Raw genomic sequence first — 138,897 nt, 5'->3', positions numbered from 1 at the left:
GCTCAGCCTCGGCTTTGGAGCCCTACCCCATACAGCCCGCTTTTGTATGGCTTTGGAATTATTTCGAAAGCGGAAATTGATTTTCCTTTCTTATTGTGCACGGTTTTTCGTGTTGCTTTTGCCTTGGCTGATTTCCCCCGACTCGGCGACACAACTCGCTTTACATATAAATAATTTGGCCAAGAGGATTCGCGCTTGTGGGGTACAGCTCCTGGCATTTGTTTAGCCATAAATGGAAACTCACTTTCCCTTTTTTCCCCCTTGCAGCGCCTCATTTGGCGCCCATTGCGATGATAATGCGGCAATGATTAGAAGCCCCAAAAAGCTAAGCGCAGAAAGTGCTTCGGTAAAAGTGGATTTTAGCCCTTTTCCTTTTCAAAATACAATCTGGTTTTTGCAGGCATTATCATGGGTTATACTTTTTAAAGATAAAGTAGATTTAGAAAATGTCATTTATAATAAGTATTATTATTTGTTTTAAATAAAAACAAATAATAATATTTATCTTTTCTTTCCTTAAAACCTTTACTTCATTTATTTCTTATCATGGGATATACTTGAAAAAAAAGCAGATTGGAAAATATCCTGCAATATAAAACTGGCCATTTATACTAAATATTAAGAACTGTACTTAAAAAAAATATTTATAATATTTTTCATTGTTCTACAATACCTTTAACATTTTACTACGTTTTAAGATATTTTGAAAAATATTAAAAACTTTTATATAACATTGAAAATTATCAAATTTTTACGGAGATAAAAAGTTTCAATAAATTCGAAGTTTGCAAAATAAAACAAGGAAGAACGCTATAGTCGAGTACCTCGACTATCAGATACCCGTTACTCAGCTAAAGGGACCAAAGGAAAATGGAGATATGCAAGCAGCAAATGCGCCACCTACCGGCGGTAGACAGATTTAAGCATTGTGGGCATTAGAGTGGGCGTGGCAAAGTTTTTTTTAAATCAATCGATAGGTATTGACGAGACCAATACATTTAAGTTACAATTTTTTATCTAGCACGAAAATTGTGGGCGCCACAGGCTTGGGCGGTTTGTGGGCGTTAGAGTGGGCGTGGCAAACTTTTTTTTAAATCAATCGATAGGTATTGACGAGACCAATACATTTCAGTTTAAATTTGTAATCTACCATGAAAATTGTGGGCGCCACAGACTTGGGCGGTTTGTGGGCGTTGGAGTGGGCGTGGCATATTCGCGTAATAAACTTGCGCTGCGCTCAAGCCTACGGAATCTAAATCTGAAATCTCGTTTCTCTATCTTTGATATTTTCCGAGATATTCGCGTTCATATTTACGATTTTTTGAAGTTTGTGGGCGGTTTGTGGGCGTTAAAGTGGGCGTGGCAAACTTTTTTTTAGGTCAGTCGGTAGGTATTGATGAGAACAATACATTTCAGTTAAAATTTTTGTTCTAGCATCAAAACTGTAGGAGCCACAGTTTTGGGCGGTTTGTGGGCGTTAGAGTGGGCGTGGCACTCTTTTGAAACAAACTTGCGCTGCGCAGGAATCTCAGGAATCTGCATGCCTAATCCCAGTATTGTAGCTCTTATAGTTTCCAAGATCTCAGCGTTCATACGGACAGACGGACAGACGGACAGACGGACAGACGGACAGACGGACAGACGGACAGACGGACATGGCTAGATTGACTCGGCTAGTGATCCTGATCAAGAATATATATACTTTATGGGGTCGGAAACGCTTCCTTCTGCCTGTTACATACTTTCCGACGAATCTAGTATACCCTTTTACTCTACGAGTAACGGGTATAAACACACCAATATTTTTAATTGAATAATAATACCTTTAACCTTTAATATCATTTAAATTTGTTTCCCTAAATTTATAACAACATTTTTACCGAAATATAAAGTCTTAATAAATTCGAAGTGCATTTCTTGCAAAATAAAAGGTTACCCATACGCAGTGTGGACACCAAATGAATAGTTGCTCATACGCACCGTTGGCCCGCAAGGGGTTAACCAAATTTGGCCCGAACAGCGCAGCGTTTCTGGGCCAAGCTATCAGCGGTCCTGCCCTGACCTGGGCCATTCATTCTCGCGCTGGTGTCGAGCCTAGTCCGAGGTCCTGGAACGAGGAACGAGGAACCTGGAACCCAGCCCCGTATCCTTTAGCGCGTCTTTGACATTATGAATGATCAGCATAAATTTCCCAGAGCTCTCGCGCTCCAAGGCCCAGCTGCAGAAAAAAAACACGAAAAAAATAAAAAGAGTAGCGGAAAAACGCAGCCAGATAACTAGCGAACAAAGTGAAGGACGGCTCAGAAATTCATTTCATTTCATTTCCTCTGTACGTGAGCAACATTTTTTATGCAATTCCCTGTAATAATTCTCTTGGTTGTCGCCTCTTCACGCATGAATATTCAAGCGAGCGTCCTGAATCGCCCGGCTAATGAGACATTCTATGGAATTTGAACGTTTCTTAAACCCAAATCGTGTCCGGATTAGTTCATTCACAGGCAAATGGAAGACTCGAAAATATTTGGCCAACAAACTTGCACAAAGGGCCACCAAATAAGAGAGAGAGCAAATAATGTCAAAAAGGAAAAAAGGACAGGGCAAGTCGGAAAACTAAATTCAGTTTACATAATATAGCTCATAAAATATTTTTCGCACATTCATTGCCTCTTGGCCCCGAAACTAGGCCACACTCCAGTGCTCCTCAAACACAATTCGGGCATAAACAATAAAGTAAAACGACAATGGAGACGACGACTACGACGAAGAACTTGAAGGCAAAATAACTTGAAACTTGAATATTTACATATGAAACGAAACCCACCCACGCGACAAACACACACAGTGGGAAAAGTGTGGTAAATTCTGGAGGAGGTTACGGGGGTTACGGATCGGGATATGGGGTCGGGTCTCGAGTTCGAGTTCGAGACTAAACAGCACTAAATTAATTCTGCACAATTTGCATTAAAATATGCAAATAAAAAAGTAAAGGAGGCGAAAAGGGGGGGGACCGTTTAAGGTCTCACCAACCCCCAAGCACTATAAAAGGGATCCATCCGCCGGGTAATACATATACCATATACAGTCCCAAAAAGTAAGCGTTAAGCATATGTGTGCTTGAGTCTCTTCCTCTTCTCGCAGACAATGGCGGTCGGGGGAGTTTGCCTTTTAAATTTCGTATGCCCTCGTTTAGGGCTTTAATGGGCTCGAAGGCCCCTGGGAGAATGCCGGAACCTGCATCGGTTTTTGGCTTTCTTTCGATTATGAAAGTGCCACCCCGACAGCACCACATTATTGCATGTGGTGCAGCCAGGATGCGAAGGAGGAGCACGGCCACATGTCTGACTGACTGGCTGGCCGGAATATTACACCCGGAGAAGCTCGTTGCAAATTTGATTGTTCTTGGAGAGCGCGTGCCTCGATGTTGCCGCCAAGAAAACGGGCTCCAAGGAGATCGGGTAGTGGGGAAAAAGGTCCCCGGCGTCGGCATCCAATGAAGCATGAAACTTTAGCACACTTGCAACAGTTTCCCATTTTTTCATACTCCTTTTCCAACAGCTTTTCCTATACTATCCCTTTTCTTTTTTCTTTTTTTTTGGGAAAAATATGTTAGCTGCGACTTTGGTAATCTGCTGTGGCTGGTGCATATCCGTATATAAGTATATGTACATATGTATACACCCAGAAAGAAAAATATATATAATAGTGGGGGAAATGCGTGCCGAGTGGAATGTTCAAGCAACAACGGAGAATATATCTCAAGTCGGTCGATAATTCTGTGAAAAGTACTCGAAAATAGCCTTAAAGTAATGGTTTCTGTTGAATTCAAATTGTGATAATAAATCAAGCAATTTTGCACTTGTGCCAACAGCATATGCTTTAATCAAAATAAAATTATTTCTAAGAATGTCAAGGTTATAAGGCATTTAATAGATAATCGCCTTGCTAAATAATTTTCAATAATTATTTAATAAGAGCTGAGCTCAAAATTGACCATCTCCTGTTATTAATACCAATAGTCCTGCTGCAATCCTACCACTTTAATTACAGTTTCCTCACCATATATATCCACAAATTCCTCCATTCATAGAGACTCCTTGATTAATTTGAGCACAAACATTTATATTGATACACACATGCGGACTGGGCATTGGTATATCCTATTTGCTACTCTCACGAACTCGAATTGCAATAGTTCATCGCTGGGCAAAGGATCCCATTTTATATATATATATGTATATCCATATATGGGCAAGTTGCAAAGCCACAAGCCAAACTGGTATTATTGCTAACCCGCTGCACAACGATGGACGCTTCAAGTGCATGTATTTTTTTCTATTTCGATGTTTCGCATCTGCCAGCGTGTGCCAATCGATTTTTAATAAAAACTGCAAACGAAATCTGTAAGCATATTGTTTGGCTATAAAATTAAAAACCAACAAGCGTTCCTGTTTGTGTAGAGAATGGCGAGTTTCGCGAAAGTTGCTTAAAAAGAATCCACTGAGAAAGTTAACAATCACGAATAAAATTAGTTTCCCTAAGGGATATTTATAGCATTTTGCTTTAGCGGATCAAAAATTAACTGTAAATTGTTATAGACTATATATAATATTAGAAATACGAAACACTTCAACCGATAATGCAATAATAAAACATCTACATTTAAGTTAGGATTTCGCGAAAGCTGCTTAAAAACAAAAAAGAAAGTTGATAATCAATTAAAAAATCAGTTTCCCTAATGGCCCTTAAAAATGCTCAGTATATTGATATAAATTATATATAAAATTAGAAATTATAAAATATTCAAGTTGATAATGCATAAATAAATCATCTACATTTAAGTTTAGGATTGCATAGCTCCTGAAATCTCTTTCAAAAAATTGTTTTATTTTTACCCTTAAAATAAATATCAATTTAAATTATTTTACCAAAGTTTTCTCCCAGTGCCATCGATGGTTTTCCCCAGTTGTATTAGCACCCGTTTACGGTTACATTTCCCAGCAGTGGATTTTTAGATTTCCATTGGCGATTTCCCTGCCGTTACCCGTTTCGTTGTTATTCTTCCGGAGCTAAACAATTTTCGCAAATGAACGGATTTTTTCATTGTTCTCACTTTCCGGCACTCGTTGTCTGGCAAATAAAAGCACGATTTTAGTTAATTACCGCTGAACAGACAGAGATGATGATAGAGAGACATCGTCTGGGTTTTTTCGCCTTTAGAAAAAGCTTAGTGGTGACTACGAAAAAAATCCAGAGCTCCCTGCAAACAAAAAAAATAGAAACTGAAAGACAACAACAATGCAGTCAATTGGCTCAAAATGAGTTTTTATGGGATTTGCATACGCTGAATGGTAGAATAAATGTAAACAAGACGAAAATTGCCTGCAGTATGCCGCATTTTCCTGCCAACTCCCGAAATTCCCCCATCTTCTTAGAGGGTTTTTTTTTAATTTTTATGATACGCGCCTGTTTTTCTTAATTGTTTCTCGTTAAGAGAGTGAAGCAACCGCCGCCGCAGTTAATAAAAACAGAACATATTTAATGCGCGCAATTACTTTGCATACGTTACGGCGCAGGAGCCAGGACTTCCGAGGGCCCAGGACTCGTGAGCTCCCGCCTAAAACACTCCACTCGGATTCAGATTTGTGGAGTTCAAGTGTGCGTCGGTACTTTTTACGGCCATGGAGCTGCTTGTCCGGCTCTTTACATAATAAAAGCGTAAACACGTTTTCACCATCGCCGGACTTCGGACTTCGGGAGACGGGACTTCTGGACTACGGGACTACGGACCCATTACAATGGCGCCATGTAAAAGAAAAGAGAAAGGAGAAAGCCGCCACTTACGCGTGCCTGGGACGAATAAAATTGGCTTTTTGTTTGGGCAGTTTTATGAATTGCTTCAATGCTCATTTACCGGTCGGCCTAATGGGTGCATTGCCGTACTGCCCACCCACCCACAAGGTCGTAATGCTAGTTCTCTGCGGTAAGAGATCCATAAAGTGCACAAGTTTTGGTACTTTTATTGCCGAGTGTTGGGCCTAAGTGTGGATTAAAATAGATTTTTCTACGCCCCTTAGAAATAGAAGCAGTGACTAAGCCGAACTAAAATATAGGACCTTAGCTATACTCATGCGTTTTATAAAATGTTCTTTCTTTCTGCCACCAATTTTACATAAATATATTATCAAGTGTGTTAAGTGTAGTTACTGCAGTTCAATATTAACACAATAAAGTGAAAGTGAAAAACGTAACCGCATAGGAATACAAATTACATGCTGCACATGTTCAATCTATATTTAACATATATAGTTTTTTGGATTTTAACTTCACTGTTTAGGTGTTTATTAGAATGCATCAAAAAAGGAGGACCAAATTTTGGGTTAAAATGTATAGTTTCATACTTCTAGACACCTTTAGAGGTGATTTTAAATCCCTAGTGATTTCTGTAGCCTTCCCATTACTGCTCCTAAATGTTTGATCGAAATTCTCCGCGTTTCTATAAAAAGAAACACATTTCCTTTTTTAATCAAGGAACCCAGTAACATTTCAAAAACTTTGGCAAGCGTCACTCATTAACGCCCCAGTCACTCCACTTGCAAATCAATTATCTGATGTGCCATAAAAAGTTGAGGAAGTATCAAAAACTCGTTGATTTACTTGTTCAGCAACATTGGCTTGGGTTCTGCTCCTGGCAAAAGTCATATGGCCACAAAAAGTACTCGACTGCACAGACATATCAAGAGGAGCCCAACAATAAACTGGGTTAGGAATGCCAGACTCGACCGACACGATTTCAATTTGCTTAGTTGATAAATGCCAAAAATTAATTCAGCCAGCACACAAAATGCCTCAGTTTTTGGTTTGTGAAAAGCATGTGAGTGGCTAGAAAATATTTTCACTTTTTGCTGTGATTCCCTGTAGCGAGCTACCCAGTACGTTCAAAGAAAGAAAGTTGCCTTTTTCTGGCCGTGCCTGGCACAAAGTTGCACCGACTTTGCACACCCACTTTCCACCTGCCTCGTTCGTAGATGTACTAAATAGTTTCTCACGTGACTTTCAACCATAAAAAATGGCTTTATTGCTGCACACGTATTCATTAATGGCAGCAATGAACTCACATGTGAACTCCGCGTTGGTTTGGGGTTCCTTGAGGAATGGTATACCTTTCATACCTTCCATACCCATCCACCCACTACTTGTTGTTGCCGTTTTTGGGGCTGCATTCAGAAATGGTTGCAAGTCGTCTGCACAGGAAGTGCATATTAATTGTGAAAATTTGTGCGGATATTTCCTCGAAAAATAGCTGCCCTGCTTTCTTGTTGCATTTGAGCCGGAGAAATCCATGGCCCGGCCTCTGTCATGCTCTGAAAAATATGGCATTAGTTGCAATTCTTGAGAACTGGCATAATAAGTGAGCTTGGGGCATAAACAACAAGCTAACTTGCAAAGTTTCGATAAGTGCTACACACATAATATTAGTATGTTACTGCCTAAGCGCATTAGGATAGTTCATAAAATCATTTACATTTTAGAATTAGCAATAAACCACCTTTTTGCAGTACCTAGAAAATATTAAACTGATTACAGATTTTTGTAAATTTAGAAATGTTACAAAAATATACATTTATGTAACCTCCTTAACTTTAGAACGTGTTTCTTTCCGGTACGGGCTTTAAAAATATGCAATATGGGATTGGAAATACAAAATATAAAAGTTATATATATAGAAATATTAATAATATGTAAAGCTCCTTAACTTAAGAAAAGGTCTCTTTCCGGTATTGCTTTAAAAAATATTCAATCACTTAAATTGACAAATAATCCGCAGAATCAGCATTAATCCAGTGCAAACTTCACCATTCCTCTTTTCTTTTCAATAGTTTTCTTTGCAAGGACAGAGAAAACGATTTTATTCAAAACGAGGGGTGTAATAAATAAATTTCCATAATGAATGAAAAATGTCGGGATGGTAATGTAAATCACTGAATTTTTCATTGATTTCAGTTGATTCTCCGCCTTGCCCTTAATGCTCATATCTTCCCGTGCTTTTTCCAATTATTCGCGTATTTCGTATAATTCAATGCAACGAATGCCTTCGCCCCTGTCATCCGCTTGTAATTACGTAATAAGGCAGAGAATGTTTTAAAGCCGCTTACCGTTAACAATCGAACCGGAAAACCGGGAAGCCGAGAGTCCAGGAAACCGGGAATAACTGAAGAAGAGGCGGCAAAAGTCCTGTCTTCCGGGGCGAAATAACATGTTATTGCACTTTTCTTTTAAATGAATGCAGTAAGCTCAACATGGGTAACACACGACAATGGCAAGGCGCTGATAAAAGTCGGGGTGTTTGCGGTTGGCTCCCTTATCCTGCAGAGTGTCCTTTGCCTTGACAGGCGCCCACAGGATGGCAGGATGCATTTTCAAACCACAAAAATAATTAAAAACTTTACGCCCTGTCCCCGGGCAGCTCTCGCATTTAATCCTGTCAGACAGTCCTGGACAGCAGGACAGCAGGACACGCCCGTGTCGAGGTCAACCGATAAAAATCAAAGGAGGCGAAGTCTTGTCTTGGCCTTTAAACGGCGCACAGGGGTTAATGAAATTGTCTCGCCGCCTCTGACGGACCATCCGGATCGATAGAAGGCGGAGGTCCTTATGGTCGATGCAAAGTCGCTTTTTGTCTCCGCATCATTGTTTGGTCTTGCCCGGGTTTTCGCATTTCTTTCACCTGTTTGCCAAAGTGCAAAAGCCAAAAGGTTTACGCGCCATCGCGCCCGACTTGTCAAAGGTAGAAAAAAATGCGAGAAAGTTTCTGTTTGCCTTGCTGGCGATCTTGAGTCCTGGCCTTCATTTTGCTCCTGTTTTTCCTTCTGGCTCTGTTAACCCATTTGTAATTTGGGAAATAGATGGCTCAGAGATCAAAGGGAAAAGGTGCCTTTAAAGAAAAAAGAGATAGAGATGTAATGATGTTAATATATTGAGATTTCAAAAGGTTACAATTGCCATTACATAGTTCTTAATTTTGGAAATCAAAGCCATATTTACTATTATTTAGTTAAATATTATTATAATAACGCAGTTTTTTATTTACTCAATATAAATGTATTAAAATATTTATGTGAAAAAGAGATGATATCTTATAACTAATATAATAATATAATATATCAAAAAAATATTTTTTTAAATAAATACAACACTGAGAAATCTGATATATGACCAATGGTCATTGACCATATCATATTCAGCTAATCATAATAATATCAACTTAAATTAAACTATTCTGAATATATTTGTTTACACAATTACATTACATTACACAAAGAAATTAGTAAAAATCACACGTATATTAAATAAAATACTATGTATTCTAAAATAAATACAAAAGCGAGAAAATGATATGGCCATTTCACTTCATTAGTGTCAAGAATTCTCTGTAAATATAAAATAATCTAACCATATTATTATGTGCTATTTGGGAAGCATTATGCTAGATAGATTAACCCATAAATGGGATTTTTCCTTTTACCCACAGTAATTAATAGAAAATTGGCGCAGAGATGAACTTTTCAGTTGGCCAGGGCCGCAAAAAAGAATCTGGCACCGCGTCGAAATGGGTTAAGGCCCAAGGCCAGAGCGCAGCCATCTTTAACGAAGGAGCCGCCCAGTTTCTGGGGCTTCTGGACATGGACTGGCGAAAGTTGCTCCTCTTAGGCCCGTAAAAAACATTTGCGCAATGTCAACAAATTTGCGCGCTTATTAGATTTTCGTGGTTGCACACAATTTCGCCAACTAAGACCGCCGCAGTGAGATAAAGTGCAGCCTGTGAAAATATGAATAAAATAACGAGAACTTTTCGCCATCCCCCCGCCAAAAACGGAAGTGCACGCTGCGTTTTTCTGTGGATGCCACTCTCTCTCTATTTCTATCCCTTGGTTCGGACGACTCTGGACTTTTCCACCGATTTCCCGGGCTGCGGTTGACCGGGGGGCGTGGCCCCTGGGGGCGGAGTGGCACGCCCATTTGCGCGACGGTCACGGTCGCCGGTTCTGCTAATGAGTTTTGTTGTCAGTTCCTGCTGGCCAAGCACAAATCGGGTGGTTGGGGATCATTTGGCTGCTTCATGTCCTTGCCTTTGCGTTCCTTTACTTGGATTTATGCGGCAGGACCATGTATGTATGTATGTGTGTGTAGTAAGTTAATATTTGCTGCATAAATTCCAGTGCGTCGGAATTTACTGCGCTTCGTTTCGCTTCTTTCGTCCTTTCGGCTGTCCCACCCCAACGTTTTGTTCGCTGTTGTCCTGGAATTATGAAAATGCAGTCCAGCTCCACTCACCACACAGAGTCCTGCGGGATCCTTGGTGCTCGGTCCTCAGTCCTTCCTGCCATGGACACACGAACACAAGAATATTAATTACTTTTTGCATTTTTAGCTCTGCGCCTGGAATTCAAATGAGCAGATTTTAGTTAATTTGTTTTTCAGCACAAATATTTTTTTTAATTTTTTTAATTTCAAGCTCTTAATCCGCTGCCAAGTTTTCTGTTTTTGGTCCGTTCATTAAGCGCACTAAGCTCACAAATCCACCAAAAACTGTATGCTTACTTATGGGGGATTAAGTTTTGCGGATGAGCCGCGTCGACAAATTGGGACTTATGTATATTTAAATTAAGTATACGAAACCTAAGCTTAAGCTGACCACTTCTCTTATTTTTAATTTTTTGGTACTATGAATATTAAGGTAGTTTTTTAAGCGGTCAATCATAATACAGCGAAAGGGGTTTAACCTAAAAATTTTTAGCCAAAAACCGAAATTCGGAAATATATACAGGATCAAGTTAGAAAAATTACAATAATGTGTTCAATTAAAATTGGTAGCCCTTGGTTTTCGCTTGAAGCTTGTGTTACACCCCCATATATGACACATTAGCGATAACCGAACAGTCTCCATCAATCAGAAAATGCTAAATGCGATTTCGCTAATGTGTACCCCCAAGGACCGCAGACAGAAGGGCAGCATCATTGTCCAATATTCAAATGCAAACAGAGGAGTTACTCGGCTGTGTGCACGTCCTGCGGCCGGGATGACAAACGAAAAGCGCTCCAAATTATCCGCACGTTACAGGATAAAAGGCTGGACACCATCCTCACCAGAACCTAACCCACCGATGAGCTGCGTTTACAAAACAAACAGAAAAAGCCAGCACACAAATATGACACTGAATTGTTTTTCATGTCGGCCAGCACAAATCGAAGCCACCTGGTTGGGGAGTTTGTATGGCGATCGGGACCAAGAATGATGGAGCCACCGGTTTCGAATTCCATTTGACACATTTTCGCTACCGATTCGATTTCGTTTGGTTTTGTCATGCTCGCTGTCATTTTTATTATGCTAGTGGGTGTCCCGACACCACCAGTAGCACCACCACCGCAATAACCATTCGAAACCATATCCCCCAGTTGGTTGGGCACTGCAAACATTCGATTTCCAGGTGGAGTGCCATTGGAAATCTACATTGTAAATTTCCGTGTGATTTCGACCGACTCCTCTTGTTGGGATTGGATTCCCAGTTGAAGACAATGACTTAAGCATAGCAGGCTTAATTTTAAGACAAAGTTTTCAAGCAGGCATTAAAGCGCTCCCAGCAGTTTTCCCAACATTTATGGGCTCTAATACTTGTAAAGGGGAAAAGTTTATGGTCATGAAAAATTAAAGTTTATATTTCTTTCATTCATAACTGACCTTAAAGGTATATACTACGATTTGGGTGATTTAACAATCAGTTGAGATGTCATATTTGTTCTGGAAAAACTTCTCCCAAATCACTTTGTAGTCGATATCGCCCATGCTGAAGTAAAGTTCACTATGTTCCTGCTTCTCATCCTTTAAACCATAGAGGATGGGCAGAATATGGGCTATGGCCACCTTCGTAAACCCTCGAGTGGTAGCGAACAATACGAATACATAGCCCGTGGGGAATATGGCCATTTTTACCATTGTTCCCGACATCCTGTAGGTGAGAAATGGCTGCTTTACGGGATCGTATTTGGTAGCCCTTGGATTTTCCAAGTGAAACTTTCTGAGATTCAGATGGAAGGGCAAACTGAAGGTGGCGTTGACCACATTGAACTTGAGACGGCGCCAGCGAGGATTATAGCCCATATCTCCCAACTCTCGCATCATCTTCAATAGACCAGTTCTGGTGCTCTCACGACTATAACCATGGCAGTACACGCTGCCATTGGGATAGATCTTCAGACTGCAAATCGGCGAGTAGCGATTGATAAACACAGCCATTTGTTTATCGCGTTCGAATCTGACATTCATAAGGAGCTCCAGTTCCTCGAGATTAAATTTGCTCGAAGTCATAGCGAAGCAATAGAAGGGTCTACAAGGGTATGACATCATTTAATGATGAAAATTTCATTAAGTTTCCAACTTACTTGTACACTATCTTCAGATAACGCTCAATGTCCCCCAATATGGACACATCTTCATATATCTTTAGCACCTCTTCCTCAGTTGGCGTCCTTGGAGAAGGCATTGCCCAGGCAGTTCCCATTTCCAACTCTGTCGATTCCATCCTTGGGCCCTCAACATTATGATCATATAGACTTCGATTTCGTATCGGATATATTATATCGCCAAACAGAGTTTTCCCCAACTGTGGTGGTTCCATCGGTCTTGGCATCTTGGAGATCTGCACGGGCAGCGGTTTGACGCGCTTTAATTGGGGTCTGGTGATCAATAGGAATTAGTATTACACTATAGACACTTTTGTCACTGTCACTTACTTCACCCGAACCGTTTTCATCGCTTTTTCTTGACAAAATCACAAATTATGAAAAAATATGCTGCAACTTTAGAGAGACCAGATCTATTTAAAAGTAAGTCCAACATGTCGATAAAGATGTAAATGCAGCCCTGAACTCATTTTGAGCTTGGTAAAGGCGCGAATTTGAGTTTTAAATTTTCAACATGAAAGGATTCCATTTTTTAAATTTTTTTTGAAAGAAATTTCCTGCTCAACATTTGTTATTGAATTTGAGTGCAATTATCCGAAATTAAAAGCAAAGCTTGAATAAAATTTGCTATCTGATTGCTGTTGAAAATTATTCTCTTTCATATTGAATTAAATTCAAATTTATTTTTTCACCTTTCAAAAATATAAAAGCCAATAAGAAGTTGGCATATTATATTAAAATGCAATGATGCTAACATATCAAAGGTTGTGAAATACGTGGCCATTTTAATTTTCAAAGTGAATTATTTGGCAATTAATTGCCGCACGACTGAGTCCGCATAGTAAGGCCATTAGCTCACTGATTAAATTAAAACAATGCATTTCGTTGCATCAAAATTTCAGAATCCTCTAACAAACGCAAGCAAACAATCGAAATATCATTCAAATTCAAATCGCAGAAACTGCATAATTGAAACCCCATTGAAGTCCATTAATAACTTTATGCAGCAGTGCAGTTCAAACACACAGACACGAGGAAATCAAACACCCACCCACCAAAACGAACCGAACTCATATTTCTCAGCCGGAAAAAGGGGGGGGGGGGAGGGGGTCTGAAGGACTTGACGTTAGCTCATCAAACCCGAAAAACCACTTTGCACAACTCTTTTCAAAGTGCATACATCATCAGCGCTAAGCCAAAACAAAAAAGCAATGCAAAGGGAGCGAAATGAACGATGACGATGGTGGGGCGGTGGGCGTTTTTGTGGGGATGAGTGGGTGGTGCTGGAGATTGGCGGTACGAAGGGCGTTGAAAACTTTTGTGCAATGTTGATTTTTCCGCAAGAGTCGTTTTTTGCCAGCACCAGACGGACGGAGGCGGTCTACAGGGTCCACGGAGTAGTCCACGGTCTAAACCGAACGGAAGCCATGCCGCAGGCACTTTATAAAACCCGCAGCTCAGCAAAAGTCTTTCAATAATAATAATATTGGGGCGCAAGAGGGACAACAATGGCAAATGGGTGAAAGTGCTCGGCTTAAGACTCCCCCACAAGCACATATCCCCAGGTCATAGGTGAGAGGATAAGGATGAAGGCCCAAAGAAATTATAAATAGAAATTACATATTTGTGGAGTTACGCTCGATTGGAAAAACACAATTCCTAACAAATAGTATCAAATAGGTGGCTTATTTTAGGAAAATTACGAGAAAATAATTATTATTTTTAATATTGGTAATGGGTAATATAAACATCATATCCCTTTCTTTAAAGATCTTATCATTCTTAATACTTCTGAGATACATTTTTTAATTTTGTTATCATTTTTTATTAATTATTGTAATTTATTCCTATCAATATATAAAAAAGAGTTACATTTGAGTTACATTTAAGCCATTAAAAACTGAATTCACTTCCCTCGGACTTAGTGACAGGATCTATGACACCGAGTCCATTAAAAATCAAATGGCAAATCGTGTAAATCACAGCCTTGACTTCGCCCCATACCCTTGTCCTCTAGTGACCCGTGACCTCTTGGCGGGAATGGGAAATTGAAAATGGCCAGGAGTTTGGGGCTGTATACCGGGAATTGGGGTTTGGATTGGTTCGGTTTGGGAGTGATGTTGCTGTTGGCGCTGCTGCTTTTGCTGCTCAGTTGATGATGATGATGACAAACAAAACAATGGAATCAAAGCGGTTAATGGCTTTTGTGTGTAAAATGAATGAATGCGGCAACGTTTCCTGCTTTCATTTGCAGCGTCATTTGCTCTGGTAGCTACATACCTCCCCCTACTGACCCCGCCCCCTCTGCCTTAACCCTCAAGTGCGGGGGTGAGAGGTCATCGGCTATAGCAGTTTTAGTAACATGTTTGTTTGTCTACACTTTAAACGCACTCAAAGAAACTGGTTTTCGATAAGGAATTTTTAAAAGGAAATCACATAAATCACTTGTGAAGGTGGCTAGAAGTATGCAACAATTTATTTGAAATCTGGAAATTCCATCGATTTATTGCAACAGGCAGACAATTCAGTATTATCTATTCAATTCAATATATATTTGTTCTGAAAAATACAGGTATAACCTAAACAGTTCGCTCAAGTCAGATTTTCTTGAAAATACTTTTTTTTTCTGAGTGCACACACATTCCCATAGGTAAAAGCTGTTACAAGCGCTAATCGATAAAAGGGAGTAAATTCCTTGCCGATGGGGCGGGGGATCGGCAGATGGGCAGAGGAAGCTGCATGGGACTGACATCCCCGGCAGTGCAACTCCACTTTCATTATTGGTTTTTTGTTACATCCCAGGCACATGCCACATGCCACAAGGATATGCCCTCGAAGCCTGGCAAGATTTCTTCCGCCCAGCTCTTTGTACAACCGATAATTAAATCGAACAAAGGCTCAGATTTGACAGTCCCTTGCAGTTCCGCTCGTTTATCAACTGGCGAATCCCGAGTGCCTCGTCCACACTGAATGTGTTTCCATTCGAATCCTTGCCACTCTGAGTCGAGAGCTTCTCCTCTAACAATTAGCAGACATAAACAAATGGCTTAGCTGATTCTCAAGAGATCTTATGAGTTTATTTATATATTTTTATAAAAAAATATTAAGGGGCCATTGGAGCTTATGGGTTGAATAGGGAATTACCTACAGACTGACAGCTAAAAAGATTTAGGATCACTTTGGGTCGAACTAAATAACTTGCCACTTACTCTTAAGATAATTTAATAAAGGTAAGAGTAATATAAAATATATAAAATTCCTGAAACAAGTTTAGCTAACTGTAGCTGCGAATTTTTAAATTCTATGACTTTGACTCGAAGTGTCAGGACCCCAAAATATATGTGATCTAAAGCCCTAGCTATTTTTATGCCATAAAGGGGAGGAGGGTTCCATAAAACCCCCTTAAGATAGATCATAATGACCTTGCTCTAAAAATGGTTTTACCCATTTAGAACACTTTCCCTAGTCATGGTAAGATAATATTTGCATTATTTGCCATCTAGTTTCTCCAGATACAGCGGCTCTTTAAAGTGGGAGTAGGGGAAGTCTGGGCCAATCCATTCCGCGGACAGGCAGCTAATTAGGCGATCAAGGACTGCCGGGGGCTTGTCAGAGAACGCCCCCATGAGCGTCATTAAAGGGGGTGGAAAATCAATAGCTCTATTATTTGGCGGAATGTCGGCGGCCAAATGGAGGCGACTTCGCTTAACTTGACTCCATTCGATGTGTTGATTGACAGCCTAATTGAGGTTTCTTGACTTCTTCAATTGGGGGTAGGCCAACGACCGTTTTCTGTTTGTGCTAATAATAATATTGTTGTTTTAATATCGGGACAGCAGCAGCAGCAGCAGCAGGGGAAGAACAACAGCTTGTTTAGTTAGTCATTAGACGGGGAGTTAAAGCAAAGGCCTCACACTTCGACCGCACCAAACACATTAAATATTTGCCGAAACTCGCACTTGATTGCCATTGTTGTGGGACTTCCGTTTTAATTTTTTATTGATTCAACTGTTTAATGTCAATTGCTGTGCAAATACCAATCAAACGCTTGGTTTACGCAATTAAGAAGCAAATACCTCCCCAGCTGCAGACATTTCCCCGCTCCTAATTAGCATTTACATTGCGTGCAACATGCTGCAAGACATAAAATTAACGCCAAACAGAAATGTGCCGCCCCCTTTGGATTGATTCCCAGCCTTCAATTTGAATTTCGGACAAGGCACTCGATGAAAGTTTTGCTGGAATGGTCATTAAAAAGTCTGAGTGGCCAACAGAGTCGGGCTATTCACAACTTTTTGTTATGCCCAACTTTCAAAGGGTTGATTGAACTCTTTATTCGTGGAAAAAATAAAGCACCAGAAATAATACAAAACCTGGTGAGAAAAGTTTACAAACATTTATTCGTTGTTTGGTTCAATGTCCCATTGATGGGAGGACTGCAAAACGACGCTGAACTTCCGTTTGTGAACTCAATTATGTGGCATATCAATTGGAAAAAGTTGTTGCTAGTACTAGGAATTTATAGGGATTATTTAATACCCTGACAAAAAAACTAGTGACAAATTTAAACAAATTTAAATAATATTAATTTATTTTTATGCGATTTTGTCTAAGAGTTAGTGACACAGGATCACTCAGAAACATGCCTAAAGGTATGCAATGAAAAGCTAGATCGCAATAACACAGCAGGACTTCTAGACTTAAAAGAAATATATTATAGCATACTTTTAGACACCTTGATTGTTTATTTAGAACTCCTTTCCTTAGTTTTGGTCACCCTTAAAATTATGCAGTGGATTTTTTCATGTTCCCTAATAAAGTGTAGACCGGCAGACAGTTGGCCAAAGAAAACTATCAAGCCGAAATAATCTCCAACGGAAGGCAGCTTTCTAGTGTTTTAAAATGATTTCGAGTGGCACTCATGTGCTGGAAAAAAAATTTCAAACACAGCGCGATTTCCGTTTGTGCTCATTCAAATCACATGCAAAAACTATCTAGCATACTTTTTGGCACTCACACAAGTGCAAACGCCAAGGAGTCAAGGCTTGGAACCGTTCCAGATCTGCTGAAAGCCAGGTCCTTTGGCTTCGCGGGGGTAGGACGAGGGGCAGAAAGGAAATCCAAGCCGAAACGGAAGCGCATAGCGCTGAAATAAAGTGTTGCATACTGTTCGGGGCAACAATAATAAAATATTGCATATTTTGCGGCTACACCAAATCCAAGGCAAGCAATCCGTTTTATGGCACTTGGCACGAGCATATTTACTTTGGCCTTAAGCTTGCCACAATATTATTTATTACACAGCTCTGCCACAGATTTTAATCGTTTTTTAGCGGTTCTATTTATGTATCTAAAAATTCTTTGACTCATTTTTTTTAGTAGGTTTAGGTACTGTTACGATTTTATGAAACGTCTATAAAATTAATGGAATATATTATTATTATTAGTTAAAATATAAATGACTATTGTATGTTAAGTCCCCAAGTCAATAAAAAGAAAACCTACAAACTAAGCAATATTTTGTGTAGCATACTTTTTGGCACCCTTGGAAGTGATTTCAAACTACTAGGGATTTTAATGTTATATTTTACCCTTATATAAATTTGTAGTAAAGGGTTTATTACTTATTATTATTACACAGGTTCTCTGGCTACTTTTGTTAGGGTATTCCAATTCAGGGGTACCTTTGAAGTCCAGTTCCCAGCCTTTCTTTAGTTGTTTATGCTCAGCTGGCTGCCACCTCGCTTTTTCCACCCACTTCCCAAGGCCCTCTGCTTCCAATTTCAAAGTGAAACTTTAATGGCAACAAATGCTCCCCCGGCCAGGACCAACGCCATTTTATATTTGATATTTTATTACATTACATTTCCCTGGCTTATTACATTTTGGCTTTTAAGCTGTTGACACAACTTGATTTCCGTGCGACCCGGGTTTTTCGGGGCAGAAAAAGAGGGAGAGTGGCCTGGTCAGTTTCCGTACATCCGCCCACCCATCCAACTCGTTTTGTTTCAGCTTCTCCCCTTCAGACAGTTTCGACTTTTTCCCTGCCTGGGTTTTCACTTTTTGGAAGTTGCAAGTCTGCCGGCTGACCCAGAAACAAAGTGTGTCTAATGGGTTTCTGTTATGTTTTTTGACATTTTGGGAATAATGTTTCCGTTTCCGGTTTAAGGTGTGCTGCGCTCTTCTACTCGCACTCTCGTATTTTGCTGCAATTTCCGTCTGTCCCCAGTTGGGGCCAGAAATAAGGTCAACTTTTAAGCTGAAAAAAAAATCATGGGGCAAAAAGTGAAAAGTCATGGAAATTTCCGCCTTTGCAAATTCTTTTGGCCCTGCGCGAGAGATCAACATCAAAGATGTGCCATTCCGATACTGCCAGCTAATTTCAGCGCCGTAAACATGACAACCTAATTATTTTTTCCATTCCAAATTCCACCCACTCCCGACGCCACCGACTGTGCAGCTGTGATTAATGGAGGAAGCTCGACTGCGACATTTGCATACGAAATTGAAAATAAATATTTGCACTGATAAATAAAAAGAAGCCAGCGACAGAAGGGAGCATCCTGCTAATTGCACTTTGACTTTTCGAGCGTGTCCTTACCCGTATACAGTTCTACAAAAAAGTCACGACTAAGAGATATCCTGTGCTTACTTGGTGTTTCTGTGAGCAATCCATAGATTTACCAGTAAAAACTACTTTAATTACAAGTATTTTGCAAAGCTGTCGAAAAGTATGCAAGCATATATTTTGAGTTCAGAAGTCTAGATACATTTTTAAAAGTAATATTAATTGCATACTTTTAGGCACTTTTATAAATGATTTCAAAACCCACACCGAAAATATTTAAAATATACATGTTAGACAGGGTAGCTCCATGTTTTAAAGATTCCAAAATAAATGTGTCAAATATTCCACAAGTACCGAGCAGAAATACATCGTCACGATATGTACACCATTGTAGATACAAGGACAGATGGCTCGCGTCTGGCGCAGGAAAATTAGCAAAGTAATTCGCGACGCCAGCTGAGGAGCCTTTCGTCAGGACCTTGAGGCCTCTTCATGTCAGCAGACAGGACACGTCTGGAGGGTGCTCGATGTCCTCGTTTTGCTCGCTTTCCTCGCTTTTCCTTGCTTTTCCCATACCTTCCGGCTGTCCTCGTCTTTGGCGCCATTTGATTAATATATACTTGCCGCTCGTCGTCCTGTGATTGTCTCGCTTTATTTTCGACAATCGAAATTAATTGGACTGCTTGAGGAGGTCCTGTCTGCGCTTTGTTCTCAACTTTCAGCCCAACACCTGGCGGCGTCTGTCAGGGTTAACTTTGCCGCGGAACTTCGAAGGACCCATACCGCCCGGAGCTCTGTCTGCAGGCACAACAAACGCAAAGCTTAAAATGCAAAAATCAATAAATTTAATTAAAGCGGTTATTTAAAGTATCGGCAGGGAATTACGGGTTTTAAGGGATGTCATTAGAGTGCCGGTGGAAAGGTAATCCGCAGCCTGTGTAGCGGATATTTGTTTAATTTGAATTGAATTATGTCTAAACTGATTCAATTAAATTGTTCTTTTGTGATTATGGTATGAACTTGGGTTTGGAATTTTTAGTTGACTAATTTTAAAGAAACAATAAAAGCGAAGAAGAGAAATGGAGATATAAAAATATTTCTGATAATATTATTCAAAGATTATTAATTACTCAAAATTATAGTTATTAATTATCAACCAAATTATAAATTATTAGATACAAGTCTCACTGTTAAAAAAAAATGTAAAACCTGTGCTTTAAAACATCCATGCCAATAACATTTATTTTGTTTAGATTATTCGGATTCCCATCTTAGTCAGCCTAATTTGACCTTAGGGTCATTTCCATTTAAAGTACAATATATAGGATCCAAAAATGTTAACACCGATGAGTTTGCATAGCCATTCAGCTATTTTCATCGAAAATCACTTTGGTATTTTTGTGGAAATCATTATATTTAAGAGGCATATTCCGGCAAACTATCGCTTTCATCCTCGACAATGCCAATCAGTTGCATCCCCTGGGCCAGAGAGCCCATTATCATCCCCGGCAAATGACGGCTATTCATCCGACCCCTCCAAAGATGTATATATAAACGAATCCCATATTAGAGCATGTGTATTCATATTTACTATTTGCGTGGGCGTCATTATCGTTATTAGAGCTCATTAGCAACGTCATTGGGATTCTTTATATGGGTACTGTTTGCTCCTGAAAAGGATGTGGGTGGGCTTAGCCCTAAGTGTGTGGGACGAGGGAAAAGCTAAAATCCATCAGCTTTAACATATAGCAAAAAGAAGAGATAGACCCTAAGGGTTTATAGAATGTAAGCTAATTTGGTTCCTAGAACTTTCGGTCTTGAATGAATGTTTATATGTCATCATGCCTTGATGGGCTATTATATTGAATATTATAATTAAAGCCATTATGGCCTTTGTTCAGATTTAAAAATATGGTATTAATTAACGTAATTCTTAAGAAATACAACCGCAGATTGGGTAGTGCAGGTGCTGCAGCTGGAGAAAATCCGAAGCTACGGACAGAAAAAGCAAACAAAATTACCTCGATGCACTGTCAGGGAATTATTCACTGCACACTGGGCCAGCCGATCCGATTTTTGGCCAAAAATACGTTTTTTTTTTTTTAATACATTAAACTAATTTATGCCAAAGTTTCAAAGAATTCGGGCAAGTAGTTTTTTTTTACCGTATTTTTAAAGTTAAAAATTCATCAAATATTGATGGAAATGAAAAAAAATCTAGAAGTCAAAGATGCTGATGTAGCTGTTCGACTTCTTCACAGAACTTTTAGAAGTCATTATTTTCAACAAGTAAAAAATATTAAATAGCTCTTCTGACTTACTTGTTTCCTAAAAGAAACTTTTTCTTTGATTTTTACTGCTTTTTTTAGCAAATGAGTACTTTGCTTTTCGAGTGCTTTTGAGTGCCATCCCCGAATGAAGTCATTACATCAAAAATAAATTCTTTGATTAGTTTACTAAAATCGCTCATCGCCGACTCGATGCGGTTTTGCCTTATTTTTCAGTAATTTTAGTTTTAGTTGATGGCTTAATTTGAAGTCAAACCATTTTGATGAGCTTTACTAAGAATGCCTAAAAGTATGCCGTATTTTTTTTCCGTCAGGTTTTAATGTACGTTTTGCGCGCCAAAATTTGATTTTAGTCTGCCTTAGATCTAAAATCTACTTTTTTCATTCATTCCCGCTTCTTTTATTTCTGAAACCCAACAATCGAATGTTATATCGATATATCGAAAAGAGAAATATCAACTTTGTTGGCTCTTCTCTAAAAAATGTTCACAATTTCAGTCATTCGGTGCTCGAAACTCGAAGCGAACACACCATGCCTAACTTAAAAAAAGGGGAAATTGTGGACTTACTTTCTGAATACAACAATGATATATCTTTAGTAGCTGGTTTTATTGCATCTAAAGCTGGAATTTCTGATGACAATTGCATTAAAGCTATAAAACTTAAAGTAAAAAAAGTAAAACTTACAATCTCTAAAATCCATCTATTCGTCCGTTCAACTCTTGGTTTCTTTACCAATCACTTGAAATCCCACATAAACGGTCAACGTGGCGCCTACAACATTTGACAGAAGGATCATGATCACTAGAATAGGCAGACTGTCAGTTTCTATTTCAATACCGCTTGCGAGCTGAGCCTAAAGGCAAGCGAATCTAATCCGTTTCGTTTTCTTTGTTGACAAATGTTGTGAGCGCCACGTTGATCGTTTATGTGGAATTTCATGTGATTGGTACAGAAAGTTACGCTAACCGTTCATGTCACTTTCGAAATCTGTATAGTTTCCATGCGGAAACTATTAAACAGGAAATTACAGCTCAGAGATGAAATGCCTGGCAGAGCGCTTAAGGGAGGACTTATGTATGCCCAAAGGTATGCTGCATTTCTTGTACTTTCTTCGGAGAAGAACTAAAATATATTATAAAAATATAAATGTAGCTTACATAAATACGTAGTCGAAGGCCTCGTAGCTAGCACTACCCCCTATGTTAGTATTAGTTTTTTAAACTTTACTATGATCTCAAATTAATAAATAATTAAATAAATAGCATACTTTTGTGATGACTTCAGAAAATGTCAAATTAAAATTACACAAATTAAAAAACAATATTTTTCAAACAATTTTTTTCTAATAATTTGATTATAAGAATCTAAACAGATAACAAGAAGAAAAAAATAGAAAATTTTGTTAGGTCGATTATTAAATAAACGTTTAAGTGGGAGCCTCCGAAAGTAGCAATTTTTAACGGTTCATAAATCTCAAACGACATCATATTTTATAGTGGTGTTAATTTTTTTTAATTTGTTTTCTCTCATACTTAATCGTGTATGAAAATGGATTGAGTGCGTCTTCTAGTTATTTTTTTAAAAATAAAAAACCGAAAAGTATGTAAAATTTTCCGATTTTGGTTTGGATTATCTATACCATATAAAATTCCAATAAATTTTACTTTTAGTTCGTTGAAAAGTTCAATCTTTTAAGAGATAAATGCAAAAAACTGCATCCTTCTAACTATCCCAGGAAAGAAATTACAGATTTTTCGCCAAAAAATGAACTTTCTGGCCCACTGTGCACTGTAGGACAATCCTTTGTCTTCTTAAGAAAAAAAACAAATTTTTAACAAACAAAATTATATTAAGAAGAAAATTTAATTTAAGAGTAAAAAAAAATATTATACAAATATATTTGTTAAAACATCAATAAGTTTTTAGAAAATATGTTAAGGACATTTTTCCCACGGTCATTGTAAGTAGAGAAATCCCTCAATGGTTTTCTATATTTTCCCTTGATTAATGTTGACCTATTTTAATGGTGGTTGTAAATCAAACCGCATAAAAATCTTTTTTTTACCTCAGTGCATTGAGGGCCGCCTTGGTCAAGCCCATTGTCATTGGCAAACGGTGCGAACTTAATTTCGTTATCCCGCCGCCTCCCGCTGCCATCTGAATGTGAATCTGAATCTCAATCCGTATCCGAATCTGGATCAGAGTCGCATTAGCAGTCGCAGTGTATATCGTGGGGAAAATGCCTGCCGGAAATCGTCTGCAATGTGCGAGATAACAATTTTCGTGCCCTGACCAAGGCAGTTGGTCCGAATATCCATCCACCCACCAACCCACCGACCACACTCATTATTCGTAATGGCGCTGATGGTGATGATGACAACAGCCCCGCCATGGCCAACACCACCAAGAGCAGATGAGATGAGGATGCGGGGGAGGATCGGGGTTGGGGTCGGGGTCGGGTTCGGGGATTCCCCCCGAACAATGGGAATGCCATTGCCGTATTCTGCATTTCAGAGCTTGTATTCCCGTATTGCATGTTGTGTGTTTCGCTTGGCAGGACGATCCAGAATGTCGTCGTAACATTTAATTTCCGTCAACGGGCGTTGGTGATTCGAAAGGGGTTTTTCGGACCAGGGAGGTCCTCTATAGATGGTTTCCACGTAGACACAACATGTCTGCGGCTAATATAAAACGAAGAATGCCATGACAAACGAGTTCAGCCAGAACAGACATGCTGACCGCAGTGAATGGAACTACAACAGCGATGATGATGATGATGGTGATGAGGATGATGAGGGCGATATTTGTCCAGTCAGAGCTTATCCATTCCACTGCGGCAATAATCATTAGGCATGTGCATTAGGGTTTGTTTGCATTCAACAGTTTTGATTGCTGATTGTACGGGGCTCGATGCCCAAAATTATGTGGGTTATTGGGATAAGTATCTCATCTATAAGGGTAATTACTTCTTTATGAACTGGTATCATTGGGAATTAACAAGTCGCTTTTTAATATTAGTGAAATGGGTTATTTAGGCTTGGAACGAAGAGAGATCGCTCGGGTTTTCAAATCAATTATAAAGGTGACCAAAAGTATGCAACACTATTTTTCAAGGCTGACCGAATAATGCATTTTTTCGCAGCAACCTTGTTATTTTGGTTGATTTATTAGTTCTCTTTAAAATTAAATTACTCCTAAAAATATTTCCATTGTGAACCTCTGTAATTTTGAACATAAAACAAACATTTTTTGAGTTCCTTACCAAATCAGTAAAACTCACAAAATTCCTTTAAAGTCTATTTAAAGAATTTTAAAAATTCATTGCCGCCCAACAGAGCTCACCTTGAATTTGCTAACAAAAAAAATTAAGTAATTAAATCGTGCTTAAGGCCATCAGCAACGGCAGTAATAACAACAACAAAAACATTGGCAGGATAAAAAAGGAAAATATGTAAATGTTGTCATAACGAAAATGCCGCAGAGAATGGAAAATGGCCCATCTGGACGAGTCGGAGGACCTGCCTCCGTGAGGATTAAGTGCTTTGTTCTTGCCGTTGCTGCAGGAGCATGGGCATGGGGATGAGGTCTTCGAGAATGAATTTCAGCATATATTTTATGACACTCGACTTTTATATATTTATATTCTGTCTGTCTGACTCACTTTCCCACTGTCTGTCTCCCTCTTGCAGCATGTCGCTGGCTCTTACCCACAAGGACTACGCAGGACTCGCCGGCTGCACGGCACTCGCCTTTGTCCTGTACCTAAACACACTTAACGCTGGATTTGTCTACGATGACAGGTGAGAAAAATTTAACCGAATTAAAAATTCCATATGTCAGCAGGTTGACGAAGGTAAATGGTTTGGTCTGGTCTGGTTTGGCTTGGTTTGAGTGTTTGGGCCTTGGTCCCTTGGCTTTTCCGCTGATGGCCAAAGGCAACGTTTTGTCGCCAAACAATAAAAAAAAAGCGAAGGCAACCGAAAAATACAAAAGTTTATTATTAATTGTGCGCCAAGTGCTGCCATTTATTTGATAAAATCACCATCATAAATTCTGGAACCCGCCTAATTGTAAAACTTGAAGCAGACCAGTTGCTGGCTTATCGCCTGGGTATTGTTGATATATACTATATATTCGCGGGGGATCCAGATCCAGTGCCATTGTCAGAGTCAGAATCAGACGGCTACGGCTACGGCGACGGCGATGGAGCAAATTAAAAAACAAAATGTTGATTTATGCCCCTGAGCTGGGACTTGGTCTCCTTCTTTCTCGCACTCACCTTGCCGCATTGAAATGCTGCAAACGCAAACGAAATTACCCATAAATATCAAAAGTCATGTACAATGGACAGGAATTTCCCCAAGGACTCGCCCAGGCCCTGCCCCCACCACCACCTCAACAATGGTCTAGCTCTCCAGCCAGGATCCAGGAGTCAAACCCGGGTGAGCTTTCTGACCATTCCGGCAAACAAGTGACTCCTGTTCTGCCCCTGGTTTCAACTACAATACCGGCGAACAATTGTCCTGAAGGAGTTGTGTGTGGGGGGGGGGGGGGGTCATAAAGGAGTGTATAGGAATGAGAATGGGCTGGCCAAGTTATGCACAAAGTGCTCAGCTCCGATGTAGCTCGTTATTTTGTGCTGTCCAGAAAACAAGCGCAAAACTTACCGCCACACACACAAACATTCGGACAAATAATAAACGCAACTTATGTAACTCAGCTTCCCCTTTTTGCCACACGGAAAGTTGTATGCCAGTTTATGTTTTTTGCTCGGGCGGAAGGTCCTGCGGTCACTTTCACGCAGTTGCCAACACCAGTTGGAACAACGGTCGGAAAAATGCACAGAAAAAAATAAGAACTAAAAAGAATTATATTTTCATTAAAATTTTTAGTACTAATAAAATATTTTATTTGCTTTTAAAAATATTGTATAAGTGCCAACTACATTTTATTACTAGTTAATACAAATATAAATAAAATTAGTTTTTGGAACTTATTTTAGAACAGAACTTCCAGTTCCAAAAACTGTAACAAAGAAAAGCTCGTGAAAAAAATTATCGTTTTACAAGGTTTCCTTCTATAAAATGTAAAATTACTCATATTTTGAGTAAACTTACAAAGTGTTTTTATTACGATATTAACTGTTACTAGTTTTTATTTAATTTTTTCTTTTTTAACCAAAGAGCCTTAAAAACGCGAAACATCCCAAAGATAGCGTTAATTTTTGTTGCATACCTTTAGACATATTTATAATTGATTTGAAAACCCCAACTTAAAATGGTTTTCATAAGATTTCTCTCAGTGCCGGAGCCTACCTATCGGTCGGTTCTTTCGTATGCTCTGCGGTCATCCCACAACATGGCCACTGTGACCACACGAGCACAAGTTATTATTGTCAAGCCGGGCCAGACAAAACATGATTTATTAAACGGCAGAATTCCCTTCAATTTGTTTCCTATCAACTGGAAAAAGACCAATGGCTTGGCCTGGTGATGGGGAAGAAATTATTTTGGCACAAGGGAAGCTCGAAGCCCTGTTGTTGGCAATTGTTAAAGAGAGAGATATGTGATTTTAATAAGTTATGCTTGGAAACTTTTTGATACATTGTGGTGATCAAGAAGTTAGCCAATAAATGAACTAATGGGATATAATTATGTGTGATTGGTGGCTGTACTCTATTACTTATAAGCTTTTATAAATATATTTACATATATACATTTCCCAATTTAAAATATTTTAAAAGTATCTTTGCACCTTTAATGGCCCTGCTTTTATTGGTCACCCGATTCACACCATCAACTTGATATATTCCCATTTTCCCCAAAAAAAGAAAACCTTGCCAAACATCCCCCAATCTGCAGTCTTACAATAATTTATGTGCCGTATTAAAAGGACAGCGACAACAACAACAACAACAGTAGCAACACCGGCTGTAAAAAATCAACAACAGGAGTAACAACGTTACGTATACGTAATTTTGATGGCACACAACCACCGGACGCTAGGCACTCTTCACAAACGATGGATGGGTGGTTGAGTGGGTGTTTGTTTGCCACCAGAGTAACAGAATTTTGTGCTCTTTTTTCTTTTGTACCTACACCTACCTATATAAAATCGAAAATTTTCACTTTACATAAGCACAACGGCAGCAACAAATACAAATGTTGCGGGTAGCCAGGAAAATGGTTGGGGGAAAACGGAGGGCAGGCACAGAACGGAAGGCAAGAGTGGTGTCCACATTCGGTGCTGATGCTATGATATATTGTCTTCAACAAAAGCCAACCACAGTCCTGTTTGGCTGTCCGTACTTTTGTGTGCGGCCGATGTGAGCCCCACAGTGGAGTAGAGGGTTAAAATAAGCTTGAAAATATCAAATATTTAGGTAATCATAAAAAATATTGTAAAATAGTTAGCTTTGTTTATTTAAATATCAAAAGATTATGTATTTTTTACGGATATTTGGCGATGGATATAATAAAGTTGGCGGTGTAACCTTAGGAACACAAAAAATACTGGGGTGCAGAAGAATATTTAGCGATGGATATAATAATGTTGGCGGTGTAATCTTAAGAAAACAAAAAAACTGGGATGCAAAAGAATTCGCTTTAATTCGTACTTAATTTATATTAACGAACGTATAAATATGACCCCAAAGTCAATATAGGTAAAGTTGGTTACGTCATAAAGTTAAGTTATAACATAAAGGAACAGTTAACAATTTGTATAAACAATATATGTTCTAAAAATGGAGATCGCTGACCTGAGATATTTAGCATATCCTCTTTTTTCTTTCTTTTTTATAATTTATAAAAACATGGTATTTTTATAAAAACATTGTGTTTTAATAAGGTGAAGGTTTTTGTTTAATACACCTCAGTTAACCCTTGGACACCACTGTGCACCGTGTGTGTTGCGGATGGCTGTTCCTCCTCGATTGCCTGAGACTTGGCTCCTGCTCCTCCGTCTCCTCGTCAGGATCCTGATCCTGTCTCTGGCCTCCTGCTTGAGTTGAGAGTGAAAAGCGAACGATAACGGCAGCAACATGCCGCACTTGTAAGCTGCTTGAAGCCTTCCTTTGTTGTTGCTGTTGCTGCCCCTGACCGCCCCTAAAAGACCCCCTCATCACCCACACCCCACACCCCATCCCCATCACCACCCCTGCCCCTTGTTGTTGTTGCTACTTCCGCTGTCGGTGGGTGTTGATGTTTTGGTTGTTGGCCTTGCTATTGCTATTCATTCACTAGTTACGATGATAAAGCACAAAAAAGGGAACTGCGGAAATTCTGCTGATGACGATAATGTTGACGCTGACTTCTAGGAGGTGACTTGTAGACCCTGCTGGGTCGGGAGTTAAGCCCATCCCCCCCGTATTCGTAATACCCGCAAATAGAAAGCTTTGTGTGCATCCGCCTCGAGGTATGCAATGAAATTTCTTTTCAATATTTGAACGTTACCTTGGCACCGCCTTGCAAATGAGGCGTAGAACAATTTTCGGTTCGTTTATGTTGATAGGGAAGGGCTGGGGAAACGCTTACAGCCCTCAAAATAGTACAAGCATCACCCAGAATTTACCCTCGAGCTCATCTCCAAAACAGCAGACGTCACACGACTAGAATCATCTCGGTATTATATTAAGAAGTATAATATATATAGTATAATATTAAGAAGCTTTATCAATATTTAAAATGAAATGAATCAAAGGAATCATCTATTTCTAATATCTAATCCATTAAGCTATGCTTTTCACCACTATGAATATTAATTGTGAGATGAAAACTATTATAAATATCTTCTCATAAAGGGTGCACTGAAATCATAAGAATTTTGAAATAAATTGCAAAGGTGCTTAAAAGTATGCAACATTTTACTTTGTGTTGCCTACTTTTACACATCGGGTAGTTAATGGGTAAATATACTAATAGTTACTATCAAAAACGAAAATTTAAAATAGGTTCTAAATATAATAAAAAACTTTAGGGTATTTTAAAAATAGAATCTTTCTTTACAATATATACCATGCTATTTTACCCACAATTGTGCATAGCATGCGAGTACTTTCCAACTTAGCAGCTCCTTCATCTGCGTTCTGTGCTTTTGCTTTGTGCTCTGCTGATAAGAATTTGTTTGCTCTCAACGACATTTTTGTGGCTGCTTTGGCGCAAACTAAAAGGGATCTGTTGGGGCCGGGGGGACTGGATACTTCGGAATGCCAATTGAAATTGAAGTGTAGATGAGTGGGTGGCCACACCCGAATAACGCTCACTGAAAAGGCACCACCGACGCAGGTCCTTGGCAATAAGTCTGCTTTATAGTTGGGCACGTCTCTGCGGCGAATTTGTAAACCCAATTTGTGGCACCACCTTCCAGCACCACCACATCCTTCCATTTTTTATTACCATATTCTGGCATTGAAAGAGCTGCCCGCACACACACAGACACACACGTGCAATAAACCTTGCCACAATTCATATTTCCGGTCACCCATTCCACGGCACTCAAATTCGAATGATAAATAAAATATTAAATTGAAAACCGAATTTTTATTCAAAATGCTCTCTAACTTATGTGTTTGCATATGACTTTTCTTTGGACTTTTTCTTCTGCTCTTTCTGCCAATCGCCTCCAGGCCTTGGCGTATATGTATTTGTTTGCGCAACCTTTGAACTTTTGTATAACCCAAAAGACCCTAAAACTACAGCCAGAGGCAGAAAAAAGCTTAAATAAATATCTCCGAACATAAATTCATTATTTAACCAGCGGAAATTTAATTTACAATTTAGATATGAAACGATACCTTTGGCTTCTCATAAAAATGTGAATTTAAGTGAGAGTAATCAAACGAATGTTAATAAAATATTTGAACAAATAAATATTGTATGGATATGCCAAGCATTTATGGGCAAATATTTAATGTAAATATACTAAACGCCTTTGTCTATTTTGTTAAATTTTTAATTTATTGCCCAGCAGCAATGAACTGCCCAACTTTCGTACACACATTATATTAGTTAAACATTTAAGCTGAACACAAGTAATTGATTAGAAAGTGCATAATGCCATTTATTTCCCCTTGAAGTTATTCAAGTCATCAAATCAGTTGACATTGATAGATATATTGATGCAAAATTGCCGTGAAAATTCAGCTCAGACCCGTCGGTAAAGTTGGAAAGTTAATTAATGACATTTACTGGCTACATCTAAAAACTAATTATGCATAAAATGGCCAGGGTATTATTGCGAGCCCTCTATAAATTTCCACAAACAGGAGCAACAACGCCGATAACAAACTAACCCTGATTATATGGCTACCTGACCCGGAGCCACTGTGCCGGCCAAATCGATTAGGCCAACAAGGAGCGCTACAACGGCGAGGCAATTACCAAGGACCCGTCGTCCACTATACAATGACACAGGTCCTGTTTGTACACAGATATAGGTGTACAGCGGTATACACACCAGTGTATCGGTGTGTGATGTTTTACAACAAAGGCACAAAATACGCCAACAAATCGGCAATTAATCAAGCCGCAAGTGCACAGCAAGGACGAGGGGCGGCGGCCAGGAAAAAGGGGCGGGGCCGGCGAGTCAACTGTCGCTTGGCACTTTAACAATATTTATGCCGAGTGCAAAAACAAAAGGACAATAAAAATGGGCAGACATGAAATTGCTAGCGGTAGATATAATAGACTTTTAAATGCCCTTCTTTAAAATGGTTTTGCCTATTTGATCACTTTTAAAATGTGAAAAGAAATACAAGTTCTATAATAAATTTGACACCTAAAACTTAAATCAAGGACTTAGTACTTTATTTCTAACCCTTTATAAACATTTTCCCTATAGTGTATAGCCCATTATATAACCAACATGGCCTAGTCCAGAGCTCCAACCAATTCAAGTAAAAGCTGAATAAATAGGACGAGGGGCGCAGACACAAGTGGTCCCATAGAATTCAGGACTCTCCGATTTCGTGTAGCAGGATAGTCGAGACGAAAGGAGTCAAGTTGAGGAGATCCGGCCACTTTGGGGAGCTGCAGATAGGAGGTGTGAGAGATGAAGAGATAGACCAGGTCCTGGCTGTACAATTAATCATTTTAATTAATTGGACAGGTGTGCCACAGGTTGCTGTTGCCCATCCTCGGCCACAGTAATGTGAGCCGTGGACACTCAAGAAATAACGACCCACATAAAATCAGCATTAAATATAGCTTGTTGTTATAAAATCCGAACCCGCCGTTTTAACAACCAAACTAAGGGGAAGATAATTTTAAAAAACAATTATTATCGATTTTAAAAACAGTGTATTTTGGAAAACAATAATTATATTTACGATTTAAGTAAAATATATAACTTTTCTATAGTATAGAAAATATAATACTGTTAGGTTAAGTAAAGAATGAATGTATTTCTTTAAATTTTTGTTCCTAAAACATTTGTATTTGTGTACCAGGTACACTATAATGCATAATACTTTTGGATTATATATTATTATATGATATTTTATATATATAATATCTTTGCAGACGCGCTATCTTGGCCAATGGAGACGTGACGGGAGTTTGTCCACTTTCGAATCTTCTGCGGAACGACTTTTGGGGCACTCCGTTGATGGACAGCGGATCCCATGGCTCCTGGCGACCGCTGTGCGTGCTCAGCTTCCGTCTGAATTTCCTGGCCGGCGGATTGACGCCCATGGGCTATCACCTGGTCAACGTAGCGCTCCACTGCGTGGCCACGTGGCTGGTGATCCTGGTGGGACGAACTCTGCTGCCATCCCAGATTGGAGTCCTGGCCGCAGGCGCTCTTTTCGCCGCCCATCCCGCCCACACGGAGGCGGTGACCGGATTGGTGGGCAGGGCGGATTTGGCCGCTTGTGTTTGTTACCTGCTCAGCTACCTATCCTACCGCCGCCACATGCTGAACCGGGAGTGGGGATCCCTAGTCCTCACCATTATCCTGGCGCTGGCAGCACTACTCTGCAAGGAGACGGCCATCACGGCTCTGCTCCTGTGCGGACTGTGCGACATTCTGTCCGCCGTTGAGCGGGAAAAAAGTGATAAGGTGAGTGACTGACCCTTTTTCTAAGGTTTTCTTTATTTTTTCCATGTTTCATTATAAAATGAGAAATAAACACCTTTAATTTATTGTGTTTTACAGTATGTTGGTATATTCTATTCTAAATTTACAGGCGCATATTGGATTCCGAATCTTAGAATAATGAAGTCATGATACCAGACTTATAAATTTTGGGCTACGCCCTTATGATAGAGTATTTTTTTACGTTTCTTCTTATTTGTTTCAACTGATTTGAGTGAACAATGGTATAAATAAATCGGTTTAAATACACTGAAAGGTGCCTTAAAGCTACACCGCACTATTAAATCTTCATTTCTAGAACTAGGTTTATAAAAAAGAAACAAACGGAATTATTATTGCTAAAAATTATTACCTTCTTTTTTAAATCTGCCAACAAATTTTCTTGACTAATTAATAAAGTGATCTAATTTTTTTTATAAATTTTATGTCCAGCGCCGCATTCGATCGCTTACCATTTTGGGTTTTACCCTGTTGTGCGCAGTGTACTGCCGCCTCAGCCTGCTGCCACGCCCCTCAACCGCCTTTTCAGTCGCCGATAATCCGACGGCCCATGAATCGTGTTTTTGGACGAGGCTCCTCACCTTTTTGTACCTGCCGGTGGCCAACCTTCGACTGCTCCTCTGGCCACAGGATCTGAGCTTTGATTGGGGAATGGAGGCAGTGCCGCGGATCAGGACGCTCTGGGATGGCCGGAATATCCTGAGCGTTGGATTCTACGGATCCTTGCTGGCCGTGTTGTGGAAGAGCTCGGGACTCCGCCGATCAGCCTCATCGATGGACTTTAGGGAGGTGGCGAACATATCCCTGCCGCTGCTGAGGCGATTGGGCAGCAATAGCTGCCACAACTGGCTGGGGCTCACCTGCGATTGCCACCACCAACTATCCGCCCCCAGCCATCGTTCCACGCCATCCAGCTCCTCCTCCTCCAAAAGCACCTCTTGGACGGCTTCCTTCATGGGCATTTCCTTCCTGGTGCTACCATTTCTGCCCGCCAGCAATCTGCTCTTCTACGTGGGATTTGTAATGGCCGAAAGGGTGCTCTATCTGCCAAGTGTGGGCTTTTGTCTGCTCTTCGGCCTCGGTTTCGGTAGTCTCTGGCAGCGGGCGAATGACTCCAGGCGATCCCGGATGATGCTCCTCTGCGGCCTGGGCCTGCTCCTTGGAGTCCACGGTCTTCGCACCATGAGGCGCAACTGGGATTGGCGGGACGAGGAGCAGCTATTTCGCAGCGCCATTAGCGTGAATCCACCAAAGGGTGAGTGTTTTAATATATTAAAATTTGTATGTTGATTTTTGCATTATGTATAGATATAAAAGAAACATAAGATGTGATAAAAAGAAACCCTGATGAAAAAAATGCAATGGTTAAAATAAATATGACTTATTAAATATTTAAATTTATTGCAAAACATATTATTTAATTTAACTTATATTAAATTAGTACAAAAAGGTAAGATACAATGTTAGCTATATTAGATGAATGCATACGTTCGGGCCAGATTTTAATACTTACTTTTTGCCTTTTTTCATTAAATAAAAAAAATTTCATTTAAAATCAAAGATTAAAGCATTCAATAAATTTCATGCTTTAGTTGTTTCAATTTATAACATAATATTTAAAACAAAAAAAATATTCAGCAATGGATTAAAATCGAAACAACAAATTTTGAAGTTAAATATAAATGTAATGCTTATAGAGAACTTAAGTTTCCTTTCATCAGTGAATCAAAATAAAAGTACAAGCTTTTAGTTAGTTGAAAAATGTTTGCAAATGTAAATATTAATCCAGAATTTAAATAAATTCAAAGTTTAATTTTCTCAAAAAGATTTATTATATATAAGATGCAATTTAAATTGATTTACTTATTGGTTAACGTATCTAAAGATATTAAAATGTATCTAAATGGTTTTTATTCCTTTTTTCAGCTCTTGGCAACCTGGGCAGTGTGCTCAGCGCCCAGGGAAGATACAAGGAGGCGGAACTGGCTCTGCGAATGGCCCTAGGACATCGGCCCACCATGGCCGATGCTCACTTTAATCTGTGAGTAAACGCTACCGACCATGTGGTGGTGGTCCCCGAAAACCCTTTGCAATTTGAAGCGAAACTCGCGCCTTAGCCGTGCAACATGAAACGTGAATCCACAAAATGATGTCAGTTTTTTGCAAGCAGCCCTTTTTGAAAATTCAAAAGCTCAAAGTGAATGGCTGTCGCGACCTTGGGCATTGGGTGGTGCAATGGTGGTTTGGTTTTAGGGAGCTGCTCTTAATGCCGAATGGCAGATGCTTCTGTAGTCGCTCCACTGTTCCCTCTTCCGTTTGCCGGCAAAAAACGTTCGGACAACATCTGAGAAAAAAGCGACAAAAAAAGGAGGAGGAAGTGGGTGGATGGGTTGGTAGATCGGGTGGTTGGGTTGTTGGGTGGTGAAGACTGCCCAGATGCATCGCGCATACAAATCAACTCGGTCAGAAACTTTAGCTCCAGCGCAGAGGGCACATGTTTTGCATCTTTTGGATGGCAATTTGCATGCACTCGGCAGCCATCAACAGCAAATAGCTGCTGGTTTCAGTTTTTTACCCCCGCCCACTGCCCACAGCCACGCCCCCTGGCCTAGCCATACCCTTCTTCGTCCTTTTTTGTTGCCTGTTGTACCAACTCCTTTTGTACCTTTGTAAGGGGCTACGGCACCAACGGAACCTTTGAAACAATACGACTGAAATGAATGCAAGGACCATTGCGCACCCTAATCCCCTGCAGATATGCTGTTAATTAGGCCAAAACTGAATGGGTTCTCGAGGCAAACTCAGATTCTTCGAGATACTCGGAATTGCTGGCCGGCAGTTAAGTACACATGGAGTTGTAATTTGCATTTGGAGGCACATGTTCCATTTAAACGGAAGCCAAGGAGGTTCGGATTGAGCTTATCGCAATATTTGCGGAGTTGTTGGTTAAGATTACTTGGTATTATTTGGATTGCATTTATATTGCATTTATAATCAGTCTCTCAAAATTAAAAAAAAATAATTAAAGGAGCTACAAAAATTTAAAAGTTATAAAGCTGTCTGAAGGTATGCAACAAATTGTGTATTATAGGGACTTATTCTTTTAACATTGCATACTTTTGGACACCTTTATGAAGGATTTCAAAAGCTTAGTGTGTTCTGTGTTCTTTAACAATTGATTTGTTCCACTTTGTCGTCCTTACTTCTACCAAAATTGTTATAATCTATTTCGTCTGCAATCCTGTATCCCCAAAGACAATCACGTACATCAAGCGTACATCAATGCAATAAAGCAGCAGCTGCGAGAATTGCATTCTTCGGCATTGCGAAACCATTTCGCTTGTCTAACAAAATACATAAACAAAAGCCACGACATATATAATGTCCCAGACAAGTATTACAACCATAACATATCTGCGATTTCAATGGGATTTTGAATGGGAATCAGAATGAGAATGGAAAAATAGTAACAACAAAGGAGAAATTGGCATTTCTGCTTACAAGCTGCACTTGATGCAACAATATGAGAAAATAAAACTGCTGACGCATGACGTTGGCATCCTGCTTATCCCCCGCATTTCCCAGCCTTTTTCCCCATCCCCTTTTCCGCATTTTCCGAGGCCAATGACACTTCTACTTTGGACATATAGCAGGCACACTCGCAGCCAGCTTTGGATAGTCATAGTGCAATTTACTCGTTGCATCGACGCTAACGGCGACCGCCAACTGAGAACGCTGGGCCCGGACTTCCTTGTCCCCATTTCCCCTGGGATTTCGACTGGAGTTTGCTGAAGGGGGGTTCCCCCCTGGGAAACCCAGGGCAGTACTATGCATTACGAGAGAAGCGCAAACATGCCAACGCTTAACGAATAGCACTCGACGCCCCATCGAAGGGCACCCTGGGCAGAAAAGCGGAAATGCTTGTCAAAAATATGTGCTGTAATGGGGAATTCAATTAACATGGCAATCAATGATATCGACCCATCTTAAGTGACAAAAATGATCCATAAATGTTTTTGGAAAAGCTGTCAATTAAAATGTAATCTATATTCCTAATTACCACTAAAAACTTTAGGATTTAAAAAAGGTTTAAAGATGTTTACTACAAAAATCGCTGGCAGTTCACAACATTTTCTAGAAGTCACTAAGGGCTTTGAAAACACTTTTAAATATCAGTTCAGGTGTCTAAAAGTATGCAACAATACATTTTTAGCTTAAAAATCGAATGAATTCACTCAGAAAGATGGCTAATCTTTTTTCACTGCATACTTTTAGATACTTTAAGTTAGATTTATAATTATAATTTTATAATACATTAAAATTATTTAATAAAAATATTTTGTAGTAATACAATATTTATTAGTTAAGAGCTTTACTTTAAAATGAAATCCCTACCGGTCCTTTTTGAATTTTTCCTCTGCCAACCACTGTTGAACTGGCGAGCTGACTGCTCCACTCCTTTTGAATATGCAGGACGTCATTTCCACTGCCGGCCGCTCCTCGAGCTCCCCGCTTTCCTCGCACTCGCCCCGAAATCGCCGCATGTCCTTGCAGGGACTCGCAAGCAGCCGTTGCTCATACGCCCTGTTGTCACCATTGTTGCTGCTGTCGCTGTTGCTGCTGTTGTTGCTGCTGCTGCTGCTGTCGCCTTGCCGCTTGTTGTTGATTATTGTGTTTGACATAATAGGCTTTACGCTCCAAAAAAGGAGAGCAAAAGACGCACGGAATAAATCCTTTCGCTTTGCTTCTTTGGCAAATTGTAGGTAAATCCCTTTTCGCTCGCTTGCCAAGTCATTTTTCCAGCTTTCCCAGCATTTCCCGCATTCCCCGCTTGGGGAAAATAGCTGCCGAGAAGCAGCCCAAGCCCAATACAAATAATTGCTGAGAACTCCCGAGAGCCACGGACAATGGCAGCATCTGGGGAACCGAGATCTTCTACCTCATTCATGAATGCCATAATCGGTCTCCGCCGAATTGCCTTCGTTCCGGAAAAGTGAATGCTAAAACTATGGTAAACTGGCGAGGGGAAAATATTTCAATGCACTGAGGCATTTAACCTCGTGAGTGTATTAAGCGCTTTGTTTCCATGGAAGCCCAACATCCAGTAATTCCGTTTTTCCTCATTTAAATAAATATTTAACCAGAACGTTGATGGCTCCCAAAAAAAAGGAGCCTTTAAACTGCTTATTTGTGTGGATTTGTTTATATATGAGCGGATTATCGGCTTATGGCAGACTGTTACATTAATGCTCATATTGACGATTATTTTTAACAAGAAGTTTATTTTTTATATGGCTGACTGTACGTTCTAACAATAAGTGAGTGTTGTTTTTCAAGTGTATTTCATTTATTGCTCAATCGAACATAAGCTAAATAGGTTTACAAAAAAAAAAACTTGGAAATTTTAGATATAAATCCAGCGATTTTTTATAAAAGAAACACCAAACTAAAATACAGAAAGGAGAAAATTTTACAAATACAGCTTTTAATATAAAATGACTTAAACTTTTTAAATCCTTTTAATCGCACTTATTACTAGCTAAAATCCATTTACTTATCCTTTCTAATTGGTAACAAGTTCTCGGGCTACAATCTCCAGCCGCATCACAATATCCTTTATAATCCTCCGCAAAGTCTTTGGTAACAAATATTAAAAAGCCAAGAAGAGAGAAGAAAGAAAATATAACTGTTGACGGCTTAGATAAAATTTCAAATAATGTCAATGACACAAAAGCAAAGCGCGAACTTCATAACTGCTAAGGCTTCGCTAGCCTGCAGGTTATTAACTTGGCTCAAAACGATACACGAGACACAGTCGTTGGCCAACTCAGTGGGTGAATCCCTAGCCGCTGGCACATTGGCCTCTGACCAAGTCCAAAGTGGTGGGAAGCCCGGGCAGAGATTTCATTTTTAGTGCCGTGGAAAGTATTAAAACGCTTTTCCCGCCCACTTTCCCAACCCAAAAGCCTGCGTTGCCTTTGCAGCTTATCGAAAAGTTGTCTGATTGAATTTTTGCCCTGTCCACTTGCAGAATGCAGCTGAAGCAGCCTCTTTTCCATGGCCTCCCTCTTAGTTACACTATGCAAAATGCGAAAGATAAGGGAAATGCTCTTAGAAGAATAGATAAGAAATTACCTGTAGAGGTCTGCATTTTCGATTATTAAAACTTTGCTTAAATGTGTTTCATTTCGACTACAAAAAAATATGATTAAAAATATTTTTAATTCAACATAATTTCCATTTAACACCTAATATATATTTCACCAATAAATCAAAACTCCTAAAAGTATGCAGTGTTTTATGCTTCGCAATAAAACGATCAGATTTCGCGCCCAAAATAAATTGTTGCATACTTTCAGACACCTTTTAAGTTATTTCAAAACTCTTTTGACTTAGAGTTACGGCTTTTAGAGCAGTAATTTTTCCCAGAGTGTGCTGCTTGCTAATCTAAAAGTCAGAAGAGGAGATTGAAACATTTACATTATGAAAGCTTTAAGAGCTTGCCAAGCTGTGAAATTGTTATGGCTTGTGGGTGGTGTGTCAGAACTTCCGTTTTCTAATCGAAAATCAATGCTAGGTGCCCCCCGTCCTGCCCTCCTGCCCCTCGACCCCGAGGACCACCCATTTAGCTAGAACAAACCATCCAAGTCTTGAGCTCCGGGGTGCCAGTGCGTCGCGGATAAGCAGCTGTTTGTACATTATTTACTCGTAAGCCATCAATAGCCGGGATATCTCTAGCCGGCACCTTGCGCCCTGTGGCTACGGATTTTCAGATCCGGCCACGTGCCACCTTCACACACACCCCCATACCCACCCCATATCCACCATTCCAACTGCCGGAACATAAAGCATCCATCCGACGATGGATCCTGTTGCTCCTTGCTGCCGCGCCAGTCAACTGTCGGGGATTTGTTGTGCTCTTGTGCCGAGCGAGGCTGCTCTGATTTTTAGCTGCAAAATGCCACAGAAAAGGATAAGTTCAGAGGGGGTGGATAGTAATGGTGGCAGTGATGCCACCAACGGAGGTGGGAAGTCAAAAGTAACAGGCAACCAAACACCAAAACCAAAAAATCACTGAGCTGTATAATTCGATTTCTCGTTTTCACTCTTTCTGCTCGTTTTATTTTCGTTCAGTTGCTGTTTGCTTACCTGCACAAAGAAAAAAAATAAAAAATAAAAGAAAGGAAAAAAACATCAAAATAAATAGAACAACATGGCTTGTTTTTCTTTTGGCCCGAAATGGAATAGTATAAAATAGAATACTCAATATTCAGTTGAGCAAATCCATGCGTTGTTCGGTTGCAATTCGCATGCATTCACTTGGCTCCCTTTTTTGGTTGTTTTATTTTCACCCCCATCACTTCACCTTTTTTTTTAAGAGGGGGTGGAATGAAATTGTGGGCAACGAGGGATTTTCAACATGGAATGTCGAATAGCTGCTCATTCGAAAATAAAATTTAAACAAATTCAGCTTTGGATGCGGCGGGCATATGCGAGTGTTTATTGAAAAGTTTGCACACACCCACTCTAGAGTCTAGTATCTGGTGGAAAAGCTAATCGGTAAATGCCAGGGGTTCGATATGCAAATTTTTAAAATAAAACTGGTGTAGCTTGTGTAAAAAAGTTTCTTTATTAAAAGTCATCTAGGTCTGACAATGCAGATTTCCTTTTTTAAAGGGTTCAATATTTGCTTCGACGGATAAAGTCAACAAAAATGTAGAGGAAAATGTTATATTTTTTAAAATCACATCTGAAAAAAAAATAAAGAGTTTATTTTATTAATTGACTAAGGATGTATTTCATATTTTTTGGCTTAGATTACAAAACATACATAACATCAAATATTATATTCCTGACTAAGAATTTAAGATTCTGTTTACTAAAAGGTAAGTTTTAATTTTATTGATGCGGGGATTTTGTATTTTTGATTTTTTTGTAGAACTATAATATTTTTAATTTGTTGTACAAATCCCCAATTTTTTCAAGCGACCCTCTTGTTGATTTTATAGCCTTGTCGCTACTCAACACAAAATTTCAGAGCTCGCTGTTTTGTTTGAATTATTTTGTTGCTGCTGCAGATGTGGCTGGTTTGCAGGAGCAATCTGGTCTCGGGTTTATTTTGCACTGTTTTGCAACGTTACATTCTTTTGGAATGCTGCAAACAAAACGCTGCCTTTATTTAGAATCACTTATCCATGCATACGATCCGGCGAAACTTTGTGTTGTTTATATTTCGGGGGCCCTCAGACATCCGGGTTTGTAGGGATAACCGCCGCCAGACGACAACTGATATACGTATGCATATGTGCGGGATATTTGTTTGTGGACTGGGCAAATATGGACCTAGATGGTGCAATTCAGTTGAATGTTTCAAAGGGCTGGCCGTTGATTAAATGAAGGCAGCCAAAATCAACTTGAAGGTCAGCATTTCGCAATTAGTCGGTGGAAACCGCAGCCAAGCAAACACCAAGTTAATTTACTCCCAACACTTTTGGAGGCTGCATCCCTCAAGTTAAGTAACTTAGCATTTCTTGGGTTTCTCTTTACCATTTCTCGCATTTTTTAAACAATTTTTTGTATGATTTCTTCGGAGTAAAGAGCAAAAAACTAGGAAGAGTGCATTTCCTTAGGAAGTCAAGTGCCAAAAAAATAGAGAATGACTTGAGTTAAAGTTTGTTATGTATTTTGGTATAATTTAATATATATTCCTACACAGAAATAGAAAACACATAAAGATAAATTTGATATTCACATGGTAAATGTATTAGGTATAACTCTTAAAATTAAACAGTGTAAATATTATATAAAGGAATGGAAATCCTCTTTATAAACATTATCTAAACAGCGAGCTAACGCCTTAATTACTCCGATTTAGATTGCAATATTTAAAACTCTCCGAAACAGAAAAAGAAAGCAAAAATCAAGGTGGTGGACTAAAGTTATATTTTGGTGATAAGGCCTGTAACTAGATAGAAGTTATACTGAAAATGTATCAAAATGATCATCATATCTTATTAAATTTTTATCTCTGTGTATTTATACCCGTTACTCGTAGAGTAAAAGGGTATACTAGATTCGTCGGAAAGTATGTAACAGGCAGAAGGAAGCGTTTCCGACCCCATAAAGTATATATATTCTTGATCAGGATCACTAGCCGAGTCGATCTAGCCATGTCCGTCTGTCCGTCTGTCCGGATGAACGCTGAGATCTTGGAAACTATGAGAGCTAGGCTATTGAGATTTGGCGAGCCGATTCCTGAGCTTCTTACGCAGCGCAAGTTTGTTTCAGTAGAGTGCCACGCCCACTCTAACGCCCACAAACCGCCCAAAACTGTGGCTTCTACAGTTTTGATGCTAGAGTAAAAATTTAAACTGAAATGTATTGTTCTCATCAATACCTATCGATTGGCCTAAAAAAAAGTTTGCCACGCCCACTTTAACGCCCACAAACTTCAAAAAATCGTAAATATGAACGCGGATATCTCGGAAACTATCAAAGATAGAGTATTGGGATTTCAGATTTAGATTCCGTAGCCTTGTACGCAGCGCAAGTTTGTTATGCGAATATGCCACGCCCACTCTAACGCCCACAAGCCGCCCAAGCCTGTGGCGCCCACAATTTTTATGCTAGATTAAAAATTTTAACTGAAATGTATTGGTCTCGTCAATGCCTATCGATTGATCCAAAAAAAAATTTGCCACGCCTACCCTAACGCCCACAATGCTTAAATCTGTCTTCCGCCGGTAGGTGGCGCATTTAAATCTCGCTTTGCTGCTTGCATATCTCCATTTCCCTTTGGTCCCTTTAGCTGAGTAACGGGTATCTGATAGTCGAGGTACTCGACTATAGCGTTCTTCCTTGTTTTAAAATGCAAAATCTATCTTTTTTTGCAATTTTTAGGGGCGTGGTGCACCAGAAGCAGCTTAACTTCAGTTCAGCAGTTCCATGCTTTCGCAGGGCCATCGGATTGCGTCCCCAACTGGCGGTGGCCTATTTGAATCTGGGCACATCCCTGATCGCCCTGGGCGACCATCGGCGAGAAGCCATCTCGGTGCTGCGAACTGGAGCTCGTCTGGAGGGGATTGGGGTTCGGGATCGAGGGGCTCACGAGGAGGCCCGCTACACCTGCTACCTGCAACTGAGTGTCCTTTACCGCTCCGAGGGAAGGCTTCAGGAAGCTGTATCGATACTTAGGGAATCCCTAAAAGCTCTGGCTTTGATGGCCCAAACGCAGAGGTCAATGCTGCATCTGCGTCTCGGTGAAATCCTTTCTGAGCTGCAGGATTGGGATGAGGCTGAGCACCAGCAGAGATTGGCCCTGCAATTGCAACCGGAGCAGGGAGCAGCATATGTGACCTTTGGCCAGACATTGGCCAGGAATGTAAGTGCACGATATGCAATCTTGATAATCATGTAATAATATTTTATTGATATTATATTATATATTACAGGGCAGTCGACTTGCAGAGGCTGAGTCCTGGTTCAAAAGAGCCCTGCAGCTGGCACCTCTGGAGGCCAGTTCTCATCACCATTATGGTATGATAAAAATTTATAACTTATCTTAAATTTATCGATATAAAGAAATGACACTTAACAATAGGTTCTACCATTTTTTATTAAATTAGTTTTTATTTGTACATAGTTTTTAATTCCTCAGGAAATATCTTTATTTATTTTATACATGTTACTATCTATTAATATTTTATAAGTACCAAAGTAGTTTTGGAACCTTGAAATATTTTTGCAATAAACAGAACAGAATAGAATATTTCAAATATATCAAAGTCCAAATGAAACATTTTATTACGATTTCCTAATACTATACTAACAACGTAAGCTATATTGATGACTACATTCTCTTTCAAAATATTACGATTATAATACAATTTATTCATATAATGAATAATCTTAAACTATACCTTCCAGCTGACTTCTTGGAGCAACAAGAGCGCCATCATGAAGCCCTTAGTCTTCGCTTGCGAGCCGCTGCCTTGGCGCCTAACGATTATACCCTGCAATCCTGCGTGGCGGATGCACTGCGTCTGCTCAACCGCCTGGCCGAAGCGGAGCTGTGGTACCGAAAGGCCGTCACCCTGCAACCCCTGGCGGCCCACGCCCATGCCAATCTGGGGGCAATCCTGCAGATGCGAGGCCAGCGCAGGGATGCAGTGGAGTGCTATCAGAGGGCATTGGAACTGCAGCCAGGACATGCCATCAGCAGGGCAAATCTGGCCAAGATGAATCTGCACAAGGACACAAATGAATGAGAAGCGAATGAATACACATACTTGTTGAGAATGTAGGCTTAAATGAATTGTAGATAGGTGAGAGAGATTATCAAATGATTGACGGCATTGTCAATATATTTTTTAAAAATAAATAAGGAAATGATGGAAAGAAGCCTAATGAGTTTTATCTCTGGAGTGCCTTAAAAATACAAAATTTATAGATTTATTTTAAATCTTTTTAAATCACTTTTGTTTTTATTTATATTTTGACTAAAGATTTTGTTACATGGCCCAAATATTTCGTTCGGAATGCAACATTTTAGGCCGCATTCCCTTTAACCACAATTAGTCATGCCAGCATTATGTGAAAATGCCAATCTGTTGCCGACGCAAATTCCAGAAAGCCAAGCCCACGTGGCGAATTATTTCCATATCAAGGCCTTTTCGTTTTCATCTTGGAAAATGGAGCCTGGCGACGGCGCCCAAACGCAGACAAAAGCCCGACGAAACCAAAGAACTTAAAGGCAATCGAAAGGAGCGGCACAGACAAAGCCAAAGGTCCTGAAAACCGAGTGGGTAAGACAGACAGTCAGACGAATGGCGATGTGATAATATCAAGTGGCTTGGGCAAAAAGGGAAGACCGCAGCAACCAGGAAAAGGGGGAAAAAGGTGGTGTGGTGTTTCATGCGAGAAATAGTGCTTACTAAGCATTAAATTATAATTAAATTTTAAACAATGAAACTGAGTTAAGGAAGAGGACGCGCGGACGAGGGCCCCCAAAAAGGCTCTTAATCACAAACATGCGCAGCCACTTCAAAGGTGAGTCCTCAAAGTCCTCGTCCTCGTCATATCAATGTGGAAAACTGAAAATGGAATTGCCCAGGACCAGGACCAGAACCAGGAGCAAACTGGCTGGCTGGCTAAGCATATGCGCATATAAATTAACATAGACACCCGAGTATTTAATTAAAATTCCATCAGCACCACACACACACACGCACAGGGCTAGCAGAATATGACAGGTGTATGGATGTGGCCCAGGTAGACACACATTTTAGCGCTAAGCCGAGCAGATGCCCCTCGAGTAAATCCACCAAAAACCACACACACACATGCCCGACGAAATCTGCGAAACGCCTTTGGGCCCTCGTCAGTCGGGAGTGCAAACAAAGGGGAGCTACATCCGGGGCCCCAGTATCCCCAGTAGCCCCAAAAGCACACACAAACTCCCGGTTACGCCCGCAATCCCAGAAACATAACCGACCGGTACCCATCACTGGGCAAACCATCAATAAACTACACTCAGAGAAAGCGTTTAAAGATTTAAATATCAAAAGACAAAAATGAAGATCAAATTTGAAATAATAATCAATAATCTGCACTTAAAGAAAGTGTCGACCCTAAGATTAAGATTCCATCTTTAGTATCTTTAATTTAGTTTGAGAAATATGGAGAACTCAGAACAACAAAAAGCGTAATTATATTTTATTTTCATATTTTTTTACCCTATCTTATTATAATGTTGTTATTAAAGTTATAATGTTGTATTAAAGTCACATTCTTATAAATATCAACAAATAATACAAAACATTTTCAAGAACAAAACTTTTAAATAAATAAAAAATATTTACCCCAGCAGTTTTATTATAATTAGAGGTAGGAATATATTTATACCCGTTACTCGTAGAGTAAAAGGGTATACTAGATTCGTCGGAAAGTATGTAACAGGCAGAAGGAAGCGTTTCCGACCCCATAAAGTATATATATTCTTGATCAGGATCACTAGCCGAGTCGATCTAGCCATGTCCGTCTGTCCGTCTGTCCGTCTGTCCGTCTGTCCGTCTGTCCGTCTGTCCGTCTGTCCGTCTGTCTGTCCGGATGAACGCTGAGATCTTGGAAACTATGAGAGCTAGGCTATTGAGATTTGGCGAGCAGATTCCTGAGCTTCTTACGCAGCGCAAGTTTGTTTCAGTAGAGTGCCACGCCCACTCTAACGCCCACAAACCGCCCAAAACTGTGGCTTCTACAGTTTTGATGCTAGAGTAAAAATTTAAACTGAAATGAATTGTTCTTAGCAATACCTATCGATTGGCTCAAAAAAAAGTTTGCCACGCCCACTTGGACGCCCACAAACCGCCCACAAACTTCAAAAAATCGTAAATATGAACGCGGATATCTCGGAAACTATCAAAGATAGAGTATTGGGATTTCAGATTTAGATTCCGTAGCTTTGTACGCAGCGCAGGTTTGTTATGCGAATATGCCACGCCCACTCTACCGCCCACAAACCGCCCAAGCCTGTGGCGCTCAAAATTTTTATGCTCGATAAAAAATTTTAACTGAAATGTATTGGTCTCGTCAATACCTATCGATTGATCCAAAAAAAAATTTGCCACGCCTACCCTAACGCCCACAATGCTTAAATCTGTCTTCCGCCGGTAGGTGGCGCATTTAAATCTCGCTTTGCTGCTTGCATATCTCCATTTACCTTTGGTCCCTTTAGCTGAGTAACGGGTATCTGATAGTCGAGGTACTCGACTATAGCGTTCTTCCTTGTTTTTTTTTAGTTCGAAAAATATAAATATATAACCATATTTCAAATTATGTTATTATCATAATCCCAGTTTCCTTTAATGTGAACTACCCCCATTTTCTAAGTGTAGCGATGGGCGGGGAGTTGGAAAACAGTTGGCGCCGACAACTGCCGGTGGCTGTGGGGCTTTGGCAGCCTCGATACTGACTGATGAAGTGGCACTTCTGACACCGTCTGCCCCAAACACAGAGCTCCGATGATTATGATGACTATGACTATGATCGGGATGAGCACGGAATCCTAATTAAGCCTGGGCAGTCAGGTAAGGGGTTAACTGCCCTGAGAAGTGGGCGAAGGTCTGCAATTCCATAATTAAATATGGATTTCAGAGATTCAAGTTTACCCGCCTAAGCCTTTTGACATTCAACAGATTTGTGCGTATTATTTGGGTCAATGGAGTGAGCAAGAAATGCTAGAGCTATAACAAAAATAAAGATTCAATAAAGTTAAATAACTTATAAATAAGCAAATAAAGACATATTTTCTAGTAATTTATTAGCGGCAAATGTCTCCTGAAGAACTTTGTTTTAACTTTTAATCAAAAATATTTCTTATTTACCCAAAAACCTCAACGAATTCTCTTGAATGGCAATTCTGTTGTAATTAAGTTGTATAGTCAAATATCACAAAACTTGCAGACGTGACTATTTCATACATAAAACCATAACCAGTTCCATATGGTATGTCACCAAAATCCTTTTTGTCGTTAGTGGGTTTTTGGGTATAACAACACCCACAACCCTTCAAAAAACCCAACCAAAAAGCCACCCTGGTGCCAAAATCCTAGTCGGCAACTTGCCCAATGAGTATTTAATGCGTCAAACTGTTTAAATTTCTATTGGATTTTTTGTTTGGACTTTCCTTTTGACTTTTGTTTTGGCCACAGATGTTGTTGTTGTTACGGATTGTGCAAAAAGTGACGCTTGGCTTTCAACTTTTTGACCATACACGGTAGAAGAGACGCTTATACGAACATACGACACAGACAGCAAAGGACAAATTACTGGGAGTCATCTCACTTTAGATATATTTAATAAAAAAATATATAAATATAATAAAAATGGTAGATTAAGAGTACTGTTTAATTTTTAAGTTGGGATATGGTAGACTTAAGACTTGTATTTTTGCTATAAAAAATTATATTTAAGTGCCTTTTTTCAAATCTACATCTATGTAAAGAATTGTTTTAGGTTTTCTAATTTTATAAAATTAGATTATATATTTAAGATATGTTATTTTAACCCCAGCTGTACCTGCTCATATACGCCCGACCACGCAAATGGTCATCCTGTGGAACCATTTATTTTCCACTTTGGCCAAGAGACCAAAAACAACAAAATCATACACACACGGAGATACCCGCACATATAGTACTATACCATAGATATATCTATGCGGGGGTGCGATAGGAAGAGAATCCGAATAAAAACTAAAGTAAAACGAAAAGTTTTTAGTTAGCTTTTGATGAGGGTCAACTCGAACTCAACGGTTCTGTGGCGCAATTTTCAAGTGCCCCTCCTACTAGGACCAATGGCAAAAAAAAGGATGACACACAATAGTTGGGACATTGTTTTTGACATGACTTTCTATCAAAAACAAATTTGCCCTTCTTTGTTCTTCTATTATTTTGTATTTTCCATTTCCCATTTTTTCGTCACAAATCCAGTCGAATGTGTGGGGTCAAAGAAGAGAGGTAGAGCAAAAAACAATGAAACTGGGACATGGACAACTTAATTTGTTGAATTTGTTTACAGGTAAAGTAATAAATTCCAAATGAAAAAATGTTTTTGTTGCAATTTTTTTTAAATATTGGAATTTGTCAACTTTTTTAGTGAAGCTTCAACTGAATAATAAAGAATTTGTATTAAGAGTATTATACTATTCTCGGATTCAAGTATTAAATGCTCTTATCTCATGGATTTATTTTGTTATTTTATATATTTTTTATTGAGGGTGATACAGAAATCTGTAGGATTTTCAATAACACGAGTATAGATAACTAAAAGTATGCAACAATATATTTTCAAGAAAGAAATGAACGGTTTCAATTAGATTCTTTCAACTTTTATATTGTTAACATGTTGCTTTAAGACAGTTAAATGTAATAGGTTAATTTCAATAATTTAAAGATTTTAAAATACATATAATGAACCTTCCTGTATGATGCATTTGCTGCCTGCAGTGGCCACAGCGAAAACCGCAACCAGACAGGCAACAAAATGATTGCATCTGACGCATTGTAAGCCGCAATCAGAAGAAGCAACCAAAAGTTGTGATGATGAAATGTGCAAGCCCATAAAATCAATGCAACGCCCACACACACACATGTACACTCCGGGAGGTCCTCGAGTGGGTGGTGAAAAGGGGGTGATGGGTGGATGGGCGGATGGCCTGGATGGGTGTTGCATGAAAAGCCGCACGCAGCCGCTGTCAACTGCAGCGATTCTGTCTGGGCATTCGGAGCAACGCCAGCTGCAGGAAAAGCCAAGCCGGGAAAACCAACTAGCTGGCAGTTGATTCGCGGCTTCTACATGCCACCCACTCACGCACTTCGGCTTGGGAAATGGGAAACTGGGAAATGAGAAACGGAAAAGCCCCCCACAAGACCGCCTCCTTCCCAAACAATTAGGTGAAAATTAAATTTTCTCAATCGCATGCAACATGCAACTTAAGTTTAACCCCCCGACTAATTGCTGGAGAAAGTGAAGTCGGGTAAGCCACGATGTCAGCATCAGTTTGCCAATAAAACCAAGCCAATTCGAGAACTAAAACGGTGGACTGGGCTCCCCGACAGACTCCCCCATCAATGATGTATTTTTGATTGCAGCTGCTGGTCCAAAACACAACAATCAGCTGAAATTGCGGGGGCGATGCGGAAACAAAACGCAGACAAAATGGCAAAGCACAGAGGACAGAACCCAGAGCAGCAGCAATCATCATAACCTGTAGCTTCAGGGCAAGCGTAACCATCATCCCCAGTAAAACATCCCATGTATATTCGAATTTGAGATATCCTGGAAGTTCAGGATAGTATTAGTTGCCTGCATTTAGGGGTTGTTGGAATTTTGGAAAATTTTTAAGAATTGCATAGATATGTTTCATGAGGTATTTAAATGACTTTGAATATCACTTATGAAGGTGCCAAAAAGTATGCAGTGAAAAAAGAACATGATAACTTTCCTGCTCAAAGTATAATGTTGCATACTTTTTGGCAGTTTTTTAGGGGAATTAAAATCTGTTGTAATTTTTCTGAAATATACACCCTGATCATCAACACAGTATACCCCCCTACACAGCGTTTTATTATTTAAAATAAAAAATCATTACTCTTTTATAAAGAATGTTTAATTTCTTGGGGCTAGTAAACCACTTATAAGGGTGCCCAAAAGTATGCAGTGAAAAATAAAATGATGACTTGCCCGCTCAAAATATATTGTTGCATACTTTTAGCCACCTTTTTAGAGGACTTCAAATCTATATTAAATTTTTGTGTGATAAATTACCTGATTATCAACACAACATACCCCTTTGAATCCTCAACTACTGGGCATTAAAATGGCGAAAAACAACTCCAAGTTGCTGTGAACCCAAGAGCGAAAGTTCACACCGAAATTGAAACCGGAGGACGGAATCTGTGGCATAATCTGAGGCGCAAAATGGAGATGACAATAAATTCGATTCGATTTTCGGTTTTGATTTAGTTTAGTTTCGGGGAGTTGTGGGAGGTATCATCATCCTTGGATTACCACGCACCCAAGGACCCAAAATGGTGATGTCGAGATGCCAATGATGATGATGATGATGATGGCAGCGATTGTCGCCTTATGGCGAAGGGAAAGTAAACACAAATAGATAACAGACAACAAATAAAAACCAGCAAGGCGAAATGAAAATAAGACAAAGCACACACAAACAGCCAAATAGACGGACGGATGGTGCGCGATATTCTTGGTTACCCAATTCGGGGACCGGGACCCCGAAAAGCGCCCAAGGACCTCCGCCGAGCACAGAACACAGAGCCATTGGCAAACACATTCGCCAAATCCCGCTCAGCTTAAGTTGGCTTTGAAATTTTGATTGAAAAAATCAGAGAGAGCCAAGAAGGGCAAACGAACTAAGCCAGACACATCCCTCAGAAATGGGCGACAAATAGCGAATTGTTGCCATGGATTCCGATAATGAGGGAATGGCAAATGGCGAATGGCGAATACCGAATAGCCGGACAATCTTTGCTCAATAATTCATTTTCATTTCCCCACTGTTGCTGGTATTTTGATTTGGCTGAATTCCAATTATGGGACCCACTTCGGCTTAGCCGCTTTGTCCAACTTGGCTGCGACTGTTGATTCGCAGAGATAATTCCGGAGGAGCAAACATAATTGGAAATGTAATGCAATGAACTCGGAGAACGAAAATAATCTCCAAACCGCCAATATCATAACACTATGGTGGTGGGTTTTTTTCTTTCACACCAGAAAATAATCAGAAAAATTAAGTCAATAAAACTGTATTTATCTTTTTATTGGAAAAGATATATGGCACCCCATATACCTCTCGAAATAGTGAAATGGTGATAAACAATTTCACCACGAAAATATATAAAAGCGACCGATCTTAGGAACATTTTTTAGTTCATCCAAAATCGTAGGCAAAACACAATCGAAATGACATTTTTAAATTTCTTCTGTCTTCTCGTGAGTTAATGAAAATCATAACCATATCTATATTTTAAAATATATTCTTACTAGTGCCTAGTTTTGGCTTCGTTTACATCGGTGATGTCCGCACCGCAGGGTGAATACTATGATTACTATGGTGATGATGGTAGTGAAGTTACCGGCGAATATTTGGTGTATACATCTGTAGATGGACGCGATCATACGGATGATTAGTACATTTTGGTGGATAGAACTTCCTGTTCTGCTTAATTAGTTACATTACAAATACATTCTATGTACTAATTTGGTAAGGTTAAATAAAAATTGTATCTTTCGGATTCAAATTTGAACCGGCAACAAACCAAACAGTTTTAACCATGAGAAATCCCTTGGAATTGTTTATTGTTTTTATAGTTTTAACTTTTTTCCTACTTAAGCTTATTTAGTTCGCGATCAATTATGGTTTAAATATATATGTACTATCCAATATATTGCATCGATTTAGAAATTTATAAAAAGATTTGATTTTTGATCTACATTTTTTTTTAAATCACATTTTCAAATAAATTACTTGTCAGAACTAGAATTAGAAATTTTTCATTTTCATAAGCTTGAAAACCCGATACCGATAGAAAATAATAAAACCAGTGTGCAAAACTAATTTGAAATTTGCGAATTATTGGGCTGCAATTAGTTCTCTGATATTTTTCTAATATGGATTTCAAATACCACAACAAAGATGTTGTGCTCGAGATAATGGGATCGGGCGCCCTCTTTCAAAACACCTCCATTTTGGACATCTTGAAGTCTCTCAAGGAATTGTCCGAGCCAGCCGGAGATGCAAATTCTAGCCATGTCCCTAAGAGACGGAGGGAAGAGGAAGAGGTAGGGCCACATATGTATACCCTTGCAGAGGGTATTATGATTTCAGTCAGAATTTTGCACCCCATAAAGTATATATATTCTTGATCAGCATAATATAACCTCCTACGCATGGAAATACAATTTTTAATTAGGTCTGGATTTCGATTTAAATTGTATCAAAATCGGACGACTACATCATATAGCTGTCAAAGAAACGGTCTGAGAATTAATGAAATAATTATTTTCAAAAAATTGTGCTTTGATTTTGATCGTATTTTCTTTTACTCTGGAATACAGAATATTATAACTTTTCAGCATTACGAATTTCATTTTACACAAATATCACTGAAGCTAGTCCTTAAAAATGTAACATGGTGTTACTAACATTGATTATTTCTTATAACTGCAAGGGTATACAAACTTTGAAGTTGACTTCTTTTCTTGTTATAGAGTCTTTTCTTATATATATTATATTATGTATTCGATTGCATTCCAGCCTGACACCCGAAAAAAGGACACCCGAGGCGGAAACTAAGTTTCGACGACGTGGGCTCCAAGCAATCAGCAGCTCATCCTGACCACTCATTGGAGGAGCTGGAGGCCAGTGGCTCCAACCAGTCACCACCTTATCCGCACCACCTCTTTGAGGACCTGGAGGTCGGTGGCTCCAGCCAGTCACCAAATTATCCGCACCATTCGTTAGAGGATCTGGAGACCGGCTCACCCGATACAGAGGAGACCCTCGCCCACTCATCGCCCTTGCAGCCTCTGGGCCTGAGTAAGCTCATTCCTATTACTCCATGAGTATGTAGCTACAAAGCCCTATCTGATCACGAGAAGTCGGACGACCACGTCCAAGAAAAGAAGAAAGTTGAAAATTTGTTTAATTCGAAAGTAAAAGCGATGTGTCCAATCTGTGGAATTGGAGCTGGAAACAAAACCAAGCTGAGGAACCACGTGCTAAGCCACTTTCTGTGGGACTTTGCTTGCCAAAAGTGTCCGAAATTTTTTTGCTCAATTAGGGGGTACAGGAACCATCGTCATCTACTAATGCCTTCACAGAACAAAAAATATGCCTGCGAGTGTGGTTGTTGGTTTGTTGAGAAGCGGACTTTGAGACTGCACAAGGCTAAGGAGTTTCATAGAAAGAGAATGGTACGTGGATATATATATTGTATATTATTTAGTTATAATTTTCCATTTCCTTATACAGGCCTTTATAAACCCCCAAGAGGCAGAGCCGATCGCGGAGCCGGAGACCGTTGCCGACATAATGGGCCTTATAATGGACGAGTCCTTCCCCTACACTTTTATCAAGCTCAAAAATGCAATATTTTTGAATCAAGGCGCCATGTGTTCTTCTTCTTTCGTCCATATTTTTACACAAAATTAAAACATTTTACATGAATTCGCCGTACACTCCAGAATTCGCCTCAATGTATATATGCAAGGTTCAAGTCCATGCTTAGAAATAAGCTAGTTCTTGCGTAGACGGTGAATTCGAAAAAGCCAGGGCGAATACGTTATTTTACACTGTGCAAAAATCATGTACTATAAGTTTATAAGGTTTAAGCAAGATATGATTGAAAATGTATGCCAAGTTTTTAACAAAAACTGCGAGGAACAATTATTTAAAAGCTCAAACATTGTACTTTAAGGTTAGGGCGCTGCGAAGTAGTCTCAAAAAGTTTCTTAAGAATTACTCATGTTGCCAATTACAAGAATAAGTGAAATCAAAATAGATCCTGCTTTTACGACATAGACAAATTCATGAAATTTAAAAGCTGAGGTTGCAAATTTCTTTTAATAAATATGATATTTAGGAAGTGTCCATGGCCATTAATAAGCTAAGGAAAACTAAAAATGCAGACCATATTATATACTTGAGTACAAATATTTCGAACTGCGATATAAGAAGGTTACAGAGATTCCATTGTTTTTTTGTTGTTGTTTTTTTAAACACTTTACTGCACCTTACTATCGATCATTTATAAAATGATTTCCTCTAATGCGTAGAGTACACTAATTGGTGGTAAACAAATAAAGATAAACAGTAACATAAACCCGACTTGGATTTATACTCGCTAATTAATTCAAATGGGTTTCTCACGTGGAAACGCCTTCCAAACGAAAGTCTATTGGGTTAGATCAAGTTCAGATTAGACAGAGTAATGCGATCACGTTTCCAGTACTACAGCTTCCAGGGCCTAAATAGGCGTTAAATTTTATGGCACTTCCCTTCGTCTGAAATCGGATTAAAACCGGTTAAAAGGGTAAGCACCCGTTAAACTTTAATAGAATTAGCAATCATTCAATTTGTTAACATGGAAATTACACAGCCAGCAGAGGGGAAAAGTATGAATACATTAAATAGGTGTTCTAAAGTTGAAATGGGTTCAAATTGCATGCAATATAGATGATATTCATGATTGATTTGCTGCATGAATAGAACTAGTTTCTACTACACTTTGATCTAATAAACACAGCCTGTCAGTGTGCTTAAGATAGCATGTCATATTAAGATCAACCTATATTAAATGGATATCCGGAATCGATCACTTAATTGGTTTTAGTATCCCAGCGATATAACCTGGTTTCTTTAAGTATATGAATCGATGATAGATAGACAGAGATTAAATTTAATGAATCTTTAAAAATAAAGTACCTCGTACCTTAACATTTATTTAAATGTCAAAGTAAGTTATAAATGCATCTATCTTATTTAATGGAGTTCCGCTGAAAACGATATTTTTATAGCCAATTAAATCATTTTGATTGAACTTGAGCGGACTGGAATTTGCCTGAAATGTTTGCCAGATTCAAGAGCAGCCTGTTATTAAATACTGTTGTTCCGCCATCATTCACTTTGATAACAACTTTTTCGAAAACACGGTTCTGTCACATTACTTTCGCGTTGCACGTCAAACCGAACAGAAGCTATTTTGATCTTTTGCAATGGAAAATAAATTATTAATAACATACATTTATTAAACTTCCACAATATTTATCAATTTATTTTTACCCGTTTCTATATAATATACAATATAAATAGTTACATTTTAATAACAAAATTTCCCCACTTATGTTCTTCTTGGGGAATTTTGTTATCATAGCTTCAATGGCAAGTCACGACTACACTTTAAACCTGAAATCAATACCCGCGGGCAAAAAGTGTGCATCTATCAATTTGCTATCATATCCGGGTAGGTAAAGTGCGACACTGTCTATAATTTGCATCGTTTCGATAGGGCTTGTTCGATCTTCCCACTAAACTTTCTGGCCATGACAAAGTGGCAACACGTGAATCGAATTAAGTCGGGGGCGTTGGGGGTCTCTTTAATATCTGAAATTAAGTCAGTTGGGGTCTCTTTAATATCTGAAATTAAGTCAGTTGGTTCCACCCAGTGGCAATTAAAACCTTAACTGGTTAATGTATGAAATAACTTTTTTACACGCATACGAAGGTCTTCAATTACTAGGTTAAGACGAAAAACATTAATTTAACACACCTGAATTATATTTCTTAAATTTAAATTAACTCAGGAACTCGTTTTGGAAAGAATTCTTCAGGTCCCTGCTTCTAGCCCTTTCAATTTTATCTTCGAGGACCTGTTCTATCGCAAAAAGAAGGTTAGTGCACTCGCCATACGATTCATTCAGAAATTGTGGCTAATTGTTTAAAAATGCCTATTTGCATATCGTCGTGACTGCCATGCAAATTATATTGAATTTATACTTACTTATTGAAAGTCAGTCAAATTACAATGGCTGCGAGTGCCTAGAACAGTTGTCAGATGTTGGTACCTGACTTGCAGTGCGATTTAGTCAATAAAATTGCAATTAGATACACGTAATGCATTCATCAAATTCTGATCTTATTCCAATCACAATTGATTTAGATAAGTGGCTATAGACTTTCCCAGACTTAATTGCTTAATGCTAATGTGCCTAATTGCTTACGTTTGTAAATTACCATTTAAAAATCAAATAAAAGGTGCCAACTTTGAATCTAATTGAAGAAATAAATTCCTCGGATAAGATTAGGTAAAACACACTCAGAAAAATTAAACCGTGCTTAAATCAATTACAAACAGTCTTGATTTAAGAACGATTTCATGCCTAACATTTTAAGTACGTTCGTACTGGGAAGGTCTTAAATTAAACACAATTTGTATTTAAATAATGATCAACTGTAAAAATTCCCAACTTATTATTCTGAAAGTACTCAGTATATACATAAGGTTCCTAAAATAAACGGCGCTAATGCCGATGATCGGCAAATCGTAAGTAAATTTATAAGGGTGTTGTAATTTATATATATCTTGTTTATCCACTTTCAGTTTCCAATTCATATTTATTTACTTGCACATAATTAAAACTCAAATGTACAATATATGCTCAATGAGCATTGCTCTTACCTTGATTCAAGAATTATTCGATCTTGAATCTCCGACTTCATTAAAAAATCTTACATATTTTAAGTACAAATTTCACTAGATTTAAGAATAATTCTAAATTCACTCTAAACTGAGTATTTTCTGTCTTGAAAATTCGTACTTGAACGCTGTATTTTGTTCTCGAGATCGGGATTTGGCGAAGTTTTTACACTGAAAATACTTGATTCAAGCATGAAATACTTAATTTTTTTGAGTGTAGCCATAACTATTGAACATTAAAACGAAATAAGCTATAAAAGAAAGTGCTTGACTAAGTTAGAACTGGGCACATAAGATCTTTATAGCATATCTATCATATGTTATGAAAAGCGCAAACAGGTTTTCAACAAAGTCGCTGTCCATGTCAATTCTCTACGTCATATCTATAAAACATGTCGAGTTATTGACTCTTGAAAATTTTAGCTTCAATTATAATTATTAAACGTTAGGTTTCCTGATAGACGTTTCACAGGCATCGATAATTCAATTTATTATGGGCACTTGATTGTGATGATAAAAAAACACAGATTTAATTAATAAAGTTACGTTATAACACCGTTTTTAACGCTTTAAGCAAGCCACTCTAAGTGGTTAGAACGTGTTCTAACTAATTGTTATTTAAGTTGTTTATGTTATCGGCTTATTGTTTTAAAATCCATTTGTGTTAAATAGCGTGGAGTTTCACTTATTTTTTATCACATTTTAAGTGGAATACTTATGTCTGAGGCTTTTTAATTTGTTTATTTAAGTTTAAATTCTGGAATATTCCAGCTATTATCTTTTCTGTCTCGCACCGGGAATTTAAGTTTCAATAATTGGATAGATATACTTGAAACTTAAGAATAACTTTCGATTCATTAAACGCTACCGTAAAACCGTTTGATTTTATAGGATGCAGTTCATTGAAATTTATCTAAGGTGTGCGAGTCGAGCGCTGGGTTCAGTCAACCGTGACGAAGCACACGTCTCTCGCACCCCTCCCCATCCATAAAGCCTCAAACAATACCCCAAAGGCCTCCCAAAAGCATCGACTATACCCATAATAGGCATTTCGGAATTATAGAGGGGTACGAGTGGGGCGGGGGATCTTGGCGGGGTCAGCGGCATTCCCATCGAGCTTTTTTTGGCGGCTAGCTTTTTATGCTTAACTATTGCTGTTGGACTTTGTTGCTACTATATTTGCTTTATTTCGATTTTTGTGGGCCAAGAAGGCCAGCCGGTTGTTGTCGTTTCCAAAATTTGTATATTTTTTTTCAATGGGGAGAAGTCTTTATGCTAAGTCGCTGATTGTGGGTAGTAGCTTGTGATGTTGCTGGTGATATTTCATATGTTGCTGATGTGGTTGCTTCTCATATTGCTGCCAGTGTTGCTGTTGTGGCCTCTGATGTTGCTGGTGTGTTTGCTTTGCTAGATTATTTAAATGTTGCTGCTGTCTCAATTGATATTGCTGTTGCTGCTGCAAATGTTGCTGCTGTTCATGTTGCTGTTGCTGCCGTAGATGTTGCTGCTGCGATTGGGTTTGCTGCCTTATTTACTTTTCCATGTTTCTCTTACGGCTGTTTCTGGTATTGCTGTTGTACTTCGCAATGTTGCTGCTGTACTTTTAGATGTTGCTGCTGGTTTTTGTGTTGCTGCTGGTTTTTTGTTATTCGTAGCGTGTTTGTATGCGCTATTCGCAGCGTACGATGTTCGATTTCAATGTCAATGTCAAACGCGATCACGATCGCATGTCCGATCAAAGCACGCAGGGAAATTGCTGCTGACGACTTCGCCGATTTGTGGTTGCCTCTATAAGTTGATAAGGTTCACTATAAACACATCTAAATCAATATATTCCCCATATATACATGCATAAAAACAAAGAGACTATATGCACTTTGTCTAGACTGCAGACAGACTATCGTTTTTTACTGCCTTCGATCGGCAACAGGTTTGCCTATATTTTTTATCCCCAAAAAACAATGTTAATTCATTAATATATTCAGCTTAGAACTTTCACGAATCAAAAACCCGCTTGAGATTGCAATTATCTAATAGATCTTGGGCCATCAATCAAAATGGTAATCAGAACAGCGCGCTCTTCAGTGTGTAATAATAATATTTATGGGTTAACAATTAATTAAAAAGGCTATCTGTGCGAAACGTGTGTGATCCCCAGTTCATTAGCGAGTGCAAATAGTACGTTTTAGTGTTTAATTCGATTAAAAATAAATGTCTATCCATTAACTATTAAAATACAGTTAATGGCTACGTACTTTTTAAAATTATAGACTGTCAATAGAATATAATAGATATACTTATAAGTACAAAGATTAGTATTATTAGTATAGCTTAATTAGGTTTTTTTTTGCCCAGGAAAATGTATTTTGATAACGTTATCAATATTAATTATACGTTATATATATTAATTGCAGCAAGCACAATATAAATCTAATAGTGCATGACAGGAAAATATAATCAGTTCCATTTTAATGTGAAATACTTAGATCAATAAGTGTAAATAATAAATGCAGTTTATGGGCGACACTTCATCTGGGTGAAACAACCATTCATAAACACTTTCAGTGCTTTATATAAAGGGTCTTATGGTGGTGAAACACACTGTACCCCTGTATGTATATACTAAATGTAACAAACCGATAACAATCAACAAGCACGAGTATCTGTCCCTATTACGTTCCATTATTATTGAAGTACAAATAACTGTATTCCCCTGGGCGGGCTTAACAAATATAGGGTCGTATATCATTGCGGACCCAGATATGTAACCCTTTCCAGCCCGATAAGATCGTCTAATTAAAAGGGTAAATGAAGGGGCGGCAAATGCCATATGCCAAATGAGATGTAGTGTGACAACGTTCAATCAAAACGAAACCGCAAAAGTAGAATTTTTGAAATACTTCCCGTCAATTGTAACAGTCTATAATTAAGCCAATGCGCTAGCAATTAAAGGTTGAGTCTTAAAGGTGTGAAACAATTTATCTAGAATTGATTCGTTGACTTTTTTTATGGATTCAAGGGTCCCTTTTTTCCCACAACAAAGGTTACCTTTTAATAGTTACGACAATATCGCCTCATTATTGTATTAATAGCTTAATCCCTTCCTCAGCATGCGTTGCAATTTTTGTAGTAATCAAAACTACAAATGCATTGAAATCGTCAGGAATGTGGACTTTGCCCGGTTGGCCATATTTGTATACAGATAGAGCACTTATAATAGAAAGGGTTCGGAAGCGATAATCCGCAAAGCTACCGCAAATAAATATTCAAGTTCGTTTTGTCCCTTTGTGCCTATACTTTTTTTCTATAAATGTCAATCCAATGATAAGCTTTTTTTTAAAATTAAGGTTTAGTTTGACCTTAAGTGTCAAATTATCAGTGATTATCTAATCAAAGAAATTATAATAGATCTACTGGCTCCCAGATAAAGCTACGACTTTAAGTATTGATGCAGTCCTATGACTTGTGGAAACTAAAAAACTTAAAATGGTTTTCCATACACCAACAAGTTTTCCCTATATATTCCCTATAAATATTACAAGTCGTTAGTTTAAAAGAAAAAAATATCATTAATGATAGTGTTTTTCAAATTTTATTAAAAATATTGTTTACTATTTTTGGCTTATGGATTTTTCCGTACTTAATAATTATTTTTACAAGCTTTAAATACTCATTCCCTATTTTAAATCATAAATTATTGTTATAATAGATATTTTTAATAATCTAAGTAATTATAATCTATAGAAAAGCAAAACAGATCTTAAAAAAATATAATTCCCAAGTAATTCGTTGATAATTCTGCATCAACTTATAATATTTTCAAAACTCTGTGTGAATGTATGTGAAGAACGCGATATGCAGTTTGCACATTGTCCCAAACTCGGAGAATACTGAGAATCGAATTTTACTCGCCGCACAAATCACGCGGGATATCATAAACAATGGGGTCTCGGCTCGAAGAAGCTCGGAGAGACCGCTTTTATTAATAACATTAGGTACAGTGGGCCCTACACAAGGGGACTGTCGTCCCGCTCTTCCATCCAAATGCCGTATATCTACGCTGGGGCCGGCGAATCGCTTAAAAAAATAAACTATTCGAGCGGCCCGCGTTGTACTTAGCCAGTCGCTGTCTGAAAGTCGCCTCAGTCTCGCGTCGCAATTCGAGCGATTCGGAAGCGTTTTGCCCACGTCCGAGCAAAGAAAAGATATATATTCTTGCACATACATATACCTCTATAGTATATCGTTCGGTTCTTCTACGCGCGTGTTACAAATCAAAAGTTTTGCATATTCCCTGAAATTATAAAAATAAATCTTAATTATTTTCTCGCCGCAACAATTAAATTCCATCTGTGTTTTTTGGTGTGTGAAAGTATACAATGAAAAGCATTAAATTGAAATAACAGAGAATATATTTTTTGTGATCGCAAGATTTGATCTTTTCGGCATAATCAAGTGCAATTTGTGTGAGTCAGCAAAAAAAAGAAAGATTTATAAAAACATCACGCGAACCGAATGGAAAACCTGGTATCCATCAATTCAAATTTATGCCACAAAAGTCGAAATCGTCAATGCAAACCCTATTGAACTTTGATGGTGGGGAATTGCTTTAATTTCCAGCTGTGTTCTATTTCCCATTCTATTTAAGTTTTGGCACGTTCCCCGGTTCTCAGTGCTCCGCATTTCGGGGCCTTCGCCTCCGTTTTCTGGTTCTAGTTCTTATTGTAATGAAATCATATAGAAACAAGGAAGAACGCTATAGTCGAGTACCTCGACTATCAGATACCCGTTACTCAGCTAAAGGGACCAAAGGTAAATGGAGATATGCAAGCAGCAAAGCGAGATTTAAATGCGCCACCTACCGGCGGAAGACAGATTTAAGCATTGTGGGCGTTAGGGTAGGCGTGGCAAATTTTTTTTTGGATCAATCGATAGGTATTGACGAGACCAATACATTTCAGTTAAAATTTTTTATCGAGCATAAAAATTTTGAGCGCCACAGGCTTGGGCGGTTTGTGGGCGGTAGAGTGGGCGTGGCATATTCGCATAACAAACCTGCGCTGCGTACAAAGCTACGGAATCTAAATCTGAAATCCCAATACTCTATCTTTGATAGTTTCCGAGATATCCGCGTTCATATTTACGATTTTTTGAAGTTTGTGGGCGGTTTGTGGGCGTCCAAGTGGGCGTGGCAAACTTTTTTTTGAGCCAATCGATAGGTATTGCTAAGAACAATTCATTTCAGTTTAAATTTTTACTCTAGCATCAAAACTGTAGAAGCCACAGTTTTGGGCGGTTTGTGGGCGTTAGAGTGGGCGTGGCACTCTACTGAAACAAACTTGCGCTGCGTAAGAAGCTCAGGAATCTGCTCGCCAAATCTCAATAGCCTAGCTCTCATAGTTTCCAAGATCTCAGCGTTCATCCGGACAGACAGACGGACAGACGGACAGACGGACAGACGGACAGACGGACAGACGGACAGACGGACAGACGGACAGACGGACATGGCTAGATCGACTCGGCTAGTGATCCTGATCAAGAATATATATACTTTATGGGGTCGGAAACGCTTCCTTCTGCCTGTTACATACTTTCCGACGAATCTAGTATACCCTTTTACTCTACGAGTAACGGGTATAAATAGAGCGCAGACACACATCAACAAATGAGGCATAACAATTTATACTCGGTTCCCGATTCTTTGTAGATCAAAGTTCACATGGAGTGAATTTCGGTATGCAAACGTGAGGCCTGAGATGGGAAAATTTCGGATAGAAATCTTTTACCGCCAGGGAATCCATCTCGGCTACGTAATACTGTTTATCACCCATCAGGAATACGCATACGCTCCGGGTGCCGCCCGTTTAACAACGGTTAAATGTTTTGGTCTCGTTGGCGGGCGTCTTGATCAAATAAACTGGAGTATTTATTTGCATTTTATTAGTCAGCGATTATGCCCTGCCAAATTGTGATGATGATATCACCCGTCACCAGAGCGAACGGACATGGCCAGAACCGAATGGTTCCCAATGCCAAGATAGCCCCACCCTCGCGGACACCACGATGCCATTGTCACCGCCGCAGAATGTGGGGCAGCAGGCTCCATTTGGCGGTCGGGTGGTTTGGGATGGCTTGGGGTGTCTCGGGTGGTGTTGTGGGTGGTGTGGAAAAGTACAATTTGTAATGCAATACCCACCGCTTTGCATGGGGCTTCAAGTTCGCGCCCCAATCTAAACACAAGTGCAAACAAAGTCAGTCATTTCACATGCAGGGAAAGAAATATCAACGAAAATTGGTCCTTATTAGGGGCAGATTTGGGCTTTAAATAATTAATGGGTAGCTCCTTTTAAATGCAAAAAAATAGAAGTATTATCATATGTAAAATATGGGTTACATGGGAGTATTCAATTACTAGTTGTTTTTAGTAAAGAGGTCATTTTTAAAGCCATTAAAAAAACTAAATTCGTTTTTTTAATCAAGATAATATAAAAATGGTTTTAATGATAATTACATTAAGCATTACACCATTGAAAAATGTTTAATTGATATTGAAAATTGTAATTTCCATTCACTGCTTTCGTTAATAACTACAAGTACAATAACGTAACAGTTTCACCATTGAAAAATTTATAATTGGTATAGGAAAATGTAATTTTTAATAACAAATTTCTTCTGATTTAGTTTTTTTAGATACGAAAATAATGTTCCATTGCAAGATGAATTTTATTTTGTGATTACAACAATTTCTGTGGCAGCAAACTAAATTAAAAAGAAAAAAGTGGAATTAACCAAAAATTAAAATTTTTAAATTTCTTAAAAACCCGATTTCGTTAAACTATTTTCTCTCTGTGCACATGACACATAGAGCATTCATTTATAGGCGACAGGGGCGCGAGGGTGCGGCTGTGCAAAAGGCTGACCCTCCTTATCATCTATTAGGGCAAGCAAACGACTTATCGGTCCCATAACAACTGCACCAAGGAAATAAAAGGCCCACTGAATTAAAAAGCAAACGATCCAATTCGATCCGATCCGAGTTTTAGTTTCCAGGCCGGTCGGCCTTGAACACGGATTCCTCTAATCAGTGGAATAGATGATCACGAGCCAGCAATGTAGCCCAAAGCATAATTTGATTTCGGCTAACCTTGCCGCCACTTTATTCGTTATATCTCTTGGCTATATTTCGAAAATGGTATTGTATGGGTGAGAGAATGTGCCCCAAGTGGTTCGGTATCTTCGGCTGGGCGACAGGAGAATTCTATTTGTGGATTATAAAAGCATGAATGAGCGTCACTTAGTGTCTCACAGTTTGATTCTTCTCTTGTCTAGCATTCTGTTGAATATCTCGCCGTTATCTCTTCGAGAAAATAAAAGTCTGTTTTTCCGAAAGACTTATCTATGTGGGGCAGATGAGTTTTTTGCGCGTTCCCTTCGTAGAAGTCTAGACGATAGAGCAAGTTATCATCTCAAATTAAGGGTCAGTTTTAATCACCGCTGATTCTATAAAAATTCTAACACGTGCTGAAATCTACTGCAATAAAAATCAAGCTTTATGATCTAAGTGCTTTCACCGGCATGTTTATCTAATCTCAGAAGATCTAGTATGAGGAAGTCATTAGATAACCTGTAAATTTGCATCCTAACGGTTCTGTACCGATTTACTCATTAAAAAAGCCATAAGTAGTGCAATTATCGCAGTTACTAACAACAATGTTGCTACAAGAACGTGTGGTTTTCTTATCAAGTCTAAAATTAAAAGAAAGACCGGATAAGATTGACACAAGCCATTTACCAATGACCTTGTTAAAGCTGTAAAACTAGCGAGTTCAAGTAGCTCAACAAAATTGCCACCGTTTGCATTATTATTGCAACAGGGTTCATTGTCCAATACTTGAAAAACTGTTTTGCAAGCTTTCAAAAGGTCTTACTAAAGGTATTACTAAACCCGCTGACAGAACCGATGAAAACTTGACACCTTTCCTGAAGTTTTGACAGCTGATAATTGCCCAAGTGTCGAGTGTCTTCTTAGTGTAAACTTCGTGATCGTCGAGATCGCTGCATGAATGAGCCGCTATATATTTGCATATATGGCGATTACGCAAGCGGCTAATTGAATGCAAAACCCCGATGGTAAATCACAAAGGGTTGATAGCAGGGATAGTAGACGGTTATAACATCAGGTTATGCGATTATTTATGTTATTTAGTTTTGAACGGATTGCACAAGTGATCATCATCATCGCATACACGTGCAACGGATTCAGGAACTTTTTCGATCCGATCCGATGGGAAAAGTCGATTCAGTCGATTGATGGGCAATGAATTTCTCTTTCAGCACTTGCCGGTTTGTTTATACGATTTGTTTTGTTTATGCAAGACCAAGATTAGAACGTATTATTATGGCATGGCATCTGTTTTTCCTGCCACCCGGAACACAAAAGCTGGTAGGGCAGATTGGATCGCAAAATAATTGCTGGAAAACAGTTCCACTTAGTGGGAGTACTGACAAATGAGTCATTCCTGTAAGCAGATAAGGAATTCAACGAACAAATGAAATGGTTTATATCTTATACATAGACTACGATACTTATTATTGCTGTTGAAAGATAATAGACCATAGTTTTTATTGGTTATTAGTCAACCGTTGTTTAATTTTGGCATTCTAAAGAAATAACAATTTTTATTATACCATGTAATCTTTTAAGAACTCATTAAAACTCCTTTTTGTAATCAAAATTCGGTTATCAATTTGATAATTATTTAATTTTTAGACCTTTCCCAATAACTCAACACAATAATTTACTTAAGATAAGATTATAGGGGCTTTTTTCGAATATCTTTAACAACTCTTTATTTCCCACAGGGGACTTTTTGCGGAGAATACTTCATTTTAAATTCAATTTTGTTCTTATATTCCCGCTAAAGTTAAAACTTCCCTAACCGCAGGGTAATTTCAAGAACGCTCTATAAAAACCCCTATTATACTTTACATTTTGTGTTAAACCATATGAAAATACATTATCCAGCATATGGGGAGATTCGCCCAGAATGACTCAATTCAAATGTGGAAAAGTCAAAGGCAATGTTATTACAATTTATTTTAATTGATAGCAAGTGGCATTCCAGAGTTCTGAGCACAAGTGTTTGCCTTCCCAAGACATGACTGTATTTTCAACCTGCCGCAGTTGTTGTTACTATTATTATTGTTATTATTATTATTTGTTATTGCCGTTCTGTCTGATAGTCGCCTGCATTTGTAATTTTATCGAACCTGCGGGTCAGTTGAGGCTTCAATGGCAAAGGTAGCACCGCAATTATTAATTGACATTACTTTTTCGAAGCGAATAGATAACCATGGGAGCCCCGACCAGCTGCCATATACATACCTATATAGTGAGTGGTGTATCATAATGATAACCTCATTTCTACTGTATATGAAATATTTATTTACTGCTTCCGTGCGTATTGTTTTCATCACTTTTGTTTATTCAACGAAGGTTTTGTGTGCAGCCAAGTGGCGTACAAAAATCTTGAGCCATTAAGTCAACGCTCACGTAATAAAATTCTAAAGCCCCAATTTGAGACGGACTTTTGTCCATTCAAAGAAGGAATTCCATGGCACAAAATCCGCAAAATGGGAAAAAAATTACAAAGTCAGCCGGCAATTACAGTGGTCGTTTCATAATTAGGAGCCGTCAGTTTTATAGGGTTATTTTGTTTTGGAGGTTTTTACTCAAGAAATATGAGAATTATGCAAATCTAATGTGTTTGGCCTTAATTGTTGTTGGTTTAATCTTTGCATTTTTAATAACTTCAAAAAGAAGAACTTCAAAACTTTACAGCCATTAAGTATTATTAACCAACCCCATGAGGGATTTCAAGTCTTGAGTTTTAGTATTAGGTTAATAAGTTTAATGATATTAGTTCTTGGTTTAGACAAAAAAGAAGTAAAATCTAGTGGCAATATTTTGTCATAAAATTTTAAAATATATTTTTCAAAGATCAGTTACCAAACATTTCTTTAAAAGTTCTATAAAAATAAATATATTGATCTTTCATTAAGTTTAATAATTATAAGTTTTGATTTAATAAACAAGGAAGAACGCTATAGTCGAGTACCTCGACTATCAGATACCCGTTACTCAGCTAAAGGGACCAAAGGAAAATGGAGATATGCAAGCAGCAAATGCGCCACCTACCGGCGGTAGACAGATTTAAGCATTGTGGGCATTAGAGTGGGCGTGGCAAAGTTTTTTTTAAATCAATCGATAGGTATTGACGAGACCAATACATTTAAGTTACAATTTTTTATCTAGCACGAAAATTGTGGGCGCCACAGGCTTGGGCGGTTTGTGGGCGTTAGAGTGGGCGTGGCAAACTTTTTTTTAAATCAATCGATAGGTATTGACGAGACCAATACATTTCAGTTTAAATTTGTAATCTACCATGAAAATTGTGGGCGCCACAGACTTGGGCGGTTTGTGGGCGTTGGAGTGGGCGTGGCATATTCGCGTAATAAACTTGCGCTGCGCTCAAGCCTACGGAATCTAAATCTGAAATCTCGTTTCTCTATCTTTGATATTTTCCGAGATATTCGCGTTCATATTTACGATTTTTTGAAGTTTGTGGGCGGTTTGTGGGCGTTAAAGTGGGCGTGGCAAACTTTTTTTTAGGTCAGTCGGTAGGTATTGATGAGAACAATACATTTCAGTTAAAATTTTTGTTCTAGCATCAAAACTGTAGGAGCCACAGTTTTGGGCGGTTTGTGGGCGTTAGAGTGGGCGTGGCACTCTTTTGAAACAAACTTGCGCTGCGCAGGAATCTCAGGAATCTGCATGCCTAATCCCAGTATTGTAGCTCTTATAGTTTCCAAGATCTCAGCGTTCATACGGACAGACGGACAGACGGACAGACGGACAGACGGACAGACGGACAGACGGACAGACGGACATGGCTAGATTGACTCGGCTAGTGATCCTGATCAAGAATATATATACTTTATGGGGTCGGAAACGCTTCCTTCTGCCTGTTACATACTTTCCGACGAATCTAGTATACCCTTTTACTCTACGAGTAACGGGTATAAAAATAAAATAAAAGCTGATTACACCATTTCCTCATAACATATACATATGTAAAAATATTTTTTTAAGACCTGTATCAGTTATCAAATATTTATTTTTAACTTCTATAAAAATAAATATATTGTTCATGTGTTTGGGGGTCCACTGTAATTGCCCTGCTCCTTCTCTCTTACACTTTTTACAACTCTATTCAGTTTTACTTTTTCTGAACTTGTCGCCAAACGAGTTTTTGTTCTAAGAACTGACCGGCGCAACGTTCTCTTTTTACCATTTTCAACAGTTCTTGTTCTCTGATGTAATTTCGTAATTTTCTGTTTCGTAATTTTCTGTTGCTACTTTTTGGCGGTGTTGAAATCGCAATTATAAAGCTCACGATCTTGAACCACTATTTTCTGGTTGCGGTAAATTTGATCACCTAGCTTACAAATATTGGGCATATCTATTCTATTTATTCACTGAGTCATCTAAGACAAAAGGGAAATTAGTATTGGAGGTGAGAATATTCCCTAGAAAATAAGCATTATTCCAACTTTACACCATTTGCATACTAATAATTTAGCCGTTCCTAAAACTTACTCGTAGGGCAAGTTTTATTCAGCAAATTTCCCGAGATCATTACAAGCTGTAATGGGTATATTATTAAAGAAACCGAAAGTCACGTAGGGGGTGTTTTCCCTAGAATTAAACTACGTGTTCCATGACTAATTGAATAATTTGCGGAAGTTCTTTGAAAGTGGCGAATAAATAAGTGCGAGTTGTACATTTAAATGATATGTGGAAAGTTCGCTTTGAGGTGGGAGCGTTTTTATGACAAATTCTTGTGGTTGTGAAAAACAAATTTTAAAAATCTATGGAGGAAATACCCCAATGGGGTTTTAATAACTCATTTGGATATTTCATGATATATGATATATGATAAATATATCTTAAAATAAAGATCAAACCGTCTGATTGTAGGTGATTTGGAATTCTACCAAATTTTGCCACACTTTCCGCACGTTTTGTTTACAACTGGAATTTAACAAATCATAAGAATGGTATTTCGCACATAAATTTTTACTCAATTTTTTGTGTACACATATTGGTTAGATGTTCTGGTTTTTGGCAAGGCCGTTTGTGGCTATATAGTTTTTATTTTCTCATAATTGTTGTTATGTGCGTACGCAGGTGTGAGTGATTTGTTGATTGCGCCTGAGTCATAAATTGAAATAACAATTTGTCTGTTATTCTCGGCGGACCAAAAATCAAAATCAAAACGAGTAAAAGGTGGCCTAAACTTGAAATTTAACGCCACTTTGCCGGCGCGTTTTGCATTGCCGAGTTGTGTATTTGATATGCGAATGTGCTTAGCTCTGCCTGATTATAATTTCTATATAAATTGGTTTTTTTTTCGCTTTGTTTTAGTGATTTGCTTTTTTAGCTGCTGCGGCGACGCCGGCAGCGGCGAAGGCAGAGACCCCATCGTTTTTAGTCGGCGACGAGTTCTTCCGCAGTTATCAGCTGTCTGCCAACGGGGGCGCATGCGCAAAGCGGACAATTTACTAAAAAACGGTTTCCTCTCTTAGTTTTTCTTGAAGAAAATTAAAAACGGATAATCATAATAATAAATAAAAAACATTAAGAAATTAACAAGTAACGGTTCGACGGTTTTCGTATTCGGTTTCGACAGTTGACGAACTTTGAGGTCAAGCCGGTTTAAGACGCGCTCTAATTGTCGCCGTATAAGGGCTTTTAACTTTATTACAAAAGTTAACCCTCTTGATGATATAATTTTGATTCAGGCTACCACACAAATTGCAACTTGAAACCATTACCGAGTATGGTTTGTAATCCATTATAATACTGTTGTTTCACACACAGGCCGTTTCGAAAACAATTTAAAAGTGCTCTCCTCCGAATTTGATATGTGTAAATAATGTGCAAAGCAAACGGAAAGCAAAGCTAATAAATTTCAATAAGAGTTCAAAATAAATCAGCAAGAACGTTTTGTAAACACTACGGGAATATTACGAGTACACACACATAATGGATAGCAGCAAATTGTTGAAGAATGTCTATGGCATTGATATTCACTTCGAAGATCTCCTCTACCAGGTCAATGTACCCAAAAAGCAAGGTAAGATATCTCCAAAAAATGTGTTCTAATTGTCAGTCGGATAAAAGTAAAATGAGAAAGGCTGATTTCCATCTTTTTTTACCTTAAGATGATTTTATTAGAAAGTCATCCCAGTGTAACCATTATTTAATCAGGAAAAAATAATATTCTTAGAAATTAAAAAGAAAGTAATAACTGTTACATATATATTCAATCAATATAAACTATAGTATTATTTTTTTTCGAGTGCTTCGCAATAGTTATTATGCAAATAGACTATCTCTATTAGCACTCAAAGTGTGCCGGAAGAAAAGATCCCGGACCACAGGTGCTATTCCTGATAATCCAGAGTCAATAGAGCAGACAGTTATCGCTAATGGAACATATTTAGAGATTGCGCATGAGTCTTAAGTGGAACAAGTACTAATTTTTTTTTGATTGACCCATCCAAAATGTATACCACTTCTGCTTTATGATATGTGCACATTTAATGAGGGTTTTCATTTAAAAGCTGGCTTTATTTTTCATGGCTCCTAACCTGTTAACCTTATTGTATGCCTTTTAATTGCTCCGCATGTGTGAAATATATGGGAGAAGGTTGGCAAAAGCGTTTGCGGTTCAGTGTATTGCAACCTGAAAACTAAACGAACTTAGGATCATAAAGGTTGTAACACAACCGTAACAAAACAATCAACCGCCATTGAAATATTAAAAAAGCTTGAACTAACTATATTGATTACTTTCCCAATTTATAGCAAGGTTAAAACACTTTTCGAGCTTTTTGATAATGTTGTTAAATATCCCATTTAGTAGAAATGCTTATTCAAAATTTGCTGATTGTTTAAGTGTCTATCATTGGAATTTGTAAAATATTATTGGATATTACTTAAAAGGATAAAATCTTTAATTAATAAGTTTGTAATATAAAAAGAGGTCTACTTTGAACATTACTTAATGAAGGTTTTTTCCAATTTCATTTATATTCACAGAAAAGAAATCAGTGCTAAAGGGCATTACAGGGACCTTCAAGTCGGGCGAACTGACCGCCATTATGGGTCCCTCGGGGGCCGGTAAATCTAGTCTAATGAACATCCTCACCGGTCTGACTAAAACTGGTGTCAGCGGGAAGATAGAAATCGGAAAGGCACGCAAATTATGCGGTTACATTATGCAGGACGATCACTTCTTTCCCTACTTCACCGTAGAGGAGACCATGTTGATGGCGGCAACACTTAAAATCTCCAACAACTGCGTCAGCCTGAAGGAAAAGCGAACTCTGGTAGGTAAACAGGGAATGCACTGAGAAAAACTATAATTTTCATTTTAAAAAAGACCAACCAAAATAAAAAAAATTCAGATAAAAAGCTGTATTAAAAAAGGTTTTTCAAATGGACTTATAATGTTTATGTTGGTTCCCTAATTTTCCAATAATCATATATCTATGATAATCGTTTCAATATTATCAATATTTACAATCAAAATAAAAAGATATTTATTATTAAAAACAATAATTCATAAATAATGTATTTGTTTTAATAAATTTTTTTGCAAATCATTAAAAATATTTTTAAAAATGTTCTATACAACGACTTTTTTCTTAAAAAATCCATTTCTATACAACATTTTTTTTCTTTTTGATTTTATTCAACAAACACTAAAGTAAAGCAGATTTATTTTTTCGAGTGTCCAATCTAGGGAAAAATATTAATTGACGTGTGATTTACAGATCGACTACCTGCTGAATTCGCTGAAGCTGACGAAGGCGCGGCAGACGAAGTGCTCCAACCTGAGTGGCGGCCAGAAGAAGCGCCTGTCCATCGCCCTGGAGCTGATAGACAATCCAGCGGTGTTATTTTTGGACGAGCCCACAACGTGAGTGAGAGGTCCATTGTCCTCGAAACCTGTTCCAGATTGACACATTCCGACCTTGAACCGAACCTCATGATCTTTCTGTTGATCTCCCACAGCGGATTGGACAGCTCCTCCTCCTTCGACACCATCCAACTGCTGCGCGGTCTGGCTAATGAGGGTCGGACCATCGTGTGCACGATCCACCAACCGTCGACCAACATCTACAATCTGTTCAACCTGGTCTACGTCCTGAGCGCGGGTCGATGCACCTACCAGGGCACGCCCCAGAACACGGTCATGTTTCTCAGCAGCGTGAGCCTGGAGTGCCCGCCCTATCACAATCCCGCCGACTTCCGTGAGTGATTCGGTTGCCCCAACTGGGTGCCTTTCCCTTTTAACCATGATTACTCACTTAATGCACCGGTTAATTGGCATTTAATGTCGCACCTGACAAAATCACTATATTGCCCTTTGTCAGATTCCATGGAGGGAATTTATTACCATTTGCTATAAAGCATTTTTGATTTTTGTGGATCTTCTAACACTCTACAAGAAGTCTTTGTATACATTTTGTACTCCAGTAAAATTAGAAAGCCTTTTAAAAATTGAGTTAATACATCATTGTATAATCCGAAAACGATTAATAAGTTGTAGTTTCCAAAATTTGGTATAATTCAAAAATATATTTTTTATTTGTAAAAGTAAATATTTAAATGTTTTTTTAAAAAAGCTTTCGGTCCTACAATTTTTCATACCATTCAAAAAAATGTATCCTTTCACATATATGTCTAATGAAATTCTGAAATAAAATTATTTTATTAATAACTTTCTTAAAAATAGGCCTATTAAAATATTTCCTTGAATATAAATCATTAACAGCCAATTAATTACCATACCATAATATATCCATTCTTAACTATATCATTACCTTTCTTAAATGGTTTCTAAAATTATTTCCTTAACTTTCCAATTAATCACCATATCATAATATACCCTTTTTCGAAAATCGTTCTTTTAATAAATGACGAAAGAAAAGAGTGAGGCGTGTCATTAAAGGTGTTAATTATTTCAGTGCTGGAATGCGCGAATGGGGATTACGGAGATCAGACAGAGAACTTGGCGGAAGCCGCCAAGGACAACCGGTGGCGATATGATCAGCAACTGATGCAGGGAGAGACTGCCGAACCGCCCAGCGAAACACAGGTGGCCAAGTTCAACGAATCTCAATCAGCACCTGGGCAGGTTCAGGTGCAGGTCCAGAAGATCGAGATCCAGCACATGGAGTCATCGAAGGATCTGACCAAGCACACTTATCCGCCCACGGAAACGGCGCGACTGTGGCTGCTCATCGGTCGCTGTCATCTGCAGTTCTTCAGGGATTGGGTGAGTTCAAAGATCTCTTTTTAAAGACAGAAGATTTAATTAGGTATTTAAATCCCTTATTTAGACTCTTACCTATCTGAAGCTTGGTATTCACATACTGTGCTCTATACTGATTGGCTTGTTCTTCGGCGATTCGGGCAGCAATGCCACCAAACAAATATCCAATGTCGGCATGATCATGATCCACTGCGTTTATCTTTGGTACACCACCATTATGCCGGGCATTCTGAGATGTAAGTAAAAATATGAATATGTTTTTAAATAGGTTATAAAGAGTTTTCTCTTACAGATCCCGCCGAAATAGAAATCATTAGGAAGGAGACGTTCAATAACTGGTACAAACTGCGAACTTATTACCTTGCCACCATCATAACATCAACTCCAGTTCATGTAAGTCCATGTTATATATAAAGAAGATTCTTAAAGTACGAGTGTGTCTATATTCTTAATAAAAACAGTCATCTGTTTGAATATATGAGTTTGTAAATATACTCATGCTGATAAGAAAATTGACTGAGATATGATTAGATAAAAATAATTAGTTACCTTTACCTTATCTTTTTTTTAGATCATTTTCTCGTCGGTTTATATAACGATAGGATATCTAATGACGGATCAGCCCGTGGAAATGGATCGATTTGTTAAATATCTTCTAAGTGCAGTAGTGGTGACCATTTGTGCGGATGGTTTGGGCGTTTTTCTGGGAACCGTGCTGAATCCTGTGGTAAATAATTAATTCTTAAAATAAATTGTATTATCCTGTTCTAATATCATCCTCGTTTTCAGAATGGAACTTTTGTAGGCGCCGTTTCGACCTCTTGTATGCTGATGTTCTCCGGCTTTCTCATCCTGCTGAACCACATTCCGGCTGCCATGAGATTCATGGCCTATATATCGCCACTGCGATATGCCTTGGAGAATATGGTAATCTCGCTATATGGCAACCAGCGGGGACAGTTGATCTGTCCGCCCACGGAGTTCTATTGCCACTTCAAGTGAGTAAAAAATATAAAAATAATACCATATTATATGATAATAATTAACTTGTAATAATTTTAGAAACGCTGTCACCGTTCTGCGACAATTCGGAATGGAGAATGGCGACTTTGGCCACAACATCATCATGATCCTGATCCAAATAGCGATCTTCAAGGTTTTGGCCTACTTTACGCTGAAACACAAGATCAAGACGAACTGAATGGGGCTATTGTGTGTTTTGCTTTTAGTATTCGGCTTAATTTGAATCGAATGTGATTTTATGTTACTTATATCGCTTAGTTGCAAGTAAAAACCAACTTTTTATATATCGGCGTGTGATACTTTAAAGAAATGCAACGGACCATTGCAATATGCCAATGCCAATTGTTGCGGCAACCTCTAAGCATAGCGAATCATAGTTTTTATACTGTTTATGTATGGATAAACTAACATTTATATATTGTACGTATAATTAATTGTCTAGTTAACCTATTTTGTAAGAGAGACCTATATGAACAAACGAAATAAACAAGAAGTTTAAGTAGATGGTTTGCTGGTTTTAATTGGGAACTAAGAGTAAATGAAAAGATGGAAGGCCTATTAAAAATCAGCTGCAGTTCTGGGTATAACTGGTTTTATAAATACATTTTTTCGGACGAATTAATTTGCTGTTTGTTATTAAGAAAAAATATTATTGAAAATATTAATAGCCGGAAAGCTTATTAAAAAAACTCTGTTTATTTTCATTTAGTTTTTCATTTATTCCAATTTTGCAGCAGAATATATTTGAAATTCTTTTTCAGAGCTATAAGTTGATAAGCTAAAAATGAATAAATAAACAATTTGTAATTTAAATTGAAATGTTTAAAAATGGTATTTATTCTTTTTGAAAAATCGTTATTTATTTGAAAACCTAGTAAATTAAACTTAACGCGTTAGTCATTTGCAGCTACTCATATTTTCGTTGCTAGCGCTCGTACGGCCATCTGGCAACATTGCAAAAGTATTCTTATTCCATCGCAGTGGCAGCCCTGGTGTTTTCGCAGAAAATTTCTTTGCACTTGCCAAACAATAATAAAAAACTTGCTTAATTTTAGTCCAGAAATAGTAGAAATACAACGACAAGAATCAGCATAACAGCACATTAAAAATGTTTCGATCACATTTTGATAAAAACTTAGGTAAGTAACCCGGAAAACAAGGAAAATAAGCCTAATGATTGGCCAGTAAAAGTGACTCATCGAAAAACCAAAAAGAACAAAAAAAACTTACAAGTAACAATAAAAAGGCAATTGAACTCTTCAATTGAAGATTATGATAAATGCACAAAGGCTTACTAATTACGCACTTATTATTTCCAGAAAATGCCACGAGTCACTTGCGTTTGGAGCCCGACTGGCCCTCCATCCTCTTGATTTGCGATGAAATCAATCAGAAAGATGTCACGTAAGTTTTGGGATTACCAATAGTTATAGGTAATTAACAATCTAACTTTTGCAGTCCCAAGAATGCCTTTGCCGCCATCAAGAAGAAGATGAACTCCCCCAATCCCCACTCATCCTGCTATTCCCTGCTGGTCCTCGAGAGCATCGTCAAGAACTGCGGAGCACCCGTGCACGAGGAGGTCTTCACCAAGGAGAACTGCGAGATGTTCAGCAGCTTCCTGGAGTCCACGCCCCACGAGAACGTCCGCCAGAAGATGCTCGAGCTTGTCCAGACCTGGGCCAATGCCTTCCGCTCCTCGGACAAGTACCAGGCCATCAAGGTAGGATCGGGTGTGCTTTAAAAAGGGATTTCCCATGAATTGGGGTTTTTCCAAGAAAGGGATTTCCCATGAAAATCAACAGAATGTAAGAAATTGTATCAGGTGAACAACCAAATAACAACTTTAAGATAGATAAGCGATATCTTAAATTCGGAATTTATTTTAAAATGTTTGTCTGGAGCTTAAAGTATTATATTTTAAAGAATTTTCAAGGATTTTTGACCTATTAGTATTTGGTCATTCTCATAAGATTCCTATTTAAGGAACCAAAATCTTAGGTATCTGTGTAAATGAAAGAAGTTTCTAATATTTTTTAACAAAAACGTCAAGTCAAAATGATCTATAAATATATAATTTGCTTAAAATTGATATAAGATAGGATAATTCCTTTTAACTTTGAATAATGACCAATCATTGACAGTCTTATCTTTCTAACAATTTTGAAATAATTTCAATAATGATTGAAAATTAATAGTAGTATATAGCCAAAGGTTGAATATATTAAATTAAATTTTAACTGTCTAACAAAAAGGGGATCCCTCTTGTACAAAAAACCGCCCCTGTCTCTTTTGGCCTTAATCTAATTAGTAGAAACAACTGTTTGATGTGAGCCAAGAGCCAGTGAAAAGTCATCAGTCGAATCGAAATGAGCTCCGAAGAAGAACTAAGCTTAGAAGAGGAATCTCTAGTAGGCTCACATAAATATAATGGCTTACCACTTATAACATTCCCATCCTTTGCAGGACACCATGACCATCCTGAAGGCCAAGGGGCACACCTTCCCCGAGCTCCGGGAGGCGGATGCCATGTTCACGGCGGACACGGCGCCCAACTGGGCAGATGGCAGGGTGTGCCATCGCTGTCGCGTGGAGTTCACCTTCACCAACCGGAAGCACCACTGCCGAAACTGCGGCCAGGTCTTCTGTGGCCAGTGCACTGCCAAGCAGTGTCCGCTGCCCAAGTACGGAATCGAGAAGGAGGTGAGGGTCTGCGATGGCTGCTTCGCCGCCCTCCAGCGTCCGACGAGCGGAGGAGGTAGCGCAAAGTCTGGAGCACGACCGGCGGACAGCGAGCTCCCGGCCGAGTATCTGAACAGCACATTGGCTCAGCAAGTGCAGGTGAGTCACCAAAAAGCGTATTAGTATTTATCAAATCAAAGCAGATTAAAAAACAATAACTCATGCTTTTAAAAGTAGCCAGTTATAACTTTCCAATCGTTCATACTTAGTCTTGTTTTAAACGTGTATATGATTGGGTTTCTTTGTGAGCAATTTAATATATTTTTTATAACAGAAGCATACACTTTTATTGACAAGTTGTACAAACAATATTTCTAGTTTCTTAAAGTAAGCAATGAGAAGTGTTTGAATGATCTTGTTCAGTTTGATTTGAAACGTTTAGATTGTTAGTTGTGTTTATAAAGAATATTAATATATTGGTTATTACCTAGATAATCAATGGTAAATTAAATTATTTAATTTTAATTTTTAAAACCTTTGTACCTATCAATAATATAATTATTGAATTATTATCATCCAATTAATATCAAACTTTTTCCTATCCAGACACCAGCCCGCAAGACCGAGCAGGAACTCAAGGAGGAGGAGGAACTGCAGCTGGCCCTGGCCCTCAGTCAATCGGAGGCGGAGCAGCAGAAGCCCAAGCAGCAAGCCCAGCCAGCCGCTGCCTATCGCCTGCAGCAGAGGTCTCCCAGTCCGGAGGCGCCGCCCGAGCCCAAGGAGTACCACCAGCCGCAGCCGGAGGAGGCGGCCAATCCGGAGCTGGCCAAGTACTTGAATCGCAGCTACTGGGAGCAACGCAAGATTAGCGAATCCTCCTCGATGGCAAGTCCCTCGGCGCCGAGTCCCATGCCACCAACACCGCAGCCCCAACAGATTATGCCCTTGCAGGCCAAGAGCGCCGATGAGGTGCAGATCGATGAGTTTGCCGCCAACATGCGCACCCAGGTGGAGATTTTTGTGAACCGCATGAAGTCCAACTCGAGCCGTGGTCGCAGCATCTCCAACGATTCCTCGGTGCAGACCCTCTTCATGACTCTGACTTCGCTGCACTCCCAGCAGTTGTCCTACATCAAGGAAATGGACGACAAGCGCATGTGGTACGAGCAGCTGCAGGACAAGCTCACCCAGATCAAGGACTCGAGGGCTGCGTTGGATCAGCTGCGACAGGAGCATGTGGAGAAGCTGCGCAGAATCGCCGAGGAGCAGGAGCGTCAACGCCAGATGCAAATGGCCCAGAAGCTGGATATAATGCGCAAGAAGAAGCAGGAGTACCTGCAATACCAACGGCAGTTGGCACTGCAGCGCATCCAGGAGCAGGAGCGCGAGATGCAGTTGCGTCAGGAGCAGCAGAAGGCGCAGTATTTGATGGGTCAGTCGGCCCCACCGTTTCCCTACATGCCACCGTCGGCGGTGCCGCAACATGGATCGCCCTCGCACCAGTTAAACAATGTTTACAATCCATATGCTGCCGGAGTGCCTGGATATCTGCCACAGGCACCTGCCCCGGCTCCCAACGGACATGGTCAGTTCCAGGCCATTCCGCCGGGAATGTACAATCCTTCAATGCAACAGACGATGCCTCCGAATCTTCAGCAGCCCGGTGGCTTAATGCAGCAACCTGCGCCGCCTGGAAATGCCCAGATGATGCCGCCCATGCCCGAAAATCAGTTCGCCAACAATCCAGCAATCCTACAGCAGCCGCAAGCTCCACAGGCACAACAGCATCCCAATCCTCAGATACCATTTCAACAGCAGCCTCAGCAAATCCCAGTGCAGCAGCCCCAGCAACAGCCACAGCAAATCCCCGTACAGCAGCCCCAACCACAAATGACTCACGTAATGCACCAACAGCATCAGCCCTTGCCCAACCAGGCGCCTCCAGCTCCACACGCACCTCCAGTCACCGAAATCACCAATAACCAAGTCCAGGCGGTGGCTGCTGCACCTGCTCCGCCGCAAAACGAACCCGGACCCGCGCCCGTTAAGGCTGAAGAGCCAGCCACAGCGGAACTTATTAGTTTCGATTAATCCAAACAATGTTATTCCATTTGTATTACCCTTCAGAGCTGGGCCCAAACAGTTTTCGTATGGTCGTTATGCCAAAAATGTATGTTTTGTTAAGTTCATTGCGGTTATTAGTTACTATTTCAAAAGATTTCGCTACGAGAAACAGGATAAATTTTAAGTTTAGAAGAAATGGAGGTAAAAAGACAGAAAATTCCATACGAGATCTGTTTAGAACGACGCCCGCTCTTTTATCAAGTTTTAACCAACTAATGTTATTCGAAAATAAACGCTAACTTTGTATTTTGCGAGGCTCTGTTATTATTCGTTGAACAAGATGTTTAAGAATTAATTCAGAATATGTATTTTTAGATCATTACTGAACTGTGTAAACTAAGGAGAATAAGGATTTAAAAGATTTGTTTTCAGGCATCCGAGAGAGCAGCCACTCCTGGCAGGACCTTTCCCTCCAGCAGTTCTAGCGAGGCTCCACCTCCGGTGGACACATGGGAGACCTTGTCTGCTCCACCGAACTTCATGCAAGCCGTGGCCGTATCACCTCCGCCCACAATTGTGGTGGCTCCCCGCTTTGTGGCTCCAATGACCGCCTCCAACATGGACTGGGTGCCCTGGGAGAATAGCTCATTCTCGAACAGACCCGGCGGTCCGTTCCACACGATGGTCTTGGACGCACAAATGGCGCCTGCAAACACCGCACTGGATATCTCGCCATGGTCCAGACCCATCATATCTTTTGGTATACCCTGTTGGCCATCAACACGATCGATTTTATCCGGTTTCTTGTCGATCTTGTTGGCAATAACGAAATCCACCGGAAATAGTATATTCACATTCTTCTCCTTTGCCTTGCAGACTATGTCATCAACCATCTTAGCTCCTTTCTCGTCGAAGAGGGATTTTCCAATCTCCATGTTGTTAAGGACTTTTAGAAATGTAAAGGCCATGCCACCGGATATGATCATAACAGATACGCTATTCAGGAGATTGGTGATCAAGGGAATTTTATCAGCTATCTTGGCTCCGCCCAAAATGGCCAAAAAGGGAGTCGCCGGATTGTGAAGAACCTTGGCGAAGTATTCCAGTTCCTTGTCCAAGAGGAAACCAGCAGCACGCACCTTGTAGCCATCGCCCATCATGGAACTATGAGGACGATGGGCGGTTCCAAAGGCATCGTTCACATAGATCTCGCCCAGCTGCGCCAACTTGGCCCGGAACTCTTTGACCTTCTGGGGATCGGCCTTGACCTTCTTTTTGTTCTCGTCCTTGCTGCTTCCTGTCTCCTCGGCGTAGAAGCGAAGGTTCTCCAGCAGCAGGACGCTGCCCTCGGGCGGATCCTTTAGTGCTTCAAGGGTCTGATCACCGACACAGTCGTCAAGGAAGCAAACCGGCTTTCCCAGCACCTTCTCCAGCTCCTTGGCAACCGGCTCCAGGCTGAACTTCTTGTCCTTTTTGCCATCAGGACGTCCCAAGTGGGAGGCCAAAACCTAAGACAAGAATAGCGAGAAAATATAATTACTAACTTTTTATTTAAAAATTTATTTTTGTTTATTTATTTAATATTTCCTTAGATTAGATAAATTGGTACAAACAATAGACTTTTAAACTCACCAAAGATTTACACTTCTTTTCCAAAGCATATTTAATACTTGGAAGGGCGGCCACAATGCGTTGGTTGTTTGTTATTCTACCATCTTTCATGGGTACATTAAAGTCCACTCTTAAAATAAATAATTAAATATGTAAAAATGTGTTTTTCTGGATCCTTACCTCATAAAAACTCTTTTCCCAGCCACATCGACATTTTTTAGACTTAACTTCTTTGCTTGAGTTTTTTTACCATTGCAATCATCTTTGCTAAAATATCTTAAAAACTTAGCTGCATTTGGGATTCGAATCAAATGAGCAGTATTGTTGAATGGTAAAAACTTAAGATACTTATGTTGTAAGGAAAGCATGTTTAAAACTGTTCTTAACTAAAGGTTTCTGTTTGGATGTTTAACCGACGAAATCTAAGTAAATATTTTGACTTAACAATGAAAAACTATTTTTGAAACAAAACTCTCATGCAAAAAATTTGAAGTTCCTATCAAAGCTAATTTAAATTAAAGAAAATGTATTGCTTAACATGTTTTTTTATAAACATTGTAAAATAGTAAAAAATGTTGTCTTAAATAAAGAGCACCTTATTTAAAAAATATTTTTAAACTTTTTAAATAAATTCCTACGATCTGGCAGCTCCGTTTTATTTATCATATCTGGACCATCTGGCAACCTTGGCAATGAACATATGTTTTTGATGAAAACACAAGAAAAGGAGGGAAAAACTGGAATTGTTTGTAATTTGTTTGTTTTGCTGTTAAAACCCAAACAAAACCCAAGATGGGTGGTGGAGATCTAGTAAGTTATGGCTTCCTCATATACGATCCCTTAAAAAACGGTCGAATTCCCCCGCAGAACCTAAAGAAATCATGGCATCCGCACACGATGAAAAATCAGGAGCGCGTTTGGAAGGCGGAGGAGCAGGCAAAGATGGAGGAGCGCAAACTGGAGGATCTTCGCAAGGAGATCAACGAGGAGAGGGACAGGGAGGAGCTGAGGCGACTGGGCGAAAGATCCGGCGTGCTGGGCAATAGTGGTGGAGCAGCCGGCGAAGCCAAGCTGGAATGGATGTACAAAAGTGAGTCACCCAAATGAAACCCTGATAGATCCCTTAATCTCCTAATATATCCCAATCCAGACAGCACGGAGTTGATCAATCGCGAGGAGTACCTCCTGGGTCGCAAAATCGACAAGTCCTTTGAGACCCTGCAGGCCGAGGAGCACCGCCAGGAACAGAACACAGTCGGCCTCAAGCAGTCCATCAATCATGTGGAGCACGACTGCGTGCCCTTCTCCATCCGGACATACCGCAACCTGCAGTCTACCGAACAGGTGGACATGCAGCGCAAGACCCTCGAGGATCCTCTCATGCTCATCAAGCAGCGCGAAATGGAATCCCGCCGAAAACTTCTCGAGAACCCTGTCAAACTCAAGGAAATCCACCGCATCCTTAAGACCGAACAGGATCTTAAGGCCTCCAAAGAGAAGAAGGCCAAGAAGAGCAAAAAGTCCAAGAAGTCCAAAAAGAAGAAAAACAAAAAGCGATCCAGTGATGAGGATGACAGTGAGAGCAGCGATAGCGACGATGACTTGGACAGAAAACTGGCCCGCCAGGTCAGCAAACTCAAGGGGGACCACAGCAATGGTGAACTCAAGTTGGACAAACTGCTGGACGCCAAATATCGCACTATATCCAAGCAACTAGATTTGGCCACCAAGAAAAAGAGCAAGAAATCTAAGAGGAAAAGCAGCGACAGCAGTGACGAAAGTAGTGACGACGATCAAAAGCCTAGGCGACAAAGATCTAGGGAACCTGAGTCCAGGAGAAGGGACAAGAGGAGTCCAGAAGAGTCTAAGCAGCGGGAGAGGCGCAGGAGCAGAAGCCCTCGAGATAGAACAAAGCGACAGAGCAGAAGTCCAGAGCAAAGGCAAAGGCGCAGGAGTCCAGACGTGAGAAAGGAAAGGCGGAGGAGCAGGAGTCCCCAGGAGAGAAAAGAAAGGCGGAGGAGCAGAAGTCCCCAAGAGAGAAAGCAGAGACAGAGGACCAAAAGCCCAGAGGACAGAAAAGACAGACGCCGACGCCCAGAAGAAAGCAAGGAAACCTCTAAGCTGAAAGACAAACGTAGAAGTAGAAGCCCAGAGGAGCGTTCTAGATCCAAGCGCAGCCGGAGCAGAAGTTCCAAAAGAGAAGAAAGACGAAGGAGTCCTGAGAGACCACCTCAACGAAGGGAAAGGGAGCGCAGTCCAGCACCCAATCGACCCGCCGGCAAGCCGAAGCTTAGCGAATCCGATCGAGAAGCTCGTCTGCGCGAGATGATGGACAATGCCACTTGGAGGGAAGCGGATCGCACTCAGGTGGTACGCAAGCACCGAGAAGCCTATGCCCGCGAAGAGGCCCAAAACCGTGAACGAGACTTCGACAAGGAGTTCATCAACAAGGAGGTCAAGAAGGCCATTGCCAACCACAACTCCATAGGCGATCGCATCCGTGCCAATCTTAACAATATCCAGCGCACCGCCTCCTCCATGGACAGCAACTTTGCCCGCAAATAAGCTAGGTTTCCTTTATTTCATATGCATTATATGGTTCCGCAACAATTAGATTCAACTTTTAAACGTGTTGGTTTGTGCTTACAAGATAAACGATGCGATTAACATAAATATACCGTCTTTGGGGACTTAGGCGTTGCTTAGAGCAGCCACGCCCGGCAGTGTCTTGCCCTCCAGGAGCTCCAGCGAAGCGCCGCCGCCAGTGGAAACGTGCGAGACGAGTGCCTCGGTGTTCCACTTGGCGCAGCAAGAGGCAGTGTCGCCGCCGCCGATGATGGAGACGGTTCCGTTCTTAGTGGCGGCCACCACGCCGTCCATGATGGACTTGGTGCCGTTGGCGAAGTTGGGGAACTCGAACACGCCGGGTGGTCTGCAAGGGAACATTCATAGATGTTATAAAGATATGAGGGGATAATCCTTAAGTGGAAAACCTACCCGTTCCACACGATCAGCTTGGAGCGGGCAATGGGCGCCGCGAAGAGCTCACGGGTCTTGGGACCCACATCCAGACCCATGTGTCCATCGGGAATTCCACCCTCCACGGTGGCCTCGCTCACGGTGGCGTTCTCGGCGAACTTGTCGCCGCAGACAAAGTCCACTGGCAAATGCAGCTGCACGTTGTTCTTCTTGGCCTTCTCCACCAGATTCAGCACGATCTTGGAGCCCTCCTCGTCGAACAGGGAGCCACCGATCTTCATGTTGTTGAGGACCTTCAGGAAGGTGAAGGCCATGCCGCCGCCGATGATCATCTCGTTGACCTTGTCCAGAAGGTTCTCGATGAGTTGGATCTTGTCGGCGACCTTGGCGCCACCAAGAATGGCCAGGAAGGGATTTGGTGGCTTGTCCAGAGCCTGCGAGAAGTACTTCAGCTCCTTGTTGAGCAGCAGACCAGCGGCACGCTGTTCGAAGCCATCGCCCATCATGGAACTGTGGGCGCGATGGGCAGTGCCAAAGGCATCGTTCACATAGACATCACCCAGTTTGGCCAGGCTGGCGCGGAACTCCTTGACCTTGGCGGGATCGGCCTTCACCTTGCCGCCGCTGGCATCCAGACCCTTGCCCTCCTCCTCCACGTAGAAGCGGACGTTCTCCAGCAGGATGACGGATCCTGGAGCGGGATCCTTGCAGGCGGCCTCCACCTCGCTGCCGACGCAGTCGCTCAGGAAGGTCACCTCCTGGCCGAGCAGGGTCTTCAGTTCAGCGGCAACGGGGGCCAAAGTGTACTTGATGTTCTTGTTGCCATCGGGACGACCCAAATGGGACATGAGCACCACAGACTTGGCCTTCTTGGACAGGGCCAACTTCACACTATCCAGTGCAGCCACAATCCTCTGGTTGCTGGTGATCTTGCCCTCCTTGATGGGCACATTGAAGTCCACTCTGTCGTATTGGTGAAACGAAAACGAAAGTTTATGCAACTGAATTTCAAGGGAGCATTCGCAAATTACCGCATCAGCACCCGCTTGCCATTCAAGTCTAGGTTCTCGATGCTCAGTTTGTTGAAGGCCATCTTGGGATTTTTCTGGATTTTATGGATACTCCTGATGTGTGTTAGCAAAGCCCGGGTCGCGATTCCACTGATTCCGCAAATCTTCTTCGTCTTCGTCCGCAACTGCTTTGCGGCAATGTCAGCGCAAGGTCATTGGTGGGCGGCTAGGGCTGCATCTCGATTCCAGGGCCGCATTTCCGTAGCAAGCAGCTTTTTGCCGATTGGTCTGTATCCTGCGCAGGACACAAATGGGATTACAACAATAAAGGGGCCCGGAGTCCATAGTGGAGTTTATTTTTATTGTAAAGTCGGCTTAAAATTAGAATTGTCAAATGCAACCGTGTGTTGGCGCCCAACTAGTGCTGCCAAGCGATTGTATAGTGTTGTAAAGATTCCGAGGTGTTAATAAGAAGAGTGTCGAAAACTTGTAAATCTAAAAAGGGATATCAACTGTCCATTAAAAATGTTTTTAAAACTATAAATATTAAATGAACTAAGCAATTCCTTTTTATTTTCTTTTGATTTTGTTGAAATAAAAATGTACAGCGTAACTCTGTGCTGTGAAATATAACATTTTCAACAGAAGGCAAACAAACAGTAATATAATATTTATAAATTAATACTAATATAAATTAATTATAATATTAAACATAGTAATTGTGATTCGTGACTGAATCGTGAAGTGACCTAGCGAGTACAACCACCTACTTGTAAAACGATAAACGATAGCAAACGTTACAATATATTAAGTGTGTAAAAGTAACGGCAACAAAGCTTTTTAAAAACAACATAACCGTTCAAAGAAAAAAAAAGAAATAGAAAGGGGAAATCATTTTAAGAAAAACTGATGCAAAACAATTTTATTTAATTTATAGAATAAAGAAAATTTTCTTGAGAGAAATTAACAAAACGAAATTTTAATGGTGATTTTCGGAAATTTACGGTAAATTTTATTTCGAGTGTGCCAGAGACCCACTCTCGGATCAGTACAGTATCAAGAACTAGAGCTGTAAACGATTCTACTTTTTGTGAATTGATTCTTTTTGATTCCACTCTGACATCGGCGACATTTTCCTCCTGCTAGATAGAGACGGGAAAAGCCGATACAACTTGCTGCAGCGGAAAACGGGACCGCACACGCAAATAGATTCAGTATTCCACTGATTTATTCAGTATTTTTTAAGGAGTCTTAGGTAATTTTTGTATATGGCGTTTCGGGATTTTTTTGAGAAGTAAATGCATTTGAACTGCAATGGAGCCGTTATCAGGAATTTTTTTGTTGGTGCAGAACCTCCCAACGGCTCGGAACCCAGCAAATGATCTCGTCTTTTAAAGAAACATTGCTATGCTTTTTTAAGGAAATTACCAACCTCCATCCAACTTATGTCCTTATTGGCAAAACCTGGCAAACAAACAACCCAAAAATCCATTCGCCTGTAATTGCGGTTCAAATACACAGAAAATTTATTTTTATTTTCAAGTTTGACAACAATTTTCTCATGTTCCGTGGTAGGGGATTATTTTCGTGAACACTTTTGACATATAGTGAAATTTGCCATTTGTGGTAAAGAGCTAAAAATAAAAGATTCATTCATTCATTCATTTTAAACGAGTCCCCTAATTAACTGCAATCTGAAGCTACATAAGCGTTAAGTACTCATTGCAGACTGCATTTGGACTTTGTTTCTTGAGATAGGTCTACTTCATTTTTCGATGTTTTCCTTTTGACGTAAAACCTACTTCTTCCAAAACATTAACGTGGTTTCTTTGGCAGATCTTCAATCTCCGTGGGTGATTCCAACTGCTTTATACGGCTCTGGAGATTCCTCCGATTCGTTGTTAGCAACCTTTTTTGTCTGTTGTTGGGCCTTCTTAATATTCGGGCTCGGTCGATTGCTGTGACCCTTCGAAGTCGTCTTAAAGATAGTTCGTTTAATACCACATTACCATATCGTATGTCATTTCATAAAACTTACTGCTGACCTCAAAATGAACATTTGATGGACAAATTTGTAATAATGTTTACGAAACTTCAGAATGCTATGAGACTTGTGTTATTGAATGGAAGCGTTGGAAGCATTTTTAACAATTAAATCTAATATCTATCGATTGTTCTTTAATAATTACACTCTTTTTACTTACAGGAGGAAGTGAATTAAAGGAGTATCATGTCATTGTTGTCCTCTTCTAGGAACATTTTAATGTGTCATTTAAGCCTTTTCGGCGCTTTGCATGGTCTGAATGTGACGCTTGGCGTGGCTACCTGCTGCTGCCTGATCATCATTGCAGATCATCGGCCCTGTTGGCGCTGCGAATGCTGTTAAACAGTTAAAGGTGCCCATTATCACCCTACACCCCAAACAACAATGCCAACGACATTTCACTCTTCCTTAAAAATCATATGAGATTCAAAAAGCTGACATGCACAACAAAGTATCTACTAGGTAAAAACCAATTCTTCTATCTTCCCCGCAAACTATCAGTCATATATTCTTATAAACCGACTCCGGTTAGGACATACCAAACTCACTAATCCTCGCTATCGATGTAAAACATTTTAAAACAAGGCGGCTCAAAAAAAATTAAATAGAAACCGGTGCCTAACCAAAATCTAAAATTTAAAGTGCGATAGCTTTTTAAAAGTCGCGTTACGAATTTATCAACTCGAATGCGAATTTGCTGATAAAGGCTTTGAAATAATGTGGAATGAAAGCACATATTTTTTTCCAAAAAATTTTAAGGGTGTCGAGCGACATGTGTATATTGGATTAAATTTTTCAAATCAATAAATTAAAAAATCTCCGTTTAAAGTATAGTATAAGTATATACAATTTTTTGAACCAAATATTTGCCAAAAAGAAACTCTAGGCGATATATATGAGTCGGTTTCAAATCGTTCTGGTGTGCATACCTGTTTTGTTTTTCCTTATTTTTAAAAAGTCGATTTCTGCGTTTCCGGAGTGGTTATATTGGCGGAAATAGTTTCGGACTCCGTGGTTCGGCTACGCAATCGAGTGGTTCTGTTCGCATAGTCGTACATACGCGAGGAGCAGCGGAATTGGCGATTTCGTTTACTTGAATTACTTGAATTTTGGCTGATTTATTTTATTTTTACAAAATCGGACTCGAGCTGAAAAGCCTGCTGAGCTTGAGAAAAAATTGGGTGAGTGTGTTTTTGTGGCCCATTTTTGACACCACCAAGAGGATGTCGGAGGGGGAGGATTCGAGGGCGAAATGCGCCCGGGGAGTGATGCAGAAGCAAGCAGCGGGACAACCCGAAGGCTAAAATGATTGCGCTTGATGAAGAGTCGTGGGCCAGTATTGTTGAGACGGACAAGGATTGGGACGAGTCACCATCGTCATCATCCGCGAAGGTGCCTAAACGGAAGGTTGCTGCGTACTGGGGCTTCATCGAAAGAAGCATCGCGGGTTAAGGGACAACGGGAAGTGAAGACCATTGAGACCGCCGCTGACCCCGCCGCTGTCTCTGCCGCTGCTGCCGCTGTAAAAGGGACCCTCGTCCCACCAGCAAGTGCCGTCGCTGCAGAGATGGGAGAAATCCGCTCGGAGATCGTAAAGATGTCCATGCTGTCGGTCATAAGCCCTACCGTGAGCCTAAAGGTGCAGTCCGTGGCAAACCGGTATGAGGAGGTCATCGGAGCCCTGCTGGTCCGGATTGGAGTGCTGGAGGACCGTTTAAAGAGGCAGACACCGGTCGCCTCATATACAGTTGCGTACCCCAATTTGACAGTGCCGCGGCAGACCTGGTCGCCAGTCGTACACAGCCCAGACCCGACCGGCTATTCAGAAAAATATGATAAATTCTGCAATAATGGAAATCATAAAATATTTGGGGATGCAATGCTGCAAGTATCCCTGTAATGGGATTAAAAATCCGTTTATTAATTGAGGGGATATACATGGGACATACTTTTTATACAAAACAAAAACAATGATAATGAAATCCTCCACCTACGTAGCAATTCCTTAAGTTTTTTGGCAAACGAGGGAATTGTAGTAAATAAATTGTTTAAAGGTGACGACGATAATGTATCTTACGTTAAGTAATGAAAATATTGAGCTGAGGGTCAAATGAATGACAGATAATTTTTAAGCTTGGTTGAAGAAAATATATGAAAACGGCGTAAGGGAATGAATATAAAAGAAATATAAATCAAATCAAAGCAAATACAATACACTACATACACTATGTACAAAGTACAAATTAACTTAAAAAAAATTTGTAAGAACGAACGCCCCGAAAAGCTTATAAGCGCAGGGTGAAAATGTAACCAAAATAAACTAACAAAACACCAACTTGTCATTCGTTGTATTACTATTAAATAAAATTAACTATGTATTTAAAACAAAAAACAAAATCGAACAATAAATTGAAATTGAAGAGGATTAAAGCAAATCAAGCCTATAAGAAACCATAAAAAATAATATTATGTACAATTCGAGCTGAAGGCCCACTTCGCCATTGCTCAACATCATTGCTAGCTCATAATTTTAATTATTTGTTAGCTCTTTATAAATAAATAAATAAAGCAAATCAAGGCAGGCTAACACTGTGTTTGCAATTCTGTTCGAAATGTGTGTGTTATTTAGTCTTAAAAAATGTGAACACATTTTAAAATTGAAATCGCATTTTAGCCGAAGTTTATTTTTCTCAGCGCCTGGTGAAGATCAGTCTAGCACCATGGTCAACTGCATTCCACTGATAGTACTGTGTATATATTTAAGCTAATCTATTCCCCAATGGCCACACAGAATGGGTAATCGAACGAAATTTTAAAGTTACATATCTTTTGAATTTATTTTTATTTACTTAGTTGCCGAGAGGACCTTCTGCCGCTGGTCATAGCTCCGTAGCTACTGATTGTTTTTACCGCCTATCTGGGAAAGCATGAGAAAAGTAGTGGTGGGTAAATGCTGGCGATACTATGGTGATAGTTTTCAGACAATCGGTGGTGCAACCATCGATGTTATCGATCATCGATAGTTTGTTAGCTCAAATGAGGAATAATAAGTAAAGTGTAGACAAACTATCGATTTTGTATCGAGAAACCTAGAAGAATTTCAAAAAAATTATATATTAAACGCAAACATGAAACAACATAAAAACAAACCAATTAAAAATTGGCTAAAAATTTGAATGGCTAAATGCAACCGTTTGTTTGCCGCCCATCTAGAGCTGTAAAGCGATTGCCAAACAGTGCTGTAAAGAGTCTGAGGGGTTGATAGAAAGGGTGTCGCAAAGGGGTGATATTAACAAGGGGTATGACTGCCCATAAACAAATTGTAAATACTGTAAAAATAATAACAAATTTACAAATAGCATTTATTGATTTTGATTTAATCAAAAAATATTTATATTGGTTAAATCTTTTTACTGATGTATAAAATGTATACTTTTTATAAAAATTATTGTAATTATGTATGCACAATTAAATAACACCTGTGTATTGTTAAAAGTATAAAAAAATATCTCTTTTCTTCTAATTATTTAATATGCTTAAGCCCCCTTGAAATCTTGCATCTACTCCCCTGGAAGGCGGTTTCATTAAAACTTTAAAGTCCATAAGAAGTCTCACTTTACAACTTTTTATATTTGCATATTTTATTGATATTTCACGAATTATTTAACTCTAAGACAATTTCTTTTTTTATACAATAACTCCAATTGATTTAAAGCTTTTTCTGGCTATGGAAAAATCTAAGTTCATATAGCAACATCCTTGCCGCCCCTATGCCGTTTGTATGTAAATATGTAATTATTGAATAAATGATTTTTGCTCAGGCCAACAAAGACAAATCACACAATCATGGTCACTGGCCGTTGTTTTATTTTGGCTGTGCAAACGCAATCGAATTCCGCCTATGATGCCATGATGGTTCTGCCCCTTCCCCGAAATGATTCATTCATGGTACCCATTCTCTGTCTTCTCTCATCTCCGACGGACCAAGCACCACCGACCGGGTGACCCACCGCACCACCACCCATCATATGGCACACCACCCACAGCAAGTGCTCAGTGCAGCGAAATGCATGACGCAGATGGCAAAAGAAAGGTATCTGGGGATGGGGTTGATTTTCTGGTTATTCAGACGATTTCTAGCCAAAATGGTAGGCTTCAAAGGATTTACATATATTTTTTAAACAGTATTTCCGGTCAAATTGTATTACAAATAGAAAGTGAGTTTAAAACGTTTAACAGAACAAGGTTTAGGATGAGAAATTTAGTTTTTGCAAGGCATCTGTACACTCATATCTTTTATACACAAAGTACCATGTATTAAGATATATCAATCAATCACAAAATGTTTCCAATGAAATGATTAGACCAAAAAAAAATCATGGTTTTAAAAATTTATCAACTGATAATCTTATGAAATATTGCTTATAAAAAGGAATCTTATTTAATATTGGAATGTTTTTTGTTAGATAATACTCAGTTGGTTATTATTAAATATTTTTCGGGTCCATTATGGTTAGGAACGGATAGATTGGCATCACTGATAATGCAGTGGGTGGGTGAAAGGAACCGTGGTGGGGCCTGAGCCTATTTGGGACATTTCAGATGCAGCAATGCAGTGGCAGTAGCTGTCTTTCCTCATCCTTCAACAACGTCGCCGGAAGAATGACCACTCACACGTCACGGGTGTGGTGTCCTGCGCTCTACGCAACTAAAGCACCTCTTTGGTGACCCGGACCCACTAACGGAGGACATCAGAACACTTCTCCTTGGTCAGGTGGTATTGGAAATCGAAGACAATGGGGCTGCTTAAATTCATTTTAATAATTGCGTGTAAACCGCCCGTTGACGCAGGTGAAACAGGCGAGGTGAGCAGGTGAGCTAGTCAGTTCGAGTCAAGTCCATGTCGACCGGCACGGCACTCGTGTGGAAACATTAGCACATGCCGGGAAAACGAGACCCGTCCCGAGAATGTCTGATACCACAGCGATGATGATGATCGTCTTGTATAGCCGAGATCGAGCTCTCGAGTCAAGCGGCCAAGCGAATCGCCCAACTATCTAGCAACAGTCTAACAATCGCTCTAATCGAGTCGTAAACCTGTTCATGTCGTTCTACCGAGCAATCTTGTGTACCTAAGCGCTAAAAGGGACAGCCTATAGAGGCTATTTTTGTACGCTACTGTATCTAAACCTCCCAGTGTATTTGTAGGATTTTACCATTAAACTACACATACCCATATTTTTTATGATACGTTTTGTATTTATGTTGGCATACGATTTTTTTGAGTGAAATTCAAATTCCCAATCTTTCCCTACTTCTTACAAAGCCCTAACTACCTCATTACAGATCTATTAGCACCACATGCATGTAAGTTGGGAGGGAACTGTAAACTTAATCGCCGTGGATACAAGTTGATGTGTGTGTCTGAGCGTCTGGCTATCGATTGTTTGCATTGAGATTTGTTCACACCTTTATGCTACAGCAGTTTAATGATGCAACGTGCAAATACACTGGGAGAAATTCTTGGGGCAGGTCATGAACAGCATAAGGGAAGGGAAATACAAGACTGGGCAGAAAATCCAAACTAAACAAACAAACTGGGGTTAGTTTAGGGTCTGTATAGACCATAAAAGTATTGGAAAACCTATCCTGCAGATGTTTGAGTTTCTAGGAAGTAGAACCAAGGACAACCATTTTTGCCTGCCCGAACCTTTTTTATCGGTTTTCCGCTAGCACTTCGTCCATTTTGAAATATCGTCTAACCTTGAAATGTCGTCCCTCGTAACGCACAGATAACTCGAAAAATAGGCACACAGGTTGTCCTCTGGAATCTAGACACCGATACCATTGTTCACTGGCCAGAGGCACTGTCTTTCTCCCGGGAGAGACCCCACATGCCCGATGAGAAAACGCGAAAGGCCCACAATTCTTGGGGGAACGAATGAACAATCCACACGAACGGATACCAAGAGTTTGGAGGGCGAAAAGTGAAGTGAGAAGAAATCAAACCACAGCAAAACGGAGACGCAAATCGGCTTATCAGGCAAAAAGTCATCGCTTCTGCTCAAATATGTGATAACTGAATGGACGAGGGCCCACGATTACAGGTGTTTACGTTTACTATACCGCCTCGGATGGGATGACTACTCGGAACAGGTTCGCCGGTTCGCCGGTTTTAATTAGCGACCCGCCTGTCGACAGTCGTCCGCTCGCTCTGTCGTCGACCGTATTATTCAGATTACAAGCTATATAGCCTAGGAATTTGAATTTGTATTTGCCTTTGCTTTCGCGCAAAAATAGCTTAAAACATGAATGGCTGTGGGGAGAAAACTCGACTGGTTGATACCCGGTTTGAGGGATTAGTCAAGACAAATCACATGTTGTTGATAACATATTTGGAAATAACTAGAACAAATTTACGACGATGACATTCCTCGAATATTTTTTATGTTTTGTTCAATTTCTAATCTCTAAAACCACACATTCTAAATGAACTTGAGAAATTAACCTCCGAATGATCGTTTGACTGATAGCACAGATCTATAATGGAAAGTAATACACCCTCGGCACGTTGATAACCAGGTGATTTGGAGCGATATGTTATAGCCTAGTCGGCAGTTCTCCTATATATTAGTCGATTCCTGAACCAACTGGGTTCGTGCAACGAACAGAGCCGTCAAATGGCCGAACCACAAGTGCGGGATCAACAAAAAGATTGGCACATAAAAAAAGAACAAGGGGTGGACCCAGTTCGATTGGATGATAAGAAGAGACCTTTAAAAACATTTAAAGCGAATAAGTAAAATCACGTGGTGTGGTTTCTAAAACTGTTTTTAAGTCTAATCTTCAAAGAGCAAGTAATATAAAAAATATTAGCAACCTACAACCTTGTTTTAAAGAATTTTTTTTTAATGTTTCCAAATAATCAAAATCCGCTTATGGCCTTTCCCGAATCGCTCGCAATTAAATCGTTAGAATCTCGAAAATAGCTGCACGCTTTTATATCACCTGCTTCCCCACACGTTACCAATCAATTGACCCCAATCCGCGACGACATTGCGTCCCACGCTGGTGCTGGTCCACTCTATAAATACGAATCATATAGAGAACACAGCACACATCTGCAGCAACAATGCTGCAACACTTCTACCCATCGGCAACATCCACATCCACTGTTCTGTTCTGTTCCACCGACAAACGGTCAAAACGCCATAGAGTGACTGCACCACCTCAACCACCATCAGGACCCCCCCTTCCCCCATCGCCTCGTGAAACCACCACCCCTCTCCTAACCCCACAAACGCACCACCGGTGCGCGCAATTTTCAAATTTACCGCCAAACGCGCCCACAACTGTACTCACGAAACCCAAGCAGATTTTGTATGGAATTAATCAGGAAACCCACTCAACTTGTCAACCGCAGATCTAGTTTTGATCGCAGCGCCTTGGGGAAAAAGGCAAAATTAAGGGTATACCGCTGGCTATAGCCTCGATCGGTCTCGGAACCGATCCGAACAGCGGTATTTAAGATATAGGCGAAAAAGTGTGGAAACGATTTCGAGCAAGAAGAAGCAAGCGGCAATTTCTAGCCACCGAACAGACGGCAAGTTTAGTCTTGTACGAACCGTCGACGGGTGAACATATCGGTTGGTTAGCAAAACCAGAGGGATACGATATATCAGTGGGGCCTACGATTGAATTTTGAACAAAACAAAAAATCCTTTTGCCTTTCGTAGCGCCGCCTGATGTATGGCTAACTTCTATTATATAGATACCATATATACATATGTATAATCGACAGAAAATCACCGCAAAATAATATTTCGAAAATCCAACGCTCGCTCTGTGGGATGTTGTTGTTGTCTTCTCTCTGCGCTGCCGCCATCGACTGCGGCTGTACAAATGCCGCGGCGGTTTTTTGAGTGTATTGCCACGGCTTGGGCCAATGGCGTGGGAGAGAGATAACAGCAGCTCCGTGAGAGAGAGAGAGAGAGCGCAGCGTGATGTGGGAGAGCGGTAGAGCGAGAGTTACTCTCTCGCAGAGAGCAAGTGCTTAAATAGACGGACCGCAACTGAATCGCATTCAGTGTGTTTGTGTGCTTCGTGCGGTGCGGTTCTCTCTGTCTCTCTCTCGCCTTCCCCGAGTATTTTGCGCTGGTTTTCTGTCAATTCAGAAACCGAAATACAATAACCAAAACAAGCCCAAAAATCGCACTGTTCTTCTATATAACGCAGCGCTATAGCTATACTGAAAGTTCCGGAACAAAACAAAAGTAACTCAAAATCATAAAAACTATGTCGGCTGCTACGGAACAACAGAACAACGGCGATGTGGCCGTGGAGAAGGTGGCGGCGGAGGAGGTCTCCTCCGTCAAGGACGATCTCAAGGCGAAGGCGGGCGCCGAGGATAAGGCGGCCGCTGCCGATGCCGCCGGCGATGCGGCCGATAACGGTACGTCAAAGGACGGCGAGGATGCCGCCGATGCTGCCGCCGCCGCTGCCCCCGCAAAGGAATCCGTGAAAGGCACCAAAAGGCCAGCAGAAGTGAGTATCTCTCTTTGTTTACGCGGTAAAATCGAAAGATCCCCCCCCCCCCCCCTCTCCTTACTCCCAAAAAAAAAAAATGATTCACTTGATAAACGCGAGTTCCACTTTTTGTGGCTGAGAAAAATTCTAGAAATAGATATACACACGTTTTTCGGAACAGCACACTCTCTCAGTGGCTTATATACCCACAAAAAGATAGAAAGATAGAAAGAGAGAGAGGGAGAGCGAGAGATGTGTGTGTGTTGTTTACGATTAACCAAGATGATTGCGGGTCCGGCAATCAAAGATTATTGTTGTTAGGTTCAAATCGAGGTTAGAGGGCCATCGTACATATAGACCGGGAGTACAGTACAGTTAGCCAGGGTTTTTTTGTTTCTCTGTGGGGTGGGTAATGTATTTTTAATAAACCCCCCGCTCTCTCCATAGGTCATTAGCATTGACGTGTTCGACTGAAAGGCATATTACCAAGCAATAGATATCGCTTGTGGGCCATAACTCATACTCTTGGCCTTATTTATCAGCCAGAGCTACAACGGCAATTGCAAATGCAAACGCCAAGCGATGCCAATGCACTCTCTCAATGAAAACACACAGGGATTGCCGGCCGGTAAATTACTCATGTCATGTTTTGCCACTTTATTTTTGGTTAGCATCGCGAAGAGCACGCGGTATTTGAACAACTTTTGGGAACTTCGACGACGACTGCGAATGTCGCATTCCATAATCGAGGAGCACATTTTTCTTGATAAAAATAAAATAGTTCGGCCAGTAAGGCAGATAAATTGGCAAATCAAGCGCTTTTCTCAAACTCAAACTCGAAATAAAAATGTACAGTTTAACGAGAGAGCGAGAATGGCCTGCTCACTTGAGAGGCATAGATACGGATACAAATGGGAGAGAGAAAATACAAATCAGAGAGAGAGACTCTCTCTCCGCTCCCTCGTAATTTGTATACACACCATGGGCCTTTTTGTCTGTTTGCGTTTGTGCTTACATTTATCTTTCACTTTTTTTCTGCTCTGCCTTATGCGTATTTATTTTGGTACATAAAACAAGACAGTTTTACAGGGTGTCGCTAGCTCTAGTTAGTTATTTAACTTGGGTTTACCTACAAATCAATTAAGATACTTTCAGTATTAGTAAAAGTATATAGTACAGTGGGACATATTCTAGAACTGTAGATAAGATTTGCAATTCTTGGAGGGCATTTAAAAACAATCATAACAATGGAAATGTTTGTACTTATGCCCTTCATTTTTGATTAAAAAAAAATTAAGAATTAAAAAAATTTTCTGTACCTAAGTTTTTTTCAAAAATGCTTTGTTTTTAACTTCAAAGTATTGAATCTCTGAATAAAAGATAAGTAAATGATTATTACATCTCTTGATACTAGCTTAAATAAGGTTCTGTAACCAAGTATCTTTTCAATTAATCAAGATACGATTAGCAGAAAATGGATTAACTCTGTGGTAGTAATCCCAATACCAAATATTACCCACTCCTGATGGACCCTGTTCCCTCCCAATCCACAATTGCACATTTCCCGAGTTCTGGGTCTCGTGACTTATGCTGTAAGCGGAATAAAAGAAAGGGGGCGGGTTGGGCTGGCCATTAATTTTGCACATTTTTCCACAGCCCGCTTGTTTTCCGCATTTTCCGCCTTGTAACAGTCTGGTAAATAGGGCCCATGTATTTGCGGCTACTCTTTGACTTGGGAACGTGACCGCCTATATACTACCGTATGCCATATACAATAATATGTATCTTGTTGTTGGTTGGCCAGCGGCAAAATTTGAACCCACGCATGTTGTTGTTTTGCGCCTTTTTTCCGCTGCCGACGTCGCTGCAGCAGCTGGCGTTTGCGTGTGAGAGAGAGAAAGATTCATTCATGCAGTTCAGGTACAGTTTACAGTTTCTGCGAACGGGACGCTCTCACGGATTCAGATATTCTCTCTCTCAGGCACTCTCTTTGGCTCTCTCGCACTCTCCCGTTTTTACAGGGCACGCTTGGCTTCGTTTCGTATCTCACGGATGCGGATACATATGTCGCTGCCGGCGTCGCTGCTTATTGTTTTTTTTTCTTCTTCCCCTTATGTAGTAAATATGTCGCCTAATACATACACAACAACGATGTAACACGGCTGCACTTGTAATCCGCTCTCTCGCACGCTCTCCCTCTCTCTCTTTGCCGCAGCGAATTACATTGGCGCGCGCATTTTTCAAATGTTTTTTTACGGCGAAAATAACGATTTTCGTGGCTGCTTGTTTTGTGGGCTGAATATATACATTTTATGACTATGTACACACGCACAGGAAAGTTAAGAGGGGTATTTGGATGCCCTTGATCAAGGAGATGTGTGGGTTTGAGTTGGGCGCGTAGGACCATTTCCCGAAACTTTGCCATTTCCTTTGGGTTTCTTATCAAGATGGGTAGATATTAACATATTTTATATGTATTTAGGGGTAATAAAGACCAGGGTTCAATACCCACAGCTGTTTAATGATTTTGCATTTAATAAAATCAAAAATCCATGACATTTTTACTAATTCTTATGCCATTTGCTTGCTTTTCCAGGCCAAATCCGCAGAATCAAAGAAGGCCAAGAAAGCCGCCGCCGCCGCCGATGGCGATTCCGATGAGGAAGAGGCTCTGGACGAGATCATCGAGGGCGACAGTGAAATCGAGAGCGACGAGTACGACATCCCCTACGATGGTGAGGAGGACGACATTGAGTGTGACGGTGAGTTGACGAAAACACCTTATTTCCATCCTCCTGAATCTAATCACCTGATTTCCCCCCACCTTATACAGACGATGATGATGATAATGATGACGGTTCCGGCTCGGACGATCAGGCGTAATAATAATGTAGTCAAAAATACAAACAAAAACAAACAAAAAATTTAAATTAATAATAAATAAAAGTTACAAGCAAAAAAACAAAAGAAAAAAAAATAATAAACCAACAACCAGAAAATAAACCACAACAAGGAGAAGAAGAAGGAGAAAAAAAACCACAAAAAAATCGCAAAAGTATATAATTTTTATGTTTAAGAAATAATTTTTTATTTCTTACCTTATTTTAATTGTATTTTATGTGTACTTTTTTTATAAAAAACTACAAAACAAACAAAAATTGTAATTGAAGGCATTTTCGTATGAAAGTAATCTATACGGAAACCAAACAAAAAGTAAACATCCCCACTATATACAAAAAAAAAAAACAAAAACCAAAATCTTTCTTTCCTTTATGTCATAAGTCCTAATTTAAACGCCCAGTTTATGCGTAAAACAAAAAATATACAAAGATTGAAAATGTAGCGTAAACGAAGCCCGTGAATTAAACACTGACACACACACACATACAAAATATTAAAATTCATTATTAAATTAGACGTTACATTTATGAATGATAGAAAGAAGCAAAAAAATACAAAAATGAAAAAGAAACAGCAAATGCAATTAAATACAAAACAAATAAAAACATAAAAATTGTATTTAAATAAATCGCAAAAATCATTGAAAACCCATTTTCGACGACACTCATTCAATGACACTCAAGTTTTAGCTATGGTTTCAAAATTTTCGCGCCCACTGTGGCCAAAAATTCCCACACCCAAGGCACTGGGACTTTCTTGGTCTTCGCTTTTGGGTCAGAAAATACAAAACATCGGGAAGTTTGAGTTCTACCCTTCTGTTTCGTTTCAGCATTTTACCATTAACTATGAATAATCTTAAGTACTTACATATGTCAGTATTAGAGCGAAGGGTCTATTATTCTGTTGAGAAATTGTGCGAGCGAATCGATAATCGATGATAAGCCTAATTCATTTGTAAATTGTAAAAACCGACCCGAGAATCGAAAAAATGAGCAAGAAATAAACTTTTAATGTTACATGAATCTACTAGTAAGGGTATCCAAAACTATTTATACACAACCCCCATACGAGTTCTTAAAATATAACGACTGATATTTGACAAAGAAATGTGCCCAGTTGGTCAATCAAGGTGCTCGATACCGAATGCCGCCGAAACCACCCGAAAAACACTATCCTCCACTATAACCGATATAACCCAGAAAGACATACATAGAACATATACACAGACCACCCACTGACCCAGATCTAATAGCAAATGGCTCTAAGCTTAAATTGCTTACCAACAACTGAATAATTGAATTCAATATAGCTGATACATATGCCGCAGATAAATAAGCCGATTTGATACCAGATATAAAAAATAATAACGATAGCCACAGACAATGTTAAAGAATCTCAAGCATTTTTGTAAATACCAATTATTTATGTAACATCCATTAGTACAGAAAGGCAGAAAACTGAACCACGAATCGAAAAAGAGATATGAAATACTTTTGAACGATGAAATAAATACTTGTAATTACGTAAAAGCAAAAACCATACGTATACACCTATTGGCATCTATTAGATGCCAATAAAAAGTTTGTTTCAATTGCTTTGGCGTTGTTTGTATCATTTTGGGTGGGGCAACAACCCCCTTCGATGGGATAGCAAGTAGTGGGCCACTTATGGGGATGGAGTTCTTATCCTCAAACACATATAGGTACATAATTCATTGATTGGCCTTTTGAACAGACCCACCCCTCCCATTTTTCATGTTTTCGGGGGTTGACAATACTGGTTTCTGCAAACCTCCCTATAGAAGAAACGTTTATATTTAGTAAGGGATGATGAAGGGACTCAATTGGTAATTTACATCGATTAAATACAAACAGGAGACGGGCAATAATTACTATAAGAAAGTTATATTTTAGAGCTTTATAAAAAATTCGTTGGGATAAAGATGAATATTACTCAACAAAAATTCAAAATTAAACAAAGTCTAAAAGCGCGCCAAAATCTTGGAAATTTCTACTGTAAAAGCTCGAAATATAGCTTTTTAAGAAAATATCAAAGCTAAGTTTCAATGATAACTAATTTCTTTTTTTAATTTTATGTCATTTATATCTTACATTTTATAGAAAAAATTCAGGGAACTCCGATATAATCGACTACAAACTTTATATAGCTGGAAATAACTATGAACTGTAGAAACTGTAAAAATAAAACTTTAATTAATTTAAGTATCAAATTTTAACTATAACTTTATAATTGTTACCGTTTAATTAAAATACAACTTGTTTTTGATATTATTGCACGAGTCATGGTGATGAGGAGGACCTGGTGACCTTCAGTATGTACAGATGCTCGCCAGGAATGCGTCGCTCCATGAAGTTAACAGCCCGGAACTGGAGGCCCTCTAAGTATTTGATAATCTCCTCGGGCTTGTTCTCCCGCAAAAGGAGTAGGTAGAGAACGCCCCGGGGAGATAGAATGTCATCCAGTTGCTTTAGTAGAATGTCCGTGATGCGCCGCCCATCCTGTCCGCCGGCCCAGGAGAAGACCAGATTGCGTTCCGTTGAGGATACGCTGTGGGAATCGAACTGTTGCGTCTGCAGCTCCTCGTCGCTGGTCACCACATAGGGTGGATTGAAGAGCAGCACATCCACTGACTTTGGACGCAGTGCATCGGCTAGATTGCAACGAATGCTCTCCAAGCGCGCACCATTCCGGGCAGCAGTTCTTCGGGTGGCATCACAGGCTTTGGGATTGATGTCTGTGGCCAGGCATAGGGAGCAACCAGCCAGTTTCTTGGCCAGTGCCGTGATAATCACGCCCGAACCCGAGCCCAGTTCCACGCAAAGATGCGGCTGCAGCTGCTCCAGGTACGGCAGATCCTTTTCCAGAGCATCCAGCAACAGGAACGAATCCTCCGCTGGCTCATAGACCTGCTCGAAGTCCTCCAGGCTCAAGTGGTCGGTGTAGGGCGTCTCCATGACGGATGGGATCTAGGATATGTTGGTGCTGAGCGCCGAGTCCAGGAGCGCCTGTCGCCGCCGCTGCTCCTTCTCTATCAGCTTGTGCAGATTGGTGAGCCGCTCCTGGCTGGTGCCCAGAACGTTGCTGATCACCGTCACCTTGTGCTTCACGTTCAGCAGCTCCTTCACCTTGTCCGCGAACTCGGGTATCTGACTCTGGGCCTTCTCGATGTCCCGCAGCTGGGCGGCCAATGCGTCCAGTTGGCCACGCAGCTCCGCCTGCAATTGAATGGTGGAGGCCACGCGCTCGTCCAGTCGCTCGATGGTCGGCTTGAAGAGATTGGTGATGCCCTCGGCGAGGATGTCGCGCGTGGGATTCGAGCAAAAGTTCTCCGTGTTCTCCTCCAAGGATGTGACGGTGCTGTCCGAATCCATGGCAGAATCTAATCAGAATCCAGGAATCAGAGATGCTGTTGGGGACCCTAGATGTTATCGATGTTTTGGTTCGATAGTTCACAACAAAGCGATGCAGAATATTTTTTATTTTTAATTTTAAAAATAATATATAAAATAGCCATGAACATTGCTGTAGAAAACGGAATCATAAAAAATTAATTATATTTATTAAATTTTTATATTTTCATTAAAAGGAAATAGTTTTTAAATGAAATACCAGCCTAACGATATTTTCAGCAATCGGCAGCCCTAGTTGCAGCCGACTATCGATCACACGCACCTCTACGTTATCGCACGCCACCGCCGTTATCGATACACTACACTACACGGGATGTACGCACTCAACCATCGCTAAAAAAATATAATAATAATTTAATCGTTAAGGAAATCTATGCGCTGACTATAGCTGCCAATGAAATGGATACGTATTCGGTGGATGTGGTGTACCAAGCAATCAGCGCCCTCTTCCAGGGCAACAATCCAAAGGAGCAGGAGAAGGCCAATAAATGGCTACAGGACTTCCAGAAGTCGGTGAGTGGTAGTCGCCCGGTATACTAGATTTTCTTTTTTGTGGCTGATTTAAATGGCATTTCATTGAAGATCTATTCGTGGACCATTGCGGACGAGCTGCTGCACCAGAAGCGAGATCTGCACGCCAACTATTTTGCCGCCCAGACGATGCGGAATAAGATCCAGAACTCCTTCAGCGAACTGCCCCCGCACACGCACGAATCCCTGCGGGATTCCCTGATTACGCACATAGGCCAGATCGACGAACAGACGGACAATGTGATTGTGACGCAGCTCAGTCTGGCGGTGGCCGATCTGGCCCTTTTAATGGCCAGCTGGCAAGAGCCGATCAACGATCTTCTGGTGACCCTGGCCCCACATCCCGCCGCCATTTGGCCCCTGCTGGAGGTGCTTAAGGTGCTGCCTGAGGAAATAGACTCGCGGTATCTGCGATTGGGGGCCAATCGGCGGGAGGAGGTGCACAAGCAGCTGGACGCCAGCGCGGAGTGCGTCCTAAAGTTCCTGTGCATGTGCCTGCAGCGGGAGGATCTCGACCAGCAGCGCGTGTGGAATGCGGCGCTGCGCACCTACAGTGCCTGGCTGGTGATCCACGCCTTCCCCGTCTCGCATGTGTATAATAACGCCCTCACCCAGCTGGCTTTCCGATTGCTCTCGCTGCCGGAGACCACGGGCAAGCTGCACGACAATGCCACCGAGTGCGTTTGTGCTTTGCTCTCCTGCATGAACACGCGCCGGGATGCCCCCAGCGATCCGGAGTCCTCCGTCGAGGCCCAGATCTTTGGAGCCGTGTGCATGTTGGAGACACCCTATCACTTAAGTGTGGCGCACGAGGACACCGATAAGACGATCAACTACTGCAGGATTTTCACCTCACTTTGTGACGCCTTCTTCTACGACTTGCTGGCCGATCCCCAGAAGCCACACTACTGCCTAAAGGGATTGGATCTGGTCCTGTTGTGTGTCGGTCACTTTGACTACGAGGTGGCCGAGATCACCTTCCACCTGTGGTACAAGCTCAGCGAGGATCTCTTCCAGCGCAACGAGGACAAGCTGACTGCGCTCTTTCGCCCGCACATCGAGCGGTTGATAAGCGCCCTGTTTCGACACTCGCAAATGGAAAGCGACCACGACGGACTAATCGAGGAGAACAACAATTTCTTTGTAAGTTTGTGAAGACACTATTTGACAAGTTGTTTTAAAAATAATGCTGTGAAGATTGTTATATATTTTAATGGTAGTTTATATCCACAATTAATGACCTATTACATTTCACCATATTGTCAAATAGCCAATTGCTTATAATACCTACGTTTATATGACACTCCTAACCGAAACAGGTTTTTATTCAAAAGAGAAGATGGAGAAAGAGAGTACTGACTTTTTAGTTTGCTTTAACTAACGCTCTTTAATGTAAAGTTAATTTTAAATATTCATTGTTTGATTTTGTTTTAATTATCTTAGACTAAAATATTGCAAAAGTTAGTTCAAGAATCAAAGCATCAAAAATTATTTATTTACATTAACTATATGCCATAGTAATTTTGTCATTTCCTTTCAGGACTTTCGACGCAAGGTCTCAGATCTGATAAAAGATGTGGCCTTCATAGTGGGATCTGGAGCATGCTTCAAGCAAATGTTCCACATCCTGCAAGCACCAGAAACTACATGGGAATCTACAGAAGCGGCGCTATTTATTATGCAAAATGTGGCCAAAAATATACTGCCGTACGTATAAACCCTATCAGATAGTATCAAATTAATAATACTATCCTTTCCCTTGCAGAGATGAGAACGAGGTGATACCCAAGGTCGTGGAAGCGATTCTTAATATGTCGGAGCAAACTCACATAGCAGTCAGATACACTGCGATCCTGCTAATTGGCGAGCTCTGCGACTGGATTGAGAACCATCCGGAATCCTTGGAGGCGGTGCTCAACTTTCTGCTGTACGCCCTGCAGCAGAAGAATGGCTTGGCTCCAGCTGCGGCCATGGCATTGACCTCCATTTGCTCCGCCTGCCGCCAGAAGATGGTGTGTCACATCAGCGGTCTGGTGGAGATCGCCCGCAGCCTGGACAGCTTTCAGATTAACAACGATGTGGCCATAGGCTTGCTAAAGGGCATTTCCCTTATACTGACCCGCCTGCCGCGGGAGCAACTTCAGCCTGCTCTGCGGGAAATCGTTGGCTTCCAGCTGCAACCGCTGGCTCAGCTGGTGGACAGTAGTGGAACTAGTGTTCAGAAGGGAGAACGCACCGATCCCGTTTACTGGATAGACAGAGCATGCGCCATCATCCGGCACACGAGTCCCGACGTTCCCGATACAGTGGAGCACCCCACGGTGGCCATTCTGAACGACGCCTGGCCGCTGATCTCGCGGGTAATGGATAAGTACCAAAGCGACCTGCGTATCATGGAGCGCACCTGTCGACTGATCCGTTACGGCATCCGGATGGTGAGGAAGCAGGCGATGTTGCTGGTGGAACCGCTGATCAAGCAAATGGTGGTGCTATATGCGGTGCAGCACCACAGTTGTTTCCTCTATGTGGGCTCCATACTGGTGGACGAGTTTGCCAAGTCAAGCGAATGTATTGGCGGTCTGCTGGAGATGCTGCAGGCATTTATCGAACCCACCTTTGGCCTGCTACAGATGGAGAACGGCCTTAAAAATAACCCCGATACCGTGGACGACTTCTTCCGTTTGGCCTCGCGCTACTTGGACTGCTGTCCCCAACAACTGCTTCAGAGCAGCCTCATCACGCCGATCTTCCAGTGTGCTTTAATAGCCTGCTCGTTGGACCACCGCGAGGCCAACTCCTCGGTGATGAAGTTCTTTATCAACCTGTTGGTCTGGGGCAGGACGAATAACCATAGTAGAAATGTAGAATGTCGTCCCTTGGTGGTGGAGCTGGCCAATCAGCATGGCGGAGCTTTGGTGATGAACCTGATCCAGGCTTCGGTCTTCCAACTGCACTCCTACATGCTGGTTGATGTGGCCGAGGTGATGCACGAACTAAAGCAGGTGGTCGGCAATGAAAGGATGCAACCGTTTTTGGCCCAGGCTCTAGAGGCACTGCCAAAAAAGAACAGCGGTGGCTATGTGACGGCCACGCAGCAACAGTTGGACGAATTCAGCAACACAGTGCTGAGGTGAGGTTTTACTATCATATATTTAGTAGTATTTCTAATATAATATACTCTTTGCAGAGCGGACACCACGAAAGCAATTTCGCAAGCTTTGAAAACCTTTACGCGACTCTTCCGTTAATTGGATAGAAGCTGGAACTGGATTTGGTTGATTCTGTACATTTTGAGTGATGTATGAAATGTTGCAAGAGCGCTAACAATTTGTTAAGAACGCACGTACCCCTCTATTTATATTATAGTTGAATCGATTGTGTGACGTAATAAGTTATATATAATTCGTATTGTACATTTTGAGTGCGGTCAAGAGATCCTCACAGCAGATAGCAATAAGTTAATAACTAATTAGTGCACTCCTAGACTTAAGTTTAGATCCCAAAATGACTCATAAGCAAGTATAAGCATATAGTAAAACCAACCATTAAATATACACCTACCATTTAGTTTAAAATGCCCAAAACTGACAGACAACGATTTCTGTTCTGGAAAACAATTGAGTATAATATTTATTCATTGAAAAAAGCAATCACAAGGCATTGGGCTGTAAGAATAAATAACTCTGGGAGCTGTGTTCGATTTGTCTAATATTTTTTCAGGCTGATATGGAGTTCCAATCTTGGATTTGCAGACTGTGCGTCACGGACTCTCGATACTACGTGTGTGATTCACTTTGGGCGGGGAAATAGTTTATTGTTTAACCACAACTCCCACTGGGTACAAAGTTTGTACTAAAAACTACAGAGACGAACAAACAAAATCAAACAATACGTAATATGAAACATAAACACGCTTAAACTAACCCTAAAGTTACCAAAGTAGGACATAACGGATACAGATTTTAGAATAGTCGCAATATTACATGTATAAATAATGTAGACATGAGCATATTTTATGTTAATTATTTTGAGATTAAGAATTTACAAACAAAAAAATATTTAACAATTTAATTTTAAAGACCGTGGATTGAAAAATAAAATTAAACATTGAACAGAAAAACATATTTGTAAGAAAAAAGGGTGTAAATTTGTTTTTTTTGTGACTGAAAATTCCTAAACGATCTACTTTGGCGAACAGCATTGTTAAAAATTGCCGATACCTTTAAGGTTGATAAATACTCCTTTCACCTTAATACTAATTGCACATGTTCTCTAATTGCACTTTACGCTTGACGGCTAAAAACTACTGAACAAAATGTATGATAACTCTGGTGGAGATTTCGATTCAAATGGTTTCGGTGCGTGGATCGATCTTGTGAATAGCCTGCATGAGGTTCTCGGTGTTCGCAGTGTTGATGCCCTGCTTGGACATGTCAGTCAGTCGATCGGTTATGGGCTTTTGGTCCTGGCCGCGCTGCCACCTGAAGGATAATGGATTCAGGTTATAGGTTTCCAGTTTCTTATGCATTGATTGAACTCACCACAAGTGGGCACAGGTGTGGAGCAGGGGAATGTAGAGAGGCAGCAGATCAATGTCGCACAGCGTCTCAAAGCGACTTAGTGCCAATAGAGCCCACCTCTCGGCTGCATGATGAGGCACTGGCGAGGAGGTGCAGGCCGCCACCAGGCGACAGAGTATCAAGAGCACCGGTCGCGATCGATTCATGTATATCTTGTTTAGCAAACGGAAACAGTTCTCCAGAATGGGTATGGCCATCTCGTTGCGCCGCTCATCCAAAAACTGGCACGCCCTGGTCAGTTCATCGTGCTGCAGGAAGCGCAGAAAGTCCTCCGAGTCACGGAGCTTCGTCTGACTAACCACATATGTGAGGAACGCCTCGAAGGCAGCGCTCCGTTCGCCAATCAGTTCGGATTTAAAGTTACCCATCAGTACCTTGGCTGGGAAGTACTTGTTGGCCAACTCCACGGGGTACAGACGCTTCAGGCCCAGATAAAGCTCCCGAAAATCGGTGTAGCGACGTTCGATTTTTGCCGGCTGAGTGTCCTCCGTGGCGCCATCCTGCCGCACAGTGAGCTCGTACACCACAAAGCGCTTGATCTTCACATCCTCGCCATCGGGAGGCATGATGTGGGCCAGCAGGATGTCAAATCGGAGCACTGTGCTCCCATCGGTGGGCGGCTTGTACTCGGCACTCGTTGTGGGTCGCTCCCAGACACCTAAAAAGTCAAAAAGTATATTTTATTTTTGTTAGGTCGATTCTAGCTATAGGATAATTATATTACGCCCTAAGATATTTTCTCGAGATGTACATGGTATGATGAGTGGAACCCAATTGAAGTTAAGATCTATTGTTCTATTAAAACTTAGGATAAGTAGTAATCTGATCAAATAAAAAGTTGTACTACTTATCTCTCAGATTTCTCATTTTTGCCAAGATCATTTCTTATTTTCTCTCAAGTTTTAAATGAGATGATACTTGATACAATGGAAATCAGTCATAAGTAATACTTAGTAAGTATCCCAAAGAAATGATGCACAAATCAAGTGTGGAGGTTCCAGGGTATTTTGATGCAGTAACGGCAGATTATAATTATACAAGCCCTTTAGTCACGGGAGATTGTGATTATACAAACCCTTTTGGAGCGCCTTATCAGACTCCGGTGCGGGAATGTCGAGGGCCGCCGCCTCGATGGCTGGACTGTCCAGCTCATCCGGACCAGGTGCATCCCCCTCGTAGGACGGTTGGTGGGGCAGCAGGCGCTTGGCCATCACGGCGTGAACTGCAAAAGTGAAAAGACCATCGAAATAAATCACCGAGACCTGTTAATTGGAGATTTCTCTCCACTTACTGGGCATATGGGGTCTCTTAAAACTCTTTGTGTTCTTCCGCTGGGCTTCTGTTTTCGATCTGCTGCTGGGCACTTGCAATTCGCTTCTGGTTTACGGCGGATTATGCCGTTTGCATAGTGCGGCCGAGTTGAGTCAATTTACAGTGACTAATCCCGCCCCAAACAAAAATATTGCAAGTGGAATGGAGGCCTTTGTTTAGTGCGGGTGAATCGCGCTTAGGCGACCTTCCGAGCCCCCTACGCGTGGGAGGTATTTGGGTAAAGTGCAGGGAAATACAGGTCCTAACATGGAAATATTATTATATAAGTCACCAAATTTAATTTAGTGTTCTTTTTTATTAACCAATTGTGTGTTCTTACATATTTCATGTTGGTATTAAGAACTTTTGCAACAAGTTATTTTTAAATTAAACGGACTCTACACAGTAGGGTATGAAAACATTGCTGTTCTGCAATCTGGCATCACTCAAAACTATTAATTGTCATATCCGGTCAGCTTATACCCTTTAAATAGTTTGTATACTTTCTGTAGTTAAAAGCTGAAGGCGAGGGTGGCTAATAGAAAAACAATTTTACCTACAACCATTTGCAATTGTTAGATAGTCTAATATTTGTTCTCATGTTAAAAAGCTTTCTTGAAAATCAAGATGTACCTAAAACTAAAACTGTCTGCACTGTGTAGGGTATAAAAACAATGGAGCCGCACAGGGTGGCATCCCCAGCAGCACCGCACCAGTCTGGCAACTCTCGGTTCGCTTGTCAGCTTCTGCTTCCTCTTCCCACGTAAACCAAAACACCCACAATCCAAGCGAAAAAGCCAGACCCGGGAATATTACAAAGAAAAGATGACGTTGCCCGAGTTCTTTGGCTGCACCTTCATCGCCTTCGGACCGCCCTTCGCCCTGTTCGTCTTCACCATCGCCAATGACCCGGTGCGAATCATAATCCTCATAGCGGCGGCCTTCTTCTGGCTGCTGTCGCTGCTGATATCGTCCTTGTGGTACGCCATCATTCCGCTAAAGGACTTCATCGCCTTCGGTGTGGTCTTCTCGGTGTTCTCCCAAGAGGCCTTCCGGTACATCATCTACAGGATCCTGCGCAGCACGGAGCAGGGATTGCACGCCGTGGCGGAGGACACAAGAGTGACGGACAACAAGCACATCCTGGCCTATGTCTCTGGCCTGGGATTTGGCATCATATCCGGGATGTTTGCGCTGGTCAATGTGCTGGCTGATATGGTGAGTAGCTTACATGTAAAGTATATTCCCAGTACTGATATCTTCCGATTTTTAGAGTGGCCCCGGTACCATGGGCTTGAAGAGCGGAACGGAGCTCTTCTTCGTCACCTCGGCTACCCAGGCTCTGTCCATCATCCTGCTGCACACCTTCTGGAGCGTCATATTCTTCAACGCTTTCGACACGAACAACTACCTTCACATATTCTACGTGGTGGGCAGCCACCTGTTTGTCTCCCTGATTACCCTGCTGAATGCCAACGAGCTTTATACCGCCACTCTGCTGATCAACTACATAGTCACCATATTCACGGGCGTCCTGGCTTTCCGAGTGGCTGGGGGTACGGCGCGTAGCTTCAAAAAATTCATAACATGCCAATGAACAAGCGCTTAGTATTAGCCACCTAGTTTATAGTCTTCGGATATACTTATTTAAAATAAAAAATTACCTTGTATATGCTCGATATGTAATACTGTCTATGGACTTAAGTCCCTAACTCTTGAAGGATACTTTGAAAATACAAATGTAACAACAGCTCTCAGGGTTTTGTACACTGTAGTGTAATTATTGAAAGGATTTTTTAAACAATGGAAATATTTTAGTGCTTAAAAGGTTTTTTATTCCAATTTCATCAACATTTGATTACAAACGTAGCTGACAGCACAATATATTTACTGGTTATACATAGGATATAGAACTACAAAGTCGTGGATGGGTTAACATCTTTGAGAAAAAAGATACTAGTACTAACATACGGCATAAGTAAGCCTTTATCTACTGACTATAGTCCATTTTCCTGACATTTATGCCGTAGTCGGCCAAAGCCGGCTGCAGATCCTCCATGGTCAGGGTGAACTTGCGATCCTTGGCCTTGGAGCCCCCTGGTGTATTGGTGGTCTGCATATGGGTGCGTGCCTTGGAGTGCTGCAGTGCGTCGTCGATGATGTCGGACATGTACTTTTGGGCGGCGAGGCTGATCAGTCGAACGATGCGCTTTTCATCCGACTGGAATCCTCCCATATTAAGATAGTGCGAGGTCACCGCATCCGGAATCAACGGAGTGTAATCCTCCAGCTGCGACATGAAGTCGCTAAGATGCGAGGCCGGTGTGTTCCTCTCCCGATCTCCTCCTGCACCGGCAGCTCCGGAGGATTGTCCATGGTTGCCCTGATTGCCGCTACCAGCGGAGTTATGGTAAATTATGCCAAAATTGGAGCCCACCATTGTAAACAGAAAATCAGCAATTAGCAAATTTTCACACAGATGTAAGTTATCGTTAAACCAATGCAAGGCTGTTATCGATAGTAAGAGACATGGGTGTGGCGGGGGAACTGTAACCCTTTTTTCAGACTATTAATACTTAATATTTATAATTAAATGTATTTTTTTTAACAAAAATAGAACGAAAAAATATCTTAAGTGATTTATCCATATTTTGATATTGAACTAAAACAGATTTTAACCCATCCCTCTCACAAGGTCTTCAGCCTACAGCCATGTTCGAAACATCGAGATTTTGCCATTATTGTTATCGATTATTTTTCCAGGCCTAAGCGATAAGCGCACAACCAAAATAACAACAATTTCTAGAAATAAACTATAAATAAAAGCTAAACAATGGCTTCTGATGGGGAGGACATTAATATAACTCCCGCCGAATCTCTGGCGTCGGCTACGGACACCGAGGACGAGGAGTTGGATCCGCCACATGGGAATTCCGACTTTGAATCCGACGACGAGGTATTGGAAGTGGAGGAGGTGCCAGCGAGCGCCGAGGAAGCGGATATGGATGAGCTGCTGCGACAGCTGGAGGATTACACACCCACCATTCCGGACGCCCTGACCATGCACGCCCTGAAAACGGTAGCTATTTCATGGAGATTACCATTGAAATGCCAAGTACTGATACTCTGTTCCCCCTGCAGGCTGGCTTCTCCACCGTGGACCCGCAAATAGTGCGCCTCATCTCCGTGTCCGCCCAGAAATTCATCTCCGACATTGCTAACGATGCACTGCAGCACTGCAAGACACGCACCACGAACATCCAGCACTCCAGTGGACACAGTTCAAGCAAGGATAAGAAGAACCCCAAGGATCGCAAGTACACGCTGGCCATGGAGGATCTGGTTCCCGCTCTTGCTGATCATGGCATCACCATGCGCAAGCCCCAATATTTCGTTTAAGTGTAGTTATTAACAGAAAGCTAGAGTCCCCCACATCTGTAGTCGCTCTCCTTAAATTGAGCATAATAATAGATCCATTCAATTTTTTATATTTAAAAACACTTTAGTGAGACACTAAATTTATTTCACCTATTTTGAACTAGAAATTTGGCGCCACAATGTTAAAGAACTTGTTGGCTAGTTCAATGCCAAAGAAACAGGCAGCGTTCGCCGGGAAGGCACGGATCATAATAGGCGTAACGCCCCGATATAAGGCCAAAGGACCATCCTTAACAATCAGATCCTTGAAGACACTGCGAATTCCGTGTTTGTAAGTGCCTTCCGGAGCCGATTGCAGGCGGCTCTTTAGGACATCGGCTGGCATTCCCAGAATCCAGTAGGCCATGCCGGCAACTCCACCAGCGACAATCGTTGAGGTAGTACTGATTTGGCCAGACTGGGATTTGGCCTTCGCCACATCCTGAAGGGCTTCATATACCAGGAAGTACAGACCGTTGGCGGGCAAATCCCTGAGCATGGTGGCGCAGCTGCCCTTGAAAACGCTGCGAAGACCGCCCTCCTTGTAGAGCTTTCCAGCGCAGTCGATCATGCCGTTGTACTTGCGCTGGCCTCCCTGACCCTGCTGCGTCTGCAGCAGAACCTTGATTCGCTCTCCAGGCGCCATTATCAAGGTGGAGAACAGACCGGAGAATGAGCCCGCCACAAAGATCTGGGAGTAGGTGAGCTTGGCATCTTCACCGCGCTGTTGGAGGCGTTTTCCCAGTGCGTAGCCCGCGAAACACATGGCAAAGATGGGAGCAACACCGGTCAGGGGGGCTGACATTCCCTTGTACAAGCCTCGGACTCCCTCGTTCTTGATGGTCTTGGCTGCACAATCGAAGGTTCCTCTGTACATGGGACTCTCGCCAGGCGCCGGTCGGGGCATCGTCTGCAAGCGCACCTTGATGGTGTCCAGCGGGTGACCTGATAACACATTGCAAATTCCTCCGAATCCTCCGGTGAGGAAGGATTTAACCGGATTGGCCTTGCGCTCGGTGGAGACTTTCTCAGTGGTGGCCATGGCTCTGGGTTACTCTTCACCTTCACCTTCAAGGCGGCAGCTGCTCGATTTCGGAACTAGTAGTGTTTACTCGAGTATATCAAGTGGATTATTGGAATTTGCACCTAGCCGATAGTTCTGAACTAATCTCGGGGCTATTATTGCGATAAGGAGAAAGGCGACATTACGTCACAAAAGCTGATTTCTCCTTCAGACTTTGAAGATGTTATTGCAGAGTTATCACAAAAATATTGCCACGAAGGAACTGGATCTTGTCAGAAGAGTAGTTTTACTGGTTTAGTGATCTTATGATTTCCATATGTTGCAGCAGGGTCCAAAGTCCATATGTGAGATGTTTCCGTTTAGGATATTAGCTAGGTGTCCATAGCTTAAATTTAATTTAAAGAAAACAATACTATTTTCTTCAAGTCTTGGTTCCCTGTAATATTATCTGTTTTAAATAATAATAAAAACCATTTTAACGAACGCAGTTGTGAGCATTATAATACCCTAAATTTAGGCAGTCTATGGATTATTTGAAACCCCAGTTGGCAGCGCTTTTTCGATGTTTCTGACGACCGGCCGGAATTTTTTCCGTGTTTTCAGGTAGGTGCACGCAATTTCTGCTTAATTATCTAAAGTGCAGCGATTATATACCATATATTATATAGTAGTTCTCGACATATAGCAACCTGTGGTGCTAGAATGGCGAGCGAAGTGGAAAAATCGCAGACTGCAGCTGCCAGTGAAGATACTATTTTTGGAAAGATTTTGCGCAAGGAGATTCCATGCACTTTTATCCACGAGGATGACAAGGTGAGTTCAAAGTCTTCTGGGGGAAATAGATAGGTAGTAAACGGCATTATCTTTATACCCTCATTAGTGTGTGGCCTTCCATGATGTGGCTCCCCAGGCACCAACACATTTCCTGGTGATCCCTCGCAAACCGATTGCCCAACTCTCGCTGGCTGAGGATGGAGATGCTGATCTGCTGGGACATCTCATGTTGGTGGGTCGCAAGGTGGCCAAGGATCTGGGTCTGAAGGAGGGATACCGTGTGGTCATCAACAATGGCAAGCACGGTGCCCAGTCCGTTTACCATTTGCATTTGCACTTTCTCGGCGGTCGCCAGATGCAGTGGCCTCCGGGATAGGGAGAAACTATACAACCCAGAAGATCTAAGATCATGTAATCCCAAGGACTCTAAGAACTCCAAGAGAAATATAAAAATAAATTATGTAAATGGAAGAACCATTTATATTTTGTTTACTTTTAATGGAGTTACGTTTTTACCCCTAGAGGTTTGGATTTTGCATAAAATAGATTATGTATGTAAGGACCATAATCCACATTTGTACATATATGTGTAGTAACTCGAAAGATAAGCTGTTAGAAATATTTAACAAATTTAAAGCTTTTTGACCTTTTTCCATCAAAATTCCTCCCCAACTCGGATAGAAAAATACACAACAATTCAAAGCTAATAATAACTTTATTAAAACACTAAAGATACCTCTAATATCAACGTATAATAAAGCCATATGTCAAATCAACGGGGAAGACACACACCATATTCTTACCATCTGCTAGAAAATCAAAATATTCCGAAAAGTATTTTCCATAAATATTATTAAAAATAAACTAGAAAATATAAACTGAGATCTGTTTAAAGGTGGCGGGGATTCGAGAGTGGAAAGAGCTCCTTGAATTCGACAACGCGATTTAGGAAGCCGCGCAGTTTGCCCTGATTGCGGCCTTTGTCCGCGAAGCTCTCGGGATCCAGGCAGTTCAGTAGGATCTCGTCGGCAGCCAACTGGTGGGCAATGCTCCCACCCCGTCGCAATGGCCGGCGGACCAGCTTATCCAACCTGGTGCCCACCACCAGGATGGGAACATGCTGGCGCCTCAAAATGGGCCGTGTGCGTCGGTGGCGATACTTGCAAATCTGACGCAAAGGTTCGTACAGCCAATCGTGCAGATTGTCCTGCGAGCGCAGGTCCTGCAGATTGTAGACCAGGACAATGCCATCGATGTTCTTATAGAAACTATCGCGCTGATCGCGACGCATGCGCAGATCGCTGTTCAGATCGTAGAATTCCACGAAATACAGGATATCACTGGGCGTACTTGGGGCATACGGGAATTTCAGCGATCGCTCCGAGGAAGAGGGCGAGGTCCAGGTGGGCGAGGGAGGCAGGTCCATCGAGTTGGGATACTCGTGTAGCCGCACCTGGACATTCCAGGAACCCTCGCCCACGGTGCGGGAGGCGGGTGTGGGCGTTATATCACTACTGGCCAGCAAATTGGTCAGACTAGTTTTTCCCACTCCTGGAAAAATGAATTCCAAAATACAATTAACATTATCCAATTATTATATTTCAGTTAGCGCACCTCTATCGCCCAGCATTAAGATGCGAACCGTGGACACATCGTTGAGATGTTGCTGTTTTTCTTTCATATTCTTATTTTTGAATTTTTTTTTTGGTTAACGCTTTAAGTTCGTGGCCGTATAGCTTTGTACTACTACGTATTATGCATATTTAAATGGGTAATTATTGGATCCTCGCCTACTCGTTTATAATTAGTTCATTAAAGCATCCCAATGTGGTGTTAGTGTTTGCTGGCATTTTAAAACGCATTTACACCAGATAGTGGAACTGTGCCAAGTAGGCCTTCCTTATAATTAGTTTAATCCTGGTTGATTGAAGTTTGTAAACACACAGCACAGTCTACTCAAAAATAATCGGGCTTTCAATAATGCGGAAGCGTATCGAATATTTCCATTCGTTTCGCCTATTAAAAATAAACATCCGCCTTCCTCTGACTCAGCTTTCAAACTAACCAGACTCTGTGCCTTTATATGAAGCTTAACCGTTGATAAGAACGTTCTGGCTTGAAAAAAATGTGTAAATGTCAGCTAAATTTGAAGCTAATCTTAGCAACATAATTCTACTTATATATTTACAGATGCGGTCAAGAGTATAGAAGATCTAGCCATAATAATACCAAATAGATCGTAATTATTTATTTGGGTAAATTACTATAAAACCAAGTCCTAATATATACCAAGAAATCTTAAAATAATTTAAAAAAAAATTATAGATGGTTCTATATTTGTGAAAGTATTTAAGAAAATAAAATGAAAAATAAAATCTTTATCATCAACAAAGTATTAACTTTAAAACAAAACCACAACAAAATTGATAACATTTTGTATATTATCAGCTCCATGTATGCTTGTACACTTAGTACTATTAATCCGACTTATGCTATCGTTAAGTGCGATAGGGCAGAGCAACAAGCATTCGAAAAGACCCGGGATAAAGAAACAAAGATTGTTAGTTTTCAAACATTTGTTTATTGTTTATAAACATTCCTCGTTTCATTTCACATATGTTAGTTCTTGTGTATCTGTGTATATCTGTGTTGTTCACATCGCTAGTGATTTACATAGATCACCTATCTGTTGCTGTTGTTTTGGGGTTCTTTATTGTTGGGGGGTACGGTTTTTGCAAAATCTTTTTGTGGCCCTCGGGCTCACCTGCGATTACCGCTAACCGTACACAGGTGTCAGAGTTCAAGTGTGTGTATGTCTTGTTAAATTCTTTTTGTCTCGGAAATAAAATGCTATGCTTGTCTTGCAATACAGTTGCATTATAGTATGTATATATATTCAGTTTATTCAATAATATTCTTTCGCTTGCAACTCTGTTTGCGAAGCCTCAATTCAAGATTCGTTTGGTAATAGCATTTAAAACATATATTACTATCATATATGGTTTTGCTTTAGTGTTATTCTTTGTTTTGCCATATAGTAAATATAATTTATTTAAAATTCAAAAACAGCTATAAACAGTTTATCGTAAACAACAAAACTCTGGAAAGAGTCATAAAATTATATCCGCGAGTGTAAGTGCTGGATGAGAGTGTATATGTGGGTATATAGAGTCCTGGATCTGAACCGAAGGATGGAGATCTCCTGTGAGAAGTACGTGGACCTTATGTCCGTGTGTATATCGCTTGGTTATGTGGATATTTATATGTATACCGTATGCTGTGTTCATACTATGCGGTGCTGTCAATGGTTATGTATAATGTTTTGTGCCCCCATCCGGTCGCTGGTTATAAAATGATCCCATCAGAGGGCCTTTCTTCTGCATTATGTATGTACGTATCTATGCATATAATGCGCACTCTAGGTGGCCAGATTAACTCATATCAACATCAAACATTGTCCTATATCTTGGGTCTGTTTAACCTATAACTAGAGCTGGATTCCGATTCGATTTAGTCGATTCCTTACCCCCGACAAAACAATCGATTCTTTTTTTTGAGAATCGATTCTTTTGGCCATGCAACATTGCAAATTGTTGTGTTAAATCGATTTTTTGAAGCGAAAAGATCGAATGGATCGATTCTGTAAAGTAACGAATCGAATCCAGCTCTACCTATAACGAATATTTCTATATTTTGTATTTGTCGTTATTCATTTTCATTACTCACTACTCGATCGTTCCCTCAGGTGCGCTCTATATGTATACCGATTCCACAGATATTGATTCACTCGCATATTAGTCCAGTGTTCTTGTCAATCAAAATAAATATACTGGATCCCAGATTTTGTCAGTGGAATCGGGCTGAAACTATGGTGAGTGGTAGGATGATCGATCCTGATCTTTTGATCTTCTTCGATAGTGAACCCTAGTTCCGTGTTTATGCTTTTGTCTGGTTGTTAAATGCATAATGCCTGATTATCGAATATAATTACATACATACATATCTAGAAAATAAAAGTACATGGACTGCTACAGTATTTTGTTTCTTTAGTTTTTTTTTTCTGAGGCCTATTTCATAGTTTCTTATTTTAACTTCTCTTCCGACTTCCGTCCACTCCGATTTCCTCTACTGATTTGTGCTTTTGTGATGGGCTATGCGCTGCATTCTGCTTGCTTTGAGAACGTTTTCGAAAATAATTTAATTACATTAACTAACGGTTATTTTAAACACACAACACCATTGCGTGTGTACTTTATAATACATTCATATTTTCGACTTGCTTTTGGTCAGTTCGTGGGTGTCTCAGTGTGGGTGTTGTCATGTGGCTGTGTGGGTGTTGGCTGTGTGTATGTACATGTCGTTTTGGGCTAACACTTACACGTCGTTTGGCTCAGTGTAACGCTGTGTGAACAAATATGTTTGTACCAACTAAAAGGAAAACACAAATAAAATTTTTGCTTTTGTTTTGTTTAATATTTTTATATATATAGGTGTATATATAATTTGTTTTATTCACTTTCTCAGTTTTAATTTAAATCAATAATCAACATCATTTTATATAATTTCATATAATTTGTTTAATATGCAAGTATATATAGTTTGTTGTCTTGTTTGTTTCATTTTGTTGCTGTTGTGGTTAGGCTTCGATTTTTGTTCGTAATTTACCATTTGTTTAATACATATGTGTTTTGTGTGTCCTTGTCTTTTGTTGCTGTTCTTGGGTTTGAGTTAATTTACAGTAATTATTTGGAAAAGCAAAGTTATTTATTTTTTATTGAACAATACTCGTAATAAGTTGTATAACTTGTTTTTCCTGGCGTCCACGTCGATTTGTTAAATTTAGATGAATTATATTACATAAATATTTTTGGTATTTTCTCGATTTGTAAGTTTGCATTCTTTGTTCTTTGTGTATTCTCATGCATTTCTCTTGCTTCGGTGAACATAACTACAACTGTGTAAGTGTGTGTACAGGGGATACACGATCCCTAACTACGCTTTATCATTATCATTATAATATACCATTTACAGGACAAAAACATCTAATGTATTAGTTGAATTTCATTTACTTTCAATATGGAAAAAATCAGAAAATCATGGCTCATTGTTATCCCTCTGTCTAGAGTTCGATTTCTTTATTTTGGAATGCTCTGCTCTCGAGAGTTTTCATTTAGCTTAATTAGCTAATTTGTGTTTTTAGGTAGGTAGAAGTTTTTGTTGCCGCCGCTTTTCCATATTAAAAATCCCAAATTCTTAGTAGGCTTGTGCAACAAGAGCACAATGTTTTTTTTTTAAGTTTTTATAAATGTATATTGTTTAGATGTCATATACTTGAATATAATATAAATAGTAATAACTATTATTGTTCTTAATATTTCTTTTTCTGTTTTAACATTTTGCCATAATCATTTAGTTAGTATGTATATTTTCATTAGGTCCTAATATGATTTATAAAATAAGGAATGTGGTTAAATTGGAAAAGAAAACAAATCCATTCATAGATAGTTGTAGAAACCTTAATATTTGAGAAGTAGAAGAAGCTACTGAACGGACAGATTTTACGCGAACGAAAATTGTAAGCTTTCAAAAGAAAAACTAAATGGAAATGGAAACCTTTCCCGAACTGAGCCATATTTTGTCCTACTTTATTGTAAACTAAGACTAAACCAAAAGAATTTTCCAATCTGATCCATTGTGCAAAATGTTCGATATTTTTTAAAGTTTAAACTGATGATATATTCCGTTGAAATCACGCTTCAAAGTTTAACTTTTGTTATTTGCTTTTGGTTTTCGGTTTGTTTTTGGTATCCCTTCTACTTATTCGTCTGATTTTGTTAGTCTATGCAAGGGTTATACATAATATTTATAATAATATATATTTTTTATTACTTCGCTTCCTGCCCTCCTGGTAATATGTCTGCCATGTCCATTTTATTTAAACACACATAGATTTATACTTACACAGTTAAGTACGTAATGCTCAATAATTAAACATAATAAATAATTTACATAACAGTTTAAGTTGCCTTTACGTTCTTCGCTTTGTTTAAATATTCATTAGTCAGTAATATTATTCACTAGTAATCCTTCAACGATTGAGAAACAAATTTAAAACCGGAAAGATCCCTTTAATCATTGGACTAATTTAAAAACCGAAGTAAACTTAACATTTAAAAATTATACTCTCTCGGTCATCCGTTAAATAGTTTGAGTATATAGAGTTGTTTTTTTGTTTTTAAATGGAACGTACTCGTAATTTTCATAGTTTTGGAAATTCTCAATGGGGGACAACAACAAATTCATAGATCGCGAAATGAATTTATGTGTGATTATACGTAAAATCGATCGAACTATTTTCGGTTTCCGGTCAGTGAATGGGACACATTGCTTTCTATATAGGATTTAGGATAGCTTTCACTTCGATTTGCTGTTCAACCAATGAGATATAACTTAGACACCTATGGTATTACTTAATCGGCTCTTGTGTGTTCCAGTATGTTTATGTTGAGATAACTGCATAGATGAACAATTTTTGCATTAACTACGATATTTCGCTGATTGTTGCTTGTCGTTTCGGGTGAGGAGGATCATTTGTAGCTGATGATGATGCATTCGATTTCAATGTCTGACGGTTCGCCTAAGTGTTCTTTGGTTACTTTTATACGTTTGATAGATGTGCTGTAAGACTGCGATATAGTTAAGTATAAATGCAGAGATTTGGTTTTAAACATAAAGTATGCTATTATAATGGCTGATAGTGGTATATCTCTCACTCACCTGCATTGGTTATCCATGGTAGCGCCTTACTTCATGTTCTTCAGGATCTCGTCGGTCTCCTCGGGGTCCTTGAGGGTGTGCCACTGGGCGATGGGCCGGCGGGGCGAGGCCAACATATCGGACCAGTGACGCAGTTCGGTTCCAGTTCCCATGCACCCAAGTATGCAACGGCCGATGGGTTCGGAGGTTCCAATACGATCATAATCCACGACGGTCACAACGAGACAGATTTTCTGTGCGCGAGTGGTTGGGGAAAAGTGTTCAAGGAAAGTACCGGCATTAGTAAGGGATATTCTGGGTCCAGCTACTTTAATCGGTCTATATCATTATTTTTGAACGGGAGGGGGCTTCGCTTTTGAGTTGAAGAACTTTTCGGTATTTCGATATACGTGTTCTGTTTTGGTTTTAAGTTGTTTTTTTTTTTTGGGGGTAGAAGTGGGAACTGTTGTTCGCTAACAGGCAGACACTACGAATGCTGTATTGGGAAGCAGGTTATAGACAGAGGTTTTCGTCACTACGTGGAGTATTTTTTTTGCTTTTTGGCAGAGTGCTGTATATCAGATTCAGTGCAGGCTAGGTTTAATCGTACAGATCGTTGGGTGGAAAGTTTCCAGTTTGCACAAGCACTTCGGTTAGGGTATTTTTTTTTAGTTTTTTTTTTAACATCTAAAGGCGTTCGAGCATTACAAAAAGCTCCTTCAAAAAGGAAAATGCTTGCTGTGGAGTATTTTATTCTTAGCATACCTTTTTGATTTTTTTTTGTTGGTTGTGAGTTATCAAGCAGATCATGCAAATGTCTAAAGCTAAGAATGAGTAGCTTAAAATAATAAATGTTGGAAAATAAACTCAAGAACTTCCTAAAAGCTTTTGATTAGCGTAAGGTGAGAAGCAAATGAAGATGTCGGCAGATATATATGTAGAGACGGGTATAAATCTCGTCTCTTTTAACCTTTGGGGGCTAATGAACAAATTACTTTTCTCGATACTTGAATGCAGACACTTAAGCTGTGGCAAAAAGAAAAATGTTCATTAAATACGTGTAAACGAAAATGTATAATATTCAATCCCATTCGTCGTTCATTGTTAATTGGTCTTGGCATGGGGGGTCCTACTTATAGACAGGGGCTTATTCTTGGACTAGCACACGTAACGTAACCGTAACAGAGTTCTCCCAGTTTCCAGATCGTTTGGCTATATGTTGGTTTATGATGATTGGGTATTCGATGGTGATACGCTATACTTCTCTGTGGTGGCTTATTTTGGGTATTTATTCTGTGTATTACTGTATTTGTACTGTAGCTGTTGTGGTGCGATTGGTATTCGATATTCAAATCAGAAGACAGTGTCAAAATAATGTACCCACTGCGATTTGATTTCTGCGTGGTGCATTATTGACGCCGCTGGTATAAGAGTTTGCGATAGTTTGTATTATGGAAAGAGTAGTTTAAGTTGGTATTCGAATTATTGTATAAGGTTGTTGTATATTCTGTACTTCTTTGGAGTGAGCGTAGTGTGTGTTAGGCTCGTGCTTGGCTGCATATTGCATTAATGCTTTTCTGCTTTTCGACTGCTTGGATGCTTTTCTGCTTTATTGCTTTCTTGCTTTTTGCTTTTTGCTCGATTGCGAGCGAAGCGGGCACACTACGGCTTGCTCTCCATTCAAAATTGCGTCTAAGACGGTGTGTGGGGCATCTAGAATGCATGAGTTTACGGAATCCTAAGCCACTAGGCATGCCTGCTTGTCATTGCTTTTTCCTCTTGCCAGATTGCCTTCAAATCGATCAAATACACATTTAACAAACTAAAACATAAACCAAATCAGCTGGGCTAAGCACACATCGAGGCTGGTTAACAACTCAAGTTCAAATCAGAAATCAGATTTCACAAATATTTCTCAAATACTACACAAACAAAGGCAACAAATCATAACATTTGCTAAATTTCTTGGGCTTTTCATTTTTGTTTTTTGAATATTTACAACAGTAAATTAGGGATTATCAAAAATAAAAAAAGCTTTGAACAAATTTTGGTTAAAATTGTAAATTACAACATTTAACATTAAATACTTTTTTTTTTTTTTTTTTTTGATACGTCTTATAGAACACAAAGATTGATTAAGTTAGTTTTTGGGGGAATTTAAGATATCTTTATGGGTAATACGAAGATTGGTCTCTAAGAGTGTTCGGTTGTTTTGGTTCAGAGTTTGGTGTTGTTGTCGCTTGGTTTGGAATACAAGTATTCAATAAATGGATATATATATACGGTATATATGTAGTATAATTAACAACAACGATTGCACGTAAGTAGGCTAGTGTGTGTTTAGAGGGAGGTTGGGTACTCAAAACTCGGTTTGGTTTGGCTTGTTTGGTAGATAGTTCAGAAGAGGACAGTAACAGTAGTAACAGTAGTAGTAGGTAAGTTTGTAGGCAGTAGTAGTAGAGTAGTAGTAGTAGTAGTAGTTGTGGTATTTTTATAGGATAGTATAATACATTCTCGCATACTTGTATTTGTTCAAATGGTACTTCAAATGAGAACGACTCATTATAGTAAGGGTTGAGGGTGCATTTTTTGATACTTGTCTTCTTCTTTTTCAAACGTTTGCCATTTTGCATGATTGCAATTTTCACATATGGATCTATAATATAGGAAAGAATTGAAAGAAAGAAAAAGAAAACATTTTTCGTTTTTATAACAAAGTAAAATTTTCACAATAATCTGATAAACACATCATTTTGATTTTTTTTTTTTTTTTTTTTTTTTTTTGCTTTAAACACATATATAAGTAATGTACACCAAAAACATTGATTAATTATGTACTTGTTATATATAGAGTAGATCAATTTTTACTTTGCAAACACAAAAACAAAATAAAAGAACAACGAGGAAATAAAAAACAGGCCAAAGTGTTAATGTTTAAAAACGGAATAATTATAAATATTAAATATTGAAATTAAAGGGGTGCCTACAAATATGGAATGATTTGAAATCACTTTAAAATTTACCCAAAAGTATGCTGTGAACTGGTGATATTTATCACTTCATACTTTTTAGAAAACATATAAAGTGATCTTAAATCTTCGCAGATTTGTTGGACACAACTAATAAATTGAATTTTATTTCTTTGGCTTGTTAACTTTTAGAAAATCATTTAAAGTTCACATCAATTACTGATTATACCATAGTTGAACATTTTGGAACTCAGCAACTTGTTAAACTCAAGGCATACAATTGTGTTAAATTAAGATTGATATGAAAAACATATCCGTTTCGTTACTTGAAACCGATTATTATCAGAGCATTTAAAAAAATATTGGAAAATGTTCTGTTGTTTGTAAAAGCCTAGAAGAACTTTAAATTGGTTTGGATATATTCAGCGGCAACGTTTTTATTTCTTCGTCTGGCATCAGCGACCCGAAATGATGTCGAGTGTTAAGGTTACGAAAAATTGTACATATTACATGCAAAAGTGAAGCTAAAGCAAGCGATTTTCGGTCATTTGATTGTTCGGCATAGAGCTTAAAGTTGATTTTGGTTTTCTATTGGTTGTTTGCCAGGCATAAGTAGTAAAAACTGTGCGAATATTTCGGGATGGAAACGTTGCCGGACGATAAATATATCCATTGATTAATGATTTAATTGGAAATTGTAGCGTACGCGAATCGGGTTAAATACGGTAAAGTATGCAAGTTGATAAATTGGCGCTAATTGATAGTTGAAAAGTAGTTGACAAAAAGTAGTTGGAATAAAAGTTGTATTTCTTTGCTCTCTTTTAGTTTTCATTTTTTTTATTTTTATGTTTTTACACAGCAACGGTTGCCTTGCCGTTTGCTCCGCTTGAAGAAGTTAGTACGAGTATATATACTTAAAAATCAAATAAAAAAGGGTATGCCATTTAAAACGGAAAATTAAACGAACGACCTACGTCACACACTTAGCTAAAACTACAAACACAGAAAGCAACAAAGTCGCAGGAAAGACCGCCGAGGGCCCAACAAAATCAATATCTTAGGGCCCCGATCGGTCCCGCCCACACTTTGGTATAACGCCACATTACCAGACAATCCGCCCACGTCCATCTTCTTCAAGTTCTTGGCCTCCAGGATGACAACGGTTAGCTTTCCGGCAGTCGGCACGTATCGCAGCGAGAAGCAGATGTCTCCCAGCTTTTCCTGTTTGACGAGATCCGGAGAAGAGTTTACGGAAAGGGGTTAGTAGGGTTTGTTCTGGTTGCATTGGTTTTGCATCAAACAACATGTCACACAGACTCTATTGGTACAATTACATACATATCCATTTAAAATATATTGGGGGGTTAATATTTTCTATAACAAGTTGGGTCGCCTGAGTTTAAATTGATATTTATATATTAAGTGCTGCAAGGGAGTTTACTCATCTTGGATCAATTACAACATATCATATTAAAAAAATACTTTTTAAATTAACCATCAGTTAAATTTAACCATTAGATACATTTATTCAATGATTTGGTTTCAAAGACAATGCCAAAGATGGGAGTATGAGCAACTGGTTAGGACTTTGAAAAAGTAAACATTAAGTGGAACTTCCACTTGAATATGTCGACCACATAATGCAACCAAATTTAATTTTTGGTTTTAAAAACGACGAGCTAAGTTTTAATCGAGATATACGATTGCACATTAACAAGTAAACATATATAATAACCAAGGATATCGGTGGAAGTAGGGGGAAATCAAATACACTCGGTATAAGTTCAAGTTTTAAGGGTTGGGGTGAACAGTACAGTATTTTTAAGCAATTGTTACATGAACTTTAGTTCTTTATTTTATTGACATGAAACGAAAACGCCACAAAAATTACATTAAAACATTTACTGCACGTCTTAGAGCTTCGATTTTGTTAAGTGTAAATATATACCTAATCATATGTATTTTAGGGAGTAGAGTATATAGAAAGAAAAACTGAAGAAACCAAAGTTAATTATTAAACTAAAAGTAAATTCGTTGATATTGTTCAAGTGTTTTTTGGTTTATTAGGGGCTTGTGTTTTATTCCTTTATTCATTTTTAACCATACCACAACTTACAGTTTCGTTTTTAAGTTATATAGTATCTATTTTTTTAGGTTCGTATTTTGTTCGTTTCTTTGTTTTTCATTTTTAATAACACCCAGCTCAAAACCGACTGCACAAAATGCAAAAATATGTTGGTTTTCAAAAATTTTCTTAGGAACTATTGAGAATAGAAGAAGATAGAGACAGAGAGATAAGAAATTGAAATCAAGCAAACTTGAACCGGTTCTTATGTACATTATAGAGACTAGCTCTAGTTCAAAAACGATTTCAAAGTTTTTTTCAAAATGAATAAAAATGTCAAAAATGTTCTTATACAGAGAAGTAGAAAATTTGATATCTTATGTACATGATAAGGTATTAAAGATCGTATATTTTACAAATGAAAAATCTATCTAGATACTCAGTATGGCTATTATTTATAAGATATACAAGACCCTAGGCTGGTTCGAACCGCTTGCAGTGGTGGTGTTTCAGTTTCACTTTTAACTTCTTTCGAATTACGAGTACAACCCGAACCAATCCGATGCCAATTCCTCGATCACTTCTCCAAGGGCCAAACTAACCCGGGCAAACAAAATGTTATTTGACGAACTATAATTTGTTAGCTATAGAAAATGTGGTTGTGTGTTATTTGGATTAGTTAAAAAAGTTTCAAGACAGAGACAGAGAGCGAGCGAGCGAGACAGACAGAGAGCGAGCGAGCGTTATAGAGAGTTTATACAGTTTTATATCGGAGTCACTTACCGCAACTTTATAGGGATTTAAATATTTTGATTCTCTGAATTCGATTCAAGTTCAGTTATCATTTTTTGATTTTGGGTGCCTTTCAAAATATTCTTTGTTAAATGTTTGGTGAATGTCTCATGGAAACAAAAATGTCTATAATCATAATCGAAAGAAAAGGAAGGTAAACGAACAAATAATCGTAAAATTGGAAAACAAGAGATTATTGAGCATTGTTTTTTGTATTTGACTGTCATCGAAGCTCTGCTTACACATTACAGTACACAATCAAGTTATGCAAATCAAAATATAATAAGTACAGTATACACATATCGGGCGAGACAGCGACAGAGAGCTAAACACAAAATTGTAAGACTTAAATAAGCGTTTTACATATTTAATTCGTTCTTTGACTGATCCAATGGTTTGGCTCTTGATTTGGATACATTTAATTTTTTTTTTTACTTTTTGCAGGTCGAAACGAATTGGAACACAAACACAACGAACAGAACTTTTTAACACATTTATGACGACAACAACCAAAGCAAATAACGATAATTATGAATCTCCTTTTCTCCGTTCGTATACTTACATGGATTTTTAAGCATTTTTCAGGTTTCGGATTGATTTTCCCATGGCATGAGTCAAAAATTTCGAGTACAGTTTGGAAATTTCGAGTTTTCGAATTTTGTGATTACAGATTTGGATTTGTTTTTGGTTTTTTTTTTTTAGCGATACGTTTAAAAATAATTAAAGAGAAAAATGAAGAGCGTATTAAAAATTATTGAATTCCATTTCCAGTAGAATTTTGATAAGTATCAATGTTGTTTTTGGCAAATTTCAAAAATGTAATGGTTTTCGTATAGCTTTGTAACCAATAATTGGTCTTATGTCCGTGTTCTAGGTATTTGTGTAGAATGCTAATACTTAGTGTGGTTTTAATATTAGTATAAAGTCGTAAGCAAAAGGAAAGGCATGCAGTAGAGTAAAAAATTGTTCAGAATGGTATATTGCAGTGTTTCTACACTAACTGTAAGTAGGTTTTAATATTCATATTTAGAAAAGTTACAATATTTGTTTTTTGGCACTAAAGCTTATGCTTATTTCTTGGCATACTAGTATTGGACCAGGTTTAAACATTCGCTGGATTTCGTTTGGCTTAAATGTTAACTTCTTGCAAGTCCACCTAAATTTAAAAAAATAAAAATAATAATATAATCAGTAAAATTAAAATGTAAAACAGCCCTCTTTTGATTTTAACTTTAACTTTTTTAAGTTTTTTAAAGAATTTTTTACCAAAATCCAGCGATTGCCTTCAACTTTTAGCTTTCTGAAAAGTATTTAATCAGACAATACCATTTTTTCTGGCATTCACAGGCGAAAAATTAAAGCTTTTTCCATTTCTGAAATTGTGTTCTTGTGTCTGTGTGTGTTTTTGTAATTCGTATTTGTACATGACTTTTGTGCTTTGTATTTGTGTGTGTTTCTTTGTGTTTCTGTGTTAGAAATTTTCAGAGCATTCATTCCATCATTTGACCAATTCAATGTTATCAATGCAAATATTTTACAACATTTCAATTTATTTATATAACTTATTATTGGTTATTCAAAAGAATTTCTTTTGTGCGTATCGGTGTGTGTGTGTGTTTGTGAGTATTACAGAGGAAAATAGAGCATGTGTTTGGGTATGTTTGGATAGTAAAAGTTTGACAGACGTTATGCAAATAACTTGGGGTGCAAAAGTTGAGTACTACTGTAAGAAAGTTATGCAAAAGTTTTCAGTATTTTCGACGTTTAATTGTTCCAATCAAAGTGCAAACAAAAAACATTAGGTGAATAGTGTCGTTTTGGGGATAGTTTCAGCAACTAAATAACTAGATCAGCATGGTCAAGAATTTGGCGAAGGATTGTTGACCCAAAAGCGGACGGAAAAGTTTTGGGGAAATGGAGAAGGCTTGAAGTTAATTGGCGGTGGGAAAGTCACTCAACCATGCTGATTTATTTTAGCTTCTTCCTATGCCACAGGTTTTCTCAACAAATTAATATTGCAGTGTGATCATTTGCATATGGAAATGTGAAAACATTTGTCATTTTTATTACATGGTTGCAAACAAGACAGCCCAAACATAGATAAATCGTTTATATTAATACAAAAATTCAACTACAATATTAATGATGCGAGAAAGTATGCAGACATAACAATATATTTCGGATATATATATGAAAGATATATAGAAAGAGACAGAGAAAAAGTCAAAGAACAATCGCTCAAGACCAAATTGATTGAAATTGATTATCGTGGAAAATAGGTTTTGAAGAGTTTTGTAGGTTAGTTTGTGGTACGATGCAATGGTTATTATAATCGTTATAGACAGCTTTTTGTGTACAAGAGCGACAGTTCACAGAGACAGCAGGTTAATAGAGGAAAAATCATAAACTCAAATCGTGTATGCAAAGGTGTTAAAGAGTTCTCGTTTTGTTTGGTTTACGTAAGAATTGAAAGCATGTTTTTGTATTTACCTTCTACAAAAGTTCAAGAAAACAAGAGTTTATATGTTTCGAAATCAATTTTTTTGGTTTGTTTTTAGAGGGGGGAATTGGAGAAAGAGAAATTTAGAGTTTTATTTTCTTTGTAGTAGTTTTTTGTGTCGGTTGAAAGAGTTGAAGGAAAATGATAAAATTGTCGGAGAGTGCGGGGGAAAATCAAAGACACTCTTCCATTTGATTTGCCCCCCCTGGTTTTTTGTTGGTTTTCTTGTTGAGTATTGCTTATTTAAATGGTAAGATAATTTCATTTATTATTTATTTATATTTGCATTTTGAACTGGGTGTGTAAAAAGTTTCGTTAGAGACTCGAAAAACTTTTGCTTGTCTGTTCCACGAAGTTTTGCGTTTGTTTTGTTGATATTGTTTCTGTTTTTGGAAAGTTTTCACTGTAATTGTCTTTGTTCCCTGCCCTTAAAAGTACTTCGAAGAGGGGTGGCTTTTGGGATGGGATCGTTGACTTAAAAACAAATATCTAGTGGGTGTCAAAAATATGCTTTGATTGCTTTCTGCTGTATTTTCTCATTTTTTTGGTCGTGGCTGAAGTTCGAATGCAAAATACACACAAAACACAATCATCGTAAGTAAGGTGTTCAAGATTACAGAAGTCAACAAATATCACACGATTTCAGTGTTGGCTTGCTTTCGGCTCGATAACTCAGAGGAGAAGAAACGAACGCATAAGAAATCATAAGAATCATAAGGGAGTACGAAAGACAGATCTCAACTGAGTTTCTTTGAGTTGGATAAAAAAACACTTAGAGGCACATCGAGTTTTATACATAGACAGAGAGAGAGTTACGGATAGCTTGTATAGCTTGGATAGTACTGGTGACCCCGCCTTGGACCCCGGCCCAGCGCTACATACCTGTCCGCCCTCCCCTTCAACGCTGACCAGGTCGCGCCACTCCTCGATCGTCTGCGCCAGGTCAATGGTGCACAGGGGCACCTTCACCTCGCCGATCTGGTCGTGCTTCGAGAAGCGATCAAAGTCGAAAATGGCAAACACGAGCGTCTTGTTCATGGCATCGGCATAGGGCAAACTCTGCAAGGTAACGGAGGTTAAGAATATTCCTTTATAAACCTGGTAATAATAATTAAACAAATTCTTTAAAGATAAAACCTCTAGACATTGAAAGTCCCTATAACATTTTGTTTCGATTTTAGTGTAGCCTACTTTTAGGCACTTATAAAAATAAAGATATTTATTTTGGCAATATTATAATTTAAAAAAAAATTGTATGTCAAAATAAAGGCAGCTTCAACATTACAATAGAATTAAAAATCTGTATTTCGAAGAGTTTGGACTTCAGAAGTTCTACTTTTTTATGATCTCACCTTAAAGGTAAACGTTTCGTTGAAGACCGGACTCAGGGTCTTGCGGTGCACCTTGGTCTCGAACTTCTTTTTCTTGTCGGGCAGCAAGTACACCTTGACATAGGGATCCGAAGTACCGCCCATATCCAGGGCGGGAAGTTCCTCAGCTTGGATTACCGTCACGGCCAAACTATTGGAGTTGAAATCGTATTCCAGCTGCAAGAGAGAGATTCAAAAGGCGGAACCAGCAGGGGATTTGGTTTTTGGCCAAAAAAAGAGACAATCGAAAATTATATATTAGTCAAGTGGTATTTATAATTTCATATTGTACTTGTTAATGTGGTGGTTAGATCTAATTTATGTACGTTTCACACAAGGATACATTCCCCGCTTAGTCAGAAAACGGATTTGGAATTTTAAATGCAATATATAGATTTTTTTTTAAAATCGAATTAAGTTTTTAATTTCTTGAGTTAAGAATAACACCCAGTGGAAACAAAATTTAAAGGTTTAATGTCATTTTGTTCAGTGTGATTGAAACCTTGAAGAGGAAGTTGTAAGATTTATTACAGTGATCATTTAGTATTTATTGTCCTTTCTGTGAGTGTGTTTTCCATGTCAACAACATCAACTCCGAACACATTTATAGAACACCTATCTGAGTTTACGTTTGGTTAGTTTCGTATTCTGGGGGTTAGTTTGGGGGAAAATGTGTGCCTGTGGGCCTGGAGAATTGGAAAACCTACCTTGAAGTTGAGACGCCCCAGCTTCTGTTCGCTCTGCTTGTCCTCCTCGTCACCCTCTTCGGCATTTTCGGTGAGTTCCTCCATATCAGGCTGAACCTATGACATACCAGAACCCAATAACTACTAAGATTTGATGGCGCGTCAGACACTTACTTTCTCCTTGTACGCCGATCCCAACAACTGTACCGACTTCATGTCGACACCCTTCTTACCCTTACCATCTTTGGTTCTTCGCTTCTTCAGGAATCTCCGCACACAGAAGAAGATTATACCAAAGACGACGAGGAACACGAGTATGATGATGGCCACCACGCCCCAAGTGGGCAGGCCCGTGCGCTCCGCGATCACCTCGGTGACCACTTCGCCGACATGCTCGATCTTTTTGATCACCGGCAATGAGGTGGTAGATGATTCTAAAAACGGAAATTGGTTACATATCTTTCGAAATTTAGAGTAACATTAATCTGTGCTTTTGCGAAATTACTTAAAACCGAGTCTAAAAGTATGGAATGAATATGTTAATAAAAACCAAGATCTTTTTCGCTCTAAAAACTTTTATAAAACATTTTAAGTAATTTCATAACCCTTGGTGTTTTTTTGTGGCGGCCTTATAAATATTAATACCTGCCTGGGTATATTATAAGTTGTAACTTACAACTTTTAAAGTGTTTAAACTTTAGGCACCATGAATAAGAGTTTATAAGTTATAGTGTAAGCATTATGTGTGTGTTTAAAAGCATGGTTGCTGGATACAGGAAATGTGTTAAATGCTTTTAAATAAAGTATTGATTGATATTAAATTTTGAATTTATCATACATTTAATTGTAAGCGTTTTAATTTACATTTACTTTAATTTTTGGATTCTCCAATGATCTATTTTCCGATTTTAATTTTGATTTTTCTGATTTAGTACTTAAACTCACCCGGAGCCTCTGTGGTTGCACTTCGTGTTGTTGATTCCACCTGTGCGATTCTTTGACTGGCCGCTTCCGCCGCCTTTTCAGCGAGGACCTCCTGCTCCTGCCTGTCCACCTCACGGAATTTGGAGTGATGTGTTTCTTCCAGCTTCTGGTCCACGGACTCCAGTTCCGCTGCCGGCTCGGACGCTGGCGCTGGTTCCGCTTCCGGTTTGGCGTCCGCTTCCGATTTTGCATTTGGCGGCATTTTGTTTTGTTGTGTTTTTCCTGCAAAAAACGAAATTTCAGATAGAAGAAAAATGGTAAAATAGGGATAGTACTGAGAAAGGTGTAATGTAATTATTCCTTTAAAATTGTTTATTTATTCCAAAGCCGTATGCTAATTTTAATGAGGTATTTTATTAATTTCCAGGCTGTCGCCTTATTAAAAATAGCGCTAAACGAGAGTGTGGCCACAAAGAAATCCCACAAAAGTCGTTAGCAACTTTTCCTACACTCGCATCCTTGAAACACTAGAAATGCGCTGACGGCGTCAACTAAAACGGGCGTTATGATGGTTTGGTGGTTGGAAAACGCACCCAGCAAAAGTGCTTATCCTTAGCCACCAAGGGCACGCACTCTCTCTGAAAATCACCCAACCACCCAACCACCAACTATATGTACATATGTATATTTATACAATGGCACCCACACAAAACGCTTTGAACGCTTTGGATCCCCCGTCCAGACTTTCTTCCGTTTTTTCCCCATTTTACCCTCTTTCCTTTCTAATTGAATTCATTAATATTAACACCGAGCTGCTGGCTCTTTTCTCCATCTGCTTTGTAGTCCTTCTGCTTGAAATTTTCCATATTTTACTTCATTTCATTTACTTTAACAACTCGAGCCGTATTAATTAAGGACCCGGGGAGGAAGCTTGAGTTGGGTCCTCAGCTTTTTACGTTATTATCATCAGACATCCTTTGACCCTGAACCGCCATTGTTGCGGAGACGGACTCCCGGGACTTTGGGACTCTCATATCTCGCTGATTGACAATAAGCCGTCTTTATGTGAAACACGGTTATGCATCTCTGCCTGAAATTGCCATTTGGTTAATCCATCAAAAGTTGAGTGGCAGGTGTCAGCGAAATGAATATCAAAGGCCCAATTTCTTTTACTTCATATTTATTTACGGAGTGTGCTTGAAAAATGATTTTTTTACATTTTCATTCAAGATTGTTGGTACGAATAAAAATCACTTTGAAATACATATGCGAAATCAAAAGGTAATTGCATAACTTAATGTTATCGGAATAAAATAATATGACTGATCATAGAAAATGAGTTTTAATATCAAGACAGACTGTTCTTTAAAAAATATTTATATAATTTACCAAAATAAGTAGACCATTAGCTGACTAATAGGATCAGGAATCTTATTAAAGGTAATACCCCTCATCATTTTCAAATACTTGATAAAAAGCTTTGTCGCTTTATTTTCACCTCTTGTTCTGGGAATTTCATTATCTTCATAAAGCAGCCAGAGCCAAAGATAAATTTATCTTGCCCCCAAAACCACTTAACCTCTCAACCAGAAAATAAAAACGAAAAAAATTTGGCGTAAGAGCAATTTAGAGGCAAAGTGACTTCAAATTGCTGCCTCTACTGTGGGTCGTCGCTTGTTTACTTAGCAAATGACGTCAAAGGACATCCATACCCTGATACACGTTCACCCACAACCACACCAACAAAAAGAACACCCTGAAAACTCGTAGAGCCGCTTAAATAAAAAGCCTGAAGGCAGCTCTGTTTATTCGGCTCCATAAATATGTTTAAAATTCTAATGTTGTGGATGGCGAGCGCGTAGAAAATTTAAATGCAAACTCTGTGTGTGTGCTTAACAGGAAGTTTTTTTTAGTGGGCGGGGCCCGTGATAAAATTTGGTTAGAAAATGTGCGAAATTAAGTTGTGCGGGTTGTTTGCCTTCCAGTCAAACATAATTTTGTATTTAATTTTAAAAACTTGAACCCTTATTTATGCAAGAAGAACATTTTTAAAGAAATTAACATATTTAAATATGCCTTTTCTTACAATTCAACTCAAATTCAATTCAATTTAAATTAATTCTCTTGAGATTTGATATTATACGAAATAAATTTAAGTCATCCAAATTAAGTATATTGAACTGGAATACATAATTAAAAATCACTCACTGACTAATTTGGGACCACTTACTTTCCTGGGCTAAAAATATGGTAATTTATATTAAAACATCAATCGGGGAATCTTAATTTCTTGCAACGTTAAAAAATGTTCGAACGAATATTTTTAATTACGAATAAATTAATTATTTAGAACAAAATTCACACATTAAACATTAATTCTCACCTTGAAATTTGTCTAGTGCCTTTCTTCAACGAACTTAAACGACTGCCACAATGGAAGAAAATGGGATTTTACTCAATGAATTTTGGAACATTAATGAAAACATATTATTTTCACCCAATTTAATATTTATATAGTAAACAGCATCGTTTCTCTCTCTTCGACTTCTTATCGCTTTCTTCTCTGAGTAGCTGCCTTTAAACTTATCTTGGATCCAAAGTATTTCAAGTTCTCCCATTATAAGCTTTCTAGTATACAATTTAAGAGCGGCAAAATTTCAGATTTTTAAAACGTAATAAGAAATATATGTGCAAAAATTTTATATTTGAGTTACATTTTCTGTATTTTTAAATAAAAATAGCTGTATTTACAGTTATAGTTTTAGTTTTATTAGGTTACAAAATACAAACAATTAAAATGTAATAATTATATCCAAAGATTCTCCTAAAAGCATTAATATGCTTCTTGTTTAGTTATTTATATCTAACTAATCAGACATCTTTGATTGAATCGAAGCAAACTATGGGTTTACAGGCTTATTAAACTTCAAAGCCGCCAATTTACTTATATTTTTTGAGATGTGAGACCACGCCTCTTGGCCAGATCAATAAATTTAAATGCATCTAGGACAAGTTCTGCCGCAGAGAGGCTGCCTGGAAATGACTTCATGGACAGGAGGAGAGAAAAATATCGACGTGGCCGTAATAAATGGAGAGCTAGAAAGTGTCCCTATTCTGGCCTGATCCCCTGACAAATTGTGTTGCAGCTAGTCCTGTGGCAGATAAATAAAATGGACAACCATTTGGCAGAAGCAGGAGATCCCTACCTGCCCTGGGAACCCTCATCCATTATAAATGTACACGCAACAATCAGAAACACCTCCCTAAAAAGTTACCCGGAAAATGGCAATCAAGTCAGGCGAAAAGCCAAAGCACTTTGTTGTTCATATTTTATTAATGCACCAAAAAATCTTGGGCTGAATTATGTTCTTTGGCATAAGTGCAAAAGTACCTGCAAGAGAGAAAACCTTCACATTAATAGGAGCAGGATGTGCAGCTACTAGCAAGATTTTCAGGGAAGCATAAGAAGGTCACAAATATTATATGCGGCAGTTTTGCCACAATTTTGTCATTCTGCCAGCTTTTCGTGCCACTTCTTTTTGCACACGGGCCAACGGGTCGTATGGGTGTGCAGCTATTTTACGGTGCCCACTTGTCTGGGCCCAAAAAAGTGGCAGCGAAATAAGAAACTACGCAGTTCGACCGATTTTGTGTCGGGTCAAAGGCAAAAATTATACACATTTAGAGCCTGAAGAACAGCTGCTTCCTATATTTGTTATTGGCCCTACCCACACACTAGTTTTGTGGGCTTGTAAAAAGCTAAAATGGTCAGTGAGTTCATTGTTGAGCGCCACGATTGATGGGAAAACATTTCCAGTAACTGTCAAAAGTGCCATAAACATTGGTGGAATGCCTTTTATTAAGGCCAATTTGCCAAGAAGTTTTATAATTTAGGGGAAATAAGGTAAATGGTACTTAGAGAAACAAGATAATATGGAATGTCTGTAAGTTTCCATTTTGTGCCCTCTATAAAAATACTAAAACTGTGAAAAACTATAGATCATATGAATTTTGATAATTTTATTAAATGCTAAAAAATGTCTTAGGTTCGATTTCTATGGATTGAACAAAAAGAGTTCGAGTTTTAAAGAACTTCAAGGCTCAAAGCACCTACAAAAGTGTAGCACCTATACATCTTATAGATTGAGAAAAATTAAAAATTCAATTACCACACTTTTATTTGATTTCAGTTTTAATGAGTTTACTCAATATAAAGTCAATTTTCGTGCCGTAGACCCTATTAAATTATTCAAAGGTCCTTTTGAGGCTCTAATCATTGGCAATATGAGGCCTTTCCTAGCAATAATTTCTGCGTTCTGACCTTTGGCATAGTACTTATAAATAGACTGCTGTCTGCTGCTCTTCCATAAACTGTGTGCGGTGGTGCAGAAATCTGATAGCAGTGGATAGTGAGTGGGTGGAGTGGTGCATTGCAGTGACACAAAGAGAACTACAAATATCAACAATTGGCTGGGGCTCTGAGATTAGGGCTAAATTCACATAATGATAAGATAATTTCGCCTCATCAAACATTCAGTGGGCAGGGGGATACTAAAAAAAAGCAGTGATGTACCGAGCTGCCAATCAAGCTGTCAAAACAAATTAACATTGGCCAGGACTGGATATATAGATATAGATAGACAGGCAGCCATTATCCATTACCGGGTCCAAACAAAAACACCATCGAGCTGGTCCGCAAAAAGGGATTCGATTCGGATCTATGGCAACATCTGTGGAACCCACGCACGTAATACGGGGCGAATCGAAACGGAAATCGGAAGGAGGCCCTCGAAGCTCCCGAGCGGGAAACGGTTAAACTTTTCTTTTGCCGAGACGGAGAGCGTAAAATTATGGGGAGCGGAAAAGCGGTTAAAAAGAGCCACACATGCCCACAGTTCTCTCTTTCTCTCCGCTTCCTGCTCTCCTTACTGCGCACATAACCCAGAGAAGGCAACAAAATAAAAGACTCGGATGAAATGGCAAAAGAAATGGGAAAAGTAATGAACATAAAAGGAAAACCATCCTAGACTTTTGGCCTGAGGAGAAAAACCAATTTTCCACATCATTATGCTTTTCGCTTTCATTGAACAATTGTCTCGGTGTTTTCAAAATCGAAAATAATGTCGCCCCAAAAGAATCATTCATATTTTTGAATTTCACAAAAGAGCATTTTCTTCCTCGTTTTTCGGGCGTAAAGGGTCAAAAAAGTACGTGGGGGGGGTTCGGGACAAACTTGATTATTGGCAATTATGTGCGGTTTTCCGAGCTTGTTTGCAGCATTTTTATGGCGAGGTTTCGGCAATGCCCTTAATAGCCCACCCTCCGGGAATTCCATACCAATTTCTGGCTGTCCGAAGCTAATTAGTAAGAGAGCAGACTAAATCAAGTTTAGCTCTTGTAAGACAAAGATAAGAAAAGGCCCATGAATAAGTGATATGTGTGACTGGCCAGGGAACTTGACAGTCTGGCAGTTAATAAACTTAATTAGCTTAATAGAGGTCTTGACCTTTACGATTAATTGCAAAACGAAATTGCTAACCAAGTTTAGCTTACAGTCTTTGTTGGAATTTGTTTTTAAATATAAATATGTGTATGAATAAAGTTTAATACAAAATAAATGTTTTATAGAAATGTTTCAGATAATATAAATAGGTCAAATCAGCAAAGTTACATTAACTAGTATTCAGTCAGGTCAAATGTGTGTTTTTGTAACTTTGACCTATTTATTTACATAATATATCTAAATAATATTCCTTTGACAGAAGTTTTTTAAACTTTATAATTGACTTTATACTGATGCTATGGAGTTAATAGGATTAATATCATACTCTTATTTAATAAATAATAAAATTAAGTAATATTTATTCAGGATCTGAACAATAAATACCATTTTCCAGCTTGTTTTATATCTCAGTTTGAATTTACCTCTCCCCCATATTACTTGTATGGGATGCCCCAAAAAGTGTGCTACGTTTTCGTAAATACCAGAACTCACCTCCTACTAAAAAATGTTGCCAATGCTCTGCGTTCCAGACTACCGTTAATAGCTCCACTTGGCTCTCTCTGCGGTACTCAATGTGCTTGTTTATCGCCCGCTTTATTAGTTAGATGATGGGTTTTGAGCAGCGTTTAACGAAGCGAGACTCCTGCGAGGGGAGCGGGGGGGGCGGCAGCAGTGGCGACGGCCTGGCAGGAAGGATATGATGATGCGGGTCCTGGCGGTTGTGTGTGTGTGTGTGAGCTGCTCCTGCTGCTGCCTGTTTTTTTTTTTTTTTGGTTTTTGGTGGCTAGCTTTGGCTAGTGAGGCCGCGGCTCGCTAGTCTCACATGAATTTCGTATACTTTGTTTTGAAATTGTCAATTTATGGAATTTAAATTTAATTTAATTTTTTATGCAGAGAGATAGAGAGAGAGAGAAATACAAAAAGAGAGAGGGAGAGTGAGTGAGTGGCTGAGATACGCAGCGTATACGTAATATCAAAATACAATGGTATGCGTAAATATTGATAGAGCGAATTTCGCTTTGTGTGTGTGTTGTGTCTCCTTGCTCACAACGTTACTTGTGTGTGTGTGTGTGTGTGTGGGCAGAGAGCGATAGAGAGAGAGAGAGAGAGAGTGGGATGTTGGCAAAATCGCTTTTCCCTCGAAGAAAGCAAATTCAGGATAGAGATTTTCTTAGGGCCATTTCTTTCGTCCCTTTTTTTGTGTCTTTTGTCCTGCCTCTTTCAGCTTCAATTGAGCTTTTCTCCTTCTCTCGCACTCAGGCACTTAAAGTTGATATGGAAAACTCTTTTTCTTCATTTAAATTTAGTTATTAGTTAATTATTGAGAATCGTAGGACTTTTTGTTTTTCCGAAATCACTTTTATAGCGTTTAAATCCTGATTTTCAACTGGCCCACACCAACACACAAATCGTGAGTGTGGGAAAAATCAATATCCCCGCAAGTGGCTCACATGCGTTTTCACTTTCAATGATAGCCCATTTTTCTGTGCTTTTTTTTTCATTTTCCGCCTTGCACACTGGAATTTTCAATTACAAATTTTCTTCTTGCGTTTCTGCCATTTTTTCACGACATTTGCTGCGAAAAATTCTGATACACAAAAAATGTTCTCCTTTTTCTTTTGTCAGCGCGTGCTAAACACTCGGACACACACACAGTCGCACACACGCACCCACACAGACACATACACACGCGCACAACACTTTTCGGGGCTTTCGATGGCGTTTTCATTTATATAACAAATGGCAAAACACTTTCACTACATTGCTTTAATTTCGACCAATTATTTGCTTAATTTCATGTATTATTTTATCAATTTTTTTCTTAGAGATTTTCCTTGTTTTTTGCAACTTTGTATGAGGCTCTAGAATTTTTCTTTCCCATTCACCTTCAGCCTAGCGCTTTGTACTTCAGCAGTCAACTTCCACGGTCGATGTTCATTCGCGTTTTGGCCCAAACGCTCCAGGAGCAGCGAGGAAAAGCTTGGGCCACTCGCCAAAAGTCGAGAGCGAACCGGTTGGGGCATCGATTTTGGCTCGTTGGCCAGCGGGTGACCGGGGTTCGGGTCGCAGTCAGGAGCTTTTGGCCAGTGGAGACCATGGAGGAGAAGGGTCTCGGCCAGCTCTACTTAGTATAGCCCCTACGATTTCGGGATCTTGGGAAGGAAAACATAATTTTGTTATTTTTTAATTCTTCCTAAAGCTTATATTTTCCTTTAAGCTTCTTTAAATATTTATTAAGGCATCCATATATTTTACATTTGGTTAACTATGTTTAGATTATGATACATTTCTTAGTCCCGATCTCTTATATAATTTTCTTTTATTTCTGAAACAAAAACTTAAAAATGTAAGCAACTTTGATTATGTATTTAGATATTTTTTAATTTCTTAGTTTAAAATTTTAAAAATATATATCAGTCATAAAAGGTTTTTAAAATTTCATACAAGTCCTCTCTCATGCCAAGACAATCCTGACATTTTCAAAAGTTCCCTCAGTCTCTCTCAATTCTTCTGAAGAAGGTAAACATCTGACTTAAAACCACATGTAATGCTAAAAGCTCCTGCAAAACCTGTTCGCAGGATGTTTTTCGGTACATGCGTACTGCAACGGAAATGTCTCAATGACACAAAGTGGCCAGCAAGGACATTCTTAGGAAATTTAAGGGTGGATTAAGTTTCAGTCTCAAAGATATTTTTCCGGGCTTTTTTAGCAACGTTTACAAACCATAAAGCTTTCGCTTATTATAAAGATTTGACGTACAGATGGCGGTAGTGTATAGTCTATTATTTTTATTAAGATTATATAAAATATTAGGGAACTCC

General features: G+C 39.5%; 19 protein-coding genes across 35 annotated transcripts in view; 9 read left to right on the top strand and 10 right to left on the bottom strand.

Annotated features, from left to right (window-relative positions):
• Positions 1-43,803, top strand: part of LOC119547977 (protein O-mannosyl-transferase TMTC1) — a 53,300-nt gene extending 9,497 nt beyond the window's left edge. Inside the window, exons 3-9 of the mRNA XM_037855029.1 lie at positions 25,008-25,118; positions 31,839-32,376; positions 32,845-33,667; positions 34,339-34,453; positions 42,313-42,793; positions 42,864-42,948; positions 43,339-43,803. Of these exons, the coding sequence (XP_037710957.1) occupies positions 25,008-25,118; positions 31,839-32,376; positions 32,845-33,667; positions 34,339-34,453; positions 42,313-42,793; positions 42,864-42,948; positions 43,339-43,679 (2,494 nt within the window). The 3' untranslated portion in view covers positions 43,680-43,803. The remainder of the gene's footprint in view (positions 1-25,007; positions 25,119-31,838; positions 32,377-32,844; positions 33,668-34,338; positions 34,454-42,312; positions 42,794-42,863; positions 42,949-43,338) is intronic.
• On the bottom strand, positions 11,750-13,042 carry LOC119547978. Its single transcript, XM_037855031.1, has 3 exons — positions 12,790-13,042; positions 12,439-12,732; positions 11,750-12,383 (listed from the first exon to the last, which is right to left on the bottom strand). Exons 1-3 carry the CDS (start codon positions 12,807-12,809, stop codon positions 11,768-11,770), a joined length of 930 nt encoding a protein of 309 aa, XP_037710959.1. The 5' UTR covers positions 12,810-13,042; the 3' UTR covers positions 11,750-11,767.
• Positions 43,804-60,341: 16,538 nt separating the features above from the next.
• LOC119546969 (ATP-binding cassette sub-family G member 1) lies at positions 60,342-74,128 on the top strand. Of its 2 annotated transcripts, XM_037853614.1 has the most exons (11): positions 60,342-60,554; positions 69,136-69,391; positions 70,360-70,649; positions 71,097-71,242; positions 71,338-71,576; positions 72,294-72,604; positions 72,669-72,837; positions 72,894-72,994; positions 73,173-73,328; positions 73,391-73,599; positions 73,664-73,802. In XM_037853614.1, exons 2-11 carry the CDS (start codon positions 69,301-69,303, stop codon positions 73,800-73,802), a joined length of 1,851 nt encoding a protein of 616 aa, XP_037709542.1. In that variant the 5' UTR covers positions 60,342-60,554; positions 69,136-69,300. The 2 variants fall into 2 exon arrangements, with proteins under 2 accessions (XP_037709542.1, XP_037709543.1); XM_037853615.1 differs by lacking the exon at positions 60,342-60,554 and having other exon boundaries at positions 69,301-69,391; positions 73,664-74,128.
• Positions 74,129-74,606: 478 nt separating this feature from the next.
• LOC119547154 (hepatocyte growth factor-regulated tyrosine kinase substrate) lies at positions 74,607-78,681 on the top strand. Of its 2 annotated transcripts, XM_037853872.1 has the most exons (5): positions 74,607-74,763; positions 74,944-75,028; positions 75,083-75,347; positions 76,091-76,465; positions 76,913-78,681. In XM_037853872.1, exons 1-5 carry the CDS (start codon positions 74,733-74,735, stop codon positions 78,395-78,397), a joined length of 2,241 nt encoding a protein of 746 aa, XP_037709800.1. In that variant the 5' UTR covers positions 74,607-74,732; the 3' UTR covers positions 78,398-78,681. The 2 variants fall into 2 exon arrangements, with proteins under 2 accessions (XP_037709800.1, XP_037709801.1); XM_037853873.1 differs by lacking the exons at positions 74,607-74,763; positions 74,944-75,028; positions 75,083-75,347 and adding an exon at positions 75,979-76,035.
• LOC119547155 (phosphoglycerate kinase) lies at positions 78,675-80,443 on the bottom strand. Its single transcript, XM_037853876.1, has 3 exons — positions 80,162-80,443; positions 80,003-80,111; positions 78,675-79,878 (listed from the first exon to the last, which is right to left on the bottom strand). Exons 1-3 carry the CDS (start codon positions 80,347-80,349, stop codon positions 78,799-78,801), a joined length of 1,377 nt encoding a protein of 458 aa, XP_037709804.1. The 5' UTR covers positions 80,350-80,443; the 3' UTR covers positions 78,675-78,798.
• A 227-nt stretch (positions 80,444-80,670) lies between these two features.
• Positions 80,671-82,609, top strand: LOC119547782 (pre-mRNA-splicing factor CWC25 homolog). The gene is made up of 3 exons (XM_037854793.1): positions 80,671-80,791; positions 80,849-81,071; positions 81,132-82,609. Exons 1-3 carry the CDS (start codon positions 80,774-80,776, stop codon positions 82,544-82,546), a joined length of 1,656 nt encoding a protein of 551 aa, XP_037710721.1. The 5' UTR covers positions 80,671-80,773; the 3' UTR covers positions 82,547-82,609.
• Positions 82,544-84,166, bottom strand: LOC119547784 (phosphoglycerate kinase). Its single transcript, XM_037854794.1, has 3 exons — positions 83,992-84,166; positions 82,979-83,923; positions 82,544-82,913 (listed from the first exon to the last, which is right to left on the bottom strand). The coding sequence occupies exons 1-3, from the start codon at positions 84,051-84,053 to the stop codon at positions 82,673-82,675; spliced, it is 1,248 nt and encodes a 415-aa protein (XP_037710722.1). The 5' UTR covers positions 84,054-84,166; the 3' UTR covers positions 82,544-82,672.
• Positions 84,167-93,522: 9,356 nt separating this feature from the next.
• LOC119547786 (bacchus) lies at positions 93,523-98,024 on the top strand. 2 transcript variants are annotated; one of them, XM_037854799.1, is made up of 4 exons: positions 93,523-93,660; positions 94,250-94,558; positions 97,137-97,302; positions 97,374-98,024. In XM_037854799.1, exons 2-4 carry the CDS (start codon positions 94,310-94,312, stop codon positions 97,421-97,423), a joined length of 465 nt encoding a protein of 154 aa, XP_037710727.1. In that variant the 5' UTR covers positions 93,523-93,660; positions 94,250-94,309; the 3' UTR covers positions 97,424-98,024. The 2 variants fall into 2 exon arrangements, with proteins under 2 accessions (XP_037710727.1, XP_037710726.1); XM_037854798.1 differs by lacking the exon at positions 93,523-93,660 and having other exon boundaries at positions 94,100-94,558.
• A 1,477-nt stretch (positions 98,025-99,501) lies between these two features.
• LOC119547785 (methyltransferase N6AMT1) lies at positions 99,502-100,449 on the bottom strand. Of its 2 annotated transcripts, none has more exons than XM_037854796.1 (2): positions 99,699-100,449; positions 99,502-99,648 (listed from the first exon to the last, which is right to left on the bottom strand). In XM_037854796.1, the coding sequence occupies exon 1, from the start codon at positions 100,414-100,416 to the stop codon at positions 99,742-99,744; it is 675 nt and encodes a 224-aa protein (XP_037710724.1). In that variant the 5' UTR covers positions 100,417-100,449; the 3' UTR covers positions 99,502-99,648; positions 99,699-99,741. The 2 variants fall into 2 exon arrangements, with proteins under 2 accessions (XP_037710724.1, XP_037710723.1); XM_037854795.1 differs by having other exon boundaries at positions 99,502-99,634.
• On the bottom strand, positions 100,396-100,866 carry LOC119547787 (SNAPIN protein homolog). Its single transcript, XM_037854800.1, has one exon. The coding sequence runs from the start codon at positions 100,831-100,833 to the stop codon at positions 100,429-100,431; it is 405 nt and encodes a 134-aa protein (XP_037710728.1). The 5' UTR covers positions 100,834-100,866; the 3' UTR covers positions 100,396-100,428.
• A 303-nt stretch (positions 100,867-101,169) lies between these two features.
• On the top strand, positions 101,170-104,970 carry LOC119546857 (transportin-3). Its single transcript, XM_037853457.1, has 5 exons — positions 101,170-101,385; positions 101,455-102,546; positions 102,944-103,110; positions 103,169-104,533; positions 104,591-104,970. Exons 1-5 carry the CDS (start codon positions 101,272-101,274, stop codon positions 104,649-104,651), a joined length of 2,799 nt encoding a protein of 932 aa, XP_037709385.1. The 5' UTR covers positions 101,170-101,271; the 3' UTR covers positions 104,652-104,970.
• A 40-nt stretch (positions 104,971-105,010) lies between these two features.
• On the bottom strand, positions 105,011-107,474 carry LOC119546858 (sorting nexin-20). 2 transcript variants are annotated; one of them, XM_037853458.1, is made up of 4 exons: positions 107,275-107,474; positions 107,059-107,205; positions 105,945-106,641; positions 105,011-105,884 (listed from the first exon to the last, which is right to left on the bottom strand). In XM_037853458.1, exons 1-4 carry the CDS (start codon positions 107,279-107,281, stop codon positions 105,749-105,751), a joined length of 987 nt encoding a protein of 328 aa, XP_037709386.1. In that variant the 5' UTR covers positions 107,282-107,474; the 3' UTR covers positions 105,011-105,748. The 2 variants fall into 2 exon arrangements, with proteins under 2 accessions (XP_037709386.1, XP_037709387.1); XM_037853459.1 differs by lacking the exons at positions 107,059-107,205; positions 107,275-107,474 and adding an exon at positions 106,708-106,863.
• A 554-nt stretch (positions 107,475-108,028) lies between these two features.
• LOC119548323 (gamma-secretase subunit Aph-1) lies at positions 108,029-109,044 on the top strand. The gene is made up of 2 exons (XM_037855504.1): positions 108,029-108,512; positions 108,568-109,044. Exons 1-2 carry the CDS (start codon positions 108,120-108,122, stop codon positions 108,889-108,891), a joined length of 717 nt encoding a protein of 238 aa, XP_037711432.1. The 5' UTR covers positions 108,029-108,119; the 3' UTR covers positions 108,892-109,044.
• Positions 109,045-109,104: 60 nt separating this feature from the next.
• On the bottom strand, positions 109,105-109,795 carry LOC119548324 (transcription initiation factor TFIID subunit 10b). The gene has a single exon (XM_037855505.1). The coding sequence runs from the start codon at positions 109,732-109,734 to the stop codon at positions 109,285-109,287; it is 450 nt and encodes a 149-aa protein (XP_037711433.1). The 5' UTR covers positions 109,735-109,795; the 3' UTR covers positions 109,105-109,284.
• Positions 109,796-110,053: 258 nt separating this feature from the next.
• On the top strand, positions 110,054-110,794 carry LOC119547125 (transcription initiation factor TFIID subunit 10). Its single transcript, XM_037853835.1, has 2 exons — positions 110,054-110,373; positions 110,436-110,794. Exons 1-2 carry the CDS (start codon positions 110,128-110,130, stop codon positions 110,691-110,693), a joined length of 504 nt encoding a protein of 167 aa, XP_037709763.1. The 5' UTR covers positions 110,054-110,127; the 3' UTR covers positions 110,694-110,794.
• Positions 110,776-111,782, bottom strand: LOC119547122 (congested-like trachea protein). Its single transcript, XM_037853832.1, has one exon. It carries the CDS (start codon positions 111,751-111,753, stop codon positions 110,833-110,835), a length of 921 nt encoding a protein of 306 aa, XP_037709760.1. The 5' UTR covers positions 111,754-111,782; the 3' UTR covers positions 110,776-110,832.
• A 373-nt stretch (positions 111,783-112,155) lies between these two features.
• Positions 112,156-113,004, top strand: LOC119547126 (histidine triad nucleotide-binding protein 1). Of its 3 annotated transcripts, none has more exons than XM_037853837.1 (3): positions 112,156-112,338; positions 112,407-112,548; positions 112,616-113,004. In XM_037853837.1, the coding sequence occupies exons 1-3, from the start codon at positions 112,298-112,300 to the stop codon at positions 112,883-112,885; spliced, it is 453 nt and encodes a 150-aa protein (XP_037709765.1). In that variant the 5' UTR covers positions 112,156-112,297; the 3' UTR covers positions 112,886-113,004. The 3 variants fall into 3 exon arrangements, with proteins under 3 accessions (XP_037709765.1, XP_037709764.1, XP_037709766.1); XM_037853836.1 differs by having other exon boundaries at positions 112,194-112,338; positions 112,404-112,548; positions 112,616-113,001; XM_037853838.1 differs by having other exon boundaries at positions 112,219-112,338; positions 112,421-112,548.
• A 340-nt stretch (positions 113,005-113,344) lies between these two features.
• LOC119547123 (rab-like protein 3) lies at positions 113,345-114,549 on the bottom strand. Its single transcript, XM_037853833.1, has 2 exons — positions 114,124-114,549; positions 113,345-114,060 (listed from the first exon to the last, which is right to left on the bottom strand). Exons 1-2 carry the CDS (start codon positions 114,188-114,190, stop codon positions 113,399-113,401), a joined length of 729 nt encoding a protein of 242 aa, XP_037709761.1. The 5' UTR covers positions 114,191-114,549; the 3' UTR covers positions 113,345-113,398.
• A 3,216-nt stretch (positions 114,550-117,765) lies between these two features.
• Positions 117,766-138,036, bottom strand: LOC119548437 (synaptotagmin 1). Of its 10 annotated transcripts, none has more exons than XM_037855690.1 (11): positions 137,961-138,036; positions 136,567-136,911; positions 130,593-130,853; positions 129,822-130,081; positions 129,669-129,764; positions 128,944-129,138; positions 128,474-128,650; positions 123,341-123,455; positions 121,788-121,921; positions 119,287-119,519; positions 117,766-119,195 (listed from the first exon to the last, which is right to left on the bottom strand). In XM_037855690.1, exons 3-10 carry the CDS (start codon positions 130,831-130,833, stop codon positions 119,313-119,315), a joined length of 1,425 nt encoding a protein of 474 aa, XP_037711618.1. In that variant the 5' UTR covers positions 130,834-130,853; positions 136,567-136,911; positions 137,961-138,036; the 3' UTR covers positions 117,766-119,195; positions 119,287-119,312. The 10 variants fall into 10 exon arrangements, with proteins under 10 accessions (XP_037711618.1, XP_037711620.1, XP_037711622.1 ...); XM_037855692.1 differs by having other exon boundaries at positions 117,766-119,187; XM_037855694.1 differs by having other exon boundaries at positions 123,341-123,449.
• Positions 138,037-138,897: the final 861 nt, after the last annotated feature.

Source organism: Drosophila subpulchrella, chromosome 2L (genome assembly GCF_014743375.2).
Source record: "Drosophila subpulchrella strain 33 F10 #4 breed RU33 chromosome 2L, RU_Dsub_v1.1 Primary Assembly, whole genome shotgun sequence".
NCBI classification, from domain to species: domain Eukaryota; kingdom Metazoa; phylum Arthropoda; class Insecta; order Diptera; family Drosophilidae; genus Drosophila; species Drosophila subpulchrella.
This window is presented reverse-complemented; position numbering and strand designations above follow the sequence as displayed.

Excerpts from the sequence above, each read along its gene's own strand:
- LOC119547785 (XM_037854796.1), bottom strand. The coding sequence starts at position 100,416 with ATGGAGACGCCCTACACCGACCACTTGAGCCTGGAGGACTTCGAGCAG.
- LOC119547126 (XM_037853836.1), top strand. The coding sequence starts at position 112,298 with ATGTTTCTGACGACCGGCCGGAATTTTTTCCGTGTTTTCAG. Across the intron at positions 112,339-112,403 it reads AATTTTTTCCGTGTTTTCAG|TAGTTCTCGACATATAGCAA; the intron begins GTAGGTGCACGC and ends TATATTATATAG. Across the intron at positions 112,549-112,615 it reads TTATCCACGAGGATGACAAG|TGTGTGGCCTTCCATGATGT; the intron begins GTGAGTTCAAAG and ends TACCCTCATTAG.
- LOC119547782 (XM_037854793.1), top strand. Across the intron at positions 81,072-81,131 it reads GCTGGAATGGATGTACAAAA|ACAGCACGGAGTTGATCAAT; the intron begins GTGAGTCACCCA and ends ATCCCAATCCAG.
- LOC119548324 (XM_037855505.1), bottom strand. The coding sequence starts at position 109,734 with ATGGTGGGCTCCAATTTTGGCATAATTTACCATAACTCCGCTGGTAGC.
- LOC119548437 (XM_037855686.1), bottom strand. The coding sequence starts at position 130,833 with ATGCCGCCAAATGCAAAATCGGAAGCGGACGCCAAACCGGAAGCGGAA. Across the intron at positions 130,082-130,592 it reads TGCAACCACAGAGGCTCCGG|AATCATCTACCACCTCATTG; the intron begins GTGAGTTTAAGT and ends TTCCGTTTTTAG. Across the intron at positions 121,922-123,340 it reads GGACGTGGGCGGATTGTCTG|ATCCATATGTGAAAATTGCA; the intron begins GTAATGTGGCGT and ends CCTATATTATAG.
- LOC119547123 (XM_037853833.1), bottom strand. The coding sequence starts at position 114,190 with ATGAAAGAAAAACAGCAACATCTCAACGATGTGTCCACGGTTCGCATC. Across the intron at positions 114,061-114,123 it reads CTTAATGCTGGGCGATAGAG|GAGTGGGAAAAACTAGTCTG; the intron begins GTGCGCTAACTG and ends TCATTTTTCCAG.
- LOC119546857 (XM_037853457.1), top strand. The coding sequence starts at position 101,272 with ATGGATACGTATTCGGTGGATGTGGTGTACCAAGCAATCAGCGCCCTC. Across the intron at positions 102,547-102,943 it reads AGGAGAACAACAATTTCTTT|GACTTTCGACGCAAGGTCTC; the intron begins GTAAGTTTGTGA and ends ATTTCCTTTCAG. Across the intron at positions 103,111-103,168 it reads GTGGCCAAAAATATACTGCC|AGATGAGAACGAGGTGATAC; the intron begins GTACGTATAAAC and ends TTTCCCTTGCAG.
- LOC119547155 (XM_037853876.1), bottom strand. The coding sequence starts at position 80,349 with ATGCTTTCCTTACAACATAAGTATCTTAAGTTTTTACCATTCAACAAT. Across the intron at positions 80,112-80,161 it reads GGGAAAAGAGTTTTTATGAG|AGTGGACTTTAATGTACCCA; the intron begins GTAAGGATCCAG and ends ATTTATTTTAAG. Across the intron at positions 79,879-80,002 it reads AAAAGAAGTGTAAATCTTTG|GTTTTGGCCTCCCACTTGGG; the intron begins GTGAGTTTAAAA and ends TTCTTGTCTTAG.
- LOC119546969 (XM_037853615.1), top strand. The coding sequence starts at position 69,301 with ATGGATAGCAGCAAATTGTTGAAGAATGTCTATGGCATTGATATTCAC. Across the intron at positions 71,577-72,293 it reads TCACAATCCCGCCGACTTCC|TGCTGGAATGCGCGAATGGG; the intron begins GTGAGTGATTCG and ends TAATTATTTCAG. Across the intron at positions 73,329-73,390 it reads GAACCGTGCTGAATCCTGTG|AATGGAACTTTTGTAGGCGC; the intron begins GTAAATAATTAA and ends CCTCGTTTTCAG.
- LOC119547154 (XM_037853872.1), top strand. The coding sequence starts at position 74,733 with ATGTTTCGATCACATTTTGATAAAAACTTAG. Across the intron at positions 74,764-74,943 it reads ACATTTTGATAAAAACTTAG|AAAATGCCACGAGTCACTTG; the intron begins GTAAGTAACCCG and ends TATTATTTCCAG. Across the intron at positions 76,466-76,912 it reads CATTGGCTCAGCAAGTGCAG|ACACCAGCCCGCAAGACCGA; the intron begins GTGAGTCACCAA and ends TTTCCTATCCAG.
- LOC119547978 (XM_037855031.1), bottom strand. The coding sequence starts at position 12,809 with ATGAAAACGGTTCGGGTGAA. Across the intron at positions 12,733-12,789 it reads ATGAAAACGGTTCGGGTGAA|ACCCCAATTAAAGCGCGTCA; the intron begins GTAAGTGACAGT and ends ATTGATCACCAG. Across the intron at positions 12,384-12,438 it reads TATCTGAAGATAGTGTACAA|ACCCTTCTATTGCTTCGCTA; the intron begins GTAAGTTGGAAA and ends ATACCCTTGTAG.
- LOC119547122 (XM_037853832.1), bottom strand. The coding sequence starts at position 111,753 with ATGGCCACCACTGAGAAAGTCTCCACCGAGCGCAAGGCCAATCCGGTT.
- LOC119548323 (XM_037855504.1), top strand. The coding sequence starts at position 108,120 with ATGACGTTGCCCGAGTTCTTTGGCTGCACCTTCATCGCCTTCGGACCG. Across the intron at positions 108,513-108,567 it reads TCAATGTGCTGGCTGATATG|AGTGGCCCCGGTACCATGGG; the intron begins GTGAGTAGCTTA and ends TCCGATTTTTAG.
- LOC119547125 (XM_037853835.1), top strand. The coding sequence starts at position 110,128 with ATGGCTTCTGATGGGGAGGACATTAATATAACTCCCGCCGAATCTCTG. Across the intron at positions 110,374-110,435 it reads CCATGCACGCCCTGAAAACG|GCTGGCTTCTCCACCGTGGA; the intron begins GTAGCTATTTCA and ends TTCCCCCTGCAG.
- LOC119546858 (XM_037853458.1), bottom strand. Across the intron at positions 106,642-107,058 it reads TGATAAGGCGCTCCAAAAGG|GTGTCTGGGAGCGACCCACA; the intron begins GTTTGTATAATC and ends TTGACTTTTTAG. Across the intron at positions 105,885-105,944 it reads CACACCTGTGCCCACTTGTG|GTGGCAGCGCGGCCAGGACC; the intron begins GTGAGTTCAATC and ends ATTATCCTTCAG.
- LOC119547787 (XM_037854800.1), bottom strand. The coding sequence starts at position 100,833 with ATGGATTCGGACAGCACCGTCACATCCTTGGAGGAGAACACGGAGAAC.
- LOC119547786 (XM_037854799.1), top strand. The coding sequence starts at position 94,310 with ATGTCGGCTGCTACGGAACAACAGAACAACGGCGATGTGGCCGTGGAG. Across the intron at positions 94,559-97,136 it reads GCACCAAAAGGCCAGCAGAA|GCCAAATCCGCAGAATCAAA; the intron begins GTGAGTATCTCT and ends TTGCTTTTCCAG. Across the intron at positions 97,303-97,373 it reads GGACGACATTGAGTGTGACG|ACGATGATGATGATAATGAT; the intron begins GTGAGTTGACGA and ends CACCTTATACAG.
- LOC119547784 (XM_037854794.1), bottom strand. The coding sequence starts at position 84,053 with ATGGCCTTCAACAAACTGAGCATCGAGAACCTAGACTTGAATGGCAAG. Across the intron at positions 83,924-83,991 it reads GGCAAGCGGGTGCTGATGCG|AGTGGACTTCAATGTGCCCA; the intron begins GTAATTTGCGAA and ends CCAATACGACAG. Across the intron at positions 82,914-82,978 it reads AAGCTGATCGTGTGGAACGG|ACCACCCGGCGTGTTCGAGT; the intron begins GTAGGTTTTCCA and ends GTTCCCTTGCAG.